This window comes from Neolamprologus brichardi, chromosome 20 (assembly GCF_056152115.1).
Source record: "Neolamprologus brichardi isolate AB-2024 chromosome 20, ASM5615211v1, whole genome shotgun sequence".
Classification (NCBI taxonomy): domain Eukaryota; kingdom Metazoa; phylum Chordata; class Actinopteri; order Cichliformes; family Cichlidae; genus Neolamprologus; species Neolamprologus brichardi.
In genome coordinates this window covers 34,229,975-34,370,719 of record NC_142123.1, presented here as the reverse complement: position 1 = coordinate 34,370,719, position 140,745 = coordinate 34,229,975, and the positions used below count along the sequence as shown (strand labels likewise).

At 44.7% G+C, this 140,745-nt stretch overlaps 10 protein-coding genes across 14 annotated transcripts in view; 5 read left to right on the top strand and 5 right to left on the bottom strand.

Annotated features, from left to right (window-relative positions):
* Positions 1–1,477, top strand: part of LOC148097073 (L-rhamnose-binding lectin SML-like) — a 9,464-nt gene extending 7,987 nt beyond the window's left edge. Inside the window, exons 9-12 of the mRNA XM_087834179.1 lie at positions 494–579; positions 704–838; positions 1,129–1,237; positions 1,410–1,477. Of these exons, the coding sequence (XP_087690305.1) occupies positions 494–579; positions 704–838; positions 1,129–1,237; positions 1,410–1,477 (398 nt within the window). The remainder of the gene's footprint in view (positions 1–493; positions 580–703; positions 839–1,128; positions 1,238–1,409) is intronic.
* A 7,079-nt stretch (positions 1,478–8,556) lies between these two features.
* Positions 8,557–14,336, top strand: LOC148097072 (galactose-specific lectin nattectin-like). The gene is made up of 9 exons (XM_087833472.1): positions 8,557–8,590; positions 9,049–9,081; positions 9,601–9,699; positions 10,140–10,233; positions 10,397–10,491; positions 13,348–13,433; positions 13,557–13,691; positions 13,982–14,090; positions 14,269–14,336. Exons 1-9 carry the CDS (start codon positions 8,557–8,559, stop codon positions 14,334–14,336), a joined length of 753 nt encoding a protein of 250 aa, XP_087689598.1.
* Positions 14,337–28,873: 14,537 nt separating this feature from the next.
* LOC148097071 (galactose-specific lectin nattectin-like) lies at positions 28,874–35,390 on the top strand. Its single transcript, XM_087833812.1, has 9 exons — positions 28,874–28,907; positions 29,366–29,398; positions 30,654–30,755; positions 31,196–31,289; positions 31,454–31,548; positions 34,401–34,486; positions 34,611–34,745; positions 35,036–35,147; positions 35,323–35,390. The coding sequence occupies exons 1-9, from the start codon at positions 28,874–28,876 to the stop codon at positions 35,388–35,390; spliced, it is 759 nt and encodes a 252-aa protein (XP_087689938.1).
* Positions 35,391–38,689: 3,299 nt separating this feature from the next.
* LOC102796923 (L-rhamnose-binding lectin SML-like) lies at positions 38,690–43,526 on the top strand. Its single transcript, XM_087833811.1, has 12 exons — positions 38,690–38,720; positions 39,225–39,257; positions 39,986–40,087; positions 40,262–40,355; positions 40,434–40,537; positions 40,603–40,647; positions 40,739–40,871; positions 42,424–42,527; positions 42,625–42,669; positions 42,802–42,934; positions 43,018–43,121; positions 43,501–43,526. Exons 1-12 carry the CDS (start codon positions 38,690–38,692, stop codon positions 43,524–43,526), a joined length of 954 nt encoding a protein of 317 aa, XP_087689937.1.
* A 782-nt stretch (positions 43,527–44,308) lies between these two features.
* On the bottom strand, positions 44,309–50,831 carry atp6ap1a (ATPase H+ transporting accessory protein 1a). The gene is made up of 11 exons (XM_087833809.1): positions 50,669–50,831; positions 49,858–49,984; positions 49,446–49,520; positions 49,172–49,365; positions 48,736–48,776; positions 48,524–48,609; positions 48,282–48,431; positions 47,775–47,932; positions 46,845–46,895; positions 46,263–46,500; positions 44,309–45,779 (listed from the first exon to the last, which is right to left on the bottom strand). Exons 1-11 carry the CDS (start codon positions 50,794–50,796, stop codon positions 45,570–45,572), a joined length of 1,458 nt encoding a protein of 485 aa, XP_087689935.1. The 5' UTR covers positions 50,797–50,831; the 3' UTR covers positions 44,309–45,569.
* A 570-nt stretch (positions 50,832–51,401) lies between these two features.
* tafazzin (tafazzin, phospholipid-lysophospholipid transacylase) lies at positions 51,402–56,451 on the bottom strand. Of its 2 annotated transcripts, none has more exons than XM_006806296.3 (11): positions 56,345–56,451; positions 55,071–55,219; positions 54,453–54,581; positions 54,333–54,378; positions 54,158–54,243; positions 53,658–53,738; positions 53,538–53,579; positions 53,392–53,454; positions 53,169–53,221; positions 53,025–53,102; positions 51,402–52,812 (listed from the first exon to the last, which is right to left on the bottom strand). In XM_006806296.3, the coding sequence occupies exons 2-11, from the start codon at positions 55,201–55,203 to the stop codon at positions 52,711–52,713; spliced, it is 813 nt and encodes a 270-aa protein (XP_006806359.2). In that variant the 5' UTR covers positions 55,204–55,219; positions 56,345–56,451; the 3' UTR covers positions 51,402–52,710. The 2 variants fall into 2 exon arrangements, with proteins under 2 accessions (XP_006806359.2, XP_087690180.1); XM_087834054.1 differs by having other exon boundaries at positions 56,335–56,395.
* A 1,426-nt stretch (positions 56,452–57,877) lies between these two features.
* si:dkey-150i13.2 (mitochondrial carnitine/acylcarnitine carrier protein) lies at positions 57,878–63,667 on the bottom strand. The gene is made up of 9 exons (XM_087834148.1): positions 63,453–63,667; positions 62,518–62,604; positions 62,250–62,377; positions 60,587–60,677; positions 59,897–60,014; positions 59,705–59,777; positions 59,505–59,614; positions 59,179–59,300; positions 57,878–59,087 (listed from the first exon to the last, which is right to left on the bottom strand). Exons 1-9 carry the CDS (start codon positions 63,552–63,554, stop codon positions 59,025–59,027), a joined length of 894 nt encoding a protein of 297 aa, XP_087690274.1. The 5' UTR covers positions 63,555–63,667; the 3' UTR covers positions 57,878–59,024.
* Positions 63,668–65,871: 2,204 nt separating this feature from the next.
* ndnl2 (necdin-like 2) lies at positions 65,872–71,091 on the top strand. Of its 2 annotated transcripts, none has more exons than XM_035914561.2 (11): positions 65,872–65,950; positions 67,056–67,116; positions 67,413–67,532; positions 67,621–67,684; positions 67,994–68,073; positions 68,153–68,247; positions 68,536–68,615; positions 68,706–68,748; positions 68,837–68,899; positions 70,530–70,644; positions 70,727–71,091. In XM_035914561.2, exons 2-11 carry the CDS (start codon positions 67,069–67,071, stop codon positions 70,826–70,828), a joined length of 810 nt encoding a protein of 269 aa, XP_035770454.1. In that variant the 5' UTR covers positions 65,872–65,950; positions 67,056–67,068; the 3' UTR covers positions 70,829–71,091. The 2 variants fall into 2 exon arrangements, with proteins under 2 accessions (XP_035770454.1, XP_006806355.1); XM_006806292.3 differs by having other exon boundaries at positions 65,888–65,943.
* Positions 71,092–72,229: 1,138 nt separating this feature from the next.
* LOC102794954 (6-phosphofructo-2-kinase/fructose-2,6-bisphosphatase-like) lies at positions 72,230–86,279 on the bottom strand. Of its 3 annotated transcripts, none has more exons than XM_087834383.1 (14): positions 85,854–86,279; positions 78,506–78,631; positions 77,303–77,399; positions 76,508–76,574; positions 76,220–76,294; positions 76,085–76,141; positions 75,675–75,796; positions 74,823–75,030; positions 74,588–74,734; positions 74,398–74,502; positions 74,019–74,148; positions 73,742–73,804; positions 73,504–73,568; positions 72,230–73,242 (listed from the first exon to the last, which is right to left on the bottom strand). In XM_087834383.1, exons 1-14 carry the CDS (start codon positions 85,936–85,938, stop codon positions 73,183–73,185), a joined length of 1,407 nt encoding a protein of 468 aa, XP_087690509.1. In that variant the 5' UTR covers positions 85,939–86,279; the 3' UTR covers positions 72,230–73,182. The 3 variants fall into 3 exon arrangements, with proteins under 3 accessions (XP_087690509.1, XP_087690511.1, XP_087690510.1); XM_087834385.1 differs by lacking the exon at positions 85,854–86,279 and adding an exon at positions 85,410–85,514; XM_087834384.1 differs by lacking the exon at positions 85,854–86,279 and adding an exon at positions 80,779–81,346.
* A 4,173-nt stretch (positions 86,280–90,452) lies between these two features.
* Positions 90,453–135,487, bottom strand: LOC102777423 (neural cell adhesion molecule L1.1-like). The gene is made up of 29 exons (XM_087833355.1): positions 135,298–135,487; positions 118,368–118,755; positions 116,596–116,610; positions 115,256–115,358; positions 114,659–114,825; positions 113,568–113,690; positions 113,103–113,273; positions 112,601–112,712; positions 111,606–111,790; positions 111,239–111,370; positions 110,317–110,460; positions 110,127–110,238; positions 107,049–107,221; positions 106,668–106,827; positions 105,816–105,943; positions 105,621–105,722; positions 103,067–103,273; positions 101,854–101,924; positions 101,528–101,753; positions 99,561–99,667; positions 98,984–99,254; positions 98,514–98,636; positions 98,204–98,380; positions 97,952–98,065; positions 97,152–97,301; positions 95,548–95,679; positions 95,401–95,473; positions 95,013–95,024; positions 90,453–94,491 (listed from the first exon to the last, which is right to left on the bottom strand). Exons 2-29 carry the CDS (start codon positions 118,510–118,512, stop codon positions 94,236–94,238), a joined length of 3,891 nt encoding a protein of 1,296 aa, XP_087689481.1. The 5' UTR covers positions 118,513–118,755; positions 135,298–135,487; the 3' UTR covers positions 90,453–94,235.
* Positions 135,488–140,745: the final 5,258 nt, after the last annotated feature.

Sequence of the window (140,745 nt, the reverse complement as noted above, 5' to 3'; positions counted from 1 at the left end):
TCCCTTCTGTGACCATCACTGCAAACAGCCAGCTGATCTACACAGCAACAGGGATCCTTGAACATCAGATGAACAGAAGAACAGAAGCCTCAGTGGAGACGAAAACTAGAGGCAGAAAGGAGGGAAGTTACCCAACTATCAGAACTGCAGAGAAGTGTGATGGGACGCCTAACAAGTACAACAAGCTGTACAAACCTGAGGCCTTAGAAAGACTCAGGCAGTGTAGTACTGATGTAGTTAGTCAGTTACATAATTAACCAGCCGTTAATATGAAAGTCATTGTTCAAGCTCAGTGCCTTCTAACATGAGATGATCGACTGCTTTGCTTTGGCGTGTACTCAACCGACAGTTTATTAGGAACACATGAAAAATAATAAAACAGATGTTATGAAACTCTTCATCTTCTGTTCTGAAGTTTATGGGGAGAAATTACTTTCTTTTGAGGAATCATTAATCTGTTCACTGACCTTTTAACTTTACAATCATGCTGCAGCTCCTTCCTGCCCTCCTGGTTGGACTTGGTTTGGAGGTCGCTGTTTCATCTTTAACAGCAGCATGAAGACCTGGACTGATGCTGAGGTACATTAGGAAATAACAGCAGCTGTCGCTGCATCACTGATGATATAAAGAGTTTCTGTCTTTGACTGATTTTAAATGCATTCTCACACTTTTCATCTTCTGTGCACCTCATCTTCCTCCTCAGAGTTCCTGTCAGACACTCGGTGGACATCTGGCCTCATACCACAGCACAGCTGAGTACACCTTCATCAGAGAGCTCACTTACACAGCAGCAGGGTCGTATGAAACAGCTTGGGTTGGAGGCAACGACATAAAGACTGTAAGTGTTTCATAGATAAAGAGGATGAGCTGCAGCTGTTTCTGATTTTTCATATTTTTCTCTTCATATTCATCAGTTTGATTCAAAGGTCAACATGTGACAGACGGATTAATCAGGACTTTGTTCCTGGAGACAGATGTTGCTGTTGACTTGACTTTTCTTTTCATTTTTTACCTCCACAAACAAAATGAACCTTCATTGTGTTCGAGTGGTGTAAGAGGTCTCATGTCTGCACTCTCAGCATAGATGCATCAAAGTACATCAGAACAAACTGAACTTTATTCTTCCAGGAAACTGTGTGGATGTGGAGTGATGGTTCCCAGTTTGACTTCACAAACTGGGGCAGTGGACAACCAAAGAACCATAAAGGACAAGACTGTATGGAGATAAACTCTAATGGTACAAACTGAAAGTGGGACTGTTGATGAAATGTGTTTGGTTTTTATATTGACTAAAGTCATGTAATCTTAGGTCTTTATAAGAACTGTGTTTGTTCTTTTTACATTAGAGAAGAAGAAAACGTTTACAGCACAGACCTCTGATTTTATTTCTTCATTTTGATTCTTTACAGGAGGAGATTATGTCGACGACGTCAGGTGTGACTCACAGAGACGCTTTGTTTGTGTCAGAGGTCCATAACTGCTCCTTCGTGTCCTCACACATCTGACATGATGATGTCACAGCCTCACTGCTGATGTCACTTCCAGCAGGATGTCAAGCCTCGATGACATCACTGCTCGAAGATTTATTGATAAATATGATTTCATATCACAATAAACAGGAAAATAAATTCAATAAAATGTAAAGGAACTGAAATGTTGACCTGAAAGTGAGTCGTTCATGCTTCATCATCTGATCATCTTAATAAACCTGAAAACGAGCTGCTTTCTGTCTCCCTGCAGCTGTGATGGAAAAACCTGTGTGACATAAATACACCATCAGTACTTCTGATCCTGGGATCTCATCAGCTGATGCTGATAACACAGTTATTTTTAAATCTGAAGAAAAGAATCATCTTAATCATATTTGTGTAAAATTATATATTTATCTTTTTTTGCAACTTTACCATACCGTACCAGCTTTACTTATAAAGCACTTTAACACAAAACCAGAGACCACAAAGTGCTGTACATATACAAATAGCATAAACAAACAACAACAAATTAAAAGATTAAATAAAATAATAAAACATGTTAAAAAAAAGTCATATTGAGTCAGCCCCTTACAAGAGCAAATAAATGTGTCTTAAGAAGAGTTTAAACTCAGAAAGAGAAGAGGCCTGTCTTACATGCACGCTCACGTCTACATCTACTGACTGAAACCAGCCCACTGAAGGAACAATGGGCTGGGGGGTCAGTTCCTTCATCTTAATTATGCAAATTCTCATGACCATTGATCAACAACCACTGATCAATAACCATGAGTCCCATTCACAGAGAGTTGGGGAATGGCTGCAATCACAGCATGTAAGATGGTGACAGATGGACCCTTAGGCCCCTCCTCCATTCAGAGATGGTCGTTCCCTTTTCACGTAAATGGCCTCCTTGACTCCGCCCTCAAACCAGCGTTCCTCCCTGTCCAGGATGTTACATCCTCATCATAGCCAGTAATGTGATTATTTTGTTCCAGTTAAAAGACGCGCTGCAGCAGTTTGCACAACCTGCAGACGTCTAATGGATGCATCACTAACCCCACAGTAAAGTGTGTTCCAGTAATCCAGCCTAGATGTAAGAAAGGCAGGGATTACAGTCTCAAAAAGCTGCTTTGATAAGATGGGCTTTGTTTTGGCTAACTGTCACAAATGAAAGAAGCGTGATGTCAGGTTTATATAGTGGATTGTGGAGGTAAACACAGACAACATGAGAGCTCTCGATTGACACTGCTCGTTTATTACTCATCACCACACAACTGAACACTTTTCCCTCCAAAACACAGCAACAACACTTCCTGAGAACTGGGTGTGAGTGGAGTCCTCCAGTGGTCCACCACAGGATTGTCATTTATGCTTAGAAATATCTACTCATATATGCTCAGAGTTTTATAATCAAAGTCATGTAGGTAGAGGTTTGATCCTTAATAGTCTGCAAAGACTTTGTGTGAATGCTAGAGTGTTCTGGCATTCACATCCTGGGAGCATGGGAGAGGTGCCCCCCCCCCACACACACACACTTACACAACGCACAGGCAAGGTACTCTGTGTGTTTGTGTGTATGTATACGTGATATGTTAATGAACCTATGTATATTCATGTAACCTCAATGAAAGAGCAGTGTTACGGGGGACGAGAGTCTGACGGAGGTCAAGTGGGTGGAACGACACTTCCAGGCAGACCTCCCTCATGCATGAGTAACACAAAGAACTTTCCCTACTTGTGTCTTGCTTTTGCTGTGTAGTAAATTGTCTTGAACGTTTCAGCGAATGGGTTTAAGCTACAAACCACTTGATCTTACAAAAGCAGTGACCTAAACTTTCCCAAATGAACAAACATTAACAGAATGTGACGTCATGTTCACGTATACGTACTGTACCGATCATCATAAATAGGGCTGTAATACCACTTTGTATCACCAGATGGGGGAAGAATTCATGGAACCTTTATTAAACCATTAAAAATGAAAAGGTAAAAAAACCCTTTAACTATGTTTTTGCTATAATCACAGATACGACAAATAAGAACAATAAATACAGGATAGAGGTGAGGGTGGGGGGTTATATACACAAATACAACCAATAAAATTACAGTTACTGTGAAGCACAGGATACATGACTGAAGATCTGTGTGTGTGTGTGTGTGTGGGGGGGGGGGGGGGGGTGGCAAAGTGCTTCTACGCAGTGTACCAGGGGCATGGAAAAAAGTTGTCGTACCATATGCACGAGGAGTGTGTGTGTGTGTGTGTGTGTGTGTGTGTGCGATTTCTTTTATTAAAGTTATTAAAGTGTCTTTTAGTTTTTTATGATCTGTAGCGAGCCAGACGCTCAGTGTCCATTTATTCCTCTAGTGTATTTTTCTGTGTTTTATTTCAGTGAACGGAGGACGTGCCAGTGGCCCTGGGACCTCAGGTGGTGGGCCGTTTTCACACTTTCTTTTGTACAGCACTGGGTGGGCTGCAGTGATTTTCTTTTTGTGTGATTTTCTTTTGGGTCCACAGCTGCTGGTGAGTCCAAGTTCCAACATTGTTTTATTGTACTTTTAGGACACTGTCAACAAAGACGCTACATTTTGTTCTCCTTTTTTTTTTTTTTTTTTTTTTTTTTTTTATGAAAATTCAAATTTTTATTTTTTTGAACTCCACTGGAACGAGTACAGATGCTAATGCTAATACTAATACTAGGTTGGCCCCTCGTTTGCCTTCAGCATGAATAGAAATTACTAGAAAGTACGTAAAGTACATGACACGAAAGTGTCTTACAGCAATTACAGAATATAAACAGAGATTCACAAGGGATAAACAAATAGCTAAATACAAGTGAAACCTGTCTTGGAAACTGTCGGTGTGAATCATACGCAGGCGTCAGGTGTGGACATGACATAAAATGGCTATTTTAGGCTGACTGAAGCTTTTCAGTCAGCCTGAAAGTATTTTGTGACAAACATTTCGACTGATGCTTCTTAAACTGATTTTATGTCAAGCCCACACCCAACTCCCGCGCATGACTCACACTCTTTATCAACTATCCAAAAATAGAATTCGACTTCCTTGTGCACTTGTCTGTGACCGGTTTTACTTTTTAACTTTAAATGTTACTGTAAAAAATAGACTTTTAAATTGTTCTCTCATTTACCTGACAGAACAATTCTGCAACAATGCGCCCGTATACAAATGGATTGCATTTATACCTCACTTTTCTGATCTCAACCTCACACAGTGTTAAGCTACAAGGCGCATTTACTCCTTTGCACACATTCATACAACCCGACATTCATCCCTCAATTTTCCTAACCCTTTTATCTAATTCAAAATCAAATTATTTAGCGTGACTATAATGTTATTAATCAGCAAAAAGATAAAAAAAAATCCAAAATTTTACTTGTGGGTTATATTAATATGTTGTAACTAATGCTGTCAATGTTAATCTCATTAAAACGACGTCAACGCCACAACTGCACCAACGCGGCAAAGCTCCGCCAGCGAGCCAGCACGGACGGCCCAGCGCGCGGGGCTGCACAGCGCCAACCCGCCAACGAGCTAACGCGTTGACGCAGTGCAGTCCCACGCACAGGGCCACCCGCGCCAACCCGCCAACGGAGATCCGCCGCGTCAATACGACCATGACGCTAACGTCATTTTAACCAAACCAACGCCGACAGCAACAAACATGCAACTTCTGCTTTCTTGCTTTTTTTATTTTTTTATTTTTTTTTTTTTGCCTGTCCCGTTTGGCTCTTTTGCCATCAGAATTATTGTCTAAAGGCGAGGAAAGATGCCCAACGGATTTTCTTTACCAAATTGACCATCCCAGCTTTGCCGTAATGGTCCATCTGATTCACCTTTTATTCTTTATTTTATTTTCACTTGCTGAATACGGGACAGACTTGACTGGGGGAAAGAAAAGGGAGAAAGAAAGAGGGAAAGAGAAACAGTTGAGAAGAGGGACGGGGGAGAAGGGCAAAAAACAAAAAACAGAATAAGCAAAAAAAAAAAAAAAAAAAAAAAAAAAAAAAAAAAAAAAATACATGTATCGATCACCTGGATCACCTGTTGAGAAAGAAAAAAGAAAACAAGCAGAAGAAAACGAGAGTAATACAATAAACAACATCACAATGATATATGGGAATATGACAGTAAATACTAAATATTAAACATTATTGTGCAGCACGTAAGATCGACAGCACAGTGTGCATTGAGGTAGGAGCCAAAAAGGGTGTAGTTTGTGTGTGTGATCACCCGTGTGTACACCTGTGAGCATGGACGCGCTTGTTTTCTTAAAAGGTTCCCTCATGTAATGATCTGCTAGAGGGTGTGGGGGGGCCACTGCCCCGTCCTCCAGGGCATGAAGCAGGTATGGAGGAGATCAAAACTCCAGACATCCAGAGGCCCCCAGAACACAAGAGACCAAGGAAGACCAACAGAGGGGCAGCCGTGCCACTGTCCCAGAAAGAGCTGAGGAGAGTCCCAGATGAGGGGTCACCCAGCAGCCACGGAGCAGAAGCCAGGGGGGGTTGCAGCGACGTGCCCGTGAGCTCCGCCGGCAGCCAGCTGTGCCTGAGTGACCGAGCCCCAGGCCGAGAGGCCGGGGGCACCCCACCTCCGAAGTGGCCCAAGCGAGCCCCAGGCTCCAGGCCCCGATAAGCAGCCGCCAAGGAGTGAGCCGGTGTGTACCCGGACGCCCACCCCCGGACACAAAGAACCACCAACGCACCGATGTCTGAGGGAGTCCGCCCCCGGCAGGGGAAGTGGTGGGGGAGATAGGCCTCCAAACCTTGGAGGGCCTGAGCTGTCCTCAGAGAGGTGGCGTCTGATACCCATCCTGACATATGGACACAGACATACAGGCACACACAGATACAAACATCCATTCCCACCCTCATGCTCTCATATGCACTTACTCCACACTTAACCAACGTGGAGACAGACATAAAGAGACGCTGTACACACAATCACACTCCCCAAGCGTACTCTACAAACCGGGTCTAGGTACCCTTGCCCCTGGAGGGGGGAACTGCACCCAGACCCAGGTTGTGTTACCCTTTTCCCTGCGGTGGGGAGAAGCAGACCGCCCCGACTCCGCAGCAGCAGGGAGGCCCCACATTCCGGACCCCAGTCGGACGGCCATTTTGTTCTCCTAATATTTTATTCTTTATTTCTTTTACTATAAATAAAACTGTTTTAATATTGGAGCCAACCTGCCTCAGTGTGCATCCTTGAATCTGTGCGGCCTCTTTTTATTCTTTTTGTCTATTTTTCTTAAACATATATTTCCTGGGGGGGGAATTCCCCTAGGTGGCGTTGTCATTTTATTATTTCTTTTAAAACCCAGCCGACCACGTGGTCACACACATTTGAACTGTTGTCACCTTGCTGCACTGTAAATAAACGCTCTTTCTTTATTTCTGAGCTCCGTGCCTGAGTCCACTCTTTAACAGATGTTTTTCCAACGAGCTGATTTCATCACAGCTTTTGAACCATGGACTGAAACACTTTCTCCTTTGTGAGTTAGAACAAAGATTTTCAATGCAAATCAGAATATTTTCCATACAAATGTGTTCCCAGATCCTGCCGCACCCTGTCTATTACCGTCAACTGGCAATGGGTTTGCATGTAGATCACAAGATTTATTCAAACATTGCACGACAAATAAAAGGAGTCTTGGAAAAAGCTGCACAGGAAATGGCATCTCGCTAATTTAGAAGATCATCATTTAACCAGGAAAAATAATCCCTCCAAGTGACTTTGTGGGTCCTGAATAATCAGGCCCCATCTGATCCTAATGACCTTACAGTGCCGTATGACAAATAGAGCACTTCGCTCTCAGACTGCTGGTTTACATGTGATTGCTCCATACAATGGGAAGCAGAGCCTTCAGCTTTCAATTCAGTTGAGTTTGAATACATTTTATTTATACAGCGCCAAATCACAACAGCAGTCGTCTCAAGGCAATTTATATTGTAAAGTAGATCCTATGATAAAAAGAGAAAATCCCAACAATCATACGAGCCCCTATGAGCAAGCACATTGGTGACAGTGGGAAGGAAAAACTCCCTTTTAACAGGAAGAAACCTCCAACAGAACCAGGCTCAGGGAGGGGCGGGGCCATCTGCTGTGATTGGTTGGGGTGAGAGAAGGAAGACAGGATAAAGACATGCTGTGGAAGAGAGACAGAGATTAATAATACCTAATAAAGAGATGTGTACAAACACATAGTGAGTGAAGAAGAAACACTCAGTGCAGCATCATCCTCCCTTTGATAAGCAATCCCTATTGCAGCTTATCTAAGGGAGGATTCAGGGTCACGTGATCCAACCGTGGGTGTGTTTGGTGAAGGGGGATGTGGGCACATCATGGCCAGCGTGTCCCCTGACTTCATTTCTGCTGAAATATTCTGGTTTCCTGTAAGGCTCTGCTCCTTTGTTCTTCAGGTAATTTGCATCATGTTCAGGTGAGCAGAGCCAAGTTTATGTAACCTTTCATTTAGTGCTGTTAACTCTATGTTTGGTCTGCAAAGGAAAATGTTGTTTTGGTGTTTTCAGCTTCAGGTTTCCTGGATGATGATTTGGGTGTTTATGAAGGCCCTGTTCTCTCTGTGCTCCAAACCCTTAGTACAATGGTGCAGCTGCCATACAATGGCATGTTGTGTTTTTCAGGAACGTTTTCAACAGCTCTTCACACAGTCACAGTCAATGGAAACCTCTCTTTAAACACTTACAATATAATACTGTTGACTCAGCATCACAAACACTGTCTCGTTTGTGGTCTCTGACCAGAGAGACATGTGGAGATGTTCCATGTAAATATGGATATTTTCCATACAAATATATTCCTGCTGTGTTCCTGCTGCACCCTGTTTTTATTTAACATTCACATCCTGTTTTTTCTTTTTCTCATACTTTTTCCATTCCAAACATCCAACATCCTGCACGTGAGAAGGAGGATACTCTGCTTTTCCATTGGCTGTGCTTTGCATACATATACATCACAGGTGTTACTGAAACAGAGTAAATCCAGCAGCTCTGTGTTTGATCCTCCATCAGCTCTTCACTGTAATCCAGATCTCCTAACATGATGCTCTGCTCCGGACTCAGCAGCACACTGTGTGAGTACAACACACTGATAATCCTTTATTTCTACATGAAATCAGCTGCACATGTTCAGTCTAATCCTTTTCTAGCTTTCCACTGTGCTGTACTGTGACATGCTTTTCTTTCTGCTTTATTGGATCAGTTAATCTAACATCCTAAATACATGTTTGCATCACCTCAGCAGGACAGTTAGGCTTCACAGAGTCCTGAGAGGAATTCATGGCTGATCATTTACTTTGAAGAGTTCAAACTGTCAACACAAATAAGTTTATTGACAAAAGTTGGAAACATGAAGAGAATAAATGTGTCATTGAAATCTGCTGTTTAGAAAGAGTTTCCAAAGAATCCAGGTGTGAATGAAAGCAGCAGCTTTCTCCTGTTTGGTTTTCATTTCTGTTTCATGTTTTGAGGTGAATTAAACTTGATATCAAACACACAGTCTGACACTGAGCTTTCTTTCTGTCTCTTTCAGTGCTGGCAGCAACCTGTTCACTCATCACTTCAGGTAAATTACTGCAGGGCAACCTGCATGTGGCGAATAAAGCCTTGATTGATTGATTGATTGATTGATACCAAAATTAGGGGGAATTTACGACTGTGCGCTATGTGCTTCGAATATTGTGTGTAGTTTTTGTTTTATACAGATGTCAGTCAGGCCTCTAACTATGAAACAAATTACACTCTAAAACACCCCGGGCTTCTGAAAAGATGACCCGGGTTTAAGCCCAGCAGAGTTTCATAAACTCTCTCCTCTCAGTCCTCACATAAGAACAGATATTATGTATCTGCACTCTTTACAAACTGTGATCTTTGTTGTCCACACTGGAGCTAAATCAGCCAGCAGCTTCAGCACACAGAGGTTACTGTAAGCTTCGCTGACACTAACCGTGTTTCACATCCATCAGGGAAAACTAAAGTAAGATGAGGGACCAGCTGTAGCTTCACCTTCAGCAAGAAAATGATCAACACATTCCCCATTGATTCATCAGAAATGTACAATTTATACATTTATTTTTTATTTCAGGCTTTATCAGAGCTCAAGTTTCCTTTCCTCCTGTGACCGCCATATCCACAGGGAGAGTGGTCACCTCTAACGGCCTCAGTGTTCATCACCTGAGCTGTGGTAAGATGGAAAATAGTGTCCAAGAATTCACTGCAGATCAAATTCAGACTCTCAGGCTAAATTCAACAAACTTAACAAGTATTGGATTAACTGTTTATAGTTTACAGCCTTTTTATGCACAGTTGCTTATTTTCAGTTTAAATGGTATTTTCCTGATCAACAAACCAACAGTGCATTTATTCTTTAACAAAAGCTCTGAGGATGTTGGACTGTGTATAAAAATTCAGAAACATTTGATGTAGATTAGAAACAAAAACACTGACTTAAAGTTTTCTCCTTAATCAGAGTTAATGTAATCTCCACTGTGGTGGTGTACAGAGGTACAATCCTCATTATTTATGGATCTGCAGCATCTGAGTCTGAAACTGAAGCCTTAAACCTGGATTATTGCATGTTGTGTTGAGTTGTTCCTTTTCTCTCATACTGTGTCTGTATAACAGTGGGTGGAATGATCGTTGTGACGTCAGCTGTGTACAAATGTAGAGGTGAAGTAACCTGCTCTGACAGTGACACTGAGAACAACGTGAGGAACAGGTGAGCACTGTGGGATGGTAGAAGTGAGCCTTTGATTCAAAAGAAGAAACAAACTAAAACCTGTTGAACAGCTTTACTCAAACTAACAGGAAGTAAATGATCACCTGAAAGTAACTTGTTTCATATCTTTGAGCTTAAACCAGCTGTTTCTGTCTCCCTGCAGCTGTGATGGAAAAACAGAGTGTGACATAAAGTCAAACATTACTTATGATCCTGGAGTCTGCAAATACCTGGAGACCACCTACGACTGCTTCCCACGTAAGGACTCTGTTAAACCTGTGATTAGAAATGACTAATGAACCCAATCTGTGCATGAATGATTACAGTTTCTGATGGATCTGTGTAACATGCGAAGCATCTCAGGCAAACCTTCAGTGTGGTGAGAACACAGCTTCTCTTTCTTTGTACGTTTCCTGCAGTAAAAATATGTTTAGCTTTAGAAATTTGGCGCAGTTGATGGAAGCGACTTTTTACCACAGTGGACACCTGTTTATCCAGTTTGAAGGAACTATCCATGAAAAGATTCCTAACAGCAACAGGCCCGAGTGGGATGATCTGATATCGTCGTGTTGGTGTTGTTCCCAGATCATCATGAAAATGTTGTTCCAGGTTCAACATTGCAAGTGACCAATCACATTATTCTGATGTTATTCTTTTGCGCACCAACCCATTCGTGCATTTATGAAATTCCAGTGTTGCAAGGACAATATCAATTCTGCTTAGCGTTTGTTAAAGGGTTAGGGTCCGTTGATCGGCGGACAAAGGCGGTTTCTCGCAGCTTAAGTACAGTTTTTTGTTTTACGCCGGTTTTTCCCGAAGTTGCAAAAGTATGACGTCACAACATTCTGATTGGTCACTTGCAATGTTGGTCCTGGAACAACCTTTAGTATGATGATCTGGGAACAACACCAACACGAGGATATCAAATCGTGCGGCCCGAGTGTGCCAGTCAGTTGTCCCAGAAGCACATTTCTATCAAAAACAATAATTCCGTCTTCTTTTCATTTAAGGTAAGAGAGTCACATAATAACCAGTCTTTGACATCCCTCAAACTATCAAACAGAGGATGTAGTGAAGATGAAACATCCCCAGTCAAGTGGAGGTAGATTTGAATATCATCAGCACAGCAATGAAAAGAGACATTATGTTTTTCAAAAATGGAGCCCAGGGGCAACATGTACAGAGAGAACAACACAGGACCCAGCACCGAGCCCTGGGGCACACCACAGCGAAGAGGGGCAGAAGAAGAGGAATGTTTACCCACTGTGACAGAGAAGGACTTCTCTGAAAGATATGATTTAAACCATGAAAGAACATTTTCTGTAAGGCCAACTACATGTTCTAACCTTCCCAGAAGAATATCATGATCGACCATGTCAAAGGTGACGTCAGATCTAATAGAAGTAAGAGCGCAGAGCGCCCAGAGTCAGCGATTAGGAGGTCGTTGAAAACTCCTAGTAGGGCAGTTTGGGTGCTGTGACGCGGTTTAAATCCAGACTGGAATTTATCACTGATACTGTTTATCTCTAAATGTGCCTGTAGTTGCTGAAGCACTATTCAAATCAAATCAAATTTATACAGCACATATTAAAACAACAATAGTGTTTCACAGTCAGTAAAAGCAGGAGACAATTAAAACAAACAATAAAACAGGACAACAAACAATAGGTAACAACACAACAAGCCAGAACAGCCAACTAGTTAGAATCAAAAGCCAAAGTAAAAAGATAAGTTTTAAGACGTGATCGACTCGGCAGTACGAATATGAACAGGGAGGTTATTCCAGAGTCTGGGTGCTACGGTTGCAAAGGCCCGGTCACCTCTCGACTTCATTCGAGACCCAGCTTGTGCTAGGAGCCTATTTTCTCTAAAATTCAATTCAATTCAGTTTTATTTATATAGCGCCAAATCACAACAAAAGTCGCCTCAAGGTGCTTCATAGATACAGAGAAAAACCCAACAATCATATGACCCCCTATGAGCAAGCACTTTGGTGACAGTGGGAAGGAAAAACTCCCTTTTAACAGGAAGAAACCTCCAGCAGAACCAGGCTCAGGGAGGGGCGGGGCCATCTGCTGTGATTGGTTGGGGTGAGAGAAGGAAGACAGGATAAAGACATGCTGTGGAAGAGAGACAGAGATTAATAACAGATATGATTCAATGCAGAGAGGTCTGTTAATACATAGTGAGCGAGAAAGGTGACTGGAAAGGAAAAACGCAATGCATCATGGGAATCCCCGGCAGCCTACATCTATTGCAGCATAACTAAGGGAGGATTCAGGGTCACCTGGTCCAGCCCTAACTATATGCTTTAGCAAAAAGGAAAGTTTGAAGCCTAATCTTAAAAGTAGAGATAGTGTCTGTCTCCTGAATCCAAACTGGAAGCTGGTTCCACAGAAGAGGGGCCTGAAAACTGAAGGCTCTGCCTCCCATTCTACTTTTAAATACTCTAGGAACAACAAGTAGGCCTGCAGAGCGAGAGCGAAGTGCTCTAATAGGGTGATATGGTACTACAAGGTCATTAAGATAAGATGGGGCCTGATTATTTAAGACCTTGTATGTGAGGAGCAGGATTTTGAATTCTGGATTTAACAGGAAGCCAAAACAGGAGAAAATGTGCTTTAAGTAATTTAAAGGAGGTTTGTGATTGTTGGAGCCTGTTCCACAGTCAAAGGTCCCTGATGGTAAAAGCACACTCACTGTTAGATTTAAACCTCGACCTTAAACAGGACCCACCGGAGGATCGTGGGGGGTCAACATTCACGCTCTGCAGCTTTAAAGACCCAAATGTGATCAGTAGAAGTTAAAAGTGAAACATGCAAAATCACACAAACGTGTGAATCTCTCTGTCCCGCTGTGGAGGAATCTGCTGTAAAATTAGAACATTAACTAAAGTAAATTATTATTAAATATTAATTACACTTTAACTCAGTGTCACACTAAATATTCACTGCTGCAGTGAGTCAGTTACAAAATTAACACATAAATAAATGTGTGTTTCTTATTAAATCTTTTCTAAGCTGAAGTTCATGGTGAAGTTTCAGAAGTTATTTTTTCTTTTTGAGGAATCATTAATCTATTCACTGACCTTTTAACTTTGCAATCATTTTGAAGATGCTTCCTGCCCTCCTGGTTGGACTTGGTTTGGAGGTCGCTGTTTCATCTTTGAAAGCAGCATGAAGACCTGGACTGATGCTGAGGTACATTAGAAATAACAGCAGCTGTCGCTGCATCACTGATGATATAAAGAGTTTCTGTCTTTGACTGATTTTAAATGCATTCTCACACTTTTCATCTTCTGTGCACCTCATCTTCCTCCTCAGAGATCCTGTAAGACACTCGGTGGACATCTGGCCTCATTCCACAGCACAGCTGAGTACACCTTCATCAGAGAGCTCACTCGAACAGCAGCAGGGTCGTATGAAACAGCTTGGGTTGGAGGCAACGACATAAAGACTGTAAGTGTTTCATAGATAAAGAGGATGAGCTGCAGCTGTTTCTGATTTTTCATCTGTTTCTCTTCATATTCATCAGTTTGATTCAAAGGTCAACATGTGACAGACGGATTAATCAGGACTTTGTTCCTGGAGACAGATGTTGCTGTTGACTTGACTTTTCTTTTCATTTTTTACCTCCACAAACAAAATGAACCTTCATTGTGTTCGAGTGGTGTAAGAGGTCTCATGTCTGCACTCTCAGCATAGATGCATCAAAGTACATCAGAACAAACTGAACTTTATTCTTCCAGGAAACTGTGTGGATGTGGAGTGATGGTTCCCAGTTTAACTTCAAAAACTGGGGCAAAGGAGAACCAGACAACGCTGGAGATCAAGACTGTATGGAGATAAACAATGGAGGTACAAACTGAAAGTGGGACTGTTGATGAAATGTGTTTGGTTTTTATATTGACTAAAGTCATGTAATCTTAGGTCTTTATAAGAACTGTGTTTGTTCTTTTTACATTAGAGAAGAAGAAAACGTTTACAGCACAGACCTCTGATTTTATTTCTGTTTCTTCATTTTGATTCTTTACAGGACGAGATTATGTCAACGACAAAGGGTGTGACTCACAGAGACGCTTTGTTTGTGTCAGAGGTCCATAACTGCTCCTTTGTGTCCTCACACATCTGACATGATGATGTCACAGCCTCACTGCTGATGTCACTTCCAGCAGGATGTCAAGCCTCGATGACATCACTGCTCGAAGATTTATTGATAAATATGATGTCATATCACAATAAACAGGAAAATAAATTCAAAAAAATGTAAAGGAACTGAAATGTTGACCTGAAAGTGAGTCGTTCATGCTTCATCATCTGATCATCTTAATAAACCTGAAAACGAGCTGCTTTCTGTCTCCCTGCAGCTGTGATGGAAAAACCAGTGTGACATAAATACACCATCAGTACTTCTGATCCTGGGATCTCATCAGCTGATGCTGATAACACAGTTATTTTTAAATCTGAAGAAAAGAATCAGCTTAATCATATTTGTGTAAAATTATATATTTATCTTTTTTTGCAACTTCACCATACCGTACCAGCTTTACTTATAAAGCACTTTAACACAAAACCAGAGCTCACAAAGTGCTGTACATATACAAATAGCATAAACAAACAACAACAAATTAAAAGATTAAATAAAATAATAAAACATGTTAAAAAAGTCATATTGAGTCAGCCCCTTACAAGAGCAAATAAATGTGTCTTAAGAAGAGTTTTAAACTCAGAAAGAGAAGAGGCCTGTCTTACATGCAGGCTCACGTCTACATCTACTGACTGAAACCAGCCCACTGAAGGAACAATGGGCTGGGGGGTCAGTTCCTTCATCTTAATTATGCAAATTCTCATGACCATTGATCAACAACCACTGATCAATAACCATGAGTCCCATTCACAGAGAGTTGGGGAATGGCTGCAATCACAGCATGTAAGATGGTGACAGATGGACCCTTAGGCCCCCTCCTCGATTCAGAGATGGTCTTTCCCTTTTCACGTAAATGGCCTCCTTGACTCCGCCCTCAAACCAGCGCTCCTCCCTGTCCAGGATGTTACATCCTCATCATAGCCAGTAATGTGATTATTTTGTTCCAGTTAAAAGACGCGCTGCAGCAGTTTGCACAACCTGCAGACGTCTAATGGATGCATCACTAACCCCACAGTAAAGTGTGTTACAGTAATCCAGCCTAGATGTAACAAAGGCAGGGATTACAGTCTCAAAAAGCTGCTTTGATAAGATGGGCTTTATTTTGGCTAACTGTCACAAATGAAAGAAGATTGATGTCAGGTTTATATAGTGGATTGTGGAGGTAAACACAGACGACACGAGAGCTCTCGATTGACACTGCTTGTTTATTATTCATCACCACACAACTGAACACTTTTCCCTCCAAAGCACAGCAACAACACTTCCTGAGAACTGGGTGTGAGTGGAGCCCTCCAGTGGTCCACCACAGGATTGTCATTTATGCTTAGAAATATCTACTCATATATGCTCAGAGCTTTATAATCAATGTCATGTTGGTAGAGGTTTGATCCTTAATAGTCTGCAAAGACTTTGTGTGCATGCCAGAGTGTTCTGGCATTTACACCCACATCCTGGGAGCATGGGAGAGGTCGTACCCCCCCCCCCAACACACACACACACACACACACACTTACACAACTCACAGGCAAGGTACTCTGTGTGTGTATGTATACGTGATATGTTAATGAACCTATGTACATTCATGTAGCCTCAATAAAAGAGCAGTGTTACGGGGGACGAGAGTCTGACGGAGGTCAAGTGGGTGGAACGACACTTCCAGGCAGGCCTCCCTCATGCATGAGTAGCACAAAGAACTTTCCCTACTTGTGTCTTGCTTTTGCTGTGTAGTAAATTGTCTTGAACGTTTCAGCGAATGGGTTTAAGCTACAAACCACTTGATCTTACAAAAGCAGTGACCTAAACTTTCCCAAATGAACAAACATTAACAGAATGTGACGTCATGTTCACGTATACGTACTGTACCGATCATCATAAATAGGGCTGTAATACCACTTTGTATCACCAGATGGGGGAAGAATTCATGGAACCTTTATTAAACCATTAAAAATTAAAAGGTAAAAAAACCCTTTAACTATGTTTTTGCTATAATCACAGATGCGACAAATAAGAACAATAAATACAGGATAGAGGTGAGGGTGGGGGGTTATATACACAAATACAACCAATAAAATTACAGTTACTGTGAAGCACAGGATACATGACTGAAGATCTCTGTGTGTGTGTGTGTGTGTGTGTGTGTGTGTGTGTGTGGGTGGGTGTGTGTGTGGGTGGCAAAGTGCTTCTGCGCAGTGTACCAGGGGCATGGAGAAAAGTTGTCGTACCATATGCACGAGGAGTGTGTGTGTGTGTGTGTGTGTGTGTGTGTGTGTGTGTGTGTGTGTGATTTCTTTTATTAAAGTTATTAAAGTGTGTTTTAGTTTTTTTATGATCTGTAGCGAGCCAGACGCTCAGTGTCCTTTTATTCCTTTAACGTATTTTTCTGTGTTTTATTTCAGTGAACGGAGGACGTGCCAGTGGCCCTGGGACCTCAGGTGGTGGGTCGTTTTCACACTTTCTTTTGTACAGCACCGGGTGGGCTGCAGTGATTTTCTTTTTGTGTGATTTTCTTTTGGGTCTACGGCTGCTGGTAAGTCCAAGTTCCAACATTGTTTTATTGTACTTTTAGGACACTGTCAACAAAGACGCTACATTTTGTTCTCCTAATATTTTATTCTTTATTTCTTTTACTATAAATAAAACTGTTTTAATATTGGAGCCAACCTGCCTCAGTGTGCATCCTTGAATCTGTGCGGCCTCTTTTTATTCTTTTTATCTATTTTTCTTAAACATATATTTCCTGGGGGGGGAATTCCCCTAGGTGGCGTTGTCATTTTATTATTTCTTTTAGAACCCCGCCGACCACTTGGTCACACACATTTGAACTGTTGTCACCTTGCTGCACTGTAAATAAACGCACTGTCTTTATTTCTTAGCTCCGTGCCTGAGTCCACTCTTTAACAGATGTTTGTCCAACGAGCTGATTTCATCACAGCTTTTGAACCATGGACCGAAACACTTTCTCCTTTGTTAGTTAGAACAAAGATTTTCAATGCAAATCAGAATATTTTCCATACAAATGTGTTCCCAGCTGTACTCCTGCCGCACCCTGTCTATTACCGTCAACTGGCAATGGGTTTGCATGTAGATCACAGGATTTATTCAAACATTGCACGACAAATAAAAGGAGTCTTGGAAAAAGCTGCACAGGAAATGGCATCTCACTAATTTAGAAGATCATCATTTAACCAGGAAAAATAATCTCCAAGTGACTTTGTGGGTCCTGAATAATCAGGCCCCATCTGATCCTAATGACCTTACAGTGCCGTAAACAGAGCACTTCGCTCTCAGACTGCTGGTTTACATGTGATTGCTCCATACAATGGGAAGCAGAGCCTTCAGCTTTCAATTCAGTTGAGTTTGAATACATTTTATTTATACAGCGCCAAATCACAACAGCAGTCGTCTCAAGGCAATTTATATTGTAAAGTAGATCCTATGGTAAAAAGAGAAAATCCCAAGAATCATATGAGCCCCTATGAGCAAGCACATTGGTGACAGTGGGAAGGAAAAACTCCCTTTTAACAGGAAGAAACCTCCAGCAGAGCCAGGCTCAGGGAGGGGCGGGGCCATCTGCTGTGATTGGTTGGGGTGAGAGAAAGAAGACAGGATAAAGACATGCTGTGGAAGAGAGACAGAGGTTAATAATACCTAATAAAGAGATGTGTACAAACACATAGTGAGTGAAGAAGAAACACTCAGTGCAGCATCATCCTCCCTTTGATAAGCAATCCCTATTGCAGCTTATCTAAGGGAGGATTCAGGGTCACGTGATCCAACCGTGGGTGTGTTTGGTGAAGGGGGATGTGGGCACATCATGGCCAGCGTGTCCCCTGATTTCATTTCTGCTGAAATATTCTGGTTTCCTGTAAGGCTCTGCTCCTTTGTTCTTCAGGTAATTTGCATCATGTTCAGGTGAGCAGAGCCAAGTTTATGTAACCTTTCATTTAGTGCTGTTAACTCTATGTTTGGTCTGCAAAGGAAAATGTTGTCATTGTTGTGTTTTACATGTTTTTCAAATAAATTACAGCTTTAATCCAAACAGTGTAAATAGAGTCCTCCTCACTGGAATCCAGATGTTCTAACATGCTGCTCTGCTTCAGGCTGAGCAGCACAGGACACGGTTGCAACACACATTGCCTAATTTCATTTCATTTCTTAATTTCGTGTTGTCCCTCAATACTGTTCTCTCATCTGTGTGGTCTCAGAGAGTCCTCGTATGCGGTTTGCTTTACTCCTGCCCTGTTATGTGATTGTCATGCTTAACATGTGAGTTTCCAACAATAGAAGATGAGTCTTCAGTTCAAGCCTGACATCCTGGATTCTGGGTTTTAATGGTGAAGGGAAATGGCATCTTACTAATTTAGATGATCACCTTTTATTCCTTTAACGTATTTTTCTGTGTTTTATTTCAGTGAACGGAGGACGTGGGACCTCAGGTGGTGGGTCGTTTTCACACTTTCTTTTGTACAGCACCGGGTGGGCTGCAGTGATTTTCTTTTGGGTCCACGGCTGCTGGTAAGTCCAAGTTCCAACATTGTTTTATTGTACTTTTAGGACACTGTCAACAAAGACGCTACATTTTGTTCTCCTAATATTTTATTCTTTATTTCTTTTACTATAAATAAAACTGTTTTAATATTGGAGCCAACCTGCCTCAGTGTGCATCCTTGAATCTGTGCGGCCTCTTTTTATTCTTGTTGTCTATTTTTCTTAAACATATATTTCCCTTTGGGGGTGGAATTCCCCTAGGTGGCGTTGTCATTTTATTATTTCTTTTAGAACCCCGCCGACCACTACCACTTGGTCACATACTTGGCATTGGTCGACAGGATGCACATTTGAGGTAGACGTTTGGTCTTGTAAATTGTTTTATTTTTGTAGAGAGCATAGTTTACCTGTTTGAAGGCTCTATTTTTTTAAGTGTGTGATTATAGACAAGACAGCAGTTTAGGAGGAAGAGTTATAGGATTTTAGCACCTTGCTGATTTAATTTTCCCTGTTTTTTGGTCTAAATTTATTATGGAGGAAGAATTGCAGCAACTTAGAGACTTGGTAGCGCAATTAAAAGCAGATAATGAGCAATTGCGCCGGGATCAGGGCGCTGTGCTGGAGTCTGGTGGTGGTGCCGCGTCGGCCTCCTTCGCACCAGCTGGTTGCATACTAAATGTTGGTAGCCAGGCTGCTGTTACAGAGCGTTTGGTGGTGGTGCCTAGGGACCGTAAATGTCCCATGTTCAATGGCAGAACGGGCATCAATATAGCTGAATGGGTTGAAGAGGTTCAAGCGTGCATGCGTGCCCGGCACCTGTCTGTTGCTGATCAAGCGTTCTTTATTTTTGACCATTTAGAGGGAGAAGCAAGGGAGGAGATCAAATTTCACCCTAATTCAGAGCGAGGGGATCCTGCTCGGGTGTTGACCATTTTAAAGGAACTGTATGGTAATGCGCAGTCCTATGTTACTCTGCAGCAGGCTTTCTTTTTGAGGAGACAGCGGGAGAGAGAGACTTTGCAGGAGTTTTCCTTAGCACTAATGGCTCTGATGGAGCAAGTAAAACAAAGTGCACCTGATGAGGTGCAGAGGTGTTGCTCCGAGACCAGTTTGTAGAACATGTTGTTGACAGTGCTCTCCGCAGAGAGCTTAAACAATATGTTCGCTGTGTGCCTACTGCCACCTTGTTAGAGGTGCGCGGGGAAGCAATTAGATGGGAAAGAGAAGGGTTTTCAGGTGGTGTTCGCGACCGTGGCTATTCCCACTCATCAGCGTATGGTTTCCAGTGTGGGGTGCACACTAGCCCTAGGTCTGCTCCTGTTGGTACACCCGAGTTTGAGTGGCGTGAGCTAAAGGAACTCCTAAAGCACCAGCAAGATCAGTTAAATCAGCTCACTGAGACAGTGGTTTCTTTACAGAACCCCCGAAGAGGTGTTTGGCCCTCACGGGGTGGCTTGGTGATTTGTCGCCGGTGTCAGTAGCCAGGACACTTTGCTAGGGAGTGCACTGGGGAGCGGGCTTCACGCCGCACCAGAGCAGGTTCTGATTCAGGCCCTCCTCGTACGGTAGTTGGCAATCATCTTTTCGCTACCCAGTCGGAAAACTAAAGCCCTCTGAGCTGCAGAGCCACAGTTCAGGTGGGGAGTTCACTGGCTCACAGAAAGATAGGATTGGCAGGCTAATTTCATCGTGTCCAAAGATAAATGTGCTGATTAGTGGGGTGACTGTCCCTTGTTTGGTGGATACTGGTTCCATGGTGTCCACCATCACGGAGAGCTTCTTTTTGGCGCATTTTGCACCCTGGGGACAGGAACGCCTCCAGTCATGCCATTGGTTGCAGCTTCGGGCTGCCAATGGGCTGGCCATTCCTTACATTGGCTATTTGGAGCTCAGTGTACTCCTGTGTGGCAAGGAAATGCCCTCTTGTGGGATCCTTATAGTGAAGGACCCTCCTGGTGCCACACCCTCTGTCCCTGATATCTTAGGAATGAATGTAATCCGCGGCTGTTATCAAGAGCTGTTTGGGGCTTTCGGTGGCTCCTTGTTTAATTCTCCTTCTGTGTCACAGGCACCGAGACCAGTTTTGGAGGCCTTACATCAGTGTCACCAGTCTGCAGCCCAAGCCCCAGAGGACCTTGTCGGTACCGTCAAGGTACAGGGCCCGCGGACCGTGCGGATACCTGGTGGCGTCATGCAGCTGGTGGCTACCACCTGTTCTCAGCAGTTGTCAGGTCAGGCTGTGCTTTTTGAGCCTTCTGAGTCCAGGTTGCCAGTTGGGTTGCTGGCCTCTCCATGTTTGGTCAGGTGGATAAGGGCATTGCCTACATCCCAGTCACCAATGTGGGGACAGCTGAAGCTGTCTGGATGCCCTGGCTGGCGCACGCTGGTTTTCTACAATCGACCTGGCCAGCGGGTACAATCAGGTGCCAGTTTCTGAGCAGGATAAGCCTAAGACCGCTTTTTGCACGCCCTTTGGCCTGTTCGAGTGGAATCGTATGCCGTTCGGGCTGTGCAATGCTCCTGGTACCTTCCAGCGCCTAATGCAGAGGATGTTCGGGGATCAGCAGTGCCAGTCGCTACTGCTGTACCTAGACGACATCATTGTGTTCTCATCGTCTGTTTCTCAGCACCTGCAACGGCTGGAGATGGTGATGGCACAGCTGCAGCAAGAGGGGCTCAAGGCTAAGCTAGAAAAGTGTGCCTTTTTCAGGCAGAAGGTTAACTACTTGGGCCATGTAATCTCTTGTGAGGGTGTCTCCACCGATCCAGCCAAGTAGCCAAATGGCAGTGTCCTCGCTCCATGTCAGAGTTGAGATCCTTTTTGGGTTTCGCCAGCTATTACCGGCGCTTTGTGGAGGGGTTTGCCACGTTGGCGGAACCCTGCATCAAGTGGTGGCTAAATTGGCTGGCACCAAGACAAAGAAGGGCTCGGGACAGAGTTTGAGTGCTATTTGGACACCTCAGTGTGAGGAGAGTTTTGAGGCCCTGAAAGCAAAGCTTGTGTCTGCACCTGTGCTGGCATATGCTGACTTTACGCGTCCATTTATCTTGGAGATTGACGCCAGCCACAGTGGTTTGGGTGCTGTTCTCTCCCAAGATGTAGAAGGTGTTGTTAGGCCAGTGGCTTATGCTAGTCGAGGCCTTCGGCCCCATGAGCGCAACATGGACAATTACAGCTCTATGAAGCTGGAGTTTCTTGCGCTCAAGTGGGCCATGGCAGAAAAGTTCCGGGAGTACCTGCTGGGGCAGAAGTGTGTGGTTTACACTCACACCAATCCCCTCAGTTACCTCTCCTCAGCTAAGCTGGGTGCCACCGAGCAGAGGTGGGCATCCCAGCTGGCGGCATTCGATTTTGAGATTAAGTATCGCTCAGGCCGCAGTAATAGGAATGCTGATGCTCTCTCTCGACAGTATGAGACGAGCTCCAGCTTGGCCGAGGGTGTGTTGCCTGGGACTCCTGTCCCAACTTCACTTCAGCAGGCTCAGTGTCCAGCAGTTTTGCCCTCCGTTACTCAGTTGGAGATTGGGGCCTTTCCGTCTCATTCTCCAGGGGACATCCGTGCTTTGCAGGAGGCTGACCCCCTCCTGAAAGATTTCTTGGTATACTGGAGGAGGCAGTCCCCGCCCTCTTCGGAGGAAAGGAGTCAGGTCCCCAAACCAGTCATGGTTCTGCTGCATCAGTGGGATCGTCTGGTGGAGAAGGATGGCATCCTCTATCGCCGTATTTTGCGTCCGGGTGGAGGTGAAGAAGCCCTTCAACTTGTTCTTCCAGAACCTCTGAAGCCTGAGACCTTGAGGCAGCTGCATCAGGACCATGGGCACCAAGGTATTGAGCGTACCTCGGAATTGGTCAGGCAGCGTTGCTATTGGCCCGGGATGTCCTCTGACATCAAGCAATGGGTCCAGCGTTGTGAACGCTGTCAGGTCGCGAAAGACTCAGAGTTGGGATCTCATAGTTATATGGGTCACCTGTTGGCGTCTAGGCCAAATGAAATCCTGGCCATAGACTTCACGGTGTTGGAACCTTCCGGTAGTGGAGTTGAAAACGTCTTGGTTACGACTGACGCTTTTAGCAAATACACGGTTGCAGTCCCTACCCGGGACCAGCGGGTCTCTACTGTGGCCCAGGCCTTGTTAACTGAGTGTTTTTTTTTTAATTTGGCATTCCTAGCCATCTCCACTCTGACCAGGGTAGAAACTTTGAGAGTTTGGTGATGCAACAGCTATGCGAATTGCATCGGGTAGCCAAGTCCCGTACAACCCCTTACCATCCAGCGGGTAATGGGCAGTGTGAACGGATTAACCGAACCCTCCACAACCTCCTACAGACTCTGCCATCATCTCGGAAACGCGACTGGGCTGCGTGTTTACCACACGTGCTCTTTTGCTAAAATAGCACACCCCATCAGGACACTGGAGAGTCGCTGTTTTTCCTGATGTTCGGCAGGGATCCTAGGCTGCCTATTGATTTCCTTCTAGGCCGGGTTCAGGACCCAGTGCCTGGAGAGGTTCAGGACTGGGTGGCCGAGCATCAAGCCAGGTTAATGGTGGCTTTTGAGGGAGCTCGGGCACGGTTGTCACTGGCTGCTGACCGTCGCAAGGAGCGGCATGACCAGAGAGTCCACCCTGTGCCTTTAAAGGTCGGTCAGCTGGTGTATCTTCGAGATCACAGCACCCGGTGCTGGCACAAGATCCAGGACCTATGGAGCTCTGTGGTCTATCAGGTGTTGAGGGCACCTCAAGGGAACGGGGCTGTTTATACCATTGCCCCCGTGGGAGACTTGGAGAAGGTTCGACATGTCCATCGCGACATGTTGAAGGCACAGGTCAGCCCAGGGCCAGCGCCTGTGCCTGCTGACTCAGAGCGGACCTCTCTGAGTGACGATGAGTTGTGGCTCCTTGTCCCTGAGGTACCTTCACAACCTGCGGCACCCGTGGCGTCACTTTCCGATGCCTCTAGAGCTCTATCGGTGGAGCTCAGGTCTACTCCCAGTGTGATTGTAGCACCCCCGACCTCTGTCCCCTAGGTTCTTCCTCAGGCTCTGTTGAACAGTCTGAGGTGAGTGGGCCACAATTGCGGAGAACAGCATGTTCAACAGCTGGTCAGCACTCAAATGTTCATCACTTGCCACGTCCTGTTGAATCTGCACCAGTTGCTAATGCTCAGCTTGCCGTATTCAGGCCATGGTGTTAGGTCCCTTGAGTTATTGTCGGGGCGTCAATACAAAAAGGGGGGGGGTAGATGTAGCCAGATGGGCTACTCGCCTTTCTTTTTCTCTCTCTCACTCTCTCTCCTGCGTTCTCTCTCTCCTGCGCTCGTTCTCTTCGCAACTAGGTTAATTGGGAAGACCACCTGCATATTGATTGCAGGGTGGCGCCAGCCCGTATAAAGCTAAGCCGGTGTTTTTGTTGGATCATTCCTCCCGTGCATTCGGCGCAAAGCAGCAGTAAATGCTGGCACACTGCGACGGACTGATCAGCAAGAGTAGATCATATGACAGCTACAGGTATGCTCTCGCTTAACCTCCGATTCCCTCCAAGTACCGGAATTTGTATTAATATAGTTTTTACGGCCTGTTGTAGCGCTGCAGTTTCTGTTTTATTTCGGTGTTGCGGAAAGAGGTGCTCGTGTTATCCCCACCAGTGAGAGTATAGCGCCTCCGGTCCTGGGGTAAGCCGTTAAAACTATTTTTATTAGCATTCACAGCTACAAGAGGCTAAGGTTACATTTATCTGTTTTAGGGTTTGATCGCTGCCTGCACCTCCATGGCAACTCGCCCAGCCTTAATTGGAGAATCAAGACGCCTGCCTAGCCGCTGTTGTGAGGGCTCCTCCTCGGTGGAGCCTGCTGTCTTCTCTTGTCTATCTTGTCTTTTCCTCTTTTAGCTTGTCGTGAGACTGTTTTTATTAAGTAGGCCTACCTTTTCCTGGTTCGCCTGGTTTTATTCTATTTTATTCTGGACTGTTGCTTGTACCCACGCTTCTGTGATCGGGCTGAGGTGGTCCTCTGCCCGAGTGTCGTGCCGGGAATTTTGAATCGCCTCCGTTGGTGGTCTCAGCCTGTGGGGAGCCAGACCAGCTTGCGATTGAGGCTTGGACAACTACTACCAGCACGAGTGGTAGTTTGACCCGTGGGGCATAAGCCTTCCAGTGTGGTGTGTGTGTGTGCATGTGCGATTTCTTTTATTAAAGTTATTAAAGTGTGTTTTAGTTTTTTTATGATCTGTAGCGAGCCAGATGCTCAGTGTCCTTTTATTCCTTTAACGTATTTTTCTGTGTTTTATTTCAGTGAACGGAGGACGTGCCAGTGGCCCTGGGACCTCAGGTGGTGGGTCGTTTTCACACTTTCTTTTGTACAGCACCGGGTGGGCTGCAGTGATTTTCTTTTTGTGTGATTTTCTTTTGGGTCCACGGCTGCTGGTAAGTCCAAGTTCCAACATTGTTTTATTGTACTTTTAGGACACTGTCAACAAAGACGCTACATTTTGTTCTCCTAATATTTTATTCTTTATTTCTTTTACTATAAATAAAACTGTTTTAATATTGGAGCCAACCTGCCTCAGTGTGCATCCTTGAATCTGTGCGGCCTCTTTTTATTCTTTTTGTCTATTTTTCTTAAACATATATTTCCTGGGGGTGGAATTCCCCTAGGTGGCGTTGTCATTTTATTATTTCTTTTAGAACCCAGCCGACCACTTGGTCACACACATTTGAACTGTTGTCACCTTGCTGCACTGTAAATAAACGCACTGTCTTTATTTCTTAGCTCCGTGCCTGAGTCCACTCTTTAACAGATGTTTTTCCAACGAGCTGATTTCATCACAGCTTTTGAACCATGGACCGAAACACTTTCTCCTTTGTGAGTTAGAACAAAGATTTTCAATGCAAATCAGAATATTTTCCATACAAATGTGTTCCCAGCTGTACTCCTGCCGCACCCTGTCTATTACCGTCAACTGGCAATGGGTTTGCATGTAGATCACAGGATTTATTCAAACATTGCACGACAAATAAAAGGAGTCTTGGAAAAAGCTGCACAGGAAATGGCATCTCACTAATTTAGAAGATCATCATTTAACCAGGAAAAATAATCTCCAAGTGACTTTGTGGGTCCTGAATAATCAGGCCCCATCTGATCCTAATGACCTTACAGTGCCGTATGACAAATAGAGCACTTCGCTCTCAGACTGCTGGTTTACATGTGATTGCTCCATACAATGGGAAGCAGAACCTTCAGCTTTCAATTCAGTTGAGTTTGAATACATTTTATTTATACAACGCCAAATCACAACAGCAGTCGTCTCAAGGCAATTTATATTGTAAAGTAGATCCTATGGTAAAAAGAGAAAATCCCAAGAATCATATGACCCCCTATGAGCAAGCACATTGGTGACAGTGGGAAGGAAAAGCTCCCAGAGGCCCCAGAGTGCAAGAGCCCAAGGAGAACCACCGGAGGGGCATCCGTGCCACCTTCATGGGAAGGGCTGAGGATCCCCAGACGAGGGGTCACCCAGTAGCCACCGGGCAGAAGCTAGAGGGGGCTGCACCGGCGTGCCCGCCGGCTCCGCCGGCAGCCAGCTGTGCCAGAGTGAACCGAGCCGCAGGCACAGAGGCCAGAGGCCCGAGGGCCCCCCGCGCCCCGGAAGAGGCCTGACCGAGCAACAGGCGCCAGGCCCCGCCAAGTAGCCACCGGGAGTGAGCTGGTACATACCTGAGCGCCCAGCCCCGGACACCAAGAACCACCAACGCACTGACCCCTGAGGGCATCAGTCACCGGCAGGGAGTGTGGTGAGGGGAGATAGGCTTCCACACTTGGAGGGCCTGGGAGTTCCCAGAGAGGTGGAGTCTAAGACCCGACCTGACATATAGACACAGACAAACAGGCACACACAGACACAGACATTCATTCCCACCCTCATGCACACATATACAAACACTCACCCAACGTAGGGATAAACGTAAATGGACATGTACACACAATCACACTCCCCAAACATACTCTATACCCCGGGTCCAGGTACCCTCGCCCCCACAGGGGGAAACGGCACCCAGACCCAAGAGATGTTACCCTTCCCTCCGGGGTGGAGGCAAGCAGACCGCCCCAGGCTCCGCAGCAACAGGGAGGCCAATCGGACAGCCAGCATCTCCTCCCAGCCCCCCCGCCCTGATGGCTAGTAGAGAACGGGGGTGTGTTAAGACCCCATACCCTCCTCCTCCCGCTCATGTGTAGTGTTGCTGCGTGTTGCTCTAAAGTGTATTTAAAACAAGGGAGAGCATGGTGCTGCTGCCAGAGAGCAGCAGGTGTTTGCACGGCCCCTCCCGAGAACCCTCAATGTCTACATGGATTTAAAATTGAGAGGTGGGCACCGGCGCCAGAGGTAGGTTTGAATACACAGACCGTCTACTGGACGCCGTTAACGTGCCCACCCTCAAGGCCCTATATATATATAAGTGTGTGTTATGAGAGTGTAAGTAATGTGGATGTCTAAGTTGTGAGATAAAATTGAGGCACACGTGGCCAGAAGAGGGGGGGGGAATGTCTCCCCTGCACCCTGGTGACACACCCGCACCCCAAGGCCCTACCTGTGTGGGTGGGTGTGGTGGAGCGGGAAGAGGGAGGTAGCCGGGGATGGGGAGGAAAAGAAGGGAGGGGAGGATGCCCCTCCCTAGGGCCAGCTCCCCCGCTGACCCCAGTAGGCACACCAGTCCTCTGGTATCCACCAAGGCAAGGGAGCCCAGGCCCATCCAGACCGGGGCCTACGGCAGCAACACCGCCAAGCCCCACAGGACCCGGGGCAGCCCACCCTACCCCACCGCAGAGGAAACTGTACCCACCCCAACATTCAATCATCTCCCAGACTACACAAGACAACAGACACCCAGGTTAAGTTTATTCTCCACCTCTCCTATGTCTCTCCCCCACCTGCAGAGTGGACTCCTGCAAGGATGGAACAACCTCCCTGGCGACAGAGGGAAGGAAAAACTCCCTTTTAACAGGAAGAAACCTCCGGCAGAGCCAGGCTCAGGGAGGGGCGGGGCCATCTGCTGTGATTGGTTGGAGTGAGAGAAGGAAGACAGGATAAAGACATGCTGTGGAAGAGAGACAGAGATTAATAATACCTAATAAAGAGATGTGTACAAACACATAGTGAGTGAAGAAGAAACACTCAGTGCAGCATCATCCTCCCTTTGATAAGCAATCCCTATTGCAGCTTATCTAAGGGAGGATTCAGGGTCACGTGATCCAACCGTGGGTGTGTTTGGTGAAGGGGGATGTGGGCACATCATGGCCAGCGTGTCCCCTGATTTCATTTCTGCTGAAATATTCTGGTTTCCTGTAAGGCTCTGCTCCTTTGTTCTTCAGGTAATTTGCATCATGTTCAGGTGAGCAGAGCCAAGTTTATGTAACCTTTCATTTAGTGCTGTTAACTCTATGTTTGGTCTGCAAAGGAAAATGTTGTTTTGGTGTTTTCAGCTTCAGGTTTCCTGGATGATGATTTGGGTGTTTATGAAGGCCATGTTCTCTCTGTGCTCCAAACCCTTAGTACAATGGTGCAGCTGCCATACAATGGCATGTTGTGTTTTTCAGGAACTTTTTTCAACAGTTCTTCACACAGTCACAGTCAATGGAAACCTCTCTTTAAACACTTACAATATAATACTGTTGACTCAGCATCACAAACACTGTCTCGTTTGTGGTCTCTGACCAGAGAGACATGTGGAGATGTTCCGTGTAAATATGGATATTTTCCATACAAATATATTCCTGCTGTGTTCCTGCTGCACCCTGTTTTTATTTAACATTCACATCCTGTTTTTTTCTTTTTCTCATACTTTTTCCATTCCAAACATCCAACATCCTGCACGTGAGAAGGAGGATACTCTGCTTTTCCATTGGCTGTGCTTTGCATACATATACATCACAGGTGTTACTGAAACAGAGTAAATCCAGCAGCTCTGTGTTTGATCCTCCATCAGCTCTTCACTGTAATCCAGATCTCCTAACATGATGCTCTGCTCCGGACTCAGCAGCACACTGTGTGAGTACAACACACTGATAATCCTTTATTTCTACATGAAATCAGCTGCACATGTTCAGTCTAATCCTTTTCTAGCTTTCCACTGTGCTGTACTGTGACATGCTTTTCTTTCTGCTTTATTGGATCAGTTAATCTAACATCCTAAATACATGTTTGCATCACCTCAGCAGGACAGTTAGGCTTCACAGAGTCCTGAGAGGAATTCATGGCTGATCATTTACTTTGAAGAGTTCAAACTGTCAACACAAATAAGTTTATTGACAAAAGTTGGAAACATGAAGAGAATAAATGTGTCATTGAAATCTGCTGTTTAGAAAGAGTTTTCAAAGAATCCAGGTGTGAATGAAAGCAGCAGCTTTCTCCTGTTTGGTTTTCATTTCTGTTTCATGTTTTGAGGTGAATTAAACTTGATATCAAACACACAGTCTGACACTGAGCTTTCTTTCTGTCTCTTTCAGTGCTGGCAGCAACCTGTTCACTCATCACTTCAGGTAAATGCTGTTTTACTGCTTCTTATATTTTGGTCACAAAGAGCCTTTCTGTTAACTTTCTCATTAATAGAGCTCACCTCTTCTTCTTCTGTCTGTAACTACTAAATATTGTATTTGTGTGATCTAAAATCTGTACTCTATCCTTCACACACACCTTTTTAAAATCTTATTTCTGTTTCCAGTGAAAATGAAATGAAACCTGTCTGGTTGCTGCTGGGGCGGGTGGGGTGGGTTCTGGATGTTGTGGGGCTCCTTGTTGACATATGTGAGGAAATCAGGGCTAGAGGCTTTGGATTGCAAACTGGAGGGGGGGGGGGGGGGGCACTCCACTTCTTTATGGAGCAGGTCTGGAGGGGGGGTTCCAACCTCAGAAGGAAACGCACCCCTCGTCCTCGTTCACACCCAGAAATACTTTGCAGTGTCAAATACTATGAATTTGCAGAAATACAATGATGTAGCAGAAACACTGTGAGTTGGTGGAGATGCTATGATTTACATGAAATACTTTGACTTAGCAGAAATACTATAATCTAGCAAAAATAATCAAACATAGCAGAAATACTATCATTGAGCAGAATTACTAAAAGTTTTTTTGTTTCCTGTTCTTTTTCCCCTGTTGGACTTTCCCATTGTAGTGTACATTTCAGTGTTTTTCTGTAATGCTACCGATCTCTGACCTGTGTCTCCATGTGATATCTGTGTTGTGTGTGCAAGGTCCGGGGGGGGGGGGGCACTGCAGGGCAACCTGCATGTGGCGAATAATGCCTTGATGATTGATTCATTGATTGATTCATTGATTGATACCAAGATTTGGGGGAATTTACGACTGTGCACTATGTGCTTTGAATATTGTGTGTAGTTTTTGTTTTATACAGTTGTCAGTCGGGCCTCTAACTATGAAACAAATTACACTCCAAAAGACCCCGGGCTTCTGAAAAGATGACCCGGGCTTAAGCCCAGCAGAGTTTCATAAACTCTTTCCTCTCAGTCCTCACATAAGAACAGATATTATGTCTCTGCACTCTTTACAAACTGTGATCTTTGTTGTCCACACTGGAGCTAAATCAGCCAGCAGCTTCAGCAGACAGAGGTTACTGTGAGCTTCGCTGACACTAACCGTGTTTCACATCCATCAGGGAAAACTAAAGTAAGATGAGGGACCAGCTGTAGCTTCACCTTCAGCAAGAAAATGATCAACACATTCCCCATTGATTCATCAGAAATGTACAATTTATACATTTATTTTTTATTTCAGGCTTTATCAGAGCTCAAGTTTCCTTTCCTCCTCCTGTGACCGCCATATCCACAGGGAGAGTGGTCACCTCTAACGGCCTCAGTGCTCATCGCCTGAGCTGTGGTAAGATGGAAAATAGTGTCCAAGAATTCACTGCAGATCAAATTCAGACTCTCAGGCTAAATTCAACAAACTTAACAAGTATTGGATTAACTGTTTATAGTTTACAGCCTTTTTATGCACAGTTGCTTATTTTCAGTTTAAATTGTATTTTCCTGATCAACAAACAAACAGTGCATTTATTCTTTAACAAAAGCTCTGAGGATGTTGGACTGTGTATAAAAATTCAGAAACATTTGATGTAGATTAGAAACAAAAACACTGACTTAAAGTTTTCTCCTTAATCAGAGTTAATGTAATCTCCACTGTGGTGGTGTACAGAGGTACAATCCTCATTATTTATGGATCTGCAGCATCTGAGTCTGAAACTGAAGCCTTAAACCTGGATTATTGCATGTTGTGTTGAGTTGTTCCTTTTCTCTCATACTGTGTCTGTATAACAGTGGGTGGAATGATCGTTGTGACGTCAGCTGTGTACAAATGTAGAGGTGAAGTAACCTGCTCTGACAGTGACACTGAGAACAACGTGAGGAACAGGTGAGCACTGTGGGATGGTAGAAGTGAGCCTTTGATTCAAAAGAAGAAACAAACTAAAACCTGTTGAACAGCTTTACTCAAACTAACAGGAAGTAAATGATCACCTGAAAGTAACTTGTTACATATCTTTGAGCTGAAAACCAGCTGTTTCTGTCTCCCTGCAGCTGTGATGGAAAAACAGAGTGTGACATAAAGTCAAACATTACTTATGATCCTGGAGTCTGCAAATACCTGGAGACCACCCACGACTGCTTCCCACGTAAGGACTCTGTTAAACCTGTGATTAGAAATGACTAATGAACCCAATCTGTGCATGAATGATTACAGTTTCTGATGGATCTGTGTAACATGCGAAGCATCTCAGGCAAACCTTCAGTGTGGTGAGAACACAGCTTCTCTTTCTTTGCACGTTTCCTGCAGTAAAAATATGTTTAGCTTTAGAAATTTGGCGCAGTTGATGGAAGCGACTTTTTACCACAGTGGACACCTGTTTATCCAGTTTGAAGGAACTATCCATGAAAAGATTCCTAACAGCAACAGGCCCGAGTGGGATGATCTGATATCGTCGTGTTGGTGTTGTTCCCAGATCATCATGAAAATGTTGTTCCAGGTTCAACATTGCAAGTGACCAATCACATTATTGTGACGTTATTCTTTTGCGCACCAACCCATTCGTGCATTTATGAAATTCCAATGTTGCAAGGACAATATCAATTCTGCTTAGCGTTTACTAAAGGGTCAGGGTCCGTTGATCGGCGGACAAAGGCGGTTTCTCGCAGCTTAAGTACAGTTTTTTGTTTTACGCCGGTCTTTCCCGAAGTTGCAAAAGTATGACGTCACAACATTCTGATTGGTCACTTGCAATGTTGATCCTGGAACAACCTTTAGTATGATGATCTGGGAACAACACCAACACGACGATATCAAATCGTGCGGCCCGAGTGTGCCAGTCAGTTGTCCCAGAAGCACATTTCTATCAAAAACAATAATTCCGTCTTCTTGTCATTTAAGGTAAGAGAGTCACATAATAACCAGTCTTTGACATCCCTCAAACTATCAAACAGAGGATGTAGTGAAGATGAAACATCCCCAGTCAAGTGGAGGTAGATTTGAATATCATCAGCACAGCAATGAAAAGAGACATTATGTTTTTCAAAAATGGAGCCCAGGGGCAACATGTACAGAGAGAACAACACAGGACCCAGCACCGAGCCCTGGGGCACACCACAGCAAAGATGGGCAGAAGAAGAGGAATGTTTACCCACTGTGACAGAGAAGGACTTCTCTGAAAGATATGATTTAAACCACGAAAGAACATTTCCTGTAAGGCCAACTACATGTTCTAACCTTGCCAAAAGAATATCATGATCGACCATGTCAAAGGTGACGTCAGATCTAATAGAAGTAAGAGCGCAAGAGCGCCCAGAGTCAGCGATTAGGAGGTCGTTGAAAACTCCTAGTAGGGCAGTTTGGGTGCTGTGACGCGGTTTAAATCCAGACTTGAATTTATCACTGATACTGTTTATCTCTAAATGTGTCTGTAGTTGCTGAAGCACTATTCAAATCAAATCAAATTTATACAGCACATATTAAAACAACAATAGTGTTTCACAGTCAGTAAAAGCAGGAGACAATTAAAACAAACAATAAAACAGGACAACAAACAATAGGTAACAACACAACAAGCCAGAACAGCCAACTAGTTAGAATCAAAAGCCAAAGTAAAAAGATAAGTTTTAAGACGTGATAGACTCGGCAGTACGTATATGAACAGGGAGGTTATTCCAGAGTCTGGGTGCTACGGTTGCAAAGGCCCGGTCACCTCTCGACTTCATTCGAGACCCAGGTTGTGCTAGGAGCCTATTTTCTCTAAAATTCAATTCAATTCAGTTTTATTTATATAGCGCCAAATCACAACAAAAGTCTCAAGGCGCTTCATAGATACAGAGAAAACCCAACAATCATATGAGCCCCTATGAGCAGCACTTTGGCGACAGTGGGAAGGAAAAACTCCCTTTTAACAGGAAGAAACCTCCAGCAGAACCAGGCTCAGGGAGGGGCGGGGCCATCTGCTGTGATTGGTTGGGGTGAGAGAAGGAAGACAGGATAAAGACATGCTGTGGAAGAGAGACAGAGATTAATAACAGATATGATTCAATACAGAGAGGTCTGTTAACACATAGTGAGCGAGAAAGGTGACTGGAAAGGAAAAACGCAATGCATCATGGGAATCCCCCGGCAGCCTACGTCTATTGCAGCATAACTAAGGGAGGATTCAGGGTCACCTGGTCCAGCCCTAACTATATGCTTTAGCAAAAAGGAAAGTTTGAAGCCTAATCTTAAAAGTAGAGATAGTGTCTGTCTCCTGAATCCAAACTGGAAGCTGGTTCCACAGAAGAGGGGCCTGAAAACTGAAGGCTCTGCCTCCCATTCTACTTTTAAATACTCTAGGAACAACAAGTAGGCCTGCAGAGCGAGAGCGAAGTGCTCTAATAGGGTGATATGGTACTACAAGGTCATTAAGATAAGATGGGGCCTGATTATTTAAGACCTTGTATGTGAGGAGCAGGATTTTGAATTCTGGATTTAACAGGAAGCCAAAACAGGAGAAAATGTGCTTTAAGTAATTTAAAGGAGGTTTGTGATTGTTGGAGCCTGTTCCACAGTCAAAGGTCCCTGATGGTAAAAGCACACTCACTGTTAGATTTAAACCTCGACCTTAAACAGGACCCACCGGAGGATCGTGGGGGGTCAACATTCACGCTCTGCAGCTTTAAAGACCCAAATGTGATCAGTAGAAGTTAAAAGTGAAACATGCAAAATCACACAAACGTGTGAATCTCTCTGTCCCGCTGTGGAGGAATCTGCTGTAAAATTAGAACATTAACTAAAGTAAATTATTATTAAACATTAATTACACTTTAACTCAGTGTCACACTAAATATTCACTGCTGCAGTGAGTCAGTTACAAAATTAACACATAAATAAATGTGTGTTTCTTATTAAATCTTTTCTAAGCTGAAGTTCATGGTGAAGTTTCAGAAGTTATTTTTTCTTTTGAGGAATCATTAATCTGTTCACTGACCTTTTAACTTTGCAATCATTTTGAAGATGCTTCCTGCCCTCCTGGTTGGACTTGGTTTGGAGGTCGCTGTTTCATCTTTAACAGCAGCATGAAGAACTGGACTGATGCTGAGGTACATTAGGAAATAACAGCAGCTGTCGCTGCATCACTGATGATATAAAGAGTTTCTGTCTTTGACTGATTTTAAATGCATTCTCACACTTTTCATCTTCTGTGCACCTCATCTTCCTCCTCAGAGTTCCTGTCAGACACTCGGTGGACATCTGGCCTCATACCACAGCACAGCTGAGTACACCTTCATCAGAGAGCTCACTCGAACAGCAGCAGGGTCGTATGAAACAGCTTGGGTTGGAGGCAACGACAGAGAGACTGTAAGTGTTTCATAGATAAAGAGGATGAGCTGCAGCTGTTTCTGATTTTTCATATTTTTCTCTTCATATTCATCAGTTTGATTCAAAGGTCAACATGTGACAGACGGATTAATCAGGACTTTGTTCCTGGAGACAGATGTTGCTGTTGACTTGACTTTTCTTTTCATTTTTTACCTCCACAAACAAAATGAACCTTCATTGTGTTCGAGTGGTGTAAGAGGTCTCATGTCTGCACTCTCAGCATAGATGCATCAAAGTACATCAGAACAAACTGAACTTTATTCTTCCAGGAAACTGTGTGGATGTGGAGTGATGGTTCCCGGTTTGACTTCAGAAACTGGGGCAAAGAACAGCCAAACAACCATAAAGGAGATCAAGACTGTATGGAGATAAACAATGGAGGTACAAACTGAAAGTGGGACTGTTGATGAAATGTGTTTGGTTTTTATATTGACTAAAGTCATGTAATCTTAGGTCTTTATAAGAACTGTGTTTGTTCTTTTTACATTAGAGAACAAGAAGAAAACGTTTACAGCACAGACCTCTGATTTTATTTCTTCATTTTGATTCTTTACAGGAGAAGATGATGTCAACGACTTCAGGTGTGACTCACAGAGCCGCTTTGTTTGTGTCAGAGGTCCATAACTGCTCCTTATGTCCTCACACATCTGACATGATGATGTCACAGCCTCACTGCTGATGTCACTTCCAGCAGGATGTCAAGCCTCGATGACATCACTGCTCGAAGATTTATTGATAAATATGATTTCATATCACAATAAACAGGAAAATAAATTCAATAAAATGTAAAGGAACTGAAATGTTGACCTGAAAGTGAGTCGTTCATGCTTCATCATCTGATCATCTTAATAAAGCTGAAAACGAGCTGCTTTCTGTCTCCCTGCAGCTGTGATGGAAAAACCTGTGTGACATAAATACACCATCAGTACTTCTGATCCTGGGATCTCATCAGCTGATGCTGATAACACAGTTATTTTGAAATCGGAAAAAAAGCAAATATTGCAGTGAATTGATGCAACATTTGCAGTGAGCCAGTTCTTTGTGTGTCTGAATTATTAATACCCTTTGATATCATTGTTATTCATCGTTTCTGTCTCTGTGCCTCCTCTGTGCTGTGTCAAGCTATGTTCTCGTGTCTGTTCGTCCCCAGTTCAGAAAGCGCAGCAGGTTCCACTTCAGCACTTTAACTGCTGTTTGCACTTGTGGCAACTGTGAGAACTCCTCAAACGTGTCAAAGTAACGAGTCTGTTTTGAACATGTAAGCAGTAGAAAGTGCAGAAATTTGTGTACAAATGTGGGGAGTAAAAGTACAGTGACAAAGTATTTGTATTTCATTACTTCCTTCTGGTCACAATAATTGTCTCTTACATGGCGGGCCACATACAGCCTGCTGATCGACCAGTCGTCTTTGTGTCAGTTAAACAAGTTTAACTCCATATTTAATCCTGAAATATCCTAATATCCAATCCAATCCAATCCAATCCAATCCAATTTTATTTATAAAGCACTTTAAAATACCCAGCACAGGAACAAAGTGCTGTATAGAAAATAAGTTAAAACAATAGAATAACAGAAAACAGCAAAATAAATAAGTAAAACACATAAAACATAAATTTAAAACAGCCCAAGATTGAAACAAAAACAATATAAAACAGCATCGAATCACCTAAAAACAACTAAAATAAAAAATAAAAAACCAACATCTCACGTGGTGTCAAAGGTCAGGGTAAAGAGGGGGGTTTTCAAGAGTGACTTAAAAACAGATAAAGAACTGGCCTGTCTGATCTCTAAAGGAAGCTCGTTCCACAGTTTTGGAGCTGCTACAGCAAAAGCACGATCTCCTCTAAGTTTACGCCCAGTCCTGGGTACATGCAGGAGCAGCTGATCAGCTGACCTGAGAGAGCGGGTGGGTGTATGAGGCTGTAGCAGCTCAGAGAGATACGATGGGGCGAGGCCATGGAGAGCTTTAAAAGTAAATAAAAGAATTTTAAAATGAATCCTAAAAGAAATGGGCAGCCAGTGAAGTGAAGCTAAAACAGGGGAAATGTGCTCAAACTTTCGAGTGCCAGTTAAAAGACGAGTTGCGGCATTTTGCCTCCTCTGTAGATGAGTAATATATAAAGTGCATTACAGTAATCCAGCCGAGTGCTAACAAAGGCGTGGATCACTGTCTCAAAGTGCTGCCGTGAAAGAATTGGCTTTATTTTTGCAGCTGCCTGAGCTGAAAGAAGCTTTTACCACTGCATTAATTTGACTAATATAAGAAAAAGAAGTTTCAGCAGCGTCTCAGTTCTTCTACATGATGAAGAAATGCTGCTGCAGTAAAGGCGTCTGTCAGCGCGACTCTTCAACTGTAAGGAATAAATGTGTGATTACAGAGAAAGTTCTGGAAGCTCTCTGTCCAGACTGTCCTGTAATTATTAACGTTTCTGTTCACAGAAAATGTTGTTTGAGCCGCTGTGAGAAGCAGACATTTCTATAGTTTACAGAGGAAAAACAGGAACTTTTCTCTCAGTAATTGTGACTTTATTACTCTGGTGCAGCATGAAGGGCCGCGGGGGAAACTTATAAACTTATGGAAACACAAAAGTGCAAAATGTCCATCACATTTCCCAAAGCCATCCAGTGGGTGGAGTAGTCGCCCGTCTAATTTTGGCCCCCAGACCTTATGTTTGACACCCCTGATGTAGATCGTCCTCCTCAGCACTTCTTCCACCGTCACACAGCAGCTCGGCTCTTTCCTCGTTTTATTGACTTCATTTGAGAAACGTATGAATCTCTTTTCTGCACATAGAGCTGCTCACACATTATTCCAGCTGTCTGATGAATTCATTTTGTTTTTATGTAATGAAATTGCAAACGTGTCCCTCTGTAACACTTTGTCAGGCTCCTCTCTGCAGAGAGCCGAGGAGCCCGATTCAGAGGTTTGCTGCTTTCACACACACACAGCGATAGCGGTCGAGACAAACAGATACGTGTTGTCACAGCAGGATGTGATATCCATCTGTCACAGTGTTCATGCAGAAGGTCAGTGGCTGTGTTTAACCTCAGCTGCTGTTCATCCAAACGCTGCTGGAGCCTTTATTTAAGCGCTTGTTGCTGATTGGATGTGGGCCTTTCACCTGCTCCACACTCTTATTTTAAATCCGGAGGCGACCACGGTTTGACTTTTAGCTCCTGAGCTGTGGAACGGCCTCACTCGGCCCGTCGGGGTGATTCTGTGAAAACCTTGTTTTAGTTTATGCTTGATTATCGTGTCCTTCACTTCTGCACGTGAACGTGCGCTCGTGTTTGTGTCAGTATGTTAAGACTGTGAAACACTGCGGCTGAACCGAGTGTTTCAGAAATGATGACCAAAGCTGCGCGTGAAGGACGAGCTGCCAGCGGTCACCGACGTCTCTTTCCTGTCACATCATAATTCAGAATAAACGCTGATGGTTAATGAAACTGTACAACAGTCATGGTTAAAGTGATGATCACAGCTTGTTGACCGAAGGCCTTTTAACCACCTGTGATGATCTGAATGCTGGGGGGTGTCCCACAGTGTGAGGTGCATTTATGCAGCTTTTAAAAGGATTTCCTTCTTTAACTGATTCAACATCTGAGAAAGAAACGTCTGTTTTGTGTTGTGGCTCCATCTTCTCGAGCCACGATCCAGGTCAGGGTCGCGGGGGGGCCTTGAGCCGATCCCGGCTGACACTGGGCGAGCTGCGATTGGCTTCTATAATCGTTTCTTATTGATAGCAGTTTAGTTTTCTCCTTGGCTCTGCTGCACCTGATAAGCATCAGATTCTCATTTTTCCATTGGCTGCTTGTTTTGCACGTAGGTAAAAGTTCTCAGCTAAACGGCGTAAATACACCAAGGTCTCCGTCCGATCCGCCATCAGCTCAGCTCGTCACCGACAACCAGACCTGCGAACACGATGCTCTGCTCCGGACTCAGCAACGCGCTGTGTGAGTACCACACACTGATAATGCTTCATGCAGAAATGCACGAGTGCTCGCTTCGCTGCAGATTCTACTTTCATAGAGCAAATAATCAAACAGCTCTGTAGATACACGTGTTTATTGATCAGACGATCAGGGTTCATGTGCTGCCTGAAAATAATCAAAGATGGTTTATGAAGGACGGCTTCTAAGCTGACAGGATGGAAACACGATTCTGCTGTTAAATAAAGTCATTGAATAGAATTAAAAAGCTTCAAATGTTTCCAACATTCATACAAGAGACAAACATCTTTAATCTAAATGTTTCTTGTAAAGAGCTCTGACATCATCTGTTGTTGATAAAATCTCTTGTATGCAGTGATGAGCTGCACTGACATGAATAGAAACATGATCGGGGTCGCTGACCTTTTACTGCAGCTTTCTCCTTTTTTCATTCGTTATCATTTCATGTGTGAGTTTGGAGACAAACCGAACTCAGTCTAACACTCAGGTTTCCTTCTTGTTTTTCAGTGCTGGCAGCAACATGTTTACTCGTGAGTTCAGGTAAAAGTCTTTTTTTTCCTGTTACCTGGTTTATTCTCATTAACGGACAAAAATAATCCTGACTTTACTTCTCTGCCGCGGAGCTGCAGGCCCGGCTCCTTTTATTCTGTCCTCAGTGATGATCGCGGGATTTGGAAAGTAGTGGGGATATAAATCTGACAGATTTGAATAAACTTTGAGATGAATGTGTTTTTCAGTCCACATGAGCAGGTCCACGCTCTTAGACAACAAAGGTCAAAGGTCAGACACTTACAGAAACTGAATTTTAACACAGATCCAATCAACATTAAATTATCTGTGGAAAAGTTTCATTTACCACAAACAAACCTGCCCACTACCCCCCACTCTAAACCACACTCGTGTCTGCCTCGATTCATCGCCGTCACTCTCACCTCGTCACATGACTGCTGCAGCTTTCAGAGACAGAAAAGCCGTCAGACCGTCGGTTTGTGCTGCGACTCTGCTCTCCGTCAGTCAGCTGACTCCACGGTGGCGCTAACTGTTCAGCAGGAGGAGACGAAGAACCAAATAAAGATAAATGAATCGGTGAAGGAGAGAGAGCCTCAGATAAGGTCGGATGTTTAGTCTCTGCTCCCAGCAAACAGCCAGGCTGTCCTTGAGTCTCATCATGGAGTCAAAACAGGCTGACCTCCCTCCCCCCTCCCCCCCACACCCCAGCTGTGAGCTCATACCCACTCTGCTTTTTTAACTCCAACTTTTCCCTCCAGGTGTAACCCGAGCCAAACGCTTTGTCCCGTCCACTGCGACTGCCATATCCACCAACAGAGTGATCACCTGCGACGGCCACCGGGTGCAGCACCTGTGCTGTGGTAAGGCAGACACAGACTGTATGTAAATGATGGCTGTAATTTAAAAGCCAACACTAAAGAACTTTAAGACTAAATCCTTTCCATGTCCAGCTGGGGGCGACACCTGCGATTGTAAACCCATCTCTGCTCTGAGTCTCTCTCATCTCTGCTTTTGTGTCATACTGTGTGAAACAGAGAGCGGCGTGATCGTCGTGGAGTCAGTCGAGCTCACATGTGGAGCTAAAGGACACTCCTCTCAGCACGACAAACTGAAGGTCATCAAGAAGAGGTGACCACTGTCGCTAACAAACATTTGAAACAATAACATGATCAGTGACCTGACAGCGAGCTGCATCTCTCCCCACAGCTGTGACGGAAAGAAAACCTGTGACATAGACATCCAAATCTTTGGTACTCCTGTTCCCGGCGCCCGCAAATACCTGGACACCCTCTTCGCCTGCTTCCCAGCAGGTCTGTATCCGAATACTTCCAAACTCTCTGAGTTGTTCCAGTTTGTGACGGTGTTTCTCTTTCAGTCCACAGCACAGCGTGTGAAGGATACGACGCACAGCTTCGGTGTGGTGAGTGGGGCGGTTCCTCTGTGATTCAGGTGGATTTGTTTCATTGATGTACAAACATGGTGCTGATCTAACACGGTGAACTCTTCCTCAGATAAAGGAGAGGCTATAGTCGTCTACTGGGCTGACTACGGGCGCCGCGATACGACCACATGCTCTCAGCATCGTCCAACCCACGAGATCCAAAACGCCCATTGCCCCAATCCCACCACTAAAGTCGCTGACAGGTACCGAGGCTCGTTCTTTCCTCAGCCCCACGCAGATGTGACTGAACACTTCACAGTTCATCCTGCTGCTTCTATCAGCAGTCGCACGGTCAATAAACACCCGTCACCCCGTCACACTGCACCACACAGATGATGTGCTAAATGTTTCTCTTCCCAGGTTACAGGCTAACCCTGGTTTCCCAAACTGTGCACACTGGTTTAGCTGTTTCCTTTTTATTGAGTCCGTTTTATCCTTTTGTTTGGTGGCATGGTTTGGTCAGACCTCTGTCACAGAGAAAAACTCTCTGAATCAGATAGTGAGATGGTCCAGTCGTCTGATAGGTGAGCCACAGTCTTGTTTAGCCTCCCTGTACTCCAAGCAGGTACAGAGGATGGCTTTATCAATCCTTAAAAATGGTTCCCATCCGCTAAGTCACAGGTGTCGAACTCCAGGCCTCGAGGGCCGGTGTCCTGCAGGTTTTAGATGTGTCCTTGATCCAACACAGCTGATTTAAATGGCTAAATTACTTCCTCAACATGTGTTGAAGTTCTCCAGAAGCCTGGTAATGAACTAATCATGTGATTCAGGTGTGTTGACCCAGGGTGAGATCTAAAACCTGCAGGACACCGGCCCTCGAGGCCTGGAGTTCGACACCCCTGCGCTAAGGGGTGAATTTCAGCTTCTTCCCTCAGGACAGAGGTTTCTATTTCCGAGATGCAGGACAAAGCGTTATAAAAACAGCTTTGTCCCCGTTGCTGTCACTGAATTAAATAAGAACTGTTTTTGATTCGAAATATTAAAATTACTATATATGTGCCACGGTGAGGTTTACATCTTTACTAGGTATGTGTGTTTTTAAAGGGATGCCAAATGCTGTCATTTTTTCTGTAAAGCAAATTTACCTTGCCTATGGGTATAAATAAAGTTACCTTGACCAAAGTGCTGCATGTAAAGCCTCTGTTGACTCACTCACCTGCTTTCACAGCTGTAACGGGAAGAGCAGCTGCATTATCAAAGCGAGCAACTCAGTGTTTGGAGACCCGTGTCCAGGCACCTACAAGTACCTGGAGGTGGCCTACGACTGTGAGCGTAAGTACCTCAAAGAGCCGTAACAGAGCTCCAACGTGCCCTCGGGACACTTTGCTGCAGAGCTTTGGTTTTGAGTGGATTTTTGAAAGCAGAGATGAAACCTGTAGATGAACTTTTAGTTTCTAATTTGTTTCCTCATCAGTGCACACCGTGGCATGTGAAGGATCTCAGGCAAACCTTCATTGTGGTGAGAACACATTTCATACTTTTGTATCGTTGGTGCATTGGGTCGATAGAAACCCAAACAGTTATAGTTTAACTCCATGAACACTTCCTCAGCTGACGGACACGTTATCGCCATCCACTGGGCTAATTACGGACGCCGCGATACGACCACGTGCTCTTACCAGCGTCCAGAATGTGAGATCCAGAATGCCCAATGCATCAATCCCACGTCTAAAGTAGCTGACAGGTACAGAGGCTCGATCTTCGCTCAGATGTATTTCCAGCCTCGGCCGACTCACTCATCGTCTGCTTTCACAGCTGTAACGGGAAAAGGAGCTGCGTTATTGAAGCGAGCAGCGCGGAGTTGGGAGACCCGTGTCCAGGCACCTACAAGTACCTGGAGGTGGCCTACGACTGTCCGTGTAAGTGGCTTGAGGCTTTGATACCTTCAAAATGTGGTCAAAGACAAATCTGTGCACGAGAGATTAATCTGCGTTTGGAAATGTGTTTCTTTTTCAGTCCACAGTATCACGTGTGAACATTCTTATGCAAACCTTCATTGTGGTAAAGTTGTTTCTTTTCTATTCATCGTTTTTAAATCTGTGCTGATTTTATGCGATAAAAATAAAACAAGTGAAAAAGAACTGATATCAATAATAACAGGCTGATAGTTTAACAGTGTGAATTGTTCTTCAGGTGAAGGACACGTTATAGCCGTCCTGTCGGCCGAATACGGCCGCCGTGACTCGACCACGTGCTCTTACAAACGTCCTCCGAAGCAGCTCGAAAACACCCAGTGCTCAATTCCCACGGGCAAAGTAGCCGAGAGGTACAGACGCTGAGTCTCTTTACACTTTCTCTGATGACTCGTGTATGTACAGCCTCTGCTCACTCTCTCATTTACATTCACAGCTGTAACGGCAGAAACAGCTGTTCCATCAAAGTAAGGAACTCTATATTTGGAGACCCGTGTCCTGGCACCTACAAGTACCTGGAGGTGGTCTACACCTGCGAGAGTAAGTGCCTCAAAGACCCTTTGAAAGACTCCTGAACAGCTCAAATCTCTGCAGACACCAGAAAACCTAAAATCATGTGTACTCACGCTTACAAAGCTACGCATCAAAGCTCGCCTATTTTTCAGTAGATGGGAAATTGTGGACATAAATATTTTGTACTTGTAAATCAGGTTTTAGGTCCAATCAGAGGTTCTCTGATTGGATTGTTAAATTTGTGATTGACATGACATTGGCCAATCAGATGAAAGGAAGAAAAATAGGTTTTTTTTTTTAAGCACATACAAAACTGATTTACAAGTACAAAATATTTATGACGACAACTTGAGCCGATAGGACTTGATATGAAACTCTTTGTGAAAATAATTTGTTTTCTTTGCAGATCTGGTTGAAGAAGAAAATCCATGAAAACAATAAAACACCATGTTTGTGCTTCAAATGGAATGATTATCCAATCAGTAGTCAATAGGTAGACAAATGCAACACGTGGCCTACAGGACAGTCAGGCTGTCGACAGATGATTGAACGTCAAACTGATTTAACGTCTCATAATTTTTCCTTCTTATTACAAAATAAAATTAATCAACCAGCCCTGCCTCAGCGTGGTGTTTAACATTAAAGGTGTCCATCCCATAATTCACGGACAGGATGCTGTGTGCTGAACATGTGAAAGCAGTCAGACAAACACGACTCCAGCAGCTGATTTCAGCCCAAACTAATAAAGACCCCGCCCCAAAGCTAACGTGTTACCATGGTGATCTGGTTAGAAAAGAACAAAACTGTAACTTTAAGCTCAACATGCTGAGTAAACTCCTTCATGTCAGTCACTGCATCAGTCACGATGTCCTCAGTAACGTGACCTGTAAATGTGCCACTCTGAACATTTATATACAAAATAAAACAAAAGCATTTTAACATTCTGAACACTGTGACAGCATAGCTACACTTTGAATTTAGATTACGCCGCAGCCTTGTGAACGTTTGTTTTATACGCTTAGTTTTTATTTAGTTGTGTGAAGGGAACTCGCAAAGTAAGACTTTCTTTGCTCAGCTATTTGTGTTTTGCAGTCTTCTTCTGATCTGCACTAATGCTCCCTCATCTCAGCACAGGCGTCTTTAAACTGTGAGCCCTGTTCTCTTCAGACGGCCTGTGAGCGTTTCTGAGACCGACTTAAATTAAACACTCGAGCTTCTCCATCTTCACAGATGTTTTATTGGAGGTCACAGCAGCACAGGACCAAACATCGACTCACTACAAATCATGGAAAAACAAACTGAGGCAGAATTCCACATTGAACAGGTTTCAGTGCACTTCAGTAATAAACACAAAAATCAAGCTGGAAACTTTAATGCTTCATTATCAGCTTTTTCCTCAAATTGATGGAGAATGTTGGAGTTAATAAATAAAGTGGAAATGATTCCTTTAGCATCCATAAACCGAGCGGGCCCCCTTCATTCAACATCTACACCGCACTGGTCAAATAATGTAAACACAAACACACCAATTACATCAGTTTCACCAATAAATAACTTTTTCTATAACGTACATTTGTTCCTGTATGTACAGTCGTCCCTTTCCTGTGTTAACTGGGCTCAGTTTACGCCTCAGGTGTTTTTGAAGGATGTTCTGAAGGTTTTTCCAGAGTCCTCACAGAACAAAAGCTGCACAAACTGTTTAAATTAAACCGTTTCAGTCCGGGCCGAGACTACGTGCACAGGACCACGAGTGCATTCAGAGGGAGCAGAGAGTGAGAGCTGTGCTGCTGATGTTAGCAGGTTTTTATCCTGCAGCCTCAGACTCAGCTGAGAAACAGCAAACAATAAAAAAATTATACGAGGTCATATTACATGAAGTACAGGAAGGTTTAGGTTTCCCATTTTAGGATCATATTAATGCTCAATAAATAAGTAAATAAATAGAAATAATTCTGGACCCTCGAGCAGTACAGCCAGTGTACAGCCCTGTGATCACCACCAAACAGAGACGTGTGGCTGAGAAGTTCCTGCTGATGTTAGCTGAGGTCACACTGTCATGGAAGGTCTCAGGTTTGAGACGCTGCTGTCACATCATCCCTTCATATTACAGACTGTAGCTGATTTACAGTGAATACAGTCCAGGATCAAGTTTGGAGGATCACCCAAAGATTTGTTCATGTTCTACATGAGTCCGTTTCTCAAAGATCATTAAGGAGTTCATTTGGAGGCAGGACTCTGGAAAAGCCTCCAGCCTACAGAGGCTGACACACGAGGACAAACTGAGGCCAGCTTCAGCCCATATTTCAAATATAAACGGACACATTTATGTACCAGTGAATAAACCCTTATTATGACAGCACTGAATAATGCCCAAACACAGATGGAAGGGGGGAGGAATGCAGCTGGAGGAGTGGAAGCATTGCAGTGAGAGGACAGAGAGGAGGATGGAGGATGGACAGGTGTGGTGCAGGTGTGTTACTCTGTCTGCGGCACAGAGATGGCCGGGCCTTTGGGATCATCAAAGCGGTCCATCGTGCGCAGCTGCATGATCATGTGCAGGCCGTAGGTGAGCACCAGGACCATGAGCAGACTGGTGATCAGACCCATCCAGATCCCTGGAGAGAAGAAGCCGGCGCAGTCGCTGGCGTACGAGAATTCACCACCGCTCACGTTAAAGCCCTGAATCTGACGGCGAGAAGGAGAAGGGGTTCAAAATGTGGCGTTTGCTTCATTTCAAACTCACATAACCGGCCAGAAATCTCACTGACATACTCATACGTTTATCAGTAAATATATTTTTAAAATCTATTTATTTATTGAATGAATAGATGTGCTTCTTTGGGGTTGTGTGAGGAAGGGCATCTATAATATTTACAAAGGGCCGGGTTTAGCCGACAGGAATCCTAGTATACGAGGACACAACATTACAAATAAAATGTGCTAATATTTTTATTTCATTTGTAATTTTAGCTTCCAGCTGTTATAAAACCAGTATAATCCAGTTAAAACCAGTATTCTTCTGCAATTATAATGAATATGGTCTAAAAGTCGCTCTGTTCATCGCTGTCAGCACATGCAGACATCCAACAGAGGAACCATTTTACACCTGACATCTTATGTTGGGTTTTATTATTATATCACCAAAGACCAAACAAGTGCTAATCTTACCTGGAAGTCTTCAAAGGAGACCCTCCACTGATTGGCTGGGTCTTTGGATGTGCGTGGGATGAGCAGCGGCCACTGGAAGCTGGTGACGGACTCGCAGCGGTACGAGTACTCGGCGGGAGCGTAAATGTTCCTGCTGCCGTTAAACGTGGCTTTGGTACCGTCGTACTCCAGCTCCACGGCGTCCAGCGTGAACCAGCGCCGTGCCGACACCTTGTAATTCCGCTGACTCAGAGCAAAGCTGAAAAACACCAACGAGCAGAGCATCGAATATCTTTAACAGCAAAACAGGAAGTTCTCAAGAGAGCAGCAGGACTGATAAAAGTATAGATATAATATATTAATGCATATGGGTGTGTGTGTGTGTGTGTTCATATCTTTATGGGGACCAGAAACAGGAAGTTTACTACACCTGTGTCCCCACAAGTATGAGGGCATTTTTGAGATTCAAAATATGGTTTTAATGTCAGGATGATAACAGAGTAAATGGCTAGGGGAAGCGTTATGTCAATTAGATGTCCCCACAAGATATGAATACCTGACGTGTGTGTGTGTGTGTGTGTGTGTGTGTGTGCGTGCACTTACATCAGTTTGAAGCTGCGGTGGGCCAGCACGTTCTCATAATTCAGAACCAACCTGCAAAAAACCAAACATGAAAACAACAAACTCACTTTGACCTTTAGTCAACTTTATGTAAAATATTCTTCATCATAACTCTGAAGGACCCCAGCACTACAAACAGCATCGCAGTGAGATTGACTGACTTCCTGTCACAGCTGGTACATTTATTCTGGGACAGCTGATCAACGCTTAAAGAGCTTAAATTAAAACGAAGACTGAAACATTCTTCATCGCTTTATCATTTCTGAAGCAAACAATAAACAAACAGCCGGTGATGTTAATGGATTCGTGGAGGATGAAGAGTTATTACTTAATAAAAACATAACTCAACTGTGACACCTTAAAATACAATAACTTTAAAATATCATTAACAGAACAAATGCTATGGTTCGGTTTGGATTCAGAAACTATCTCTACTTTTAAGATTAGGCTTCAAACTTTCCTTTTTGCTAAAGCATATAGTTAGGGCTGGACCAGGTGACCCTGAATCCTCCCTTAGTTATGCTGCAATAGGTGTAGACTGCCGGGGATTCCCATGATGCACTGGGTGTTTCTCCTTCTTTTTCTCTGCACTGCATCATTAGTTATTATGAATCTATGGCTCTCTTCCACAGCATGTCTTTATCCTGTCTTCCTCCTCTCACCCCCGATGGTCACAGCAGATGGCCGCTCCTCCCTGAGCCTGCTTCTGGTCGACTGATTTCACCCACCAGTGTTAAACGCACTAAATGAAATTTACACCCGCAGCAGCGTTTCATGAAAAACAAAACATTTTAAAACATTTGAATTTCAGACTCCAGTTTGAGCGGCGTCAGAGCTAAGTGATATTCACATCACAGCATGAAAATGAATGATTGTTTTTACATGTTGTATTATGTCACAGGTAAGAAGTACCTGGCTTTGGTTTTGTCGCATCTTGAGCCGTCAAGTTTGGGGGTGACGCCTTCTCCAAAGGTGGACGGGGTGAGGTCGTGCTCCTCCCAGCGACCGCTGCGGAGGATGCTCACCGACAGGCTTTTAGCCCACAGCAGGATGCAGCTGTTCTCCCCCTCCTGCAGAATAACCAGTGAACAGAAAGGTTCTCCTTACATCTGGATTTTCTGCATCTTTGACATCAGCGCCACCCTGTGAGCTGCTGACCCAAGTTTCAAATTAGTTTGAGAATATTCTGGATTTTTATTGCAAATCCAACATCGTGTCAATGTCAGCGCGTTAACTTCATGACTTGAAAGTTCTGATTTTGTCTCCTCTGCAACAGTTTGCTGTTGGTTGTTGATTTACAGTCAAACAGAAAACAGCCTTTAGGAAAAAGAGCTCAAATGAATAAATGATCACGATCACAAATATGAAATGATTTAAGGAAGCAGAGTCAAAGTCCTGCTCAGGTATCTGTGACTCCACCTTGAACTCGACGGGTGGGTACGTTCCAGCCCTCTCCTTGATCCTCCGCTGCTTCTCCCGTTCTCTACCCCTCTCCTTGTATCCCCCTCTGACCTGCAGCAGTGAACGCCCCCCACCCAGACCGGCCTCCACAGAGAGAGACGCTGCCTCCTGTGTAGAAAAAGAAAGATGGAGGGAGGGGGTCAGGTATGAAAAATGGCTGCAAACACGTATAAATGTTCCTGAATGAGACTCGGACTCACCCTGGAGGGCCGCAGGGCGGTGTAGATAGCCGTATACGGAACAGACTGCGACTTCATGATGTTCAGCACCTGACCAATCACTTCATCTGAAAAACACGCGTCAGAGAAAACAGTCACAGGAAAAGCAAATAAAAAGCTCACAGATGATTGTGAGAATTGCATGCTTCAGAGTCTATGAGCTCCACGGTCACTGGGTCAGATTAAACACTCACCGTTTCCACTGAGAATCTCTTTCGCTGACAAGAGATCAGCTCTGAAACGACAAACGAGGCCAGGAAGGACGGATGAGTCTTAATGTCTTTGGAGGAGAGGCTTCAGTGTTTTTAAAGCTCATCCAGACGAAGTGTGTGGGTTATTTCCCTTCTAGAAAATTACCTCTTTAACTTTACCGTGCGACGTTTGAGAAATTGAATTTCAATTTTTAGAAAATGTACAAACAGCGACATCAAGGCCCGTTTAGAAAGCATTACAACAGGATCAAAGCCTCCTGGAGGACATGACTCATAACTCAGTTCACTGAGCTACACTGAGCTCAAAATGAGCAAAACTACCAGCTGCAGTCCAAGACAGAGGATGACTGATATGCCAGTATAAAATGTTTACAGCAGGAAATCCCATTAACGGTTAATTATTGAACAGTCAACAGACCCGATGCCGTAGGGCAGTCTGAACACGAGCAGAGCGGGCGAGGAGGCGTTCAGTCTCAGCTGGCTCAGCGTCTCAGGGTCCATGTACAGAGGGGAGGTGTCCAATTGGTCCTGCAGCTGGCCAATCACTGCATTGGATGCAGGCCAGGAAACAGCAGGTAAAACCAGAGAGGAGGATGATGACATCAGAGCTCCCTGTGACAGAAGAAAAACCACGAGTGACCGACACACCTGAGAGTAAACGTTCTGTTTGGTTTGTTTCGTCGTGATAATACCTCCAGGTTTGGAAACACATTATCCTGCTTGTTCCCAAAGGCTCCTCCATACATGGTGAAGTCCTCGATGCTCATCTGAAGACCGAGAGGAAAAACAATGAGTCATAAATATTTTAGACCACAGAGAGCAAAGAGAAACTGTGAGAGACGGTTTTAACCTTCAGTCAAACACTGCTGACCTGTGAGGCCGTCTGCCATTAGTTTTAAAAGTCTTGACCAAAATAAATAAAGAAATACCAAAACTTCTGATAAATGTGAAAAGGCTACATGATCATGCACATAAACGGGACGGTCCATACAAAAGCAAACAAGATGAGGAGCATTTGTGCTTGTGTTTAGCTTTAGTGCCTCAGAAGAAATTTTTAAAAAAATCGAGGACGCTCAACAACAGCGTGAGGGCTCAGGTGTTTACCTTGTCCTGAAGGAAGAGGACTATGTTATGTGGTCCGAGGTCCAGAGCTTTCTCCAGGTAGGAGGCCAGCTGCTGCTGCCCAACGATGTGCCCGGCTGTTGGAGGAGCCTGAGCTGGCAGGGAGATGCTGGAGGAGACACCAAGCACAGGTGGAGGAGTCATGAGGTGCTGCTACATAACAAGAAGAGTCCTCTACAATGGATGGATTCACAGTGAAGCAGTTTTATTGTCGTTTCAACCATCTGCAAGAACGTATACGGCCTTTAATGAGTGAGGACCAAATTATCTGCAGATAAACCTGCATCACGTCAAAGAGCACATTCCTGATTTTCTTGCAGATACAGATGATTGAATATTAAAACAGGAGATATACCCCAGCACTTCACTTGTTTTATTTCACAATGTGAACTTCTCACATCCGAAGACCCTCATCAAAGGCCGTCAAATACATAATTTATTCGTTTTTATTCTCCAAAGAGTTTACAGTATTAAAGCCTTTGATAACACATGCTGCGCTGTCTTCTGTGTCAGGCAGCACAGACAGATGCAGGAGTGTTTGCTAGCTGTCAGGTGGACTGCACCCGTCACTCATTGGGCCTGCAGGATACTCTCATGTCACGTTCTCTGACTTAACCTCGTGTTTCAGCCAGTCCGCTCAAATTAAACGCTTATCGGGCCGTGTACTGTGGTGACGAAGCAGAGAACATAGTTTTTGTCCGCTGTTTTTCTCACGGCTAACCGTTAGCCGCTGAGGTCGCAGAAGGAGCCGCGGAAACGGGACCAAAATCAGTGAAACTTCACGGCTACGTACCCTCCGCTGGTCCACAGCAGGAGCGGCACCTGCTCGTCGCAGCTCGCCAGCTTCAACACGTTCAACAAAGCGAGAAAAACGGCCACAGCCGCAGTGATGCGCCGCCGCTGCAGTACCCCCGCCGCCATCTTTACAGCCTCTGACAGCACGCTCGTGACGTTCCATGAGATCACTTGACCAGATCACGTGACCAGACGGCGCAGCGGCGGACGTGAAAAAGGAATTTTTGTTTTTACTTCAAATGTATCAACGTTTTAATATCCTATTATTTGTAAGTGTTGTTTTATTTTGCTAATATTAGACACAATGTAGTAATGGCAAATAACCATGACTTATTGTTCACGTGATACTATTATTTTAATGTCATTTAATGTTATTAAATGTTTTCTTTCCTTTTTTTTAAATACAAACATAAGTATTATTTACTGTAACAGACATATTGGAAACCGTAATTCCCTTCGGCATGTCCAATTAATCATCCAAAGTGAAAATATTAAACTTTTCAAAGAAACAATCCATCTTCTTAAAAATTAAGTTCTACAAAAATACGGAAACATTCACGATTTAGCATAAACTGATCATCTTTAGTGGCTTAATGTACACTTTGTCTACATAAAGTGTATGGTTTGCTAAGCACTCATAATGCCACCAAACTGTTCGTGCATCTGTTAGACTGGTGCAGAGTTTAAAGATGAACCACAAATGGAACAAATTCAAACTTAGAAAAGTCAGATTCTTTATTGGACTTCACATCAAGTATAGGAAAGAGTGGCAATCACATTAAGGCGATGCACTTATAAAATTAGCACAGATTTTGTCCCTTATAAAATCCTTTTTGTCCTCTGTGATAAAATAAGTTCTGTACATCGGTGATGGGGCAGCATTCAGGGGTTTTTAGGATTAACAGGAAAACTTTGATTGAAAAAGAAAATTATCAACACAACTAAGAGATGACTGAAAAACAGCAAGGAGCGATCCAATGATCAAACATAACAGTACGATTACCTCAACAATCATTTACTGCCTGAGCATCTTTCTGATAACAGCTGCAAACATCTGGCATGCAGCACTTTGACTTCCTCATGCACAGAGGAGCATGACGAGTACTAATATTTAGTAGTTTAAACAACAGCAGCTTTACATCTTAAAGAAAAAAGAACTGGTTGTTAAACAGATCATCAAAATTGAACAATTCAGCAAAACTGAGAAAAGCATTCAGAGCCCGATCAGAGCAGGATCATTTCTCCCACACTGACAACAAGTTACCAGATAAAACGTGAACTCCATGACCCGTCGGTGAGCGGCTGCTGTCTGTTGCTAGGTGAAAAACCTCCTTGTTACTTAGAGCCTGGCCTGGTGGAAATACTTATTCATGCATAGTGACTGGTGGTTGCCAGGCAGTCACCAGGTGCTCACCCTAGTAACTGGGACTTGGTTAACTAGTCTTGGTTTGCTGCCCTTTTGAGATCTATTGTGTGTTTCACCAGTAAGAAAAAAACAAAGTTCAAGGCTATTGTTCACCGCACCCCCCCCCAACCCCCCCACACACACAAAGGTCATGAGGTGGCCCCTTTACTCGCCCATCCATCACCCGACCTCCTCTCTCCTCCTCAGACTCAACGCCAGCTTCTGCTGCTGCTCTGGACTTCAAAGTTGGATGACATGAAAAGCTGAATCATCAAAATCAAAATGCCTTCTGATACCAAGGAGGTAAAAGAAATTCTCCTGAGGGCTTCTGGTTGTAAAGGGTCCCAGAGAAACCATGTACTCATATGTAATCAATCATTCACACATCTGCAGTGCTACTCGTCCTGTTTAGGTGTGCAGTGGACCAACCTGATTTTGAAGCAATAACTGAATTACAAAATGAGTTTGTTGCATCCAAAGTTACAGAAATGCTCGTTTACGACTGTCAGCGAAACTCTGAGGCTCAGTGATGTCTCCGTGTGGAGGTGTGGGAGCTTCTCTGTATATGGGGTGTTATCCTCAGGGCTGATGTGTGAAGGACCAGTGTCTGCAGGCAAACGCAGGACGGCTAGGACTCAGGATCTGGTCTCTACCTGCATGTGCAGGGCCTCGGCCTGGGCTTTCAGGCTCCGAAACTCCACCTGGATGAAATCCGTCAGGGTCTTCCTCATTTCCAACTGAGGGGAAAATTTGAAACGTACATTCAGTATCTGTTATAATTACTTTCTACATTTGAGAAAGTGAAATCTCTTAGAGTTAGTTAGGATTCGATCATGGTGACGTCCTGAAATCTCCTGTTTTATCTGACAGAAGAAGTTTTTTTGTTGTTTTTTTTACTTGCTGGTTTCAGCGAACTTCATGACAGCACCTTAAATGAAGCCGTGCTCACCTGGCTCTTGTTTTCAGCTCGGAGGGTTTCAACGAGATCTTTGACACTGAACGGTTTCCCCACGAGGACGGTGATTCTCTGGAAGACAACGAAATATGTTAAAAACAAAAAACACATCCTGGAGTCAGACTGAAGGCGTCTCACCTTGCCCGTGCGAGGAATGTAGGGCTCCACGTTGGGCAGCACGTCGCTCAAACCTGACAGGAAGCAGAGAAGAAGTGATGCGTTTCCTCTGTACCTGCATCACTGCGTGGCGCTGTTCGCCGACCTTAATCCATCAGACTGCTGCTACCTTGCTAATGTCTTGTGGTGACATCTTAATCTGTAGTCTGAGATATTCTGAAGCCATAACAGGAGCGTCACTCACCCACGTGCCAGAGCGGCAGGATTATCGGATTAAGCGGGCACTCCGCTATCAGCCGACCAACACCTGAAACCACAGAAGCACAAATGTTCACACTGATGATCACAGCACGACATCTGCTCCAACAGAGACGCACAAACTGCACTCACCCCACTTTAAACGTATGAATTCCTCCGTCATGTTGATTTTGCCTGAAAAAAATCAGAGAAGAAGAAGAGTTCATTTTCACAGTAAGAAAAAAATAACGACATGTGAGGAGGTTCACAGACCTTCTGGAAAGATGTGCACCCACTCTCCTTTGTTCAGCTTCTCCAGAATAAAGTCCATTCCTTTCTGGTAAACACCATCACCTACAGACAGCACACAAAACGGTTTCACACACGTTTTGATCACTTAAATAACATCATGTAACAATGTCAGTGTGCCTGTTTGCTTGTAAGAGTCTACATGGACTTGTCCCATTTAAGGTCTGTGAGCATTCCTCACTCGTTTCTGTCTGTTATGTCAAGGCTTTGTTTTCTCTTATATTTAGTTTATTAGTAAGTTTAATGCGACTGGCTGCATGACTGTGGAAATTTGCAGTTTTGCTGTCATCAGCCAGGTTTACAGTATGTTTGATATACTTGTGTTCGTGTGTTGTCCTTGTTAAATAATGGAAAGAAAGAAAACGTCTGCTGAAGGTTTTCTTTCATTCACAGGACAACAAACCGACGTTCAGACTTCTGCTCGGATACTTGGCTCATGTGGTGATGCGCTCAGATGGGCTCACCTCTGCAGACGGGAACACACTTCCCTCGGCTGAAGAACCTGGAGTGCAGCTCTTTAGTGAAGCAGATGTCCGATGCTGTAGGTGTCCTGTCCAATCACAGGTAAGTGAAAATTAAACGTCACTGCTTCTAAAACATGAACAGGCTGAAGCTCAGAAGAAACGAGATGAAGCTCACCATCGCATCTTTTTGAAGGTCCACAGCTGCCTGAGCCTCAGGACGCCTGCCACAAACACACGCCGTTACCATCCAAGTGTTAACCAGCAGTGAGATTTCAGATCGAGTGTCTGCTCTTACCCCAGATGTGCGGATCATCCATACAGGACTGGTGGTTGGACAGAGTGATGAGGGGCGTGTCCGAAGGCCTCTGGTCAACCAGGTTCAACAGAACCTCGTGGTTGTGGACCGTCAGGCAGTTCATGTACTCTTAGGAAGAAGAGCAGGAGGCAGGATTAGTCGAAGGGTCTCTGAGTGACACCCAGAAAATTAACTGAAGATATGGATGAATGTGACCTCAGCAAACATCAGGAAGCAGAGTTAGACAATATTAGAGAGAAGAAAAGCAAGAGAAAAGCAGACAACGGCTTTCTGATAAAGTCTCCAGCCTTGGCCTGCAGGCTGCTTCCTCTCTGATAAGATGAACGTAAACTTTGCTTTCTTCTCGTTGATATTAGCAGCTCGCTTTCCCTCTATCTCCTCTGTGAAGCCACATCACTGTTATCTTTGTCCTCGTGTGGACTCTGTGCTGTACTGTGTATTTGTTTAACAGTACAGTTCAGTCACTCATGCTCTCACTGAGCATAAACACCCAGAGACCGTTGGAGGCAACCAAGAGACTTGATTTTCTTTTTAAAGAAGTGCAGTTTGCTGCTAATAAGCGAGAGTGTACAAGTTATCATTCAGCTTATAACTTACTGGTCCAGAAGTAGGAGTAGGAGCCCACCATGCCCATGATCAGTGAGCTGGAGACCCTCCACGGCAGAGCGGGGCATTGAGGGAACGGCCATCTCACCTCCAGGGGCATCACGGCGCTCTGCTGACAGTACATCCACACACACACTCACCTGAACACAAAGCCATGCAGAGGGAGGCTGAATGACAGAGACAGCAGGTGGCGCTCAAACCAAACTCCTGCTGTCAAACTGTAGGAGCGTAATCTTCATTAAAAGCAACTTAACTTTGTTTGTTTTTTGTTTCCTGTCAACAAAACATTTTGTCTGCTGTGTTTGAAAAGCAAACCCCTCCATGTGTTATATGATTAAAAAGAAAAACAGCTTCCCACATATAACCGTATGTAATAATAACAATAATAACTCCACGTGAGTGCCTGCATAGTTTCTGTAAGGATTTTTATTTGCACTGAAAATGTTCAAAGAGAGGACTCAACATGCTCCTGTCTTCACAGCTGCGGTTCTAAGTCAGGGTTAACCCTGAACTTACTTTGATAGGTCACATCCTGCATGGTGACACAGACCTCTGAGGTTTAAACCCAACTACGAAACAAGTTATCTGAAAACTGTCGTTTTTGTATCTCAGCCACTGTCAACTGCAGTTTATCCGAACAACGTGTGTACTCGAGTACATCTTAGAGTTTTATGCTGTGCAAAAATAAAACAAAAACCTGTTGAAATGATGTTTTGGACCTTTAGGACACCGTAGCCACGGGAAACAGTAAAGTAAGTAAAGAACAAACAAACAAGTCAAAAGAAACTTAAAACGAACCAAATTTATAAAGTTGTGTCTTTGGAGTCTTTGTATTGTCTACAAGAGACCAAACTAAGTTTGAATAAATTCCACGTGGTTACATTTATGTCTCACAGCTGTCTCATTAGCTCACACAGCTTCACGCTTTAGGATGAAGTGAGCAGGAAGAGCAGCCGGCTAACGTTAGCCTGTTAGCTCCTGGCTAAAGTTTACGGCACACTGACTTCTGAGTGACGTGATAATGAAAGAAAACACCGGAAAAGTTCATCTAACTCATCTGAGTTAAATGTTAAAGGAGTGTTGTCTCAGCTAACGGTGCTCGGCAGCTGCACTCACATTATGTCAGATTAGCTAAAAACGGGTTTTATTTCCTCAGAAATGCAGAAAAAAATTGCGTCGTTAATTTTTCTGAAACTGCATAAAAACATTTAAAGACATGAAAACTCCGAGAGCTGCAAACATCACCACATCTTACATTTCCTCACCTTTCTCCTGTCTCCTGCTAACAGGCTGATGGTCACCAACCCCGGAAGCCGTTATCACGCGCTGAACTATGGGTAATGTAGTTTTCGGTTAAACTGTACGTTTTCCCTGTTTATTACAGATGCGCGCAATTTATATTTATGTTTCTTTCAAACACGTTAACGCTTCATAAAATAAGACGACTTCAAGACGCTGTTATTTCCTTTAAACGGGTTTAATGTAGTCCATCAAGCTCTTCAGCAATGAGAAACCAGGTTTTATGGGTAACGGAGTCTGAGAAGTAGGCCAAAGGTGACGGTTTTTTTTTTTCTTTAATCGGACCTTCTCTGTAAGAAAATAATAATTAAACACAACATATGTAAATGGCTCATTTAGTATTCAATCAGGATACAACATCTGGAAGTAGCCAGTTATTACAATAATACTAAACTGCAAAAGCCCCGAAAATGAAATAAATAAGTACTGCGTTAATAACAGCACTCAGCACCCCCACTCCTCTGTTTTATGCTGTCAGCATCGATGATAAGGAAATCTAGTCTATATTAACTAAACTAAAACGTTTTCCTAATTTTTCCTAATTTATGTGACCCTAACCTTTTACCTATGACCTTGAATCATTGTGTGTTAAAATGGTATGTGTCGATATAAAATTGTACTTATTAGTCAGTATAAGCTTTTAATGATATAAGTTTGCATATGATAGAATACTGCATGATGACCTTTTTATGACTTAGACTGTTGTCCACTACAAGACTGTTTTATAAATTCTTTGTCACAGTGATAATAGCTGAACAAGCTGTTATTATTTCACTCCTGCCAGGAAGAGGAGAGCTGGACACTTATCTGCGCTCCCTAACAAGAAGAGGGGCCGTGTCCTTCTGAATCTCATAACACACACATACACCTGAACCACTCTTATCTTCACTCCCTACACACTAACATTCCTCTGCCTATGAATAGACATATTCACTGTTGTATTACTTTTGTATATAAATAAAGGCAAGTGCAAGAACAGGGCGCACATCACAGGGCCCCCACTCTGGTGTGAGCGTTCTGTGATCATGCCCTTGCAAGTTAAAGCTGCAGCGTCTGTGTGTTTCTACCTTTAGATTCTTAGCTGAAGAAGTGTCTTTAGAATAAATCTCTTGACGGTATGTTTTATTAACTCTACACCTTATGATTGGCTGAAGTCTTGGGCCTCTGTAAGCTGTAAAACGTGCTATTTTAGGATATATACATACAGTGTGTGATTTTGAGAGACTTTGTGCTGTCACTGTGACGTCACAGAGCACAGCTCTATGCACATTGTCTATTGACAATGAAGGTCAAGATTAAATGCTCGGCTGACCTTGGTATTCATGTCCTGCAGGGCCTATATATTCTTGTGATGTTTTGATCTTTAAAAAATTGTTGGTAAAATAAAGTTTTCACCGTGAAACGTACGCACAATAGTAATTAAAAATACATCTTTCCACAGTGCAGGTTCATGAATATGTCTGCATTTTTTCAGTGAATTAGAAAATGAAATTAGTAAAAACAGTTTATATTTGAATTTATTTTGTTCAATGCAATCTTTAGATTTCATACAAACATTTTTGGTCTCATCATTATCGTCTGTTTGTTATTTAAAATGACCATAAAGAAAAAACCTCTTGTGCTCCGTCATGGCAACAGTATTTGCATAATTTCTGCTGTGTATTTGTTTGGTCTCAACTCCTGTTCAGGTCTCGCAGAGGCAACATGATCTCTTCAAAGGCTTCATATACAAATGCAGATGGAGCCCTTTGCCCCTGCAGTGGCCCATTTAAAACTTTTCCATGTCTAGCAAAGTGACATCATCTATTTAAATACTTGGATTGAAGAAATACTGATGCCAGTATCTCATCACCATCCAGCAATGTCTGTTTGGGAGCTTAGTTGTGCCTGTGTAGCATTCACACTGTATTATTCTCTCTAATAAATAGCATGTACTTCCAGGGTACATACCAGGATACCGGACACGTAAAATTATTATGACTGCACTGGTGCATACGAGCAGCTGGAAACTCTGCTACTACTGACAAAGGAAGAGGAGAGGGGGGAGGCATGTTTGGAGGCAGTGAGAGAGAAGGACGATTCATGAATGTAGTGAAGGAGGAGAGGCAGAGAGTCGGTGTGACAGAAGAGGATGCAAAGGCAGAGGAGATGAAGGCAGATGATCTGCTGTGAAAAAGAAGAAGAAAAGGTCTGCAACTTGTAAACAACAGGACCTGAAGATTTGCTGAAACTTTCAGTTTTGAGACACCTTAACGCCCACTCACATCCTGGGCCTTCTGACCTCAGGAAATCACATGATAGGTGGGGCCAGGTTTCACAATGAGCTCACCCGAAACCCTGGCTGATTGCGACCCACACCTGCTTTGACACCTTGGCTCATGTGATTAGAGGATCATCAGGGGGTCCTTTTGTCCCTCTTTGGGGGGGAACTCCTGGGTTTAAATCTGGGACTCTCCACCATTTGACTCTAGACCTGAAGAAGCTGTCTCTCAAATTGTACGTGTTTCCACTGCTCCCAATCTCAGGAACAATGACAGACACCACGTTTTTGGAAAATATATTTTCAAAAGTTTAAAAGTACACTTTAGATTTATTTCACCAACACTGTTTGAGGGAGAAAATCTCCAGTTGCTGCTTCGTCGTCTTTCACCAGCTCGGTGCGAGCAGGTTCAGGCCCTTTAATGCCACCTCAAATCCCAGAAAACAAGCCTGAGAGGGAGAAGAAGAAAGCCACGATGAACACGTGTGCACTGATATGAGTGGTAAGATAAGCGTGTATTAATATTTGAATGAGTGTTACAGCGTTGGCTGGGAAGGCTCGCAGGAAAACAGCATTGAAGCCCTTGTAGAGAGCTTTAGGTCCTTCCTCTCGAAGCAGTGCTCGCAGGACATCAGCCAGACCTCTGTACTTCCCATCTGCAGCTACACACAAACACACAGTTTACCCATCCAGTGTTAATGTTATCCTTCAGTCACTTCAGGAACCAAACATCAAATTAGGAGATAATAAAGCTAAGCTGGAAACGTCACAGACCACTGACTGATGTCATGGTGTCCTTCTTTTATGTGGTCTAAAAATCTACTAACGAAATGAAAATGATAGCTTCACTTGGACTCAGCTCTGACCTGTCTGGAAGTTGGACTTGAGCACGTCTGGAGGAAGAGCAATCACCCAGTTTAATATTCCGGCGACACCACCAGCCAGGAGGATTCTGGGAGTGCTGAGCTGAGACACGCTGGCACACAGTCAGAGAGAAGTGAAAGCTCAGATTTACAGCGTCTGACAAATCTTTGGTCTTTATAGGACTGTTCAAATGGATACTGACCTTTGACCCTCAGGGGTCAGGACATCCTTGAGATATTCATACGTGAGGAAGTACAGACCGTTAGAAGGCACGTCTGAGACCGAGATGGAGAGAGAAACAGTCACACCGCTAAACCTCCGGTCTCCTCTGCTCGAGGTCACACAACAGTGTCACGCACAAACATACAGACACACAAACCACAGTGCAGCGTACCTCTGATGAGAGTGAGCACAGTTCCTTTGTAGACGCTGCGGATCCCCTGCTCCTTATAGAGCCTGACCGCACAGTCCAGCGGACCTGCGTACTTGGACCTTCCACCGCTCGACTGCACCTGGAAAACACACCATTCACAACATTTACTTAAATACATAAATATATGTGTGAGTCATGCTTTTAAATATGTTTAAACATGTGTTGGATTAAAGCCTCACATGGATATTAGTTTATAACTAGTCAGGTTACACAGACACGAATAACAGTTACGCAACTGATGTGTAAAGCTGGATATGTGAGCAGAGCGACTTCAACCATGAAACAAGTGTTTACTTTGGATTCTAATTATATCACAGGAACACACACACACACACTCACACTCTCACACACACACACACACACACACACACACACACACACACACACTCACACACACACACACACACACACACACACACACACACACACACACACACACACACAAACACACACACACACACACACACACACACACACACACACACAAACACACACACACACACACACACACACACACACACACACACACAAACACACACACACACACACACACACACACACACACACACACACACACACACACAAACACACACCAACACACACACACACACACACACACACACACACACACACACACACACACACACTTACCTGTAGCAAGCATTTGATCCTCTCTCCTGGAGCTACTATCACTGTAGTGAAGACTCCTGCCAGACAGCCGGACAGGAATATCTGATGGTACCTGAACAGATGATGGAGGTTCAGTTGTGTAGAAGTCAGACTCACTCCCAGGCAGCCACCTCAGTAACAGCTGCACTCTTCCAGGCAGGTATCATGAACCATGACCCAGATTAATATTATTTTCAGTTTCCCTGGTCAGCAGGACCAACAGCATCTGATACGTATTTGAAACAGCTTTTCCTCTCTGGAACATCGGCTTCTACAACTATCTCTGCACAGCTGCAGAATTCTTTCAACTTCAATTCAGGACTTTTTGAATATTCGCTCGCTTTGAATCTCCACCAACAGCTGAGGGAAACGTCTGCCTCTGTAGCTGCAGATGCAATATTTGCACCAGTTAGTCTGCAAAGAGCAGTTTCTTGTTGCTGCGCCTGTGAGTCAGCTGCACATCAGTAGGATGTTGATGGAGAAACCTGAGGGTATTTGGACACACTTCCACACACGAGCATCTTTAAGAGCAGCTTTAAAACATTCTTACAACAATAAATGAAGATTCAGAGATCAGATCACTGTGATGGGTGGATTAGGGCTTCTCTTCTTAAAATAGCTTTCTGATTGGTTGGATTTAAAGGTGGGTGGGGCTTCTAGACCAAAAATGAGACTGCTACTTATGACATCATACAGATCCAAGAGTAGAAAAGAAACTGACAAACTGAGTGTTTAGAGCAGTTTGAAGCCTGAACTGAAGTCATCTCGTTATTGGATCAATAATGTTTCGTAATTTCTCAAATTTCATGTGCAATTTTAGTGCTGAGATTTTAAATCTCAGTGGGTCTTTCCTGGTTAATTAAATAATAAAATGTAAACATTAATTAAAAGTACTGTAGATACACGGAGCTCAGTATTAAAACTATGGCCACCAGTGGATCATCAGTGCCAGGAAACACAGGATATCAGGTCCTCTCTGAACACAGGATACTGTACTGCTCACTTAACTACAGACACGCTGACTGTGTTGCTATAAAGTCTTCAGAGGTGAGACAGAAGCTACCAGTGATGCCAACTCATGCTTAACATTTCATATATACGTCAGGGTAACAGGACGGAGGGGTGAAGGGGGCGTGCTGCTTCAAATGAGCGAATGACAACAGAAGGAAGGGAGGCAGGGCGAGAGTTATATATAGAAACACACAAGCGACAGTGTGTAAGCTTTGGAGGAGTGTTTGAAGGTTAAGGTGACGTTTAATGATTGGATCTGGCCTTTTAGCTGTGATAGTCACACATTACTGATGTTGAGCCCATTTTAAAAACAGCTGGATGTGTAACAGGTTTGCTCCAGCCTACAAACACAGACGGGTAAAAAGAAAGTGCGCTCTCTTTCACTTCTAAGGTGTTAAGCAGGTCTTAACATCAATTCAGCCTCAGATGAACAACAACACATGAGACTTCACATCAACTCACTCGGAAACAAAAATGAAGCCAAAAAGCAGAAACTGTGTGAGAGTAAGAGCAGCCCATGATTCAGCAGCTTTAACAGGAATGAGCTGAAGCAACCGTTTCCTGCGTGACTTCATGAGTCTGTCATGTCACTCTGGAGGAGTTTTGTTGTGTGTGTGTGTGTGTTTGAACTAACATGAGCGGTTTTCCAGAAGCCGTCTGTTGGAGCTGTTTTCCAAGACCAAACCCAAAGAAACTGATGGCCATCATAGGAGCCACACCCGCCAGGGGCGCCCCCATACCTTTATAGAGACCAAGGATGCCCTGACACACACACACACACACACACACACACACACAAAATATTTTAAATGAGTTTCTAGTTTTTATTTAATTTATTTATTCAGTTGATGTGTCACATGTTGAAAACAGAGCTGATTGGCTGTCCCGCAGGAAGCGCTCACCTCTTTGGATACGGTCTTGCGTAAGCAGTCATACGTTCCTGTGTAAAGCACATACTGAGCGGCTTTGGGCTGTGTTTGTAGTCTCACCTGAAACACACAGTTTAAATAAGAAGAATTACAAACACACACACACACACACACACACAGTGACCATGCAGCTGAGGGCTGTCAGACAGGAGGAGACACCCACTAACATCTGCTGCTCTGTCACCGATAAACAGGGCGGTGCTGCGCTCATGTGACGGTTACTGCGATGATGTGATCAAACTGTTTCTTCACAAAGACTCAGTGAGTCGCACACAAACACACTGACGTGGTTTAGATAGACAAAAAGATCTGGATTAAACATAATGCCCATGTAACGATACGTTGTTGGTATTTAGCATTTGGATTAGATTTCTGCACATTCAAAGTTACTATATGTGAATAATAAAGTTATAAAAATCATAAGCAGTTATTACTTTAAAAACTAAGTTATAAGTTTTAGAAAATGCGATAGTGAGGTGAGACGTTTCTATTGTGATGTGTTCAATAAATGTGATGCTTCATGGCATTACTTTGAAATCTGATTTTAACCTCGTGAGTTTGAGCTGCACACTTTGTACCCACGCTGTGACATTTCCTCGACAGTCTCCCGCTGGCTCTAAGCAGCCTCAGTATTCCGGGTTCAGGCGGCCGCCTCGGCAACAGTTTAAGCTGATTTGTCGGTAATCTCTTCAGCACCTACACGATCTGACGATCTGACATTTCCCGCGACTTCTTCAGAAACATCACCCCCCCCCCCCCCCCCCCCCCCACACACACACACACACACGCACACACACGCGGGCATACACGGGGGCACACACGCGGGCACACGTGGACGTGGACTGAATGTTTCTGTCTAAAGGTCTAAATCAGCTGTGTTGGAGCTCGGCTCGGGCTGCAGCTCTCACCTTGATGGTGTCCAGTGGGTGTCCGGCCAGCAGCAGACACGCTCCTCCGACACCCCCAGCCACGAAGTTCTTGAACGGAGACACTCTGGGCTTTTCCTCCATCCCGCTGACCCCGCATGGCCCGAGTACACAGCCGGGCAACCTCACCACCTCACACCGCTGCTGTCCAGGGAGGGGAGGGTGCGACTGTCAGCTGTCTGTCTGTGCGTCTGTCTGTGCGTCTGTCTGTCTGTGTGTGTGTCACTGTGTCTAAGCGTGTCTCTCTCTCTCTGTGGACTTTGTCTCTCAGAGCTGAGCGGAAACCAGAAGAACAGTTATTCCTGTAAACAATTTATCTTCACAGTCACCCCTTCACGTGTCCATAATCTCTTTGCTTTGGTCATGTGGCGCACTTTAAACCACTGTTTTATATTTTTGTAGCTTATAAAAATCTGCCGCAGGTGTATTCACAGGTAAGGTTGAAACAGGGGATACAGCGCCCTCTGGTGTTCACAGAGCGAAAGACGTGATTTCTTAACACTGTCCAAAGTAAAAATACTACACTGCAATAGTACAGCAGAGGGTCCTTCACTGCTGAAAAGTCTTCCTTACCTCTGCTGAGGAGGTTCTGCTTTCGGCAGCGTTTGTGCGTCTTCCCATCTGAAAACACAAACACTTTTGAATAAATTCAGATCCTGCAGATGGCGTCATGTTAACGGTCCATTGAAGTTCAGCTTCCATCCACCAGCGTCTTCAAGGTCATCTCCAGGAGTTATTGGTGGAAAATGGCCAAACCCCCCCCCCCCTCCCCCCCAGTTTTTCCTAAAAGTGTGATGTGTATCATCAAAATCTACAAAGTAACATAAAACGTGAAATATGCCACATTTGACGTCTCAAAGGTCAGTGGATCGATCTGAAGGTCAAAATGATAATAATGCTGTATAGTGCTATGTTAAACTTCTCTTTCCCATTGTTCATATTGACAACAATAACAAGGACGTGGATAAAAATAAGGAATCATACATGTGGATTGTAAATATTGTGGTACTTTGGACCTCTGACTTCTTATTCCAGGTTAAATAAAGTCAAACTTTCACAAAACATTTTTTTATCTTTAAAACTGTGCTTAAGAGTCTGCTTGTTTGTTCGTACTGGCTACATTGAGGAAAGGATACTGGTATATGGTGACTCTCACATCATAGTTGCATCCTAATATCATCTCACATTTGACCTCTGACCTCAGTTTTACATTTCTGCCTTTATTGATCCTAAAATGTGCTAAATCTTTAAGGAAAGTATTTTCAAGAGGAAGAGAGAACTCTGCTATTATGTAATAACCTCAAGTTATTCATGTCCGGTTGTTTACAAAGTTATCCACTCTTACGTGTTTATATAAAAATTGAATATTATTCCCTTAACAGTATATTACTGCTCAGAGAGAGAGAGATGCCTCGGTGAACGTTTGTGCTTCTTGTTCACACGTCAATTACTGTGACTTGCATATTTTATTCAATAAAACTCTAAAATCTCATGTAGTACAACGTTTAGGTAAATAAAAAGCCAAAGATGATCATTAAAAATGGTGATGAATTAAAAGTACAGACAGTATTTTACTTTTGAAACTGTTCAAATCAAGAATTTCTAAAACTGAAGCACTTTTTTCCAGAAATGTTATGTTCTCAATCAGACTGGCGCAACAATAAACACGGGACTTTAATTATAATTTTAAAAAGTAATAATAATGAAAGTGATTTTTCCTCATCCAGAAGATTACATGGAGATATTCATAGTTGGATGAAAGGGTCTGTAGCTTCGTCTTTAATATGGACACTTATATTTATCTCATACAGAGGCTGGTACACTTTAATGCCGAGAAGACTTTTTAACTTATTATAAAAAGGCTTTTGATAAGTTAATAAGCTCATTTCAAAATTACACATGTGCTCTTCCTACCAATCACAGAAGCTAACAGCCGAAGAAAAGTCAACAGTTGCAGAGGTCTGAAAGAAATATCAATTTAATTGAATAAAGTATGAAGCTTCTCTTGGATTTCTGAAATTCCTGTTAGTTTCATTTTAAATATGCTCGTCTGTAGAATAAATTTCAGTAGTTTCTCATGCCTGTCCTCCTGTGTGCGTGTTATGTCATGAGTTATATCAGTATGATTATTTATCTTTTTATCAAACGTTCATATTTCTGTTCATTAGTAATTATGCTAATTAGGTCATTTTACACATAAACTAATGAACAATATTATTCCGGCGAATTTGTAAAATAAAAATAATTTCTCGGTATAATAAACCATCAAACTGTCACAGGGGGAATAAATAAAACCACTCAATTTTTATTTAATTAATGGATGAAAACAATGACTTTTCTACAGTGACTGAGTGAAACCAACGACGTTTCTGCCGAATGAAACGGAAAGGAAAAACGGCAAGTGCAAATGACGTCATCAGCAGGCGCCTACAAGCCCCATTAGCGGGAATCTGACCGTTTGGAACGGGTGGAGGTGAGAAGTGAGTCATTTTCTAAAACATACAGACTATTTGAAGCGTCTGATAGCCACGCTTTATCCCGGGAAATCCGGGTATTTCAGGGCACGGAGTTAGCAACGCTGTCTGCTCTGGTTTTCGCGTTAAGGATCTGTGGTCACTTCCGGGTTTTTGTTTTTGTTCAGCCTACAGACTTTCTCGTTTAAAACGCGCCGAAACACACACACACACACGGTGTAGCTCCGGCGATCAGGTCCTAACAGAATAAATGTGTTTGTGTGGGACAGGTCAGCGCTGAGTCTAACATTTGGTTTGCTCTCTTACAAAGAAATGAACAGACTCAGGTTTTTACGGTACTTAGATTTTAACGACGAGACGGAACAGCCAATCACGGAGGCTGGTAAACATGCTGTGGGCTGCTTTCCTGCAGAGGGTGAAGAGGATTCTTCACTGCATTGAGGGGCTTGTGGATCAAGCACATATTTCAACCAATAACATTCAAATTAAGTTATAACTTCTATAATGTTTATTTTTTGGAAGGACGGACCAGTTGCACGAACCAAAACATGTATGTATATTCCAGATATCTGTAGTATTAATAGAGTCATATGATTACTGCACATTTACCTCTCATCCACTTCTTGGAAGTGTCTCCCAGTCCCAGCTTGTTAGCATGTTTTGGTTCGTGCAACTGGTCCGTCGGGTTATTGTCTCCCCAGAAACATTTCCATTGTGTTTTTTCCGATTTCCGTTGTGTTTTGTTTTCTTTTTGCAAGTGTTTTCTGAAGTTGCAGTCCATTTGGCCTCTCAGGGCCACCGTACAAACCTTCTTCGAGACACATCTGGCAATTTTACCATTTTTAATCCAGTGATGATGCACATGACGTATCACCTCACACCATAATTTCCTGCTGTGCAAAGCTGCAAACAGAATGACCTTTGGTGACAGGCTGATCCTCTTCAGATAACAATAAACAGCCCCCCCTTCATGTATGTGAAAGTCAGACTTTAGGAAAGTGCATGTACTGCAGAACCATTCGAGATGTGGTGCAGGGGGCCAGGACGAAAAATGCTGTGCAGTCCAACCTAAAGAGGGACATCTGTTCACCCTACCTGTCTCCTTTATCAGGCGGTGTGTCGCCATGACGCAGAGGAAAAGACCGTCCAGCACACAGAGCTCCTCTCAGAGAGTAAGTCCTTCGTTTCCACCACAGAAGAAATTCTTTTCACTTCGAGTGTCTGCACTGTTACAGTAATGAGACTAATAGCTTTGATTGGTTGGACTTGATGGTTTTTGGTGTTGACCCTGTGGAGGTCTGTGTGTTTGGCGATTATTGCAAGAACCTTATCGTGTCTCCATCTTGTCCCAGAGCTTTTAGACAGCCAGCTGATGAAAGTCAAAGTTACCGTACAGAAACATAAGCTGAATCTGAGGGTGTCAGTGAGTTTCACAGATACTGACTCCATGTACATTTTTCCCACGTAGAGACACACCGGCAACTTGGTGGCTCAGGATGAGGATGAGGATGCGACCTTCACTCAGCCGAGTACGTCACAGGTGCAGAGAGGGCTGGAGAAGCTCACACCTGCACAGGTCGACCAAAAGGTGCAGAACAAGGAGAAATCCAGAGTTTGATTCTTAATGATCAGTAAAATGTATTTAATTTTTTTTTCTGTCACTCGTCTGTCTGCAGACTGCTGAGGTGGTGCAGTACTTCCTGGTGAAGGACCAGAAGAAGATGCCTGTACGGCGAGCAGGTACAGACCGAGCAGCCAGGGAGCGTTTGAATACATGGCAGCTTTCCACTGAAAACCCCTCTGAGGTTTATATCAGCTGTGAAATCAAACGGGGGGGAACAGTTTGAGTGCTAAGGAACAGAAGTGTGCCACGAAAACAGGCTGCTTCAGTTTGTTTGAAAAATAAAAGTGCTCAGTGTGTCGTGTCGGGCTCTGAAGACGACGTTGTGAGTCTGAGGGGTTTTAAAACCTTGCTCGCAGCCGTGGATGTCCCAGACACGCGTATAAAGCACAGTAATGAAAGATAACGTCTCCTCTGTGCCGTTTCAGACCTGGTGAAACATGTGGTGAAGGATTACCGAAACATTTACCCCGAGATCCTAAAGAGGGCGGCGCGCACGTTTGACCAGGTTTGTAGAGTCAGAGATGATCGGCGTCTCGATTTGCAAGTGAAACTGTCTGAGCGCTGCGCTCTGCTGCTCTGTCCAGGTGTTCGGCCTGAAGCTGGTGGAAATCGACCCTAAAAATAAAATGTACATATTGGTCAATAATTTGGAGACGCCTGACAAAGCCTCGCCGATCAGGTGAGTATTCATGCATATATTCATAAACCGGGGAAACGAGTGTCTCAACATCAGCAGCACAAATGTTTGTGTCCTTGTGTGCGCTGTGTGCAGTCTGAGAGGTCTGTGGGCAGAGACTGCAGCCCCATCTAGTGGTGACATCATGTGTTACATCACAACCTAAACAGTTAAACGCTGAGCAGCAGGATTCAGTTATTGAACACCTGCGTGTTTTATACTCTGACACAGCCAACATCAGTGCGTCATCAGAAAACCTGCATTTGTGTAACAAGTGTCTGTTTCCTGTAGGAGCCCGTCCAATCCAAAGATGGGTCTGCTGTTAGCGATCCTCAGCGTCATTTTCATGAAAGGCGGCGTCGTCAGAGAGAGTGAGTTTCAGTCCTCCTTAACTAAAACAAAGGCGAGTTGATCTGTGGAAGGACACAAGTTTGACACGTTTGTCTTCCCTCGTCGTGCAGATCTGATCTGGAACACTCTGAAGAAGCTGCGCGTGGACCCCGGGTGAGGCCACGCCCCTCAGTCGGCGCCCAGCTGCCCGTCAGGAGTCGGCACAAATCTGACTTTAAACGTTTCTGTTTGCTGTGCGCAGAGAGAAGCACGAGGAGTTTGGTGATGTGAGGAAGATGGTCACCGACGAGTTTGTGCGTCAAAGGTAGGATGGGCTCTGTCACCGTGGTAACCGTGGACAGTTTAAAGTTCTGATCAAGATGTGAAGTTACTGCGCTGAACTGGGTGTAATCTGATTACCCGATAGCATGTAAACCCCTCCCCCACATTTGAAAGCACAGGGCGGGTGTGAAGTAGCTGCGTCCTGCAGTCTGACGATGGCTCAGGCGTCTAAAGGCACCGCCCTGTAAGCAGAAGGTCGCGGGTTCGAGCCCGGCAGGGTCGCTGTAGTCGTAGCGCACTGGTGTGTTCAGAGCCAGCGTCTGTCAGACCGTAGACGCTGGTTTATACCACACCACAGAGCAGCAGGAGGGCGCAGGAGGCCAGAGCACCGCAGCACCGTGCCTGGACCTGCTCCTCCAACATTCCCAAACTTTATGCCGGTGTTCTGACAAACCATCCTACTTTGGCAAAACGTCCTACCGTAAGTAGTTTATGCACATTTCTGCTGTCACAGAGTAACTCCAGCACAAATTTAAGTAGGTATGACGGTTTGCCACTGAACTTTGCCCATCAGAGTATGCTTGTAGCTCATATGCATAAAGCCAGCATGGTTTTCCACTTCATTTTACCTGTTAAAGTGTGCTTATAGGTAACATTCACAAAGGGAGCATGGTTTGGCACTTAATTTTATCTGTCAGAGTATGTGTGTAGCTGTTATTAACAAAGGTAGGACAATTTGCCACTGAATTTTGTGTTGTGCGCATGCGCAGAAACAACGGGTAGGATGGTTTGCCAGGTGGGAAGAACACCCCTGTTAGAAAACCGCGTGTTGTGTTTCGGTTCGCATTTCTTTGACATTTTGTCTTCAGTTACTTTTCTGCGTCTGTTTTCCAACAATGCATCGCTTTCCTACAAAAACAGGCTGCAGTGGATTTCATAAAGGGCTTTTTTCCTTCAGCGTTTGTTTCTCGCTGTATTGTAATTCACGTTTCCCAACCTGAAGACTTCCGTGCTGTATGCTGGCAGCATCACTGATGTTTCATATCGGAACTGAATGATTATTTAACGTGATTACTCCTCAGTCTGGATTAAAAGGATCTGTTGATGTCGAGTTTCTTTTTTTTTTAAAGTGGTTTTCATCAAAATGTAAAAGGAAAAAAAGAAGAGTGTGAAATTTTCATTCACCCTGAAATTAAACCCACAGCTGTAAGTGGAAGCAGGCACAACATCTGTAAGTGACCCGGCTGATAAGGATTTAAGACTCATAGATATTTGGAGGCTGAATTTATTTGTTATTGTCACAGATGGTGGACGGCCCATCTGTCCCATCAGCACTTATAATGTGGCTGATGGGTTTTCCCCAAAGTCTCTTTACTGCTTTAAGTTTTCATTTATCTGCAGTTTTATATGTCAGCTCATAAATAATCAGGCGGGCGATCACAGGTCCAGGGAGGCCTCGACTTCTGTAACCAGATGTGATGATCAGCATCGATGCTGGACGTTTCAGTCGCCCGACCTTAGTTTACAGGAAGATCATGTTTTATTCTAGAAGATGTGAAGAGCAGCTCGCTGCTCACGTTCAGTTTATATCGACTTCCTCACTCATTTACTTACATCTTTTCTGTTAATGCTCAGTTTGATTCCTCTGTGTGTTTGTGCGTGTTTGTGTGCAGGTACCTGGAGTACGTGCGGATCCCTCACACGGAGCCCATTGAGCACGAGTTTCGCTGGGGTCAGCGCGCCGACGCAGAGGTGTCGAAAGCCAAAATCCTGGAGTTCATGGGTGAAGTAAGTTCACTGAGCAGAGCAGGCCTACACCTGCAGATGAAGCTGTGGCTGCTAATGATGTTTTCCTTGTGTCTGATCTCAGCTTCATGAACAGGACCCTAAGACCTGGACTCAGCAGTACCGACAGGCCCACTCCCTCCCCAACTCCAGCCAGGCCTCCAGCAGCAGCAGCAGTCAGAGATAACCACCTGACAGCTTCTCCTGTCTTCTTTTTATTTATCGTGTGTGAAAGAGAAGCTGCTCCAGCAGCGTTTGTAGACTGATCGTGTTACAGTGTGAATCCCGGTTATATTAGGGCCTCGTGTTGGACCCGTCTGAGCCTCTTTAATCGTTTTAAACATGAGAAAAAAACACAAATGTCCAGTATCCATTTAGATTTTATTGCCTGGATTTTAACGTAACAGCAGGTTTTTTTCACGTTTATAAAATAAAGGTTTTTATAATTGATCCAACAACAGTGATTGCATTGATTTGACTGGTTGCTGGTGACACAGCGGCACGGGGGCGGGGTTACTCTACTGTTCAACACTGCAGGTTTGCTACCACTCACAGTAAAACTGTCACGCTGTGGAAACGAGGAAACCCTGAGGCGGTTTGATTTTCTATTGCTACACAACTCAGAACACAATGCTTCACACCAGCACACAGAGGCCTCCAATCACATCTGAGTAATAGCGTCAGTCGGTATCCAGGTTTACTGGTATCATGAACCTGGCTCACCTAACTACAGCATATCACCATGGTAACCTCGATTTAAACATGCCCTGGGCTACCTACTCTGGAAAATGTGCAGTTTTTCTACAGTTTCTGAGGGGAGCACATCCCTAAACTGCAGGCTTTGAGGTATATTTAGTCTCATCAGCTTATTGATCCTGTTTGCTATTATTAAGAACACCTGAAGGTGTTAACACGGGTGGTGGCTCTAACCAGAAGCCTACGCAGGTGTTTGGCTTCACTATTATCATGAAGCTTGTTAATCCTGCAGCACAGTTCTTAGCGTTTCATCCGAGCAGCAATCCGACGCTTGGACCCACAAACGCAGTCCCTCTAATGACCACAGGATGGAGCCGTTTCGATTCCAGCATCTAACTGATGCTTTTATCTTTAGTGACTTTGAGTATGACACCAGTCTGTGCTGCCTGTAGTGAACCACTCGCCCTCCTAACATCAACCTGCCTGAGGTGAGTTCATGATACCAGTGATCCTGGATCAGCGAGTCCAGGAGACAAAGAGCAGGACTACAGCGGACGGACACATCATCAGGACCACGAACAGTCAGTGTAAACAAAAAAGATGCACCAGACCTCCCTCCCCCACTAACGAGTGTGTGGTGCATAGAGCAGTCATGGATTTTGTGTTCATGAGGCACATTGAGGTATCGGGCAGTTACAGGACCAGCTGTCCCCTCATGTTTTAGCAGGAGTTATGGGTCGTGTGCTTCGAAGGCCTCGTTTCTGTTTGATCTTTTACAATGAAGAATACTGAAAACCACATTCATCCAAACACTGTCAGCCAGTCCTGCTGAATCACCGACCCCTCAGGTTATATCGCCTGTGGATATCCGGGGAGGGGTCGTTTTCCTCCATCTTTTTTTTTTTTTTAAATGAACGCGGGCCGTTTAAAAAGAGATTAAACCATTAAACTATCATCAGTTTCTGAACAGGCTGAGGGTAATCAGAAAAAACAGTCTGAGGCGCAGACACGGTAAACACATGGATGCATCCACCTGCATTCTGTCTGAAGGCCACCAGGTGGCGATAGCTGGGTTCCAGCTTTACATGCGTTTAAACTGCTTTCTGTCTTGACTTTGTTTCAACTTTTCCTGATGATCATCAAGTGTTTTCTTGATGTTTTCGAGCGCGTGTTCTGGGTGTTTTATCAGCATCGAGGCGCCAGGCACACGACTCAGAGTTTTATTTCTGGAAGAAGGCCCACGGGCGTGATGGTGGAAGTCCGGCTTTAATGGGTGAATGTGGCTTTAAGAAGTCGGTTAGATCAGAATAGAAGTGTTGGTACATTTACCACCAGAGCAAACATGACGGTTTTACTGCCAGGAATAAAAACTTTTTCAGCAACTCTAAAAATCACATCAACCTGTCCTTTAAGGATCTTTCAGCTTCGCTTCTGCAACGACGCTCTACTCGCCGACGGTAACCAGCACCACGTGTGTGTCAGCGTGGACAGTTAACTTCCTACAATGACGGTTCAGACTGACACTGGTTACAGCACAGGTACAGGTGAGGAAGAGTCGAGGAGGGGAAACGGTAACGCAGACCCCCGGCACATGTTCAGCACTACTTTGTTTTCCTCACAGTAGAAAAGACCTCCTCTTCATCCGGCCTCGGCCCTGCGTTATAAAGTGCATCGACAACGGAAAGGCTACCACAGAGAAACGTCTCATTTTCAGTGTTGTGAAGCTTCAAACTGTCACAACAGCAACAATCACAACAGCGATGATCTCTAAGATTACTTCAATTAAAAAACAATAAAAGGCCACTTTCCACCAGTGAATAAAAACGAGCTCCCTGCCGGCCTCCTCTAGATGTGCTCAGGCACCGTCTCCAGGGCCTCGGCCGGGTCTCGGTCCACGTCGACGTTCTGGGAAAGAAAGTCAAACTGAGTCTGATGCAGAGTCGCAGCGTTTGAATCAATGCAGGCTGCTTCATTTACTGATCTGTACGACACGCGCACACACACACACACCTGTGATTTATTAAAACCATTAGTTCATGTTCGGCTTTCTGAGCAGCACAGAGTGTGCGCGCTTCCTCTGCACCTCGGTCAGTCTCAGGTTTCGTTAACTCTATGACTTGTGTTCAGCCGTTTGTGTTTAAAAGAAAAATCATATTTCATATTTACCACCGGCTTGTCTCTGTGTGTGTTGACGGCCTCGATGTTCAGGAAGACGGATTCCACTTTGCAGCCTGAGGGAGAAACAGACGGACGCTGTGATTGCACGCCGTGACTTCTTCCACCAGCACGCCGTTTAAAAACGACTTTCATCATCTTACTTTGTGTTTGCTAGTTTACGCTGCAGAGCTTGTTTTAATGCAACAGGAGGACGTTAAAGTCAGAGGCAGAAGGCGGCGAGACTGACCGTAAGCGACTGGAGTGAGTTTCAGAACCGTGTGCAGAGGACACTTCAGGTACGGCAGCTCGTCTGAACACAGAGACACAAATGTTTGTTTATCCACAGTGTGACTGCTGCCAGCACTAACCACAGAGGAATAAACTCGGGGAACCTGTCATTGTTTATTTGTTTCATTATCAAAAAAATCCTGTGAAAGATAAATGTGATGTGATCTTGTGCAGCAGTGCGTTCATAGGGTGAACAACATTGGTTTTAATCACCGAGCCTCAGCAAAGCCACTTACTAGCACTCTTGTCCAGGAAGTAGGCCAGCAGACACCTCATGACTGCCTGGTGACAGATGACTAGAACGTTCTCCTGCCTCTCCAGCTCCATGATGACCGGTTCCAGACGCTGAACGAGGTCCTCGTACGACTGAGACACACACAGTTAGACATCAGACACTTTGCTGTCAATGCGTGAAGCTGGACGAGGCTCCTCTTGTCATCAAACACTCGGATTTATTATCCGACTCAAAGTGGGACCAGATTTATTTATTTTTAATCACTTTAATGTTTTATTCAGTAAAACATACAACAGAGACCTAAACTCAGTGACTCCTACTACACAGCCAGAGCAGCTGCCCCCTGCTGGCCAGCAGGTGTAAGCAGGGTCCACACCCACCTCTCCTTTAGGGTAGCGGTAGCGATACTTGTCTTGGTCCCTCAGCGCGAACTCCTCGGGGAAATGCTCCTGAATCTCCTCGTACGTCATCTCCTCACAAACCCCCTGAAGCGAAACGCACAGGAAGTCAGACTCGTCTCCTACAAACGAGCAGAAATCATCTACGTGAAGCGGCCGTTTCTTTACGTACGGCGTCGATCTCGTTGAGAGCTTTCCATTGTTCGTACTGGACTCCCAGAGCCTCCGCGGTCTGGATGGTCCTCTTCATGTGGCTCGTCCACACCTTCAGGTCGTTGATGCACTGCCCACGCATGTAGGTGCCCAGAGTGCTGGCAAACTGACGGACACGCCAGAGACAAATCTCACTGACAACAACATGAACCGAGACCACAGGTGTATTTAACAAAACAAAACAAGAAACTAACCTTTGCCCCGCGAGAGGAAAGCCCAGAGTCGCCTCCGATGCGACCCACGAGGTTCAGCTCGCTCTCACCGTGGCGACACAGGTAGATGGACCTTGGGGTGACGTGGATGTTCATGAGGTAGTAGACGATCCGGCTCTGAATGTGGTCCTGGACCCGGTTCACCAGGTATCTGCTGCCCACGTTGAAGATTTTAATGTAAGACAAGTTCCTGCAGAAAGACGAGGACAAGAGACCCAGAAGTGTCAGCCCTCTTTACTTCCTGCCCTCTGCTGGACACGACGGTGCGTTTATGTAACAGAGACAGATCGCCCAGTCCGAAGACGCAGGACCAACAACCCGTCATCCAGCGATGCATCAATGTGAAGCTGCTATAAAGATTTCATCTTTAAAGTTGTTCATTTCTTCTGCCATCATATTTGTACTTAGTTACATTTGTACTTAGTTACATTTGTACTTAATGCACACGTATTTTGTTTGTTCTCAGTGTGACCGACGCTCAGGGACGACTCAGACCTCAACCACAGACGGTCCCATTAGTGGGCAAACCGCTCAGCCTCCTGAGCCACAGTCATGTGAGGAATCCTGCCGTGTTATTGGCTCGTGCAACCACTGGACCAACGTAAAACTCTCGCTCCACAATTTATTACAATTTAAACATATTGTCATATTTACTGGGCTTCAGAGGCATCAACTCAAACCAGTATCGACTGTGCAGAGTGATCGATGTGATGATGATGGAGTTTCAAATTCTCTGTAAGCTTATTAAGTTTAGCATGAGCAGAGCGTGTGGCTGATCTGCCTCCACGCTGAACCACGAGGTGTGGATGTGACTCTGACAGCAGAGGCAGTCACCTGTCCTTGGTGTCATCGAGGGGGACGTAGGTCATCGTATAACAGTCGATCCTCTTCAGGAAGTCGGCCACGGCCTCCTCTTTGTCACAGCCGGCGTAGTCCGGGCTGCTCAGCTTCACTTGCTGTTTGCAGGCAGAAAGAGAACAGTCAGGACTGAAGCAGCGCACATGCTGAGAGAGACGTGAGCTGCACGCACAACACCAAGTCTGAAACGAGCCAAACTGCAGAGAAAACAAGAGAAACGGACGCTGCAGGAAGGGTTTCTCCACATGCTTTTGTTGTGGAACAAAAACCCGTCCAGGTCCTGCCAAGACCCCCGCGGGCTGGCACAGCGAGCTCGCTTCAGCCCGACAAAAACAAACTGAAAGCGCAGCGGATCCCGGCTCCAAGCAGCGCCGCGGCTCACTTACTTTAATATTCTCAGCGATGATGTCGGGGTCGTCACATATCGACTCCACAAAGAAAACCTGAACAGGAAGGGAAACGAAAGCTGTCACAGAGTTTGACCAACACGTTTCTATTTTCAATAAAGAAAGAAAGTTGACCTTGTAGCCGTTTTCTTTGGCAAAGTTCAGGATGACCTCTCTGCGGTCCTGCGTGGTGTTCGTGGCATCAAAAACCTTCAAGAGACAAACTTAATAAGACCACACTGACCGACTTTAACAGCCGCACACAACGATGTGATGACGTGTGTTCACAGCGTTTTAGGGAGATCTGATTTGTCACTGTAATGTTGTGTTTGTGCGTCCACTACAAACAGAAATGTGCTGCTGAGCAGTTTGGAGGAAACTCTGGTTTTATTGTTTTAAACGAGAAATGAAAGTTTGACTCACCACCACCTGACCCTGCTCCCTGCTGATGTACTCGCACACGTCTTGGAGGGCGGCGACGGCACAGGCCCTGCGTGCAGACACAGAAACCGACACATTAATGATGTATGACACCGTCAGCAGGCGGGACTCACCCCTCATATCTTTACACGTTGGTAGGAAAGTAGGAAACAGCTTCAGCCGTTCATGCTGCATTTCCACGTACGTGCACATGTGTGGAGTTTCATGCCAAAGACCAGCTGGACAGCAGTGAGTGTTTACAGTCTGACACACGTTAAATACTGCTGTGCTCTGACCACTGTGAGCGCTACAGAAGCTCATCTTATCTGCAGGACATCAAATGTGTTTTTTTGTTTCCACGTCTTGGAGCGTGATGGAAGCTGAGCAGCGCTGTGGTGTGTTACAGGTCAGTGTGACCGACTGAAGAAGAAGAAGAACCTGAGGGGCCGAGATCGTGGACCGTGAGCTCTGCAGTGACCTGCTCCCATCTCACTTTGTGTCACAGATTATTTAAGGCCAGTTTATGACTCAACAACAAAAGTCTAAAAACAAAGTTTGAAAATGAATATTTGATACGTCACTTTCAGTCTCACAGCTCAGCTACAAGAACTGGACTGAAAATGGGAGAAAAAGCAGCAAATGTCCAAACAATAACTTTTAAAGACCTTCAGAGAGTTGGACACTTACTGCTCACGAGCACTTTAAAAATGACGACGTAGTCCGGCTCCTCTGCAGAAACATGCTGTGGGTTTCAAAAACACCTCAATGCTGAGGTGTGGCACACGTGAGGGTTCGTACCTGCGGATCTTCATGGCCTCCTCGTTGTCGGGTCTGAAGAACTCGTAGCTGTTGTAGGAGCACGTGGCCTGTCTGCGGTACTGCCCCACGTTAAACACTGGAACACAGAGAACGACAGTGACTGGATCCAACAGTAGCAATGAGCTAACAACGCTCAGAGATTAGAGGTGAGACTAAACTTACAGCTAAACATGCTAATGAGGATGCCATCTGCTTTTAGCAGTGATCATCACACGAGCCGTGAAGGATTATAACACGAACAAGGAGCTGTGGCTGACAGCAGCACACGTTCTAACCCACGATGCTTTCAGACGGCTGAAAAAGACCAAACTGCAGTTCCTCTAACATCCAGCAGAGGCTCCAGCAGTCAGTCCGTCCCCATAAACCCGGGGTAGCAACTCCAGGCCTCGAGGGCCGGTGTCCCTGCAGGTTTTAGATGTTTTCTTGATCCATCACAGCTGATTCAAGTGGCTAAATTACCTCCTCAACATGTCCTGAAGTTCTCCAGAGGTCTGGTAATGAACTAATCATGTGATTCAGGTGTGTTGACCCCGGGTGGGATCTAAAACCTGCAGGACACCGGCCCTCGAGGCCTGGAGTTGCCCACCCTGCATAGCTCTGCTCCATAAAACTGTACAGCTTCACTGTGAACAGGACAGCAGATGAAGAATAACAGAGTTTTGCACTGATGAAGAAGATAAATGATTTTTTAGTATGTGCACAGCTTACAGCTGTCATGACCGAGGATCATTTAAATGTCATCAGACTCATCAGATCCATGCTGGCTGTAATGAACTTTTTAGATCCTTGAAATCTGACAGTGTTGGGATCCTCTGAAGGATGTGCTGCCAACATGTTGGTGTCAAATACTGCAGAGCACCTTCAGAGTCCTGAGGAGGCCTCAGCGCCCTGGACACAGCAGACCAAATAAAGTCCGGACAGCCAGAAACGCCGCGGCCAAAAAGTTCCTCTGCTCTCATCTGCATCTTTGTAACATGACTGTTTATTCACAAAGCTTTGACCTGAAAAACGTTATTACTCTGCTGCTCAGTCAGAGCGAGCGTGTCTGTTTGAAGGTTTACAGAAATCACCTGTGAACATGAGCTGCGTTACATTAACGAGGAACAGCTCACACTAACAGGTGTGTTTCCACCTGTGTGACGACCTGCTGTGTCAGTTTAGCCCCGCGCTGGCAGCCGATACCTTTGGTTTTGACGCCGATCCAGTTCAGGTACCTGGTGAGCTTCGTGGAGATGTAGGTTTTCCCTCGTGCCGGGAGGCCCACCATCACGATCATGGTCGGGGAGTTGGTGAACTGGGGCACCGAGGCTGAAACGCACAAACACAAAGACGGTGACGACAGGTGACCAGCGCAGGCGTCCGAGGAGGAAAACACACCGACGTCTCAAAGAAGCCGTAAAAGTTTTACCATCTGAAGTCTGACGAACATTTCAAACACATCAGTCGTATAAATACTGACACAAACCTGCAAAATACTCCAGCTACATTACAATGCTAGCATCTCTATAGATGGCCCCGCCCCTCCCTGAGCCTGTCAGAGGTTTCTTCCTGTTCAGAGGGAGTTTTTCCTTCCCGCTGTCGCCAAAGTGCTTGTTTAAAGGGGAAATATGGTTGTTGGGTGTTCTCTTAAAAAATAAATACATTTAAGTAAATGTTTATAAATTAATTTCTATGTTTTTGGTGTAAAAATGTATCAAAGACATTAGAATTACTTCATTTTTATTTCATTCATTTCTTTGAAGCCTCGTCCTCCGTACGATCCTGATCTAAACGTTAAACGGATGTGAAAAGGTTAAGTGGGAGGAGCTGACGCCTGGCTGTGAAGGAGAGGCAGCAACAACACAACGATGTTCGGCTCATCTCGTCTGACTGCACAGCTTTCCTTCTCTGACGTCAGTACAAGTGCACCACGGAGGGTTCGAGCTGGACTAAATGTTACTTTGGTGATAAGAAGGAACACCGTCTGACCGCGAGTCATTTCTCAGAGTCACAGGCTGTAATCTTTCCTCCCACAGACACGCGCTCGCCGTACAGGAAGGAGGTGATTTTAAGCTCATGGCGAGCTTCTCTCTTCTGTCATCGCTTCAGTTTCATCTGTTTGTTTCACAACGTTTCTGCACTTTACTGCAGTTTAAGTAGGAAGTGCAGCTGAACTCAGTGTGAAGTTTACTGTTGTTTCTTCTCATTTACTGTGTTTTCCTTTTTTTCCCACATCAGCACTGATCATTTCTTTGATTTCTGTTTTATTTGCTGTCGTTGGCTTTTGTAAAGCACGTTGTGTTTGTGTGTCTGTTGTATATAAATACATCACACCTGATTACTGATTGAAAATAATGTTAAGACCATAAATCACCCTAAAACCACTCATCCTGTGACACCTCCACAGCTCAGGCTGCAGACACACTGACTGCACAGACGAAGCCGTCACAGGGAAACGTCACACGTATTCTTGTGCTTTTACTTTGGTAAAGGATCCAAATCAAAACTTTAGCACTCAGAAAGCAGCAGTGAGCACTGGTTGTTCACGTGTGGTGAGGAACGGTGAGTTTCCTCTTCAGGTGTTTGCCCGCTGCTGTCGCCCCCCCTCATTGTTAGGCTGCTTGTTTAATGCTTACAAAGCTGCAAAATGTTAACACGTCTGAGTGAAAGCTTCAGGGAAGATCTCAGAGGAACCTGACATTCGTTTGTTTCTTCTTCTGACAGCTGCTCCGTCTGCGTGCGCTCAGACGTCACATCAGCAGCAGAAATGTGGACGTTACAACAGAGAAGCAGCTACACGCTCTGCTGCCTTGCTCTGAGGTCAGAGTCAGACACTCCTGCACTGATCAGGTTATAACTGTGTGGTGGGAATTTTTCCTTTAATCGAGGGTGAAGATCGGAGAATTGCCATCCAATCATAAGCTAGAAATGATTCTGGTGTTTTTTTCTGCGCTGCCGCTTAAACAGAGACGTGTGGCCCTGACGTTTCATTGGCTGAGCCTCGCCACACACACTTGTCCACCAGCCAGTTTTCATACTTTGTAACTTTTTCTTCAAAATATTTTGTTATTGTGATTCTTTAGATGTTTAGTTTCACTTTGTACTTTACAAAATTCTTTAAATGCACATTTGTCGTGTTATTGTTGACGATCTGAGTCTGTCTGACCGCAACGCAATCACACAGCGACCCTTTAGGGTGAATGGCCGTCAGGACACACACAGAGACAGACACACACACACAGACAGACACACACAGACACACACACACACACACACACACACACACACAGACACACACACAAACAAACACACACAGACACACACAGACACACCTGGTGAATCCACACAAGCTGTTCAGAAGAAAACGCACAAGTATCAGCATGTCAAAGCAAAACAAGGCATCACAACGCAAACCACGTGTGTGTGTGTGTGTGTGTGCACGCACATGTGCTGCATGTGTGCGCTTGTGTACTTACAGCCTCGCCGTCTGTTCAGCCTGCTCTGCATCCATGGACCCCAGGTCTTCTCCAGAGGATTCTGAGTGAGTGTTTGCGACATGGCTTCAACAGCCAGGTGTGTGTCTGTGTGTGTGAACCTGTCCTCTGTATCTACGCTGTGTGTGTGCGTCTGTGAACAGGAGGACGGGATAAAGGCGCTCTCCCAGCTGTGTTCAGATTTTGAACTTACTCACACCACATCAGAGTGGGAGGAGCTTCAGCAGCGAACACACCTGTTTGGTTTGTGGCAGAGGATGCGGTGCCTCTGATTGGTCGGCTGGCCTGTCAGTCAGTGAAAGACTCTACGATGAGGTCATCCACCAATCAGCATGTGCTGCGGTAAACTTTGTCCCGGCACACAGGAAGTGGTGTAACGTGACAAACGGGTAACAACCATGCTGAGCGCCTCTATTGTGATTCTATCAGCTGACGCCCAATGAAAGCAGCCGAGCCCTGTGTGTGTGTCACATGACCTCGGTCCTCATGAATATCAACCATGTGGGTGGTGCCTGACTGGTTTGTTGTATTTAAATGCAGTCCTGAGATAACTACTCTTTCACACACACACACACACACACACACACACACACACACACACACACACACACGTAATTAAAAAGGAACAAGAGCAGAAAACTTCTGCTGCACAGATTCATTAAATGCATTTTAAATGTGATTATTAGAGGCAGTCATGTTTTTGCATGTGTGGAAAACAGCTTGTACCAAACAAACACACTTTAAGAAACGAGCAGACTGAGCCTGGACATCCTGACCTTTCTGCAGTAACCATCATTACTCCTCCTTCACGTGACCACAGCGCTGCACATACGTCTTGATTTTGCTTCCAAGGAGCCAAACCTGTTTTTTTCTCTTCCATTTTCAGTCCACTCCTTGTACCTGACCATTTTCAGAGGAATGTTTTAACTGCTGACCAATGAATCGTTCAGTGAACCCAACTCCAGGCACTTTACTACGACTCATGTGTCACAAAACATGCCAAAGACCATTTGACATGCAGAAAACAGTATTTTTGCACCGATGAACGAATTTCCAAAGAGCTACTGGATAAAATCTTAGCATGTCTAAGTGTTCAGTGTGTCGTTAAAAAATTAAATAAATAAATGAAGAAACCGGAGAATGGAGGACAAACCCCAGAGGAGAGGCAGTTACAGCTTAACTGCTGATCGCCATCATTGTGATCAATACTGAGACCACAACTATTTGTCACGATTAACAAAATGTGTGTTACACTGTAAACAAATCTCTGCATTGCTGTAAAAGCCTCTGGTGACCTCAGCACGTCTGAGCTGCATCGTTGGCTTTAATGCATTAATTATGTTGATGGAGTCTTTGACACAACCCTGCAGCACTCTGCATGTGATGCCTTCATGTTTAATATCAGCTGCCTTAAAGATGAAGTCTTACCAAACACCATGTCTGCAGTGCCACACAGATACATTTTCAGTGTTACTGCTCCAGAAGCTTCACACTGCATGGAGCAGGGAAAGGCTGTGATTGGCTCATATAGACGAGTGGTCGGCTGCTTATTTAGGGAGCGCCTGGCTTGCCTTTGCTTTGATGGCTCATTTAATTCTGGGACATCAAATACAAGTAATCGTGCAGCCCTCGGCCGACATGTTTGGTGAGAGCCTGCAGACGTCTGTGAAACACGGAGGAGGCTCTGTCATGCTTCAGGCTGCAGTGGAGCGAGTGGTGTTTGCTAAAACTTCTAAATGCAGCGGCCGTTTAAAGCCATCTGCAAAGCACCTGACTGGTAGGAGAACACCTGCAGTAAAAATAGACCCGGGCAGGAAAACAGAGAAACACCGCCATCAGACTGGGCTCCACAGAGTCCACACCTCCACGTTATTACAGCAGTGAGGGATCATCACGGAGAGCAAAAAGCAGAAACATTCTGAGAAGAGCTCCGAACGTCCTTCTAGAAGCCTGAAGAAAAATGACTGGAGACACTTAAATGACAGAAATCTGCCTGAGAGACTTCAGACTGCTGAATAAAGGCGATCAAACCAAAATATTCATTTTACATTCACAGAAATCAGTTTTTGCCTGATATGTTTTAATCCCAACATGCTTCAATAAATCCTTACATCCATTTTCCGGCAGAATACAGAGAAATGAAATTGGCTCACGACTGTTGCACTGAACGTCATGCCTTTGCAAGTTAAGCGACATTAAAAAACTTTTCCCTTCGTTATCTCAGTTTATCTCCTTTCAGCAGACGGCTCTTATTGACAGTCGAGTTACTGTCCTGCTCTGTCTCACAGACTGACGCAGACAGACAGAGGAGGGACGTTATAATAATTATAAACATGTTGCTTTACCGTAAGTGTATAAAACGGCGCTCAGCAGACATTACACCAGAAGAGGGCGAGCGAGAGCGATTAAGAGGGAAGTGAGAAGGGAAACTGAGGTCTTCAGTCAGGTCTGAATCTACCTGACATGACTGTCACTCCCCACAAAAACGTAATTATTAGAGACAATTTTTTTTGTCAAAGCTAGCATTCAGCGACAGTAACCAACAGTGGCCACAAGATGGCAGTAAATGACAGGACGGCAGCAAACAGGCGTTACAGGCTCGCCGACAGGACGCCCGCTGTTCTGAGGAGTGAGGAGACAGAGGCTTCCACTCGCTGCCTCAGCGTGATGATGTCATAAACACATAAAAGCTAGAATGCAAACAGAAAGCTTATCTAAGGTGAGACCAACACGTGGACCTTTGCACACAGCTCAACCATCCCGTTACCGTCCTTGTTTGCACGCTGCAGCAGACACGAAGCTTTGTACAGAACTGAAACTGAACTCACAACCTTTTCGCTGTGAGCCAGCGGGGCTAACCACTGCACCAGTGCACCAGTGCACCAGTGCAGTACTGCACCACTGCACCAGTGGCCAGCTGGAGTCGTTCTGTGTGGAGTTTGCGTGTTGTTGTCTGTGTGGGTTTTCGGCGGGTACTCGAGCTTCCCACGGTCACAGAAACATGGATGCATGGATGGATCACTCGCTTTTATTTGAACTTTGGGGACAAATAAATGAGAGTTAAATAAAGGAAAAACCATTTTAGTGGTTTGGGTCTGACTACAGCTTCTACACAGAAGTTAAAATGTTAATGATGTGTGTTACTGACAGAACATATAAACAGTCAGTAAACATAAGCAGCTCCTGCAGCTGATGTTTACGCTGCTGAAACTCGCAGTGAGCAAACAGGAGCTGGGTCACATGTGAAACGCACATCTGCTCAAGTCATCAACAGCTCAGAGACGTTGAGCAAGAACATTTCCTACGAAGTCACGCTTCTGTTCCCACGTCAGTTTCCTTCAACAGTGAGCCGAACACTAAAAACCAAAGAATCTGAGGTCAGAGGTCATCAGTTTCCAGTCACAGAGGTTTAAAAAAATGACTAATGAAGCAAACAGCTCGTTTCTTCTGCCAACTTAAAGTTTATTTCCAGGCCTGAGTACTTCATTTATGTTTCAGTGGCTCTGTAGTTTAGTGGTTTACACCAAACACGGCAAAGATGCTCCGCCTGAGTGTTTCTGACTGACATGGACACAAACTGAGTCCATCCACAGGTCAGATTTCAGTAAAAACCAGTGAAGCATTGTTGTCTTCATGCCTCTTCCTTCCTTCATGAAAGGAAGCGTGTGAAAGGCATGCAGTGTGTCTGTGTTTAGTCAGGACTGAAAACTGACCAAAAATGCCTTTGGGAATTTTATCAGCTCGGAGTGGACAAAAGTCACATTTATTCGTTTAAAAAAGAAACCAGACTGGACCGGAGACCGAGTTACTTCATCGACACGACAGCAAACAGCCGAGCAGTCACTGCTATACTCAGCTCAACATAAACACGTCTTTTAAAAGCGCTGCACACGCCACAGACGGCTCGGAGCGAGATTGAATCATGTCAACACGACAGAAACCATCACAGAGCGTCGGTCACACACAAACAGACCTCAGAGTGGAACGACCTCCCTGCAGCCGGGATGTGAACTTTGTCGTCATTAACCAAAGTGAAGCCAAAAGCATGCAGGAAATTTACATTTTACTATATTCTTAGACACGAGCAGCTACAGCCTGCTGTTGGTTTTATACGTGACCATGGCCTGAAGTTTAAAAAAGCACGGCGTACATCAGTCACCATTCGTCAGGCCTGACCACATGACGCACTGCAGGTGATCCTGCTCTCAACTACATGTTTGCTTCTTCTCACAGGAGTGAAACCAGCACTGACACGGTGGCGATGAAGACATGCTGACCCTGCAGTCAGCTGTACCCACGCCACCACACTGCAGAACATCCATCGTCCAAAGACAGGACCTGCTGCTGGTCAGGCTGCGTTTTTACAAAAATAAAAGTGGCGAGCACGCGCTCCCCCCGCAGGCTCACAGTCGTCCACTCCTCCAGCATTAGAAGGTGCCCACTCTCGGATTTCTGCCCGCGGCCTCTCAGACAGCGGATCCGGCCCTGCATTGGCTCTCACTTCACGTGACCATCGAGCCAGACTTCAGGTGTTTTCACCAAAAATGAGTCACGTGTGCCACCTGGGGGAGGTCAGCGCGTGCGTTTCTCCGAATGAGGGAAACAAACCTCACCTGTGCTCTCACACCGCACGCGCCGCCGTCGCATGGCGTGCGCGCTTTGCTCCCTGGACTCCATTCCCCACGCGGGTCGTGTCTTATCAAACCAGCAGCGCCACCCAGCACATGCCTGACAGCAGCTCAAAGGCCGCGCGCTGTGACATATATGCGCGCTCACGGCAGGCCCGATATATCGCAGTCCTTATATAATGTGTGTGCGCGCGCACGCTGATTGGCTTTAACAGTATTCCTGATGATGATGATGATGATGATGATCACGCCCTCTGCCCACTAATCAATGACACAGTTTGCGTCACGGTGACGCGCACACAGTGTGTTGCGGGAATGAATGAAATAAGAGCGCGTGTGTGTGTTTGTGTTTGTTTTATTACATAACCAGGCTGCTATTCTTACATCCCGGTCATGCGCAGTGCGCGTGCGCGCGTGCCCGTCACTCACCGTGCGGCCGTTGGAACCGGAGCGTCCTCCCCGCGGCCCCCTGCGTGTCTCCTCCGGCTGCTGCGATCCGCTCTCCGTTCATCATCCCGCAGATCTGCTCGTGGCTCACCGCGTCGCAATATCTGTTCGTGTGTTGTGACTCCGCGCCTGCTGCATGCAGCCACGGTGCGTGTCTCTGCCCGCTCAGGCAGCGTGGAGCCCGCCAGGCGGTGCTGGGCGGAGCGGAGAGGCCGGTCCTCGTCACAGACTAACTAGTCCTGCAGGTTTAACGTCTCACGCCTCTTTGTCATCGTAAACATCAGCACGAGCCGTGCGTTAATGACGCGCCCATCGTGCGCCACGCCTCCTCCTCCTCTTTGTCCTTCCTGTGGGGATCGTCGTGATGCTGCGCGCGCTCTGCTCTCACCTCGTTGCCGTCATCCTGTCACAGAGTCTTAAAGGGGCCCCCGACACTGTTACCCGAAAGTCACGGGACTGTTTCGTGTGGAGGACGCTTGGTCACGTGCTTGTTGGCTGTTAAGGAGCTGGTTTGTTTGTCGGCGGGAATGCACCCAACCCCCACACCCTCCGACCCCCGATGGGCCCCTGAGGCCCTCTGCACTGCTTTCACTTTCCAGGACAGCAGACTCAGAGTCAGGCAGAACTCACCGCTGACGTTAAACACGCAAAATCTACGCAGACGGCTCATCGTAGGCTTTTACGTCATAGAGAGTTAAAAGTCAGACCCTTTGCCATGGTGACCGTCTCTGAGGTGGACATGCACAGTGTGCCCCACATTTGTCTTTAGCAGAGTCTCACAGAAATCGTGTGGACCTGAACATGATGAATAAATCTGCACAGATACAGGACACGTGACATCCTAAACACTTTTGCTTCCAGCATTAGAAAACAGTCCTCAGATAAAATACTGAATATCTGTCCTGCAGAGTTTGTAGATTCCTGTCAGCATTATTAACGTGTCCAACACAGACATACTCTTCCAAATTCAAATTCAAATTCAAATTCAAATTTTTATTTGTCACATACACAGTCATACACAGTATGATATGTAGTGAAATGCTTGGACAACTGCTCGTGACCTAAAGAAAAAGAAAAGGCTATGAATAAGATAGGAAATAAATAAATATGAAAATAAAAAAGGGTAAATTTAACCAGGAAGGAATAAAATAAAATATAAAAAAATTAAGTTAAGCACTGTCATACCTAATGTACCCAATGGTGATGATTTTGCCGATTTAGAAACGCTGAAAACTAACTTAAAGAACAAAAACAAAGAAAAGGTGGTCAGAGCAGTCGTGACGGCAGCCGACCTCACCGGCGCCATCTTAAATTTTTTTTTTTTTTTTTTTTTTTTATTCTTTTTATTTTATTTTTTTTTCCTTGCTCCGTAGTTAGTTTGCTGGGATCTGCTCTTCCTAACTGTGCATGATAATATGTGCTTTAACAGTCTGTATGTGGCTGCAAAGAGAAATGTAGAAATGTGACATCATGTAATTATCAGGACAAAAAGTAGGATATGAGAAAATGTAAATACAGAGGAAACAAATTCTCACAAAGGTGCAGCATGTTTGCTAAAAGCTGCGACAGCCTGCGCAGTTCTATCTGTAACCACAGGGAGGTGCTGTGACAGGCAATGTGGCCTTTCTAATTGAATAAGGGCTGGCAGCAGGGCGCCTGGTCGTTACCTGTCAGCAGGTGTTCTTATTTTTTCACACTGCAGACACGTGTATGAATGAGTGGGGGGGAGGTGACCCAGGCCGAGGCGGCACTAACGGGTATCTTTATAGATTAGATACGTCACGTTTTCTCCACCGTGTCTGTGTTTAACAACATCATTCCAGTTTTCCTTACAGATTCACATCCAGCTGAGCAGGAAATTGTGATGCACTCTTTTGGGATTCATTGGTCTGATAGTCCTACTTAACTAGTCTGCAGCTGTTCAGCTTCTGTTGACTCACAGCTTCAAGTGTAACTCGTCTCCACCGTTTGTAAAATGGAGCTGTGGGGCAGGAGAGGCGGATGTGTGGCAGACATTTCTCCAGAACAGAAAGAAATTCAGGGAATTATTTTTACCTTACAATATGTGTTATCGGTACATGTGTGAGTTCGGGGTGGTTATGGCCTTTGGGAAGGAACTGGAGGAAACTGAAGGAATAAATGTCCATCAGGGAGGGCAGCCGATGATTTTTTGTGTCTTGACTACACTCTGAATCCTCGCTCTGTCCGCCTTAGTGCAGCTGCCGTACCATACCGTGATGCAGGGCGATGGCGATGGCGTCGTCTGTGGATCTGTTTGCGTGGTATGCAAACTGGTGCAGGTTGAATTCTGGGGGGAGGTAATCCTTGATGTGCTGAAGGACTAGTCTCTCAAAGCATTTCATGATCACCAGCGTGAGGGCCACAGGGCGGTAATCGTTCAGGCTGGAGATGGGAGACGTCTTCGGCACTGGGATGATTGTGGCTGATTTTAGACAGGATGGGACGGCTGCCTGATCCAGTGAGAGGTTGAAGAGTCTGGTGAAGATGAGGGTGAGCTGGTGGCCACACGCATTTAGCACCTTGCCAGGTACTCCGTCTGGACCGGCCGCCTTCCTGGGGTTCACTGCTGGGAGCACACGTCTGACATCGTGCTGTTACAGTGAGTGGAGCGGTGCAGGAAGGTGAGGATGAGGATGGGAGCAGGGCCGAAGCAGATGTTTCAAAGCGGGTGAAGAAGCTGTTTACTTTTCTGTTTTCACAGCCTCTGTGGTTGATGATGTCTTGTATTCTCTACCTTCCAAAGAACCAAAGCAGATCCTGTTTTTCCACTTTTTCTGGAATGTGTTAACTGAGGAGTGACAAGTTCTGACACGGTTCAGAGGAATCTGGAATGTGGCATGAGTTTACAGCTTCACTGAAACACTATTTCACAGAGGCGTAGCGTCGATATCTGAATTGAATTGAATGATGAAAACTGAGAAAGAAATTCTTAGGAGGACATTAACTGTCTAAATACTGCTGTGATGTCACACAGGCGGCGTAGGACTGACGGTTTGTGTGGTGTGTGTTTAAATGAAATCACTTCCTGCTCTGCACTTCCTGCATTTCACCACACTGAAAGCCCCTTATCAGCTGTTTGAACATTCATGCTGACCCTGAGCATGAGGGTGTGCTTGGTTTGGAAGACAGGATGTGAAGAGTCAACGTGTTGCTACAAATCCAAGCTTTAATAGATCAATCGAGCGAAATGTTGAAACACTGACACGCACAAATCCATCTGCTGTTGAGTAGCGTGCAATAAGACGGCTAACATCACCCATGATTCTTACTTATGAGTAAAGTACGTAACTAAAAGATGCTTTCCACAGAATGAGCCGTGAGTTAAAGTGAGGCTGGTGCAGTTCATCTGCCAGCTGAGAAAAACTCATGGCTGCAGTGCATGTGTGAAAACTGGCCAGCGTACGTTTGGTGGAGAGCAGCAACTATCCAGGTCTCATACTAACTGGGTGGTTGTTGGTTCAATCCCAGTCTGTTCCAGTCTACATGCCAAATATCCTTTGGGCAAGATGCTAACCCCATGTTGCTCTCCGATGCGTACATCGGAGTATGAATGTGTGATTGTTAGAAGAAGTGAATGAACACGTTGTGTAAAGGGCTCAGAGTAGAAAAGCACTATATAAGAAGCAGTCCATTCACCAGAAATCAAACTCACAAAATACCAGAATAATAATGAAGCTGAACCAAAAGACTCAAAACAGCAACTCAGCTGAGACGTTCTTAGGATCTCCTTTTGTGGATGACCTGGTTTTTCTCTTGGCTTCATCAAACGATGACCTTCAGCGTGGAACAGTTTGGAGCTCAGAGGGCATTAGCATCTTCAAGCCTGAGACCAGGGTTCTCAGCCAGAAAAGGGAAGAGTGCTAGCATGAAGTCAGCCTAAACTGTGGCCGTGAGCTCAGGGTTGAGACCGAAGGAGCTCTGGATACAAGGCACCAAAATGAGCTTCCTCGATGAGCAGCTTTATCATTCAGCAGGAATTCAAAGTAAATCTTTCACAAAGGAGCTGACTGAAATGGTTTGCCTTTGGGCATGTTCAACTGGGAGGAGGCCAAAAACAGAATGGACAGGCTGCAGAGATGATGCCTCTCAGCTGGCTTGGGAATGCCTCAGTGTCCCCCCGGAGGAGTTGTGTGTCCGCAAGACCTGCTGCATAAGCAACAGAAGATGGATGATGCCCCCAAAAGTTGATTCTGTTCATCTGGACGTAGCTTTTCAGTAGGAGAAACATTTCGTCATCATCCAGGTGACTTCTTCAGTCTCAGCTGACTGCAGGTTTCCCCAGTCTTATAAACAGGACATTTGCATAATGACTGAATGATGATTGAGCATACATCAAGATGTATGGTTGGATGAAAGCCAGACTCAAATATGTTCCCTAAGATTTGTGCATTCAAATACACAAACACCTCGGGACAGTCGAGGTTGTTAAGAGGTTAATAACTTCAGACCTGAACTGAACTCTTAACAGCTCCAGAAGTGTCCATTTTCAAAATGCACGCACGCACGCACGCACGCACGCACACACACACACACACACACAAATGAGCCACTAGTTAAGGATATGCGTAGTCCGTGTTTATTAGTTGAAAGTTGGGTTAGTTCATCAGATACAGCTCAGCGCACAACGCAACAAGCAGTTACAACATCAGCACACCTCAATATCGCAGTAACCCCTCCCACCCCACGCACCCCCTCTGTATACATATGTGTGACTCCTCCCACTTTAACCTCCCTGCTTGATCCTGTGATACTGACTCATTGTGTTACTGACCACATGAGGATGACACCGACGTCATCATCGTAGCTGATTAGATTACAGCGCTGCTGTTATTGTAAGCAGAATTATTATGCATAACTACATTTTTGTCTTTTTTAAGTGTTTTTTAATATTGTTGTTTTTCCCCATGTACGTATAAAAAAGGCTGTGACAAAAACAGGCAGACAGACAGGGCTGTGCAGCAGAGCAGAGAGACAGACGGACGGGAGTGGGGTCGAGGGCGGGGAGGCGTCCATCAAGGCAACAAGATGAGGTCGGACTTTGGATTATTGTACACGAAGGAAGACGAGCGTTTGCTCGCTGCTGTTATTTCACAATCAGCAGTGATTAATCAGCTCGAGATACGCAGTTCCCTGTCCATGAGTTCACTCTAGTTTTCTCTAGCTCGCTTTTTCTTTTGCAGGAAAATCTACTGAAAAGACCAAAACCAGTGCTGGATGTGGGCTCACTTTGTCTGGAAACTGTGAACAATCTAGTTTTCTGTAGTACGATTTGTTTTTTGACCCCTGAAGTGAGCATTGAGGGGACAAGACGCCCTGTCCTAAAATGTAGGACAGGCCTGTCACTGAGTCACAGACTTCTCTACAGCCAGAGGAGTCGCCCCCTGCTGGGCTTTGGAAAGAATGCAGGTTTGAGGCACTTCTAGGTTGACTTCACTTTTTTGAGGCCCAAAAGCTACATCCATCCTTTAGATGTAGTTTATGGTCACACAGACACACAGTAGAGAACCAGTGATGTAATTTCCTGCTTCCCAACAAATGCACCGCTCCTGCCTGTTTGAATTCATTTGTGGCCCAATGAGCAAGTGAAAATAACAGTAGGAATAATATTGTGTTTGATGGTGTGGGATGAACGCACCAGTTTATACCTCAGAGCCACAGATGGAGTCACAAACACTCACTACAGCGCAAAATACGAATCCAACTATAATGAGAATTTATTTGCTGGATAATAATGAACTTTGTTTTTATGGGAAACTATCATTTTGGAAGGTTGTTTAAAGTTTTATGTCTACAGTCAGTGGTTGTTGGTTTTGGCCTTTTCTGCTTGGTTTATCGCTTCGTCGGGTTCGTCTCTCTGCTCGACAAACTGTAAGAATAAGCGTCAGCTCTGGGTCCGGACACGGGCTCCCTGTGTGTAATCCTGCGTCACATATTTTCATCAGATTGATTTTTTTGATCCGCATCGGCATCAGTGCAGCGTGTCCAAGGCAACGACATAAACCCTCTGAGCTATAAGACTGTTCCCAGTGCGGGTCCGTCCAGAGAACATCATCTCACCCGCTGCCATTAAACAGCTCAGCGAGCTGTAGAAACATTTATGACATAGCTTTTTAATAATCAGTATTATTTGCTGCATTGCTACGCGCTATAAAGAAACTGAATGAATGAAGGGGAGTGTTTTTCTCTCTACGGTTCTAATCTCCTCTAAACGTCTCGAGGCTACTGAGCGACACGAAAGGAAAACCTAAGATTAGACGATGGAGGGGAGGGTGTTGATACAAAATACAAGTACAAAATCAAACAGAGCAAAAGATAAAAAGACAAACTGCAATTCAATGATTTTAGAGAAGAAGCAATGGAAATAAAAAACTGACAATCTCGAGGTTCTATTTACATTCAGGGAGCGATTACATCCTCGTTCTCCTCCGCCTCCTCCCTCGCTCCGTCAGAGGGTCCGTTTTGCTACAGAGGACCCGCCATGTGGGCCTCCACTTCATGTGTTCATCAGTATGTGTGTGTGTGTGTGTGTGTGTGTGTGTGTGTGTGTGTGTGTGTGTATGCATAGGAATTTTTCCAATCATATTCAAAGGCAGCCCTGGAACATCTGAAGCAGTGAACTGTGCCGTCTGCTGGCCTTTTACAGGCTGTAACGGACGTTTGCAGAAACTGCAACGCTGAAAACTTTTACACACGAAGCTGCGTCTGAGGAGAGATGACTGACAGGAGGAGGGAGGAGGGGAGGTTCATCTGGACTCTCTTAAGGCAACAGAGCTCCCCTCTCTGCAGGTCAAAGGGCAGGGATGGAGAGCAAGCACACACACACACACACACACACACACACACACACACACACACACACACAGTAACAGTCTCGCTCTTTAACTCAAATATCAATGAAATGCTTTAGAAACTCCTGGAAGCTGGCATGCATCTATAAATAGCAAAAACCGTTCCATGACGCATGCATGCAAACTCAGATACATAAGTTGGTAACAAAAACACATAAATATAAAAAATCTACATATAAATATGCTAAGGAAACAAACAGAGACTGAAATGTTTGTTTACGATGAAAGAAAGTGATTTGGTCCAAGATGAAAGATGAAAAACTCCCAGATTTTTGCTTTTTCTTTGTGACCATAAATCATCTCCGTCTCCTGGGCTGAGCTGCACCAGCTTCTCTGAGTTTCTATTTAAAGTCTAACTTTACTGCGTTACGTGCAAACACCACTCTAAGGTAAAAAGTCAAAGAGCAGCTTTGTCCTGGTGGACAGATGGAGCAACCAAGAATCAGACGCAACACTCTGAGCCATGAAACTCATTTCCTTATGAGACTGAGACTGGTTTCACTTTAAGGCCATGTCAGCGAGTCCCAGCTTAATTCGCAATTACATTCAAATCAGGAAAGATTTTAGTAAACAGTAAATTGTTTGTGTCCAATTAGAAAGCTTTCCATCGTGTAAACAAACCACAACATGGTAACTACAAACCTGGTGGAGTCCAGATAAATCCAGAGATGTATGTCAGTCTGAACGGCACCGAGTTCGACCCAAAGAGCCTCAGAGGAAGCTCCACCTGCAGCTCAGGTGACTTTCTAGCTTGAGATATGCTGAGGTGTCAGAACTCGTCATGAAGGGTACGGAGAGGACGTCAGAAGCTCAAACTGTATTAGCTAAAATGCACAGTGAATGGATCCTTTATAAGAATTAGTATTAATAAGCTTTATTATTTTATTTTTGTGTTTAACCTGATATTCACCGTTAGCCAATCAGCTGTCACTTGGTTCTGCCAGAGCTCAGACTAGCAAACTGTTTGCTTTGTACTCACTGACTACAAAAAGTTGGTCCAGAATTGTAAATATTCATTAATAATCCTACAGAAGAACTAGTCTGTGTTTTAAAAATGTATCCCTTTATTATGAATTTAATTTCATAGCTCTTAAACTGTCTCCATGTACTCATTTAGGTGTTCATCTATGTGAGTAGTTACTGACATGTGAAGCTGAATCAGATGCTGCCAGAATAACATTCGCTGCGTTTCTTTGGCGTGCCACACGTCTGAACACCATCTCAGATGTTACAAAATCAGACGTTTTACATGTTCAGTAACAACCCTGCAAACAGACGGAGCTCATGTAACTCAGGGAGCTCAGAAGCAGCTGGTGCAGCTCTCGCCCTCACCTCACTCAGTTTGTTCGCTCATACAAGTTTCTAATCGCGCGGTTGTATGTGTGTGTGATTGTGTGTGTGTGTGTGTAAACTGTAAACAGCTTCACTGCATAAACTAATGGAATGTACTGACATTGTGTGTGTGTGTGTGTGTGTGTTTTGGCCATGTGTGTCTCTAGCTGGGCCGGTTTAGGATGCTCGACATGGAGGGAGCGACGGGGGGAGGTGGGACTGCATTAACGGGGGAGGCGGGGCCCGAGCTCTCGTTGCCGTGGGGAGCAGATGCCCGGCCGCTGTACTGGCCGATGAAGGAGCCGTCCTCGTTGAACTGGATGTCCACACTGTCCCCGTATTCAGCCAGAGAGTCGACGCTGCCCATCTTACTTTCCTCCAGAGACTGCTGGCTGTCCGAGCGCTTCTCATCGCCATCGCTGGAAGACGGCACAGAGACTTAGTGTCAATTCTCACAGACAAAAAGGGAAGTCTGATAAATGAAGAAACAGGCTGTGTAGCATCACATGGACACGGTGACGTCATAACTGTGTCAAACTTGTGAAATACGTCCCAAACTGAAAATGGAAAGAAAGAAACTGCATGGGTGTAAGTACATCCTCTTTAACAGTTCATCACGTTAAGGAGGATCAAGTTAAATTTTAACTTTAATACTTTAAATTAAATTTAAAGTATTAAAGTTAAAAAAATGAAATGATATAAAATAAATAATTTAAAAAATGCAGAAAAGACAAATATAAAATAACACATGAATAAAATGTTAATAAAATTCTTCCTGGTGTTCAAGGACTGCAGGCTGATTATGCAAATGATGCCTAATTACACAAAAAATCAAAGAAATGCACACAGAAAGTTTCATTAAATCTAAACAGCATCACGACACAAACACACAAACACACAAACACACATGTGAGTGCTACAGACGGGTGAACTGTCCTACCTCTCCAGCGATCTGCAGCAGAGCATTGAAGGGAGAAAGAAAAGTTAATGAAAGGAAGGAGAGCTGCGAGCATGACGAGCTGCACGCTCAGATGAACCAAACTCGATGTCTCAGAAACAAAGTTTCATAATATGATTTACTGCAGGAATATTATCAGTGTTTATATAAAAACATACTGTATATAACTGATCTCATTGTTGGGTCGACATGAAGGATTTTTGTGCAAAAACTAAACAACAACACACTGACTCAAATCGTAGGCTCGCTCTGTGTTTTGTGCTCCTGCTGTATTTTGCACCTGCAGGGCCACCGTAGCACTTTGTTCTGTGTGGAATAAATGCATTTCAAGCATAACCTGTAATCATGAGTGACATTCAAAAAGGCCCACCTGTATTCTCCAAAGGCTTCATCTTTCATTGGTCGAGCTTCAGAGTCCACCTCCTTACTTTCTTTGTCCTTCACTGTGAAAAAAAGAAACTGCGTTAGAGTCTGTGTGAGTCAGAGAGTGTGAGTCCAGCTGCGCACCGCGGCGTACCTGCATATTTGCCGCCCTTGCTGCGTTTGATAAGGCAGAGGATGAGCAGTATGAGAACCAGCAGCACGATGGCGCTGATGAGTCCAATCAGCCAGCCTTGGGTGGCGAACCTGCCGGTTATCTCTGACGGCACTGAGAGAACAGAGACAGACGGTCACAGAAATGTTTGGAAGGATGTCTGTGAAGGTTCTCAGTCATCCAGGTCATCGTAGTCTAAGGAGCTTGGAAAGAAAAGCGTCTTCTTTAAGTTGCTTGAAGACGTTTCACCTCTCATCTGTGAAGCTTCCTCAGTTCTAAGGTCAAATGGTGGAGAATCACAGATTTAAGCTCTGTGGGAGTTTCCCACCAAGAGGGACAAAGGAGCCCCTGATGATCCTCTAATCACACGAGCCAAGGTGTGAAAACAGGTGTAGGTCCCAATCAGCCAATGTTTCGAGTGAGCTCACTGTGAAACTTAGCCCCATCCTAACATGTGAGTTCCTTAGGTCAGATGGCTCAGGAAGCGTCTGGGAAGGATCTCAACTGGATTATAAATGGCAGACAGTTGGTGTCTCCACCATTTGATGCTAGAACTGAAGAAGCTTCTCGGATGAGAGGTGAAACGTCTTCAAGCAACTTAAAGAAGTCCAGACGCTTTTGGAATTATGATTTTCACACAGGTAGCGAGGTTAGCCCGCCTGAAAACTCCACAGTGCTAGTCCCAAAAAGTTGATTCTGTTCACTGGACGAAACGTTTTCAGTGGGAAAAACGTTTCGTCACTGATTTAAGTGACTTCTTCAGTCTCAGCTGACTGCAGGTTTCCAATCTTATAAACATACATTTGCATAATGACTGAAACCAGCCCACTGAGGAACAATGGGCTGAGAGGTCAGTTCCTTGATCATTAATATGCAAATTCTCATGACCATTGATCAACAACTACCGATCAAAGCTCATTGATCAATAACCATGAGTCTCATTCACAGAGAGTTGGGGAATGGCTGCAATCACAGCATGTCAGATGGTGACAGATGGACCCTTAGGCCCCCTCCTCGATTCAGAGATGGTCTTTCCCTTTTCACATAAATGGCCTCCTTGACTCCGCCCTCAAACCAGCGTTCCTCCCTGTCCAGGATGTTACATCCTCATCATTGAAAGAGTGTCCACTGGCCTGTAGGTGTAAACAGACTGCAGAGTCCTGGCCTGACGAGGGAGCTCTTCTGTGATGTGACATCCGCTTCGCCAGAGGTTGTTTGGTTTCTCCGATGTATAAATCCTGGCAATCCTCCAACCAGATCAAAGCTCCAGGTCAAGCTTTGTTCAGAGAATTTGCATATTAATGATCAAGGAACTGACCCAGCCCATTGTTCCCTCAGTGGGCTGGTTTCAGTCATTATGCAAATGTATGTTTATAAGATTGAAACCTGCAGTCAGCTGAGACTGAAGACGTCACTTAAATCAGTGACGAAGTGTTTCTCCCACTGAAAACGCTACGTCCAGATGAGCAGAATTAACTTTTTGGGATTTACTTACCTGGATGATTGACGCATCAAGACGTCGACAGTGCTAGATTTGTGAATCTGTGAAGATTGTGGCATCAACGTCTACTACTCTGCATACTTACGTGGTTCCACGGTCTTTGCCTCGCCTTGCCAATAAGTGGAGTTTCCATGCATGACCCTCAGGTGGTACTGAGCTCCTGGCTGGAGGCCCGTCAGCATATAGAAACCCTGCGTAGTGTTGACCTGCTCTGAGTTCTCCCACCCACCGCCTCCTGCAGCCACACGGCAGAGAAGAATGAAACATATGATGAAACAATCCTAAAGCTGTTCCTCCTCTCATTTAATGAACTGTCTCATCTGATTCTTCTGCTCTTTCTAATAATTCTGCTGTGATGTTAATCCAGAGACAAAACAGTGTGGAAATTCATATTCAAATCACTGGAAACATCAGAGAGTGGTGACAGTTTAATCTACTTGTTATCATCATAACAAGCTGGGAGCTGTTTACTTGTTCTTGGTTCACTGCAGGTTCTTCAGGTCGTCTCACTTTGGATTGAACCATTAATCAGGTCGTCATGTTCTCAGACCGAAGTATAACTTCGAGAGAAAAAAGCCTTAAAAGTTTATTTTTTGGACATTTGAGAGTTTTTTCAGATCTGACTGTTGAGCGTCTGCATGCTGTTCTTCAACACTGAAGTTTAAACCTGTGTTCGATCATTTAGAGTCAGGGGCTTCAAAATAATTGGTCGAATCACCGCCGGGAACTGTTATCAAGATTGGCTGTGCAGACTTTGAGAAGGACTCAGACATGTTTTCCTTCCTTACTCTCCAGCTCCTTTACTCCTCTTTCTAAGAGTCATTGTCCAAACATGCTCACAGACCCCCCCAAACTTCCTCTCCCTGCAAGCCGTCCTGTCCTTACCGCTCTTCTTGAGGTATTGGATCTGGAAGCCGTGGTTTCGGTTTCTCTCTCCGGGCACCCAGCTCAGGTTGACTGATGCGTTACCAGAGGTTACTGTGATGTTTCTTGGAGGCTCTAGAAGGTGGGGGGTGGGGTTGGGGGGGGGGGGAGGGGGGGGGGGGGGAGAAAACAAGGTCAATTTGAGAATTTGGTTTTATTTCACTCAATAAAGCCGAACACTAAACGGTGTGAGGCAGAATTCTGAAGTTTCACCTCCATCAAGCAGAGTGGCTCCCCTGCGTGTGATGGGAGGGCCTTGTCCAATCTTTGTGCATGCTGTTACTTTGAAGATGTAATGGCTGTCGGGATCCAGGTTGTCCAGCGTGATGTGCTTTACTGTGGGGTCATTGACATTCAGTATCTCCACAGGACTGTTTTTGCTTTCCACCTCTACAGAAGAAACACAAACCAGGCAGAAAAACATGACTAAGAACGCTTGGCGGCCAAACGCAAAAACCATGAGAAAAGTCACAATCGTTAAACTTCATCTTATTTTCATGACGCTGCCGGGATCAGACCTTACCCCGTTGGTACTGCACTATGTATCCCAGCAGAATGCCGTTGGTCTCAGCTGGAGGGCTCCAGGAGAGGATCAGGGATTTTTCTGTCGGGCTTTCAAACTCCAGAGATGCAGGAGGACCAGGAACTGCACACACAGAACAGTTCCAGATGAGGTTTGTGTAACTTCAGAACTGATCCTGAACTCTTAGACATGAGGGAAGAAAGTTCGGTTGACTTTTTTCTGTCTGAATGTCAGAGTCCGCTCTGATATGAATGTCGTGTCGTAAGCTTTGGGTCAGGTGCAGAGGTTGCAATGGGCTGGAACAAGAGCAGCATTCTGATACCTTCAAATAATTGGTAATTAAATCAGTCAGCTAACTTACTACACAATGCTGCTCAGATCAGCTGACCTTTGACTTGAGGAACCTGTCAAATCGCACTTCGATCCGTGGTCACATGACCCTCAAACAGCAGCGTTTGGTTGAAACTCACCTCCCTCCGGCGTGTGGAAGTGGTGCGGCGGGGAGCGAGGACTCTCCCCTTTGCTGTTAAACGCGGTGACCGTCAGCTCGTACTCAGAAAACAGTCGCAGTCCCGTCACCTCCGCTGAGGTCTTGCTATGGTCAACCTCCTCCACCTGCCAGCTGTGCTCGTCTGTCTCACTCAATGGTTTTGATCTTTCTCCTCTCTCCTCCTCGTGTTGGGATTGTCTGAGAGACCTCCGGCTCCGTTCGGCCTTGGGCCCCAGCCTCTTATAGTAGATCTGAAACAAGCACAGAGAAACATGAACACTTTGATAAAGTTACAGCTGAAAATGAAATTAAAAAATTCAGAACACGATAAAAACTTTTATCAGCCTGTGTTTTCCTCCATTATTCTACTAATCAAAGATGCCACTCGGGACTATTTTCTGGGGTTTGATTGATAGAAAGATTATAAAGTTTCTCAGTATTAAAGATGGGCAGAAGCTCAAAGCCAAACATCGCACCAAGTAATGAACAGAGGATTTAAATGTTAAGAGCATTTCAGAGATGTGAGTCAGGTAATCAAACTCAATGAGAAGTGCTACCCTGTATCCCAGCAGCCGGCCTCGGACCCTCTGGGCTTTGTTCCAGCTCACTCTGATGGTGCTGTTCATCACGGCGGTTGAAACTCCAGTTGGCGCTTCCTCTGGCTCTGAGAGAAGCAGCGAGGCATGAACATAAGAAATCAGCACAGCAGCAATGTTATTTGCACAAACTCGCAGTTTATGACTGTGTGTGTGAATGTGTATTCATATCTTTGTGGGGACCAAAAGTTGGAAGTTTACTATACTTGTGGGGACCAACAGCCTTCATGGGGACCAAAATTCTGGTCCTCACAAGTCTGAAGGCATTTTTAAAACTAAAAAAGGTGGTTCTAGTGTCAGGGTTACAATTGGGTTATGGTTAGCTTTAGGGTAAGGAGCAAGGGAAAGCATTATGTCAGTTACATGTCCCCACAAGATATGAATACCCGACATGTATATGTGTGTGGGTGCACGGTTTTCTGTCAGAGACAAACTTCTGAATTTCTGCTGAATTCATTACACTAGTAAATACCCATTGCTGCAGTACTGACTTGTCTGTGATTGTCAGGATATTTCTAAGCAATACGGTGATGTCATAATATCAGCACGTGAACCTGAAATGATGAATAGTTTAACAGCATGTGTCTGTGAAGGTCCTCATTGATCCAGGTCATCGTAGTCTAAGGAGCTTGGAAAGAAAAGCGTCTGGACTTCTTTAAGTTGCTTGAAGACGTTTCACCTCTCATCCGAGAAGCTTCTTCAGTTCTAGGGTCAAATGGTGGAGAGTCCCAGATTTAAGCTCTGTGGGAGTAACCCACCGAGAGGGACAATGGACCCACTATTGATCCTCTACCTAATCACACGAGCCAAGGTGTGAAAACGGAAAACTTACTGAAGTCAGATGGCCCAGGATGGCACACCCTGGGCCATCTGACCTCAGGAAATCACATGATAGGGTGGGGCCAGGTTTCACAATGAGCTCACCTGAAACCCTGGCTGATTGTGACCCACATCCGTTTTCACACCTTGGCTCATGTGATTAGGTAGAGGATCAATAGGGGGTCCATTGTCCCTCTTTGGGGGGGACACTCCCATTGGGCCTAGATCTGGGACTCTCCACCATTTGACCCTAGAACTGAAGAAGCTTAGCCCGTTGGTAAGAACCTTTGGACGGTGTCATGTCACGGGTTGCTGATGATGATAAAACACTGAGCTTTCCAAAGACCAGTGAAGACCTCAGAGCTCGAGGTAACTGAGGGAAACCGTGACGACTGCTGTGAGGAATGACCTCGGCAGTCATCGCCTTTTTACCTCCTAACTAGCCTCTAACTGAACAGTTCTCTAAGCCTGTGAAAGAACGCATGTGCAACCTCCTAAACAGAAATAAGTCCGTTTGAGCTGAAACTCGTATTTCTCATCAAAATGACAACATTACAAAAGAGGCAATTATTGATTCACATGCCGAACATTCAGCGTGAGATATTAAACCCTCAGCTGCATCATTCCCATCATCCACTCATTGAGATTCTTGACTTTTGACCTAAAGACATTTTCCCAGCATGATCTAAGCACTGACAGGAAACTTCAGTCAGTGCTCTGAGTGATTAACAGGCTGCACAGCAGCAAAGCATTCATGTGTACAGCTGCCGGGCGCTCCAGCAAGAGATTTGACATTTTGGCAGAAAGAGCTGTGATGTGATGCTTCATGAAGCTGTTGCAGTGAGATTATTTATGACTGATGGCATTCATAAGCTGTAGGGATAAACATGGTTAACTCAGATCGTTTTAAGGTGATATTTTCAGAACTGGCTCCCTGTCATCAGTATTACTGACTTGTAGATATCATGTACTGTCTCTATATCTGTATATATGAGCTTTAGTTCCAGTCCTCTCAGTGGGTGCGCACAGACTTTAGCCCTGTAATGGTTCCCAGTTACACACAGTAACAGGCCCTCCCATTACAGCACTCGGCCACAGGGATGACGTACTGTCCTCTCCGGAGTGCCCGGTCCCCGGCTCTGGTTCCGGTCCTCCTCCGAGGGCATTGACAGATCGGACTTTGATCTCAAACGGCGTGTACGTTCCTGTGTTGTTCACTATGAACGGTGGAGACCTCACACGGCCGGAGTTCCAGTTTACATTTGACCTGTCGGCCTCCCTCCACAGCACCTCGTACTCGAAGTTCTGGCCGTTATGAAAACGCTTGTCTATCTCCTGCAAGAGAAAGTAAGAATATGAAGTGCCCGTGGACTTTTCATGAAACATATCAGAGGATGTTTACTCGAGCCCACTGCATACACACTGACGTACTCACATCCCACGTGACGATCATTGTCCCTGGTTCTGAGGAGTTACTGCGCACTCCTGTAGGGTTGATGGAGGGAACTAAAAGGGTGAAGGAAAATATCTCAGTTTAATAAACACACTTCAGTCATCCTGTATTGATCTTCTTTATTGATTTCCGTGACCACTGATCAACCATGTTTTATATTTCTTTGTGAAACTCTCAGACTGATAATGTAATTAATAGTAAATACATTTTCCGTCCCTCTAATGTCAGCCTGAGGCTGTGAGTCAGACTCCATGTTAAAACTTCACAGCAGAAACAAACTTGTATCCATGACAACTGTAAGGGTGGACGTTTACATCATCATCATTAGGGGTGTGGCCTCTTTGACTGACAGGTTATTGGAGTCCCTGGTCTGGATCTCTGGACCATGTTTGTGCTTTTTCAGTGTTTTGGAGCATTTTTTATGTAATTGTGACCAATAATGTGGCTGCTGTGATGTTATTTTACTAACAGACCATCCAAGAAGTCTGAGCTTCAGTTTTGGTGAGTGAAACTGTACGATCTTCTTTGGGTGAAATATACGTAACCAACAGGTATTAGTGAGGTGCCTCAAGCTAGGTAGTGTTAGCTGATAGCATAGCAGTTAATATGGTGACTTCTCCCTGCAGAAGAACAACACGGTGATGACCATAAACTGCTGTTCCAAAAACCGGTGGGTAATGCCACGCCTCATATTCAGCTCCTCACTGAAGTGTTTTCCAGCCTCTAAAACATGGATCCTATTACTTAAGGCTAGAGGCGGGCGGATCGATACCAATGCTGGTACTGGTATCGGATCGATACTATCATGATAGGATCAATTTTTATTTCTATCTTTTAGTTTAAGCACGTAGCCCAGTGAATTGTGTTAAATAAAGTATATACCTCAAACATGCACCTGTGATGTTCACGGTCACGTCTATTTTATTTATGTCCTATAGCAAACATAAATAAAAAAACCTCCCAATTTAAGATACACGAAAAGCTGAAGAGTGTGTTTTGTTGTGTCAACTTATTATTTTGGAAATTAAAAATCACAGTTGAAATCAGAATCTCATAAATCATGCTGCTCTTCCCTACATAAGCTGCCTTTAAGCTTTGGTATCAGTACTGGTATTGGCAGTACTGGCCCTGTATTTATTTGGTTTTGGATCTATACCAACATTTGCACAGCACAAGTCGAGGTATTGTTCTTTACCAGCAGGTGGCGTGCTGTGGTGATCTGAGGGGTTGCTGTGTCTGCTCCTGCCAACCTCATTGATGGCGATGACCCGGAATCGGTAGGTGGAGAATGGATGGAGGGTCAGCTCCACGTGGTTGAAGTCGCCTGGCACTTTCTTCAGTTCCTCCCACGTCCACTTCCTCTCCTCCGTGTGGTACTCCTCCCGAGCCTGTATGATGAACTCTGGAAGGAGTCAGACATGATCCAGTTCATCAGCTGTTTTTCAGCTGTAGGTTGGTTTTTCAAATAAATACGTTTTAAATAAAGTAGAATGAGCTAAAGATCAACATGGTTTGTTTCAGGAATGCCTAAGGTGTTCATCCATCCATCTATCTTCTTCTGCTTTATCCGGGGCCGGGTCACGGGGGCAGCAGCCTAAGCAGAGAAGCCCAGACCTCCCTCTCCCTAGCCACCTCCTCCAGCTTATCCGGGGGAACACCAAGGCTTTCCCAGGTTAACCGAGAGATATAATCTCTCCAGCGTGTCCTGGGTCTGCCCCAGGGCCTCCTCCGGGTGGGACATGCCCGGAACACCTCACCCAGGAGGCGCCCAGGAGGCATCCTTGTCAGATGCCCGAACCACTTCAGCTGGCTCCTTTCGATGTGGAGCACCAGCGGCTCTACTCTGAGCCCCTCCCGGATGGCTGAACTTCTCACCCTATCTCTAAGGGAGAGGCCAGCCACCCTTCATGGGAAGCTTATTTCCGCTGCTTGTATCCGCGATCTCGTTCTTTCGGTCACTACCCACAGCTCGTGGCCATAGGTGAGGGTAGGGGCGTAGATCGACCGGTAAATTGAGAGCTTCGCTTTTACACTCAGCTCCCTCTTCATCACGACGGACTGGTTCCAGTGCGAGCTGGTGGCCATCACCCGATGAAGCCAACAGAACCACATCATCCGCGAAAAGCAGAGATGAGATTCTGAGGCCACCGAAGTGAAAGCCCTCCGCCACTTGGCTGTGCCTAGAAATCCTGTCCATAAAAATGATGAACAGAATTGGTGACAAACGGCAGCCCTGGTGGAGCCCATCACCCACTGGGAATGAGTCCAACTTATTGCCGGCAATGCAGACCAAGCTCTTGCAACAGTTGTTGCAGGTTTGAATGGCCCGTAGCAATGGGCCAGGCACCCCATACTCCCGCAGCAGCTCCCACAGGACACCCCGAGGGACACGGTCGAATGCCTTCTCCAAGTCCACAAAACACATGTAGACTGGTTCGGCAAACTCCCATGCACCCTCAAGTATCCTTGAGAGGATAAAGAGCTGGTCCAGTGTTCCGCGACCAGGACAAAAACCGCATTGTTCCTCCTGTATCCGAGGTTCGACTAGCGGACGAACTCTCCTTTCCAGCACCCTGGCATAGACTTTCCCAGGGAGGCTGAGGAGTGTGATCCCCCTGTAGTTGGAACACACCCTCCGGTCCCCCTTCTTAAAGATGGGGACCACCACCCCGGTCTGCCAGTCCAGGGGTACTGCCCCTGATCTCCACGTAACATTGTAGAGGTGTGTCAACCAGGACAGCCCTACAATGAGCCAGAGCCTTCAGGAACTCAGGGCAGACCTCATCCACACCAGGGGCTCTGCCACCAAGGAGTTGTTTAACTGCCTCCCTGACCTCACCCCTGGAAATTGGCAGGTCATCCCCCTCATCCTCAGACTCTGCTTCCTCCTCGGAAGACGTGTCAGTGGGATTAAGGAGGTCCAGGAAGTATTCCTTCCACCACCCGACAATTTTCTCAGACAAAGTCAGCAGCGCTCCATGACAGGCACCAACTACCTTGCGGCTGCAGCTCAATGCAGCAGCTTCGGCAATGGAGATGCTGAACATGGTCCATTCGGACTCAATGTCCCCAGTCTCCCTCGGAATGCTGTTGAAGCTCTGCCGGAGGTGTGCGTTGAAGATCTCACGGACTGGGGCCTCTGCTAGTCGTTCCCAGCACACCCTCACTACGCATTTAGGTGCACCGGGTCTATCCAACGTCCTCCCTCGCCACCTGATCCATCTCACCACCAGGTGGTGGTCAGTTGACAGCTCAGCCCCTCTCTTCACCTGAGTGTCCAGAACATAAGGTCGCAGGTCTGGTGATACGATTACAAAATCGATCATCGACCTGCGGCCTAGAGCGTCCTGGTGCCACGTGCACTTATGGACACTCTTATGTTCGAACGAGGTGTTCGTTATGGCCAAACTGTGATTTGCACAGAAGTCCAATAACAAAACACCGCTCGGGTTCAGATCAGGGAGGCCTTTCCTCCCAATCACGCCCATCCAGGTCTCGCTGTCGTTACCCATGTTTTTCATAACTGATGAAGATGGAGTGTGATTGGTGGAGGTTGGTGGCCTGCTGCTTTTTCAGTCATCTCAGAAAAATCCAGAACATTTAATAAGGTTTAAGAGTCTCAGCAGGAAATGAAAATGTCCTCTTCAGCTGCTTCCACTATCAGCACATGACAACATATGTTTTGTTTGTGTGTGTGTGTGTGTTTGTGTTTGTGTGTGTGTGTGTGTGTGTGTGTGTGTGTGTGGTACCTGTGATGGGGCTGTTGTGGGAGAGTCCTGGGCTCCAGCTGAGAGTCACACTGACCCCCTCAGCATTAGACAGAGTCAGACCACTGGGAGGGTCCGGTTTTGCTGAGAGTACAACAGAAAACAATTAGAGCCACAGTCCACACACACACACACACACACACACACACACACACACACACACACACACACACACACCTATGACAGTGATGGAGCCCTGTGCAATCACGTTGTCCACTTTAGTGATGACCTCACAGGAATACTCTGTGCTGTCGTTTAATTGGACGTCTGTCACTTTCAGCGTGTTGTTCTTGAAGAAGGTGTACCTGCACACACACACGAGCACACGTGTAATTCTGTGTAACAACAACAGTACAAGTCATTTATTTCCTGTACCCTGACAGAGGCATGCAGACCTCCAGTTCAGAGCTGAGGAACTCGGATGTTTCTTGGATGAGCTGCTGTAATGTTCTCTCTCTGTGTTGAGAGTCATGAACATTTATCGACGATGCTGCATTTCAAAGCACTTTTACTCCATTTTGGTTGTTTTTCATTCACAGACATAAACTTTTGTGGTATTAATAGCTGTACAAGTGTGTTTGGCAACTCATTTCAGGGTCCAGCATCCATCATGCAGTCCATTCAGGTGCTTCCCATAAAGGATCGAGTCTTGTGATCAGACATATCTGACCTGTTCTGAAGGTCAATCCTCTGAAGAAGCAGCTGATGATATGACTCAGTTATTTATTTTTCCCAAATTAAGATGAAAACGAGTCACTGGGATTATTTAATTATTAGGAAATTTGTGTGTGTGTCATTTTGGGGATCACATAAATAAGTACATTCACCATGAAGGTCTTTAGATTTCTGCTCTCAGAAAGAGAAATTTCCAGCTCGGAAACCAGCCCTCTGTTCTTCCAGAGATTTCTTCCGTTTCCTCCCAAATAAAAGATCTTTAGGTTTTTTTCTTTCTTTTCCTTTTAGGACAGAAGCTGCAATATAAATGTGCTTTGTTGTGCACAGTATGTGTGTGTGTGTGTGTGTTTTTACTTGTCATCTACTGATGTCTCTTCTAGTTTCCGATTCGCTTTCTTCCAGACAACCTGGTAATCCCTCAGCCGAGGATCGGTGTCGACGTCACAGTCCAGGAAAGCGCTTTTTCCCTGGACAACGCGAACAGCCTGGGGGGGCGTCAGTATCTCACTTGGACCTGAAGGAACGCAGCAAACCCAGGACCGAGGAATTAGTGACATTTGTTAGTAACTTTTTCTGTAAACGCTTACAACAAAATGATTGCATCATAAATGGTTCATATCACAGTGACACAGTCACAGGTGCAAGCAGAGATTTTTATAAAGCGCAAATAGTTCCAGGCTCCATCAGAGAGAAGCAAGATTTATATGAAGCTTCACTTTTATGTGTGTGACTCACGGAAGACGTCCAGCTTGGCCGTGATGGAGATGTTGGTGTTTTGTACGGAGCAGATGTACTCGCCGCTGTCGTTGTGGCTGACGTCGGACAGCTTGAGGGTCCCGTTGGTCAGAATGGAGACACGAGGATACAGCAGAGGGTCCGACAGCAGAGCACCCGTGTCCTCCCGGTCCCTGCAGGCAACACACACACACACACACACACACACACACACACACACACACACACACACACACACAGAGCAAAGATATTGATCGTTACATATGCTGATCGGCTCTGTGTCTCAGACTTATTCTAACATAAGATTGCAGAATCAGGTCCCAGGAACTGGATCAATGGAAGTGTGTATCCTCACTGATTAGTGACTTGATAACAAACACAAAGGGATCAATAAATGATGAGAGAGGGGAAGAACATAATGTGAACTGCACAGTGGAAGCCAACACATCACATTTGTTTCCTAATGAAATTCGATCTTTTTTTTCAAGGATCTCTAGATACCCAGAAGAGTATTTCTAAGTTTTGGTGGTTAAATAACAAAAAAAAACCCTGATAGCTGTAAGTGTACATTTGTTTCCAGATGTCAGGGACTGAAAATCTAATCACACAACAGCTGGAGATAAAAATAAATGCAGACGACTGCTTTCAGTTCTTCAGACTTGAGAAATGGGTGTGGTCAGGTCATCAGAGACATGGTGCATTTTAAACAAAACCACATGAGGGCGCTGTTTCATTCAAAGTAAAGAGCAGGGGATGGCTCATTCATGACCAGTGTCTTTTCACTGTTAGCACAACTAGCCTGATAACGCTGCTGTACAAATGTGGGATGTGTATAGAAACTGCTGTAATTCTTAGACACTTAATTCACGTCAGGAACCACCAACTCAAACGGTTTGAATTAGTTTGATAGTTTGAATGCGCTCTTTGTTTTTGATCTTATCAATAAATAGGCTTTAATAAACTTTAAAATCACCTTTTTTATGTAATAAAATCTTATTGCACTGCAATTAAAACGCTAGAATTTCAGGACCACGGACAGCGCACACACTGATCTGCCTGTTTTTAGTTACCTGCACAAATCATCCAGCTGCATGCACTTTGACACACACACACACACACACACACACACACACACACACACACACACACACACACACACACACAAACACACACACGTATTTATATCCTTGTGGGGACATCTCATTGACATAATGCTTTCCCTAGCTGCTTACCCTAACCATTAAAAATGAATGCCTAACCCTGACCCTGACCCTAACCATAACTTAACTGTAACCCTGACACTAAAACCACATTTTGAGTCTCAAAAATGCCTTCATACTCGGGCTGTTTGTCCCCACAGGTATAGTAAACTACCAATTTTTGGTCCCCATGAAGATGTTAATACCCGTCCACACACAGACTCTACAGTCCTGCACCTGTTAGTTACTTAAGGTAGTTAATGCATGCGCACATCCTTATTTACATGCTTTACTGCTCACAGTTAGCAAACTTTGCCTCCTCTGTTAGTAAATGACTAAATGGCATAAATCATCTCTCTTGGCAGATTTTACATTGAAAAGAACTGACTGCAGAAAACAGCATAACTTTTTACAGTCACCTGTAAGACTAAGCACACCTCTGAGCACACTAGTTTGAAAGGGCCACCTCTCAAACTAGTGTGCTCCCTCCTCTGTCAAACCCTTAACTTTAGGATGCCATCTATATGCTGGATTTTCTTCTGGTTTAGTGTAGGCTGAGTATCATCGCTGATTTCTAGAATTGATTCCATTTCGATTCTCAAGGTCCCAAATCGATTTGATCCTCGATTCGATTCTATTCGATTGATTCGATTCGAATCGGGGAAATTTAGCCTCAGACAGTCAGAAATATTATAATTCTGATCACTCATCAGTACATATCCATATTTCTTGTCTATAAAAAGAAAGCTGACACTTGCGAGACTTTATCAAAGGTGTGAGCATCACAGCGAGGCCTTTGTGTCAAAGTAACTGAGGATAAAACACAGAAAAACATGAAGGAGATTTTTATAGATTTATATATTTATATTTATATAGATTTTTATTTATATATTTTATAAAAATATTCTGCAGTAGATCAAAAACGAAAGAAAACCATTAATCAACACATGAACATTACCTGATGCTGCTGAAGTGAAGCAGAGCAAAGTTACAGAGGTTTGATTACAGACACAGCTGAGAGTTTTGCAATTTTGTATAATTTTAAAGTTTACATTTGTTCAGTGTTGAACAGCAGAAATGAGGCTTTCTTTTCCGAAGTAAGTAAAAGGAAAAAAACAGCGTCCGACAGGCTGTAAACAACGGTAGGTGTGTAACAAGTAAGCGAATAACGCAGAAAAAAGATTTTTAGACGGGAAAGTGCAGAGAGAGAGAGAGAGAGAGAGAGAGAGAGAGAGAGCTCTGCATGAAGTGTGATTTTATTGTGGTGGAAGAAAAACAGCAAAACTAAGTGAATTCATGCCGATCTTTATGTGAACCGTAGTTTGGATCTTCTTTTGCTGCTGGTTGAGTCAATATTGTTTGGAGAGATAAAAACCTGCAGCTTCAGAATCAGCGAGCTGTCGGCTTTCAGCCCCGACCGCGTACATGCCAGCGCGTGAGAAAGGCGACAGCTCACTGATTCTGATGCGTCGGGTCGGCACTTTGTGTTTACATCTTTGTGCAGGACCCATGTCCCTGCTCTCATTTACTGCTTTAGCTGTTTGGTAGTTGTTGAAAATTTGGTTTAACCTGAGATTCTGGCGTTTCGGGCAAAATAAATTTATATTTAAAAATCGATTCAGGATTTTAATGACTAGATTTTACGTTATCAAAGCCAGAATCTATTTTAATCGATAAATCGATCATCAAAATCCAGCCGTAGTTAAGTGTTCTCTCCACAGGGCTGGTTAATCAAACTTTCTGATAAAATACTGCCCCCTAGTGGTGAAGGTTAAATTCTGCACAGTGTAGTTTCACTGAGGTGAAAAGGTTCAGCAGAGAGAATACAGAGAAGGTATTTTAGTTACACTGATGAGAATCCACACTGTGTGACACTCACCATGTGACGCGGGGTCGTGGCGAGCCAAAAGACTCACAGTGCAGTGCGACGTCTCGGCCCTTGGTGGCGTTGTAGATGAAGCCATCAGGGGACAGGATCTGAGGGGGGAGCTCTGAGGGAGAGACGCCGTCATTAACCAATCACAGGTGAGACAGAACAAAGAAGGATGTGGACCCAGCGGGAAACATACCGACAACGTAGAGGTAGGTGTTGAGGAGGATGGAGCCGTGGTCGTTTTTGGCTTCACACTGGTACACGGCCGTGTCGCCAATGTTCACGTCTTTCATTATGAGCGTTCCTGCGGTCGCTGTGCGGCGAGGTTCTTCATCTACGTCTACAGGGAGGGGGGAGAAGAGGCGAGGAGGCAACGTAGAGTTTGTCAAACAGAAACAGGCTGAATCTAAAGAAGTGTTTAACAGAGACGCTGAGGTCCACTGAGAGGAGCAGCAGCTGTCACCGGCTGTCACCTCCCTCCCTCTGCTACTCGTCCTCAGTTTCCCTCCCAGTGTGCTCATATTCCTTCCTTTTCTTCCTTTTATGTGGTGTTTAGTTTCTTTCCTCATTTTAATTTTTCTAAAAGCCCATCTTCATAAGTAACATGTAAACTCTGAACGTGCGAAACATCAAGAAGAAGGTTTGATACAGAAATGTGAACTCTTTGTCTCATTTCCATCGCCTGTTCTTTCTCTCCTGGTCTTCTGATTCAGTCATTTTTCCCTCTTCTGTGTTCTGATGATTTGTTTCTCTGTTTACTTCTCACTTCTCTCTCTCTCTTTTGGTGAGTCCATCTAATTCACGTTAAGCTTGAGAGGCTCTCGTCCACAGAAAGTCGACAGCCTGGAGCCAGGAAATGCTCGCTCTGCCCTGCCTTCAAATCTCTGTCTGTGGCCATCAAGCTTTAATAGAATCAACATCGAGTTACCCGAAGCAACGGTTCACTCTGCAAAGTGCTGATCATCAGAGTAATACAAGTCTGTTTGCCCCAATTGTTTAAAGGTAGTTTATCATGTGCACTATATAAGAAATCGATAACTCCTGAGTATCAATCACACACATCAGCTCCAGTTTCTCCCCAAAGAATCACAAACAGGTCCGTCAGAATCTTGCTGTACCTGTTAACAGCTGACCGTTGATCCTCCAGGTGATGCTGGGCCTCGGGATGCCGTCAGCCTGACAGTCCAGTCGGACTGTTTCCCCGGGAGTGTACATCAGGTTCTGAGGCTCCTTCATCCAGTAAGGAGCCGCTGGAAAACGAAGAAAAGCAGCATTTAAACCCTAAAATATAAACATTTGGCTCTAACTCTGAACAGGCTTCAGGACCTGTTGATGTTATTTAGTGAAGTGCTCCTTTAAAGTTGTGAACATGTTCTTTAGTAAAGACTCCTCACAAACACGTTAGAGTTCAAACTAACACAGAGGTCACGTCCTCGCGGTCAGCAGAGCATCGTGATCGTCTGTGCGCTCGGCTCAGCGGCCTACCTTCCACAGTGACCGTGAAGGAGCGCGTGATGAAGCCGTGGGTGTTGGAGGCTTTGCATTCGTACTCGCCGTCGTCCTCCAGGGAGACGTCGTCGAAGTGGAGCCAGCGGTCAAAGTTAATAACTTGGCCGGTTGTGTCTGCCAGGACACCATCCTTCTTCTTCCATTCCACCCTCGGTGTGGGTCTGCAGAGACATGGAAGAACAGGATGTGACTGTGAGAGAGAACCGATCATGGAAGCGAGGCGATGAACAGAAGATCGATCACAGGAGGAAATTAGAGCTGAATGCATGCAGATGATCTTGGTAATGATGTAACATCCTTTTTCATCATTAAGTCAAAATTATAATGAGAGTCCATTTGTTGCCGTAGACAGGAAGCAGGATGATTAGAAACTGGACAGATCAAATGATTTCATATGAAGAAAAAGGAGCAAGGCTGCACGAGGTCAACAGGCCTATTTCTGAAGAACAGAGAAAATATGAAACAGTAACTGGGTGAGTGTGGTTGTTGTTGTTGTTGTTGTTGTTGTTGTTGTTGTTGTTGTTGTTGTTGTTGTTGTTGTTGTTGTGTGTGGCTGTAGCAGAAAAGCACAGCTGAGTGTTGTGAGAGCAGCAACTGGGGATAAAGTGTGTTGAAAGAGTGAACCAGGTGGGTTTCACATGTAAACAAACTGAAGGTGGAAGCACACACACACACACACACACACACACACACACACGCACACGCGCACACACACACACACACACACACACACACACACACACGCACACACACACACACACACACGCACACGCGCACACACACACACACACGCGCACACACACGCACACACACACACACACACACGCGCACACACACACACACACACGCGCACACGCGCACACACACACACACGCGCGCACGCGCGCACACACACACACACACACACACACACACACACACACACACACGCACACGCACACGCACGCACACACACACACTGAGATGCTTACAGGCCTCTGGGTAAACATTCCAGGGTGACGCTGTTCCCCTTCAGGGCTGATATCTGGGAGTGGTTCCTGTGATGGAAGAACTCGGGTTTTCCTCCGAGAGCCACGCTGTTACCTGGAGGATGTGAAGAAATCAGGACAGAAACTGTGAAGCTTGATCATCACGATCATGCTGATTATTCCAACAATAAATGATGAAATGAAACAAACAGCCTACAGGGCAGGACTGTGATCTGGTCACTGAGCATACGTGTCATCATAGTGATACTCAGTGGAACAAACGCTGGTGTCTCAGTTGTGTAACAGTGTAGCTTGCATGACATCATTAACAATAGACACTGCAGGACAGTTTTATGCGTCCTCACTGTTCTGGCTGATGTTACCTCACACAGAGCGTGATCATGGTCCGCACACACACAGTGTGATGCTCTGACTCACTTTTTCTCTTATCTCTACATTTAACACTTTGCAGTTTGTGTGTGCGCTGCGTTGTGTGTGCGCTCACTCGGCCTGACAGAGAGGGAGACAGCAGTGGCAGGTAGAATAGTCCTGGCCTCTCTGTACTGGGCGTGGCAGATGTAGTCCTCTTTGCTGTCACTCCTCATGAGGTTCGCGAAGTACAGCTTCCCGTCCAGGCCGATCGTCACTCTCTCACTCCGAGTGATGTGCATCAAATCTGAGCCGGGACGGAGACAGTTTAATGTAGGCGGGAAATAAAGTTCAAAGCATGGAAACTGCAGTGGGAGGTGAAAATGTTTTTCATGTCAGTGTAAAATTAAATCGGTTAGTTTGCTCTTAAAATGCACAACAAGCACCTCGCTTTGTTGCACCGCAGCCTCAATAAGCTGATAACTTAAAAGTCAGAGAAGGTCAGTCATAGAAAAAAGGAGGCAGAGTGGACATAAAGAGTCTGTGTGTCACAGGGGCTGGCAGCTGATGGACGGGACAGGAAACAGATCGGCACACTCACTTATGTTCATCCAGTGGATGCTGGGAGGAGGCGAGCTTTTTGGAGGGTTGCAGGACAGGACCATACTCTGTCCCACGAGTCCTTGCGCACGCTCGACTTGTTGTTTCATGAGAACTGGCTGAGCTGAAACACAAAGTAGCACAATACAAATTCATACTTGTGCAGGTAACAATGAAGAAATAGTGACGCAAAATAAAAAAATACAAAGCAGGAAGAAGTTACAGTTCTGTGAAGTGTCTGTAAAGATACACTCCACAGTGGATTGGAGGAAAATAGACTTTAAATGCCTAAATGATATAAAAACAATGCCAGGGTTCATTTGTAATTAAGAGGACCTGAAACAATAGCTGCATATTTACAATCATGTGGACACAGAGTGACATCATCTGTCTTTTTGGGTCACATGATTAACTTGAATCTCATATTCTCAGGTTTCATCAGCCAGTTCCTTATTTTGCTCTGAAACATTGTTTAAAAGTTTTATTTGCTAAAAGCAGATTTCTGATGGTGCTTTGGGTAAATAAAATACCTCGATCACATGCTGCCTGTCCAAACTGACATTTAGTCATCAAAACCTTTACAAACGCTGGCTGAGCTGATTGTAAACATTGAAGTTTCCCAAATTAATTGAGAAGAATGGTTCTCTGGAAGTCACACAGCAATGTTCAATCAGTGTTGATAAACTGTGAGGTAGAAAAACAACAAATGATGGAAGTAAATCTCACAACAAAGCAGAGGAAATAAAATCTGAAAGAACTGAACTGCAATCAAAACCACGGCGGAGGTGAGAGGCAGAAAGAGCCAATACAGTATAATATTTCATCTGTGTGCACGCTGACCGCAGCCATCGGCTTCATCCTCCACACCCACCGTACATCCTCCCTACTGAGTGACGTCACAGCGCTGTCTCTGGGAAATGGTTGCCGTGGCAACTTGAGATGAGCGAGCAGAACAGGTGGCCCCGATCAACCTCACTGACTCACTGAAGTGTGTGTGTGATTTTATGATCATGTGACATCTGTGAATCAGCAGGTGTGAACCTCAGAGCACACTGACGGCCTTTGTGTGCCTACAGTAAGTTTGTGACTCACGCTCTACGTTGACTTTGACGGTTTGTGTCATGGCGGTCCCCAGACTGTTGGAGGCGTAGCAGCGGTATTCACCCTCTAACATATCCAGGGAAGAATTGTCGCCTCTCAGCGTTCCGGATCCTTCGGTCTCTGATCCGAACAACTCGCCATCTTTCAGCCAACGGAATCTATGAGCAGAGAGGAGACTGGCTGTCAGCACATCAACAGTTTGTCACAGAAACAAACCTGAAATTACACAATAAAGAAAACAGACAGTTGCTTCTATTTATTTGTGAGCTACTTTTAAGGATCTACATTTTCATTAGAAACCAGCACGTCTTTATCTTTGGATCAAAGCCTGAAACAGGTTCATGTAAAATTTTGATCTTTTTGATTGAGGCTGAAATACATAAATACAAAAATATGAGGAAGTGCAACATTTACAGCTGTTATTATTACTTTTAACAGTCTGTCCCCGAGAGAAGCAGTGAGAGGAGAGAGGGACGAGCTCGGGGGGGGAAACAGCTGAGAGATCATTTTGTTTTTGTTTTATTATGAGGACATTTATTGCCATGTCAGCACACACACACACACACACACACACACAGGTGTACGTACGTGGGTGTCGGGTTCCCAGTGGCCTCACAGGCCAGATTGAAGTCTTCTAGAGAAAACACTGTGTGTGATTTTGGCATCTCTGTCAGCACTGGAGGCTGAAATACTGAAGACACACACACACACACACACACACACACACACACACAGTAATGAAATTTGCAGAGTACAGGTAAAGTAGGGCGTACAGACAGAGACACATCTAGAAGGATTGACTGAAGCTCATCATTCTTAGTTCTGGCAGGTCCTCTAAAACCATGGTGGTTAACAGGAGCCACGATGGAGAGGGGAGACACTGGACATCAGGCAGTCAGGCTGGGCGAGTCCGCTCACCCACATCAGCCCCAGAAGCCTGCATTATGTCCTGGGTAAGTCTCATAAGATCAGGGATTAAGACTTTTTAGTCGGAGAGCTGAAATCAACTTCCTGTATAGGTTTGTTTGCCTATTTGTCTACAACTGCTTGAAGTTTGGATAAATAGTTAATATCAACTCTAATTCTATGACCATCATATAATGGAGTGAAGTGGGTGGTTTCAAAAATAAAAAAAGATCAACATCCTATAATAACAGCAAAAATTAAAAACTACAGTTTTTAATGGAATAGTCCGATATTTTCTGACATTGTATATTTTTTTCTTTTTTTTTTTTTTTCCGTATATTTCAATAAAATATTTTGTAGATAAACGAGTCTCAGGTCAGCTGATAAGCAGCTTCTGATCGTCCCTAGAAGCTAAAACACAGAGGAGACCTTTGTGATTGCTGCGCCCAAACTTTGGGCAACTTTATTCAAATTAGGATCCCTCCAACACTCAACATCTTCAAACCCGTCTGAACACACACTGTTACTCACCAGCTCTAAGTTATGACTGAGTTTTGTTCTTTGTGTGTGTTTGCTCTGCTTTTTTTTTTTTTTTACCATGTACAACACTTTGGTCAACCTGTGCTTGTGGAGAACTGTTCCTGAACATACTGAAAGAAAGGACTGAGTTCAGTTTGTGCTGAAAATAAAGCTGCTCATGACAAACATCTGCTCAGGTTCGTTGAAGCTGTACAAACTCTGTCATGTTCATTTCTATGTATGTTTGCACATTTCATTAAATTGCTGCACCTAATCCAAGAAATACAGAGAAATGAAAAGTGGTCCAAGACTTTTGCACAAGAACTATACAGAAATGCAATGAAATGACTAATGTGGCAGTTTCAGCCCTCAGGAAAAGTGCAGGTGAGCAGGTGTGAGACAGTCAGCAGACGTCCAGAGCAGGTTTCTACCAACGAAGCACCGCTCACGTCAGAGCTGCAGACACACATTTCTTCATTACAGCGACAAAGAAAATCACTTACTGTTGTCTTTTGTATCTGTGTCCACAGGAAGCAGTGAAAGGAGAGCAGAAACAGACACGTTTACAGACTGAACAAACACATGCTGGCACATTCTTCATGCTGTTCCCCGAGCAGGACCAGATCTGCTCATTAACATGATCTTTATTAACAGTGACAACATCTGAGGGATTTTATCTTCCTTCTTGGTTTTCTGACTCAGACACACTGGCGTCTCAGGTCACTTTACATCCATCTCCTTATTTTTCCTTCCCCCCCCCCCCCTCTCTCCACCTCCCCCATCGTTCTCCTCCTCCTATCCTTCTCTTCTTCCTCTCCTGCCACACCCAGAAAGAAGGTCGTTTACCGAAGGTCAGACTGAACCTGATTCCTCCTCTGACTCCCGCTTCTCCTCCCCTCCTCTAGGAGTGTGGATAAGCCTGCTGACCTTTGACCTTTACCCCCAGGACCAGAGGTTATTTTAACCTGATTGTTTGGATTTATATTTGTGCTGAGATGTGTTCGAAAGTTGCATATGTGACAGGAATAAACACAGCACCAGAGAAAATGAAGCTTTACTGAACTTTACTGTGCAGGAACCAAAGGATCCACCTTTAAATGCCCCGATCAGCACACGTTTCTGCTCAGTTCCATCAAAGGTTTTTCCTCAGATGCCTGAACAGCTTTGTGTTGGAGTCTGAGGTCTGTGGTGAAGTCGCGGTGGTCAGAATGAGCTTTGGTCCAGAGGTGCTCGAGGAGACAACCCTGAAGGAGAGTCTGTGGCTACTGCAGAGCTCGATGATCTCACAGACGACGTCTCCCTGTGCTTTCTTTTTCTCTCTTCCCATTCTTCTTTTCTGTCACCCCTCACTCCACAACCGATTGTTCTACAGGAAGTTTTTTCCTGTTAAAAAGGAGTTTTTCCTTCCCACTGTCACAATGTGCTGATCGTATGGGGAGGGGTTGATCTTCACAGGATACTGTGGGGTCTTTAGAGTCTAAAGTGTCACGGTTCTGGGCCATTCTGACCCAGCTTCTTCAGTTCTTTATATTTTGGTATGTTTCTATAGTGTTGATTATTATTCTAGATTAAGTGCAGCATCTTCTGCCTCCTCGTAAGTTGTTTTTGGTTTCCTGTGTCAGTGTGTTCTCGTCAGCTGTGATTTCTCCCAGGTGTCTTCCCCTCCTGTGCCTCATCCCTTGATTACTGCCGTGTGTATATTAGCCCTGTGTTACCTTTGTTCTTAGTTGGTCCGCTGTTTACCGGCAACCTGCTAATAAAGCGGTTACTTTGAGTTCTACTTCGCCTCACTGAAACCTGCATTTTGGGTCCTTCTCTCCTTGCCTGCCGGTACGCGAACATGACATAAAGTGTCTTGAAGTAACTGTTCTTGTGAGTTGGAGCGACATAAATAACCTGAACTGACGTCTCTGCGAACATTTCAACAAAACGCATCGAATGTTGAACGTTACATCTTGACAAAGGCTAAAGAAAAAAGAAATCTATAGTTCTGGTTCTTCTCCACAGCACTGCATCAGAGGCTCGTTTAGACTCCTCCCCTGATGCCTATGAAATAATTAAAGTTGGTGGCTACAGCAGAAATCTACTGACCTGATACTTAATTTCAAAGAGTAATGATATGATTAGAGAAGCCAAATGTGGAAATACTCCCTCATACTTTCCAGCCCTGTTAATTCCGAGGAAATGGTTTGGAAATATTTACTGGAAATGAAAAAACAAACACTTTCCAGTGTTTCCAGTGTGCGATGTGTGCAGTGGAGGAGTGATTACTCACAGCTTTCGGGGATGTGGATGGCTCCCTGAGCAAACGGAGGCGTGGAGGAGAGGAAGGACAGAGGGAGCAGGAGGAGGAGGACCAGCGGGAGGGCGGGGGAGCACATCCCCCTACAGCCCATCCACCGACTCTGTGACACACACATCTTTCAATGTCCCATCAAAAGTGATGCAAGACACCCACACACTCATCAACACATAAAGAAACACACACACACACCCACGCACACCAAGGCAGACACACTCCAGGGACCGCCCGGAGCTGAGGGAGAGCTGAGAGGAGTAAACAGCAGTAAGTTGGTGGGTGTGTTTGTTTCCTTTACAGTCCAACTGTGAGTGAGGCTCGCTCCTCGCTCCGTCAGCTCCACAAACGCTTCTTCAGGAGCTGCCTGTGGGGGGAGGGGGGGGGGGGTGACCCCGAGAACAAAGAGGGATAAGAGGGGAGGAGAAGAGGAAGGGAGGAGGGGAGGGGAAAGAAGCAAAGACATGGTTAATTTGACCAAACATAAATCAACAGAAGACAAATATTAATGAATTCCAGGGGGAAAGTTTGACCTAAAAAACACATCACATGAATCCACGGCACATCTGTGACGTCGGTAATAAATTCTAATATTTAAATTCACTTTGGGTTTGAATTTAGTGCAGAATCCACAAAAATCTGAGATAAAGAACAGACGATGGGCCGGGTCATCTCGATAAAGTCAAGATCAGATCAAAGCAGCAGGAAGCAGCTTCTCCACTAATGACATTACAAAGAGAGATTGAGTGTGTGTGTGTGTTTCTGCCACACTCGCCGCACTTCCATTCATCTCAACATCTCCTCCTTTGTCCCTGCCTGGTGACTGAACACTGACCCGTGACAGCAGGAGTGTCGGGGGGTGAAAGCAGACACAGATGGATCAGGCTTTGTTTCATCATCTCACTGCTACATGAAGAACCCTCAGCGCTACGAGTTTGGCCACATTCTTGTTTGTGCTCGAAGTCGGGGATTACGCTCTCCTCCTCTGTGAGCTGATCAGCTGAAACTAACAGCCAGTCTAAAAATAGCCGATTGTGCCACTTCAAAGCTGAAATCAGGCTGCGGCTCCGTGTATGGGAATACTTTGATCGAGCAAAAAATGAAAGAAACTGAGAGAGATCCCTCGAATGAACCAAACATCTGTGACAGGTTTTCATCCTGAAGCCCAAAACGGTGTTTCCTCCAAACCATTCATGCCTCCAAGGAAATGACCTGTGAATGCTCCTGATTTATTTGGTATCATGTGAGCTCCAGAGAAACAGAAGTTGCCAAAAAAGCTCATTATGCAGTTTTTGCATTTGCAGGAATAACTTTGTTTGTCTGCTAACAGGACAAGTCCCAAACAAGCATTTTGTAAAGCTTCGTAAGGCTTTCACCACCGGGGGCAGCATTTTATCTTTGGGTATGTTTTATATTTGTTCAGGAGGCTCCGCCTTTAACCAGGATTATTAATGCAAATAGGTTCTTATAACTTTCCTGATTCAATTTAACACTGAAGTACAGCCTGCACCTAAGCTGACTTAATATCCCTTTGACACAGTACAGGGATGCGTTCAATATAAAGTCAGTTGCCTCTTTAGATTCTTTTCACAACTTTATGTAATTTTTTAAAAGACAGGAAGTTAGAAAAAATAACTGTAAATAACAACCTGGAGTCATAAGAAGACAGTAAGACAGATAGTCCGAGAGTTCATGTCACTCCAACGCGCAGATGAAATGTCATTTTCACCAGAGAGCTGAATGATGAATACACAGAATCGAATCTAGAGCCAGTGTTGCTGTCAGTATCTAATTGCATTGATGGATGACATGTTGCAGATGAACAGGCCCTGAGTCTGGACGATTCTCCTCCCTCATTCACTCCCTCAGTGGACAATTATGGAAATACAACTTTTTATATCCTGACTTTTTGGCTGGTGTGATGGCGCAGCAGCTTAAAGATGCTCCGACTGCACCGACTCCACGCTGACACACCGGGGTGAGAAACAGACAGGGGGGGCAGAGGAGGTTACAGGAGGTGTCATAACTTATCAATCTGTGAGTGTAACCACCAGCAGTCCTCCGCCGAGGCCCGTCTCCAAGGCTTCTCTTTAAGCACACACATGGGGTGAGGGGCGAGGAGTGACAGCTGGCTAATGTAGACCCCCTCCAACATCTCATAATTACACAACCTGTCCCCAGCACACACACAAACACACACACACTGTCTTTCTGAGCGTCTCCACAAACACAGAGAGGACACACACATGTTCAGTTCCTATGACTGTCAGACTCTCATTCTCGTTTTTCATTGTTATCACTCATGATTACACACACACACACTCACATCTGCCCTGCGTCACGGTCACTTAAACACACACACACACACACACACACACACACAAACACACACCTGCTCCCGCCTGTCGGGCTGCTGCTGTTACCTGCCGGGCGTATTTTCAAAATACATCAGCCAAATGGCGCAGCGGGACAGAAGGTGTGTGTTTGTGTTTGTGTGTGTGTGTGTGTGTGTGTGTTTGTCATTTTGTCACTGATGGGGGGTGGGGGGGGGGGGGGTCTAATGATGTAACGAGCTCAGACAGAAAAATGAAACAGACGTAATAAATGACGGGTGAAGGAAACATCCCAGCATGCTCCACTTCCTTTAATAACAGCAGCCTCGTCCTCAGCATGGAGATTTAAAAAAATAGAAATCGATGATCATCCACAGAGACTTTCTTCATTTAAATATTCATGGAGCTCCTGCTGACTTAAGGAGGGGGCGGAGCTCGTTAATGAATCAAGTCTTAATCTAAAGGCTGATGGAGGGTCGCCTCCTTCACACTCTGAGTCTTTATTGAGGCTGCAGCTTAGAGCTGCTTGACCTCTGCTCACAGGAAGCTCGTTGAGTTGCTGTTGCCGGTGCACAATGACATTAAACGCACCGCGTTGTTCGCCTCTCACCGATTCTTTGTTATCCTGGAAATTTGACACATTATGACCACTCGAATTAAATCAGACGTTCAGCCGTGAGAGCTCAGGAAGTCCATTTAGGATTTAGAGAGGAAGGGTGAGGAGGAAGAGGTTCAGATCTGATTAGTGCTGCAAGTTTCGGCGCCCTGCGTGTTCACGGCGCAGTCTTAGATTTAAGAAAACACAACATACTCACATTTTATCACAACTGTATATCAGCTGCAGACATGAGGGGAGTCTGCAGGTTTTATGGTGATAAAGCAAAAATTAAGCTCCAAAAATTTAATTATTTGCTGTTTTTTCCACAGAAAACTAAAAGTGTTAAAGTTTTCTCCTGACGTGGAGCTCTCACAAACTGGGATGGACATTTTCTTTGATTTAAGAGAAGTTTATTAGTTGCAGTGTTGGGAAATTCACATTGTTACAGCAGCAACGTGGACACAGCAGCAATAAATAAATAGAAAGCTGCTGGTCTCTGTATATTCTTCCTATAGTCTTACATATGTTACAGACATTACCCCAGTCTGAGTGTTGGGTTGTCAGCTGAGTGCTCACTCTCAAGAATAAAAACGTTTAATGACTGAAAGCCCAAACAGGACATTTTAATAGCTGCTGTTAATCTCGCAGACCGCAGTAAAGAGGCAGTTCATGCCCTGTGGGCAGCCATGTGTCCGTTCTGTGCCGGTTAATATTAAACATACTGTACCAATTTCCTCTCTGCGGCCCCCTCGGCTTCTTCAGGGTCCTGAGCCATCCCAGAGAACCTGAAGGGCTTCAGAAGGCAGAGGCAGGTGGACCCGCCCGTCCACAGGGAAGCCTGAGGGGAGGAGGGGAGACAGGGCGGGTGCAGGTGGAGCAGTCTGTGGGGAGGTGGGAGGGGATCGGAGAGTCAAAGGGCGGCGATGCAGGTGGACGGATGGAGAGCGACAGAGCGAGAAATTAATTCATTGATAGATTCCGATCTGGAGGAAAGAACTGGGACGTGAGGATGGAGAGATTAAGCAAATGCTGGGAGGAGAGGGAGGGTACTTCCCTTTTAGTCTGCACGAAACACACACACACACACACACACACACACACACACACACACACACACACACACACACACACACACACACACACACACGCAGGTACACGGAGATGAGGAAAGAAAGAGCTATTCCCAAGTTGTCCCTCCTATTCGCCCGCATGACCTAAATTCACCCTAAATTCATTATTCATTACACATCTCACATTTACTACTCCATCCACACACACACACACACACACACACACACACAGAGCAGACAGTCTATAGGTGAACTCTGCTAAGTGTGTGCGACAGTCTGCAGATCGAGCTGCTGATGTCCTTCACATCAGTCCTCATGAATATGTGATGAAGTGTCATTTTAATGAAGCACCACTGAGTTAAACGTGCTGCTGTCTGCGTCTCTGTGTGAATGGCAGGGGGGATAATATGTATCAGAAATGACATTTATATACTGTTCATGTGCAAAAGCAAATATGTTTTTAATGAAGCATAATGCCGCCCGGATTACAAAGAAAGCTGTTAATGAACAAATCTGCCTCGCAGGAAATGTTATCTTGTAGAGGTGAGGTAAGGATCACTATCTTGAATGAAGAATGAAAAAAATAATCAGCATACGAACTTTCCATAATTTAATCTAAACCTGGTGTAACAGCATCAACACAAACAGATTTTTTTTTAAATGTCCACAGCAGACTCTAAAACTCCACACACATCACAAATCGCTACAAAGCATTTTGAATCTTTAGATTCTTCTGTCATAGTTATTTGTCAAAGTGTGGGTAAACTTCCTGTTAGCATCTGAGAGGAAACCTGAAGACTGAAGAAATGAATCGCACCAAATTCAAGATGCAGTTCCTTTAACGGCCACTGGAGGCAGACTCCAGCTGTGAGTCCGTCCCATAGACTCGCATGTTATAACTGTACAGCTGAAGTTTGATATGTGGTCCTCTCAGGCACAGTGGACCCGCCTGCTCTTCAGGCCTCTTACTTTTAACGGGTTGTATCCAATCAGAAGAAATTTGGCTCGAAGGGGGAGGAGCTAAAAGGGCTTGTTTCAGAAAGAGGATGAACTGAGGCTCTGTATAAGATAAAGAAAGATTATTTTGAATTTTCAATCAAAGCTACTTTGGTAGAGTCAAAGCCAAAACATTTGGAGCTGGCTTTACTTTAAGAAGATCACTTTCTACGACTCGCTCTTCTTTCCTCTTGTCTGTGTGACAGCTCCTTTCTGCAGGTGTTAGAGAGGAGGCGTGGCTTTTTAACACTCAGCATCACCGGTAACACCTGAGCCCAGCATCCAGCGCTCTAGAAAAGTCCTTAGAGCTCCTCTTTGAGCTCCTCTTTGGACTTTGTTTGCTCCTTGGTTTATTGTCTTGCACTAAATCCCATTGCCTTCAGCATTGACAGTACTGACTGCAAACACCATAAATTAAGAAACATTTTAAATTGCTTGTTTAATTTAAAATAAACTCTTTCCTAATTGACATTTCTGTACTGCTCTCTTCCAGTAATGGCCGTCTGTGACATCAGTGTACAACAACAAGTCATTTTTTAATTCAATAAGTGCAAAAAGGTCATCTGATGACTTTAGTTTAATCTGATCTTCAGATGTTGGTGCAGAGCAGATGTGACAGTCAGTGTGTGGGTTTATTCCTCTGAACCGCAGTGACTCAACATTTCTCGTGAAGAGGCTTTGGCTCTTCTCCAAGCAGCTTAACAGATTACAGATTTGTAAAGTTTCTTCACATGCAACCAGACACAAAGTACTCAAGTGCAAATGTCCTTCGGTAGACGACGAGTGTGGCAGGCACTTCCACAAAATCCTCTGTGACTGAGTGAGCAGAGAGGTCATTTCTCTTTCCCAACATGCAGAGCACAAAGAGATTTGCTGAAAATTACAACAAATTAAAACAAAAGAAAAGAAATAAATCAGTTTTGAATCGGCTCTGGACTCTCCTGTGTGTCATTTCTCAGTCTGCTTCACTCTCCTGTCAGTAAAGCCTCATAAAAATAACTGGAGGTTAAGTATCGGACTTTCAGGAGCGGGACCTCCAAACACACTCCTGGTTCTCATCTGTAGATGTTCCCTAAGTTCCACGAGCTGTTTAGTAGATGGGGATCTGCCCGGGAGCCGTTGTTTTCACCTCCACCATCTTTTTTAAAACAAGCAACAAACTGATGGGACGAGGACGGCCGGGTCTGACCGAGCAAACTTTAATAAGAGCCAGAAAGAGCGACTCAGACCTCAAACTCATCAGGTCAGTGTTTCCTGAGCTCACAGCCACAGGTAACACCACCTGAGGCCTGCAGACCAAATTTAAGGCCCATCTCCACTGGCTTCATTTTCTTGATATGTTTCATACTGTGTGCGGTGACAGCGAAACAGATTCAAATCAGCATCAGTGACTAAACTATGACTGTTTCCAGCTGCATATTTTTACTCTATAGCTCTCAGTCACAGTTCATAATAATCACATTAATCATTCTTATAGCAGGCCTCCCTCAGTTCATCCTCAGATCACTTCGTTCTGATTGGCTCTGTGCCAGACCATATTAGGGTTGTCCCCTGTCTATGACATCATACAGATCCAAGAGTAGAAAAAACTGAACCCAAGTGTTTAAATGATTTCTGAAATGTGAAACATGAAGTGTTTTTCTTCCTGTCAGTCAGGACTCAGCTGCATTTGTCAGCTTTATGACGGCGTGATGCACAGATGATGTCACCATCAGCTCTGTAATTTACAGGGATGACCTCAACTCGAAGGATGTAGCAACACACACACACACACACACGCACACACAAACACACACACACACACACACACACACACACACACACACACACACACACACACACACACGTGAGTGTTAAGCTGTCTTTGTGTTCACGTCTAAGCAGACTGGGATTTCCCCGTGGAAGTGGAGAGATGAACAATCAGTTTCTGACCTACTACAAAGCTCCTCCGCTGACAGGCCTCCCACCTCCCACTCTTTGTTTTTCCTCTCTGTTTGCAGTTTTTCCTCCTTCATTACTTTTGTTCTGCCATTCTGTTTGTGCGGATCCTCTTTCTAGCGACATGCCTGTAAAACGGCTCCAGGCGATGCTTCACCATGAAAGCTCTCCTGCCTTATCAGCCTCCACCATGAAAGGACCACGCTGCAGCAAAGGCAGAAGCATCCACCCCCCGCTAACGGAGACACCGTAGGCTTTGGAAAAACAATGTTGTTGTGATTTCTGGGTGAAATATTTTAGCCAGGCTCAGTCTGTCAGTCCAGGCTCTGATGGAGTGCCTTCATCTTGATCCCCAAGGAGAAATCCCACCAACTTTGCTGACTGTGCAGAGCTCAAAGGTCAAAGTTCATATGAACCAATTATTTTTTAGTATAATTTGTAACCCTGGCACTATTTTTCATCATGTCTCAGGGGCTGAGGTGAAGCATTTAAAATGAAGGTGGATGTTTACAAAAGGTGATTTCTGCCTCCTCCTGATTTTAATCAAATAAATAAATTAAACAATAATAACAAAGAATAAAACCTGAAAAAAAAAACAATCAGAAAGAGAAATGTTCAGATCATGACCCTGCCCCTCAAAAATCTACAAACATAATATTTTCTTTAGTGTCGACAGTATCAGCGTGCTGCCCAGCCCCCGTCTGTGGCACGACGTGAACGTCCACCTTGGCTGAGCTTCCTTCAGGTAGTTCCAGTAGATGTAGATCAGGGGAGTTGAACTCCAGGCCAAGAGTCCTGCAGGTTTTAGATGTGTCCTCGATACATCACAGCTGATTTAAATGGCTAAATGACCTCCTCAACATGTCTGAAGTTCTCCAGAGGCCTGGTAATGAACTGGTCATGAGATTCAGGTGTGTTGACCCAGAGTGAGATCTTAAACCTGCAGGACACTCGAGGTCTGGAGTTTGAGACCCCTGATGTAGATAGAAAACAGTCCTCTTTGCAACGTTAGTGGATTTTCATGAATAACTGCTTCATGTTTCTGGAACGAGACGTTTCAGACTTAAAGGGAAAACAAACATCTCCTCAGAATTGGGCAGCCCACCCGAAAAACAGGGTTACAGGCGAGAGTATAAACATATTTTTGAGTATTTCACTAAACAAATGTTAGACACACCAGGCTGTCAGTCCTGAAACACGGCTTGTTGTCCTGCAGAGGCAGAAAAAGCAGCGAATGTTTGTTTGTTGAATGAAAAGCTGGTTATCAAAAGTTCCTGCTAATTTCTGACGAATCACTTCATTGACGAACCATCTGAAGACGTGCGTCTGTCACTGAGCTCCATTGTGTTGTTTCTGTGTATTTGCCTTTCAGATGGGATGTGGGGAGTCGGTCCCGGAGCTCAGCCCGACGCTTTTCACATTCAAATGAGCTCTTATTGGTGTGACATTGTTTAGTCACCTCTGGATTACCCCCGCCCTCCTCCAACGACCCACCCTCCCACGCACACACTCCGCAGACACAAAGCCGGCACGTTTGTTTACGATTTGCGTTTCTCTCCACGAAGGCAAACGAAGCGACACAGGCACGAATAAATTGCTCATTAGTGACGGTATGCTCCTGGATAAACAACGGCTCCCGCGCTGGGTGGCTTCCCGGCCCCGCTGGAGTCCATTAGGTTTAGCTGAGGGGTGAGTGGCGCCAGCTGTGAGAGGCCACAGTGTGACAGAGCGCTCGGGGCGGTATATACAACACCCACGGCCACACATCTATCACTGCCTCCACCCAAATTAAAGTAAGTGGTGGCGGTGATGCCGCCAACAAACACTATAAAGAAGAAGAAGAAATTAAAGTGAGGAGGCAGCAGTGCTGTTCATGTGTTTAAGAGAAGAAGTGTGAAACATGTTAACACGAAACAGGTCGTCCGAGTGACGGATGTTAAACAACCTCACTGATTAATCTGATCGAATCATTTTCACACATCCTGGATTAAAACATGGAATCGGCGGCCTCGGCCCTCGGCTCGGTAACAGAATAAAGAGCCTCGGCTGTGACGCCAATCAATACCTCACATGATCATGTATCACGCGTGTGACGGTCACACTTAGCTGACAGCATTAAACCCTGCAGAGCTGTGAGATCAGCAAAGACCGCTCTCCCGCTTCTTCTCTGGTTTCATTCTAGAAAGAGGCGATAAAAACATGGCCGACAGAGGAAACGCCTCAGCGACATCATCAGCTCACCGAGCTACAGCTGTGACCGCCACCAGCACAGATCCTGACATGCTCCAGGACTTTAGGTAACGTCAGCGTCTGATTGCATGTTTCACGTCGACCTTTGGACCTTCATGTTTTCCTCGCTTTGCTTCGTTTTCATTGGAGGATTCATTACTTGGATTTCAGATCGAATCGGACTTTATAAACTTCCATGTTCGGGTTAGGAAGAGGCGGGAATTGGGTTAAAATATTCTCCTTCCCAACAGTGTGTGATGCCGGCGGGTGCTTCACAAGTTTATGAGACCTGACAGACCTGACTCACTCTAACTGCTCCATCACAGCAGCGTGACGCACAGTAGCTGGTTCAGGAGGAGCGAGCATATCGAACCACCAGCTCGAGTCTTCAGCTGCTAATGCTCCCACAGGCTAGTCCCGCGCGGCGTCCGTCTGCTGTACAGGTAGCGTATCTGGTTTATCGTTGGACACGGCTGCCTGTGGCCAAAACAGCGAGAAGACTGAGCTGAAAAAACGAGCTGAAAGTAGCGCTGTGGAGCTCAGGGAAGCAGTGAGTTCATGTATATATGAAAATAAGAATCCCAGCAACGACTGACATCACAGAGGTTTGAGTGTAAAGATCGAAAGCATGGCTGTGAAACTTTGTGAGGCCCGAGGCGAAAGAGAAAATGAATGCACATTATGGAGATGAGCTCCACTTAAATGTTCTCACCAACACACATTATCATCAGTGGTCCCACACACATCCTCTCTTGTTTCCACCACATCCTCCCACGCACTCCCACCCACTCCCACCACAGCGAGCCAGCGGCTGTTCTGACTCTGGATCTTTCTTCTTCACGGCTGATGATCCACTGAGAGCTCAGACTCGCAGCAGCCGCAGACACATCACACCTAATCCCTCCTGGCAGGTAAAAGGCGCTACGGCGGGCTTTGATTTTGTCTCAACATAATAACCGCGTCCTCTTGATGTGCGAGGTGTGAGGTCACAGCCAGCAGGTGCTCGCGAGGATCGAAGAGACAAAGGTGAATTCGTTTGAAGCGCGGAGATGAAGTCACACAGAACACGAACGATGAAGGATGTCTGTACGCTCTTCGTCTGGGTTTGGCTACAACCTTCACTTGATTATTAGCCACTTGGTTCAAATAAAAACTTCATTATGAAATTAAAATTAAACGAAATTACATTAGCTGTTCATTTGGCAAGTGAGTGAATTAACAGGTTCATCAGAGTCTTTATAGATGCAAGGACGGCAAAGGCGGTGCTAAGAGTCTAACGCTGGAGTGACGTTTTAAGAGCTTCTGTCATTAAATTACACACGTGCTGTTTTTACACATCAGGCAAAACAGATAAGGAGCCTGCAGTGAGCGCTGCACACTGGATCATGTGACTCCCCAACACGTCTGTCAGGGATGCAGCTCATGTGTGAAAACAGCAGCGAGTCACAGAAGTTTCAGTAAAAGTGAGTTTAACACTGTTTGGTTCACAATTATTTAATATTTGCTTCTTTTTGAGTCCAGCTGAACTTTACTGATGTGCCAGTAAGTTAATAACTTTAACTTATCAGCGTCTACCGGCTCCCAGCTACACCCCTCCCAGGTGGGAGATCGCATTTCTACATCTCCTCTCAGAGCCTCGGTCTTCATCTTCTCCTCTTCTTCCTCCCTCTGCAGCATCGTTGGTCTCTGCTCGCCCCACCCTGAGCATGAAGGAAGGAAGCTTTAAATTAAAAGGAGATTTGACGTAAATCTCTTTATTTAATCAGAGAGAAAAATGTCAATTTGGTTTGTGCGCGCGCTTGTGTGTGTGTGTGTGTGTGTGTGTGTGTGTGTGTGTGTGTGTATTGGCAGTCTTTCCCATCCCTTTCCGTCATTCTCCCATCACCATGGTAACCCCTGACTCCAGCAGCACACAGCAATATTTCCTCTTCTCCCATCCCCCAACACTGCCCCTCCTTCTTTTCTCCCATCCCCCACTCCATCCCTCCACACCTCTCCCTCGCTTTCTCTCCGGTGCCACTCCCTACATCGCCTCAACTCACCCCTCTCTCTCTCTCTCTCAGTCACACACACACACACACACAGTTTCTCTTCCCATTGTCTCAGTTCCCACTCGCGTCTCCTCTGCTCAACACGAGTGGTCTGCAGTGTTAAAGCAGCCGTCTAGTTTTTTCCCTCCTTTTGTGCAGGTTCTTAAAGTGCCCACACACACACACACACACACACACACACACACACACGCTTCTGCAAATATAGCACAAATAAGGTGACAGATGGTGGCTCAGGAAAAAGTTCTGCCGTCGGGAATTCGCTGCAGGTACGAGGAGATAAAAGAAAAAATAAATAAATAATGCCGAACATGCTAAAGTATCGAGAAACATATTTGCTCTTCCTGAGCGCTCATCTCTTAAACTGAAAAGCTTTATTTCGAGTACTCGGCGACTGGAGGTGCAACAGGATTAAATTATTTAATTATGCAAAGATAATCGTGGATTAAACGAGATAATTCTGCAGCTGTGGGATGACACGGACGCCGAGATTTAATCAGACATGAGGATTATTTTCATCACTTATTATTTTCTTGATTATTCAATTAGTCAGCTTTCTGTCAAATATCAGAAAAATCAGACAAAGATAACATGTGCGTGCCACAAAGATGAACTTTTACTTAAGGATAAACCAATCAGACATTTCTCCATCATGTTAGTGACTGAAACCATCTAACAGTGAACTCTGGGGAAATGAAGAAGATATGACGGCTCAGTTTATCCTCACTGAACATATTTATCTTTGGAACGATCCAAACGTTTCACTTGGAACAAGTAAGAAGGACGTTAAGCAGAAAAAAAGCGGAGCAGAGCCTGGATGCTGTGGTTTCCTAACAGGCGAGCTTCTCTTTATTTGCTGTAGGTCACTGTGGTCTATAAAATCTCTCTCCACACCAGCATTAGCAAACCACAGATATGAATATTAGCTTTTCCTCTTTTTTGCGGTGGAGGTCACAGCAGGTGTGACTGATCAGTGTTTACTGGCTTTGTTTTAGTGAAACATCTGTGAGCAAAACAAACACAGGACAGAGTCTGAGCTCGAGAACGGACAAATGAACACGTTTTAGACCACTCGAGTTTTTCTTCTATTTTTGATTAGACTATTTGGGGATTTTATTATTTCTTTTAGAAAACTTTTTTAGAAAACTGAAAAAGTGATGTTTTTAAACCTTTTTCCCACTAAATCTCCCAAATATTCAGTTTATTATCAAATAAAAAAATGAAAAGCTGTAAATTCAACAATTTGAGACGCTGAAAACCAAAAAAGGAGGCGTCCTGTTCTCAGACTTGACTGAGTCACACTTTACGCTTCCTCAAACTCAAGTTTCACTTTTTAAAGAGAAGTTTTGAACACAAATGGATGTTTGTTCTTTGTGACCATTTAAAGCTCTGACATTAGAAAAAACGAATGTTTAGTGATGCGTGTGCAGTCTGAGGCTCAGGCACCATCATGCACCATCATGCACCATCATGCACCATCATGCACCATCATGCACCATCACCACAGAAGATACACGACAGAAAATATATGTTAAAAATATCCTTTGATCAAAACAGTTTTGCTGGTTGGTGAGAAGCGTCAGATTTATGTCTCGTATTGCTCGTCTTCTGGTCAGGAGACTGTAAGTCATGTGACCTTTGGTCCACCGAGTCACTCATCATATTGTTTGTCTGATATTTGTCTGATAGTCTCTGTGCTGGTGGTCATGAATGGACTCTTGTCATGGATCAGCGACACTGCCCACAAAAACACATTTACTCCACTGTGTGTGTGTGTGAGAGAGTGTGAGTGTGTGTGTGTGAGTGTGTGTGAGTGTGTGTGTGAGTGTGTGTGAGTGTGTGTGAGTGTGTGTGTGTGTTAAAGCCAGTGAAGTCAGATTAGCTGCTTCTGAAGAGATTAAAGCCCCAAACACAGAGGGGCTGTTAAAACCTGCCTACAGGCTCTAATCCGGGCTAATGGACGCACCCCCCCCCCCCCCCCCCCCCCCAATCTCCACACACACTCGAAAAAGGAAGGAGGAAAAGATGGGAGGGGGGTGTTAAGGGCATTCCTTAATTTCTAAACACAAAGACCTCATTTGTTGAGGGTAAAATGGAAAAAAGGCGATGTGGAAGAACGAAAGGTCAAAAGAGAGGAAAGATGTTTCGAGGGGGAGGGGGCGGGGGAGGGAGCGGGGGCGTGAGAGAGCGATGGATGAAGATGGATGAGAAATGCCACAAAGAGAATTACAGACGGTGCTCAGAGCAAAGACAGACAGAGGAACTGAGAAAGAGCTAAATTCAGACTAATCTCATTTTCTGAACCCGGACCTCCATCTGACCTGCGGACCCGCGGCTGAAACCTTTTAGTCCAAACTTCTCATTCTCTGATCGACTTGATAGACCAGATTCAGGCTGTGCTCCCAGTCTGCATGCTAACGTAGGGATGTAGACACTGAGGCTGGCCCGGGGGCGCCTCCGGCTGCTTACTGGGCCCAGAATTACTCTCAGTAACAACTTCAGTCAGAGCGCTTTGAAGCAGCTTTAAACAGCCTCTGCTAAACAGCCGCATCAGTCCTCTGACATGTTCTGCAGGCAGAGCTGCTAAATGCTGCTCGAGACGTCAGGAAACGATTAATGGAGAATATTTATGTGAAAATATTTATTTATAAAAAGTCACAAAAAGTTGAGGAGAAACTGCCACAGAGTTTATGTTGATCTTCAGAAATGTTGCATAAAGTTTCATTTTTTGATGTGTGAAGAGTCTTTACCCATATCTGTAAAACCGCTATATCATTTTACCTCAAACACTCCAAAGATCACGTGTCTGGATCGACGCTTCGGTAAATGTTTGCTCCCAGCCTGGAAACTGTGACAGATGTTTACAGATGTTTACATTTATGCCTCTTGTTATATCTTTGCCCTTTTTATAACCTCTTATTAGTACATTGATCTTGTAAATGTAGACGAATAAACACGTCATCATTTTTGTGTCATAAGAATCCAGGTTGATCAGATAGAGGCTGTCTGAATAATTTCAAATGCTTTTGATTGTATCAGGTGTGTCAGGAGTTTTGCTCCGTCTGATGAATAAGACTCACACAGGAGGCTCAGTGCTGAAGCTCAAACATTCACACTGTTGGACAGCACCGAGCGCCCAGCACTCACTTTAACTGCTGTCAGCTTCATGTCATTTCTTATCAGCTGGCTCTCTGCAACGTACGGGTTGGTGTCATTATAGAAAACTATATTACAGAATTTAAAGTGTCATCATTTTTGGATGATACAAAAGCAAAAACACAGAAATATATTGATGAAGAAGTGATTTAATCCAGCGGTCCCCAACCCCCGGGCCTCGGACCGGTACCGGTCCGTGAGTCGTTTGGTACCGGGCCGCGAGAGTTGAGGCTCAGGTGTGAAATGTCTGGTTTTCAGGGTTTTTATCGGTTTTCAGTGTTATTTTGTTATCGTTTTTATCGTTTACTCGGTTTTCCTGGGTCTTTTCACGTGTGTTATGAATAAATCTTCTTTTTTTTCGGTACCAGTACTAGTTTTATTTTGTTGTATTTATCCGCGACACCTTAAAGGCCAGTCCATGAAAATATTGTGGGGCATAAACTGGTCCGTGGAGCAAAAAAGGTTGGAGACCTCTGATTTAATCACCACGTCACCAGCGGCGCACACAGGGTTTAATTTTGGTGTTTTTCTGTAAAAAATCAATGTTCTGAAGATATCGTTCGCTTAGTTTCATAAATGTTGTTGTCATTAAGACAAATAAAGAGGACAGTGAGTGTCAGTGTAATTAAAAAGAGCTGCTCCTAATTTCAACAATATATATGTACTTAATTTTTATTTTATACATTATTTAATTTAATTTAATGTATTTAATTGAGCGTAAAAACAAAAATCTGAGAAAGGCTTTCAGAAGAAAAGACGGGGAGGTTTGGTCTGATTGTGAAATAGAGAAACTTCATCATCTGCACAACTTAATATCATTAAAAATTCAGCGATCCGTCTGTGAGGCGCTGCACAGACACGAGTCTGTTTAAGGGAATTCCTGGCAGAAACACTCTAATAAGTTCAAACTCATTCACGAGAACAAAAAACAGACGCAGAGCTGGAAGTGAGCTCAGTCTGAAATGTATCGGTGCTGCTGCTTCATCTCCACCAAACATAACAGAAGACGCCCGAACTGTTGAACTGAGTCTGAGGCAGGAAACAGTCGACTTTCAAAACCACAGAAACGGATCAGCTCAGAGTCTTTTAAAGAAGACGTGCAGCGAAACAGTGGGAAACTACTTTTCATGTTACTGGCAGCAAAAACCAAAGATGGATATGTTTGTTCAAAGAACAGTAAAGGTTAAAAACATCATTTGTTAATTATTGCAGTCCTTTCTTGAGAACAGGGCTGTGCAGAGCGCTGCTTTCATGATGCATATTTTTCCATGTGGCTGTCTGGAGGTAGTCTACTGTAAGTACAAAAGCCTGAATAAAAAATGCAGGCAGATGGTTTCAGTCAATTTGACTGCTGCCAAAGATCTGGGGAGGGGAGAAAGAGAAAAGGGCTAAAAATCCTCCTACGCCACTCAGCCCTAAATATCCCTCCTCCTCCTCCTCCTCCTCCTCTCATCCCAGTCCAGGCTCCCTCTCACCTTCCACATCCTCTCATTTCCTCTGCTCTTTTCAGATTCAGGCTCTTCTGGGCTAAATCCTTCACCTCCCGTTTCAGTCAAACTCTGCACCTTATCAACTTCCCCTCCTCCAGCTCTCCTTCCACCTCCTCTCTCTTATTCCTGCTCTCAGGTTCTGGCCTGATTTTAAGTGCCTGAGCGATCACAGTGAGAAAACTCCACAATGCAGGCAAAGAATGACAAAGAGGCCTAAATGATGTTGCCATGAGAAAAAAGAGGAATTCCAGAGTAAACAGAAGCAAAGGACAAACACAGCAGTGGACAGGAGCTACACAGCTTTCTCTTCCTGCATTTTATTCCCCGATTCAGAGAGAAGTTGAGCTACAGGAAACACTTTAGAGAATAGTCACTGGTTCCAGCTTCTGAACATCGAAGCTTTTACACGTTTCTTGGTCATAAATGCTGATAAACTGAATGTGTTCTTGGTTTTGGACCGCTAACTGGACAAACCAAAGACCCTGTTAACCTGGAAACAGCACCGTTCAGCACCAGGCCATGGGCGGACAGCAGCCTGGGAGCTGGCATGGACACAAGATGGGAATTGCAGTTCTTGTTTGGAGATATGAAGATCAGACTAAATCATTCCTGGCAGAGACTTTTAGCATGAAAGGAAGCGTGCTACAGAACAGCAGTGAATAATTTAACACGATAATGTGGTATAGTGCAGCGTTTCATTCAATATTCATAAAAACACACGGCCGCAGATGATTTATCAGATATTAAAAAGCTGAATCAGGTCAGACGCTCCCTACAGATGGATTTCCCTCCACACAAACATCACCAGTGAACATTTACTGACCCGAGCATGTTTGAGTCAAAAGGTGGAATCACAGAGGAAGTGCGCACCAACACCCACACATGTATGTACAGTGACACACAAACACTCGCTCACACCTGCCATCCTATTATGTAAGACACTGTTAGAGCCTCCAGCCCTGATCTCCAACCCACTGACACACAGACACACACATGCATGGATGAAACCCAGACACAGCAGAACCCTGGGATGCTTCAGTGTCAGTCCTACCTCTGCAGGTGTCTCCTCTCGATGTTTCTCCTCCTCTCAGGCTCCTCTCCGTGTCTCTTCTTCTGTCTCTGTATTGTTTCTCGGTCCAGTCCACCGACTCGTGCCTTCTCCTCCTCTCTTTTTTTGCACTGATGCTGCAGTGGTACAGAAAACACACCCTTCTGAGCTCTGCCTCGTCTCCCTCCCTCCTTCCCTCTCTGCTGCGCTCAGATTGGCTGCTTCACAGAGATGACATCAGCCTTTTTATTGTAGTCTCTCTCTCTCCCTCTCTCTCTCTGTATACCTCCTGCCCCTCCCTTCCTCTTTACCTCAATGCCCCCCCCCCCCCTCTATTTTTACCTCTCCATCCTCTCTGTCTCCCATCTTCTGCGTCTCTTGTCTCTCTGCTTTGATTGTAAGACCATCAATGAAAAATGTTCTGAATTATTTGGACTCAACTATCTTAAACAAGTAATTAAATCACCATTAAATATTTGTGTTATTTGATCTTTGATAGGTTTAAACCTCTTCTTTTATATTTAAAACAGTATATATGTTTATATTCCTTATATCCATGAATGCTGCTAATGGCTGAATCACAAAAGCACGAGCTCAGTATAAAAGCTTCCTCTTTAGTTCAATAACAGATGTTTGTTTGCCGGTACACTGGTCCATTAGAGAGGGAAGCCTTACAGATTGGGTAAATATTTTAGATTTTTTTAAAAATTATTTAAAATTATTTTTGAATTATGATATTTTAGACCTGATCGATCAAAGCTCCTAAAACCTGAAATGGAAAAAGTTGAAGATAATGGATGGATCCATGAAATTAGAGTTATTATATTCTTCTTCGTCCCTTTCTTTTTTTGGAGCACTAATCAGAATCAAAGGACAGAAGAGAGAGAATATGAGCCTTTAAGTTCAGCTACACTAATGAATACAAACTGAACTGATTAATTACTAATTTGCATCTTCAGGGTCCTGAAAGTGAGTTTCTTGCTAAAGCTTGAATACGAGCAGCAGCTGGTTCTTGCTTTGCATGAACTCAGCAGGTTTAAAGACTGAAGCACTTTTGACCTGAGCCAGTATGACCAGTATGACTGTGGGTTAGTCCAGTGGCATCGTTGGGACTTATGTCACAAGCCTCTAACAAAGGTTTGTATTGTTGATAACTGTATATAAGTGTGACTGCAGAAATCAAGTCAACAAATTGGTTGTATTACGCATGTCAGGCGTCCTGTTAGAGCAATTAAAGGCGTGCTTATCTGATGAAAACACAACAAAGTGGATATACTGTTGTTATTTTATTGGTTTTATTTTTTATTGTGGCTGCTGGTGGTTATTGTCTCTGGGAGCAGGATGAACTATGCTTGACTGTGGTTACACTAGAATCTGTAGTTTAAGTGATTTTATCTTATTTCTTCTGCTTAATGCAGGTTTTAAAGTTAAAACTTGTTATTAATCTTCAACTCTTTAAATAATTTCTCTTGTTTTAGTTTATTATGTCTTTGGGTAAATTGGCTATGTCATAGTTAAAAGGCCCACTCCCTTTAAAACCCTGAAAAATGTGTGATGTAACAGAGCAGCCCCTAAACTCACCACCAACAGCAGCTCACATTGTGCTTCTTCCATCTCTTCCTCTTCCAGTCTGTCCAGATGCTTTCCCGCTCTGCTCCTCCTTCTTTTCCTCCTCTCATAATTAGAATGGAGATTATGTTCTCTGGTATCCAGATTATAAAGCCCAGTGACATCCATGTGGCATTTTGTTAACTGCCAAACAGAGCAGGCATCCAAAACACGCCCACACTTTCTCTCTCTGTGTGTGTGAAAGATAAATACAGAAAGAAGGATGTGAGAGGACAGATGGACGGGACCAGGGCGTCGTTTTTTTAAGTGGTTTTCTTTAGCAGGAAGATGGATATGGTGAAACAGTGATCGGGTAGTGTTTCTTTGTCTCATCGTTGTTGTGCTCTTCTTAGTAGCTCTCCGACAGCTTAATATAAAACACAATAAAACAATAAAACGATAAAACACAGTCAAACAATCTGCAAAACCCACAAAAACATGAAAAACCTGAAGAGGCCTGAGCATTATTAACCTGCAGCATGAGATCCTCCTCTTTAACAACCAGACTAAAATGCAGAAATGTAATAAAAAGGGGAAGTTCTACCTTTAGCGCCAACAGCAAAAAGGATCTGAATCTAGGGCTTAAATAACTGACATTAAATAGCATAAAAGCTACACAAGCACACATAAGCAACACATTTCTGATTTCTACGTGATTCATGCACTCAGTGAGGTTGATTACGGTGCAGGTCTGTTTTTTAGGCTACACGTGTGGTCCTGTGAAAATGTCGCGTTTTGAGGCTAATTGTAACCTTAGCAATCCCGGACGAGCCCCCATTGGTCATAAAGTGCATCAAGGACAGAAAGCAGGGAAAGCAGAGACTCCACACATGAAGTCAGCAAACTGAGTGATGCAAGGAAAGAGAGGATGTCATTATGTGCTACAGGACTGTTGAAGGTAAAGTGCAAGACATGTTAAAGTTTGGATTACTCTTCTGTTACATTCTTTTGTTGCACACACGTACTTGTGTAGCATTTCCTGTAGGATTTGGAGAAGTGTTGAGAACAACTGAAACTGAGCACATCAGGAATCAGGCTTCAGTTAGCTGTCAGGATACTGGCTGGAAAGTGTTTGGTGGTCCCTCCCTTTGTGCTGCGCAGCCGGGACGACGACCTACAACGCACAACCTTTTGTTCTATATGGTTACACATAAATCACTTCATGTATTTAACTGGGAATATGTGCATGCAGTCAAAATAGCAAATCTAAGAAGGGAGGTTTAAAAAAGCTGAGACACAGCAAAGACTGCACAGAGCTAGCCGGCCTTCAGTACCGTCTAAAACATACAGTTAGTGTCAGCGAACACCTGTTTGAACAGTGTTTGGAGCTGCACGTGCATCACAGCCTCGGGTACAAACAGATATCACAGAAACTGCTTCAGGAAATTTTGGGTATTTCAGAATAATTTCTATTGTAATTTACTCTCCACCAGCTGAGGATTAGATTGAACCTTTTCATTCCTTAACTGTGTGTTAAAGAAGAAAAACACAAGAAGCATTTCTCTTTCTAAGAAAAGGGAACTGGACAGTTTTTGTATCACAGCAAGTTTCAGAAAACAAACTTCAAGTTTCCAGGTTTAAATTCTCAGATGCAAACATGCAGGCATGATAAAAATAAACGGTGATTTCCAGAAGTTTAACATATTCATTTTAATACTGAAAAGGCCTTTGTTCCTCTCAGCCTGCTCTGATAATGCTGAAATAATAATGTAGTGCAGTCAGCTCACTGATGAAACGAGCGATGGAGCATTTCATATTCCATTATGAGGCAAACATAAATGAGCACCGTCCTCGTGCTCGTTATAGTGCGAAAGTGCTCACACTCACTATTCGGACTAAATATGAACGTACATATTGTGCTGCATGAGCCAACAGCAGGTCCAGCTGCGCTGCATTAAACCACCGAGGAGGAAGATGCCTCACTGGTTAATTTAAATCAATTACAATTCAGTTTTATTTATATGGCACCAAAATCACAACAATAGTCACCTGAAGGCGCTTTATTTTGTAAGGTAAAGATTCTACAGCAATACAATATTATACTAATACTTATATATGTTTTAAATATATTTTATCTGAGCTAATGTTTAATAAAAGTTTAACTTAATAGTGATGAGACCTGAGCAGGCTGAGCCTTCTTCATGCATCCCTTTGTGCACTGGGCACAGTTACAGTCAATCACAAACTGACCGGATTTAAAGGAGAACGACCAAAGTTATGAATATTTATTCTCAGAGTTTCCGATGTTTGTTCACAGGCCGACACAGTGCTGTATAGAGCAGTGCTGTATAGAGCGGTGCTGTATAGAGCGGTGCTGTGTAGAGCGGTGCTGTATAGAGCGGTGCTGTATAGAGCGGTGCTGTATAGAGCGGTGCTGTATAGAGCAGTGCTGTATAGAGCGGTGCTGCTACACGGCTGAACCGCAGTGAAAGTGAAACACCATCCAAACTGCTCTTTAGACAGAAACCAGGGTATTTCCAGATTCCCCCTCTTTCATTTTCATCTCCTGATCTCCTTCTGCTCAGAAAATTGAGTTTCCTCTCAGGCAGACAGCAGGCCCATTATCTCCTCCACCTCCTGCAGCTTCAGTTTGTCCCCTCCTCCCCCCGACTTCCATAGCCTTCCTCCATTTTCATGTCCTCTATTGCTTAATTCGCTTAACCTGCAAGTGTGTGTGTGTGTGTGTGTGTGTGTGTGTGTGTGTGTGTGTGTGTGTGTGTGTGTGTGGGTGTGTGTGTGTGTGTGGGTGTGTGTGCATGCGTCTGAGAGCTGATGGTTAAGAGTCAAAGATCAATACAACAGATGAGGATCATTCCCTCTCATGTCCTTGTCTCATGTCTGGCATTGTCTGGGACTTGTCATTAAAACACACAGACACACACACACAGACACACACACACACACACACACACACACACACACACACACACACACACACACACACACACACACACACAGACACACACACACACACACTGGGATTAAAGACGACCTGTCAACTGAAGTGTGAGGCTGAAGTGCAACAGAGAGCATGATGTCAGAATTGTAAAGAACAGCAGAAGCTGAGGAGCAGCACTGATGTGATCGAAGGAAAAAGTGAAAAGATGAATAAAGGTTAAAGTTTTATTTTATTATAATCAATCCTGTAAGTCAATCAGACCATCAGGATTATGAATTCTGCGTCTGTTGAAGCCCTTACTGGTTTTTACTGTTTTTTATTGTTTTTGTGTGTTGTGTGTCAGAACAATGACATGAACATGTCTATTCACAGAAGAGTGGCATGTCTAAGCTCATAACATGCTCAAAATCAAAAAAGCATGTCACTTGTTCATTAACTATTTTGAGTCAGTGGTTTTTTGTGACTTTAGACAGTCTCTACAAACTGTGGACCCTCTTTGTACCTCTGAGCTCTGCTGATGCCATTCTTGAGATTCCAGAGAACCAATGGAAGACATTTTTATGTGCTGATGTCATAATCTCAAATCTGCGACAGAGCAGGATACATCTGCAGCACGAATTACCATGGTGATGTTTCCATAAACAGGACAACCATGCATACTGAAAACAAGTGAGTGTGAAAAGAGGCAGCACAACTTCCTGCTCACTCTTTTTGGTTCCCAGTTCATCAGGATAGATCAGACACAGCTGAGGGAAGAGCACAAACGCGTGATGAACCCTGAACCTGGGCTATGAGAAGCACTGATGCCATAAAAACATTCTGATAAATAACAAGAGTAATCTGTTTTTTAAATGATTATTTTACTGGAGACTGTGAGCAGATTGTACCACTGCTGCGGCCTGTGTCCACGTGAGCAAAGGTCATCTACTCTTTGCTGGGCCTCG

Excerpts from the sequence above, each read along its gene's own strand:
- LOC102794954 (XM_087834383.1), bottom strand. The coding sequence starts at position 85,938 with ATGATGAACGGAGAGCGGATCGCAGCAGCCGGAGGAGACACGCAGGGG. Across the intron at positions 78,632-85,853 it reads CCGGTTCCAACGGCCGCACG|CCTCGGTGCCCCAGTTCACC; the intron begins GTGAGTGACGGG and ends TGTGCGTTTCAG. Across the intron at positions 74,503-74,587 it reads CTCTCAACGAGATCGACGCC|GGGGTTTGTGAGGAGATGAC; the intron begins GTACGTAAAGAA and ends GTTTCGCTTCAG.
- LOC102796923 (XM_087833811.1), top strand. The coding sequence starts at position 38,690 with ATGCTCTGCTCCGGACTCAGCAACGCGCTGT. Across the intron at positions 42,528-42,624 it reads GGTGGCCTACGACTGTCCGT|TCCACAGTATCACGTGTGAA; the intron begins GTAAGTGGCTTG and ends TTTCTTTTTCAG. Across the intron at positions 42,670-42,801 it reads TTATGCAAACCTTCATTGTG|GTGAAGGACACGTTATAGCC; the intron begins GTAAAGTTGTTT and ends ATTGTTCTTCAG.
- LOC148097071 (XM_087833812.1), top strand. The coding sequence starts at position 28,874 with ATGATGCTCTGCTCCGGACTCAGCAGCACACTGT. Across the intron at positions 31,290-31,453 it reads GAGAACAACGTGAGGAACAG|CTGTGATGGAAAAACAGAGT; the intron begins GTGAGCACTGTG and ends GTCTCCCTGCAG. Across the intron at positions 31,549-34,400 it reads CACCCACGACTGCTTCCCAC|ATGCTTCCTGCCCTCCTGGT; the intron begins GTAAGGACTCTG and ends ATCATTTTGAAG.
- atp6ap1a (XM_087833809.1), bottom strand. The coding sequence starts at position 50,796 with ATGGCGGCGGGGGTACTGCAGCGGCGGCGCATCACTGCGGCTGTGGCC. Across the intron at positions 48,432-48,523 it reads CCGCCCTGCGGCCCTCCAGG|GAGGCAGCGTCTCTCTCTGT; the intron begins GTGAGTCCGAGT and ends TTTTCTACACAG. Across the intron at positions 46,896-47,774 it reads TGCGACAAAACCAAAGCCAG|GTTGGTTCTGAATTATGAGA; the intron begins GTACTTCTTACC and ends GGTTTTTTGCAG.
- LOC102777423 (XM_087833355.1), bottom strand. The coding sequence starts at position 118,512 with ATGTGTGTGTCACAGAGTCGGTGGATGGGCTGTAGGGGGATGTGCTCC. Across the intron at positions 107,222-110,126 it reads CCACGACCCCGCGTCACATG|GGACCGGGAGGACACGGGTG; the intron begins GTGAGTGTCACA and ends TGTTGCCTGCAG. Across the intron at positions 98,381-98,513 it reads CATAGTGCAGTACCAACGGG|AGGTGGAAAGCAAAAACAGT; the intron begins GTAAGGTCTGAT and ends TTTCTTCTGTAG.
- si:dkey-150i13.2 (XM_087834148.1), bottom strand. The coding sequence starts at position 63,554 with ATGGAGGAAAAGCCCAGAGTGTCTCCGTTCAAGAACTTCGTGGCTGGG. Across the intron at positions 62,605-63,452 it reads ACCCACTGGACACCATCAAG|GTGAGACTACAAACACAGCC; the intron begins GTGAGAGCTGCA and ends TGTGTGTTTCAG. Across the intron at positions 62,378-62,517 it reads GCAAGACCGTATCCAAAGAG|GGCATCCTTGGTCTCTATAA; the intron begins GTGAGCGCTTCC and ends TGTGTGTGTCAG.
- tafazzin (XM_006806296.3), bottom strand. The coding sequence starts at position 55,203 with ATGTACTGTCAGCAGAGCGCCGTGATGCCCCTGGAGGTGAGATGGCCG. Across the intron at positions 54,582-55,070 it reads CTACTCCTACTTCTGGACCA|AGTACATGAACTGCCTGACG; the intron begins GTAAGTTATAAG and ends CTTCTTCCTAAG. Across the intron at positions 53,222-53,391 it reads CCTGCCGCTCTGGCACGTGG|GTTTGAGCGACGTGCTGCCC; the intron begins GTGAGTGACGCT and ends GCTTCCTGTCAG.
- LOC148097072 (XM_087833472.1), top strand. The coding sequence starts at position 8,557 with ATGATGCTCTGCTCCGGACTCAGCAGCACACTGT. Across the intron at positions 13,434-13,556 it reads AGACCTGGACTGATGCTGAG|AGATCCTGTAAGACACTCGG; the intron begins GTACATTAGAAA and ends CTTCCTCCTCAG. Across the intron at positions 13,692-13,981 it reads GAGGCAACGACATAAAGACT|GAAACTGTGTGGATGTGGAG; the intron begins GTAAGTGTTTCA and ends TTATTCTTCCAG.
- ndnl2 (XM_035914561.2), top strand. The coding sequence starts at position 67,069 with ATGACGCAGAGGAAAAGACCGTCCAGCACACAGAGCTCCTCTCAGAGA. Across the intron at positions 68,616-68,705 it reads AGGCGGCGTCGTCAGAGAGA|ATCTGATCTGGAACACTCTG; the intron begins GTGAGTTTCAGT and ends CTCGTCGTGCAG. Across the intron at positions 70,645-70,726 it reads TCCTGGAGTTCATGGGTGAA|CTTCATGAACAGGACCCTAA; the intron begins GTAAGTTCACTG and ends GTCTGATCTCAG.